The sequence below is a fragment of the Neltuma alba genome, unplaced genomic scaffold (genome assembly GCF_004799145.2).
Source record: "Neltuma alba isolate B1F8T4 unplaced genomic scaffold, ASM479914v2 tig00012157_pilon, whole genome shotgun sequence".
Classification (NCBI taxonomy): domain Eukaryota; kingdom Viridiplantae; phylum Streptophyta; class Magnoliopsida; order Fabales; family Fabaceae; genus Neltuma; species Neltuma alba.
Genome location: NW_021636705.1, coordinates 195,229 through 339,407, shown reverse-complemented (window position 1 = coordinate 339,407; position 144,179 = coordinate 195,229). Strand labels below are relative to the sequence as shown.

The 144,179-nt window shown below is 33.0% G+C and overlaps 2 protein-coding genes and 2 pseudogenes across 3 annotated transcripts in view; all 4 read left to right on the top strand.

Annotated features, from left to right (window-relative positions):
* Positions 1 to 14,256, top strand: part of LOC114723840 (probable acyl-activating enzyme 18, peroxisomal) — a 15,759-nt gene extending 1,503 nt beyond the window's left edge. The window contains exons 4-14 of one of the 2 annotated variants that reach the window (XM_028910084.1): positions 689 to 890; positions 7,752 to 7,792; positions 8,802 to 8,930; positions 9,091 to 9,170; positions 9,251 to 9,471; positions 11,749 to 11,843; positions 11,915 to 12,131; positions 12,615 to 12,740; positions 13,137 to 13,235; positions 13,509 to 13,715; positions 13,898 to 14,256. In XM_028910084.1, coding sequence (XP_028765917.1) covers positions 689 to 890; positions 7,752 to 7,792; positions 8,802 to 8,930; positions 9,091 to 9,170; positions 9,251 to 9,471; positions 11,749 to 11,843; positions 11,915 to 12,131; positions 12,615 to 12,740; positions 13,137 to 13,235; positions 13,509 to 13,715; positions 13,898 to 14,011 — 1,531 coding nt within the window. In that variant the 3' untranslated portion in view covers positions 14,012 to 14,256. Of the gene's footprint in view, positions 1 to 688; positions 891 to 7,751; positions 7,793 to 8,801; positions 8,931 to 9,090; positions 9,171 to 9,250; positions 9,472 to 11,748; positions 11,844 to 11,914; positions 12,132 to 12,614; positions 12,741 to 13,116; positions 13,236 to 13,508; positions 13,716 to 13,897 lie in introns of those variants that run through there. The other variant, XR_003738268.1, reaches the window with a different exon arrangement.
* A 12,827-nt stretch (positions 14,257 to 27,083) lies between these two features.
* On the top strand, positions 27,084 to 33,107 carry LOC114723841 (cytochrome P450 71A1-like; annotated as a pseudogene).
* A 20,043-nt stretch (positions 33,108 to 53,150) lies between these two features.
* Positions 53,151 to 87,765, top strand: LOC114723848 (probable acyl-activating enzyme 18, peroxisomal; annotated as a pseudogene).
* Positions 87,766 to 96,258: 8,493 nt separating this feature from the next.
* Positions 96,259 to 105,066, top strand: LOC114723839 (cytochrome P450 83B1-like). Its single transcript, XM_028910083.1, has 2 exons — positions 96,259 to 96,899; positions 104,727 to 105,066. Exons 1-2 carry the CDS (start codon positions 96,298 to 96,300, stop codon positions 105,049 to 105,051), a joined length of 927 nt encoding a protein of 308 aa, XP_028765916.1. The 5' UTR covers positions 96,259 to 96,297; the 3' UTR covers positions 105,052 to 105,066.
* The last annotated feature ends 39,113 nt before the right edge of the window (positions 105,067 to 144,179 follow it).

Below are 144,179 nucleotides of genomic sequence, written 5' to 3'. Positions count from 1 at the left end.
CATAGAAAATGGCCAAGTAGAATATCTTATGTTGCCTTAGTCCTAGCATTTTTAGTTATGCACCATGTCCTCTGAGTTATAGCACTGAATGTTTGATTAAAAAAGATAGCAACGAGAAATTCTGTTTTGGAAATTGTTTAATTAATACTTGTACACCCACTATCCTGTAATCTTCCTTTCAATTTTTATCTTTTTAGGCATCTAGCACGAACCCGTTTTATTGGATTGTAATTCTTGGGGCAAATAATCATTGTAGTGATTAAAGAAAAAAATATTTCATTGAGAATAAAGAGTCTGTTTTCTCTGGTCGTGTGCATATTTCTTTGTGGTATTATATAAGTTCTGTATATGAAAATGTGAAATAAATTGTGACATCTGCTGAGTTATTGATTTTTTTTATCACTGAAAGTGGGATTGAGTTACATTATTGGTTGAACTGGACACTTTAATTAGGAATGCTAAGCATCATTCATTTCCCCCCCATTTTCTTTAAGTCTCCTGGCGTTCATTTTATGCTTTTGATTCTTCCCTTTTCAGATTTCATGCTTTCATCGGCTTTCAATTCATATTTTATGCTTATGATTCTTCTCTTTTCTGACTTCATGCTTGCATCTGCTTTCAATTCATAATATCTTTTCTATACCTCGTGTTGAGCTCTCTCTCCATAATTTTATCAAATCATTTCCAGGATGGTAGCAAAAGTGATAGCTGCTGAATTCTCAAAGGGTGATGCAATTGCAATTGACATGCAAATGACAGTCACTGCTGTTATAATATACTTGGCCATTATTGTAGCCGGATGTGTTGTGGTATCAATAGCTGATAGCTTTGCACCAAAGGAAATTGCAGTTCGCCTGCGTGTCTCTAAAGCAAACTGTATCTTTACACAGGTGACCTGTCAATTTGAAACCATGCAATTTATAATGGATGTTCTGCTGATGCAAATGAGATAACTTGATAGTAAGAGTTATCTCTCATTGTTGGAGACCAAAAATGAAAAACTTGCATAACATTCAGGATGTGTAATTGGAATCTGAGGGGTGTTTGGAAATGCTTCTTGATAATCAACTAAAAACCAGCCTCCTATTTGCTTTAGCCCTTCAGTTGGCCTCACATTTCTAACTCTTTCCGGATCCTCTCCCTGTGCTCCTTTTACAATTCCCTTGTCCCCTTAAACTGCTCTTCTGTCCAGTCATGCTTGCCGTGCAGTGTTTTTCACTTAATCAACTCCTTCCTTTGGCAGAAAGTGTATACTTGCTTAAATAAATGTTTTTCAATACCACCTTCCCTCCCAAGTAGTTTTCTCTGAAAAAATGAAATCAAATTCTTCACAACCTCCATTATGACGAACTCCTAATACTCCTTGTAGCGGGCTTATAGAATGGCGTCGAAATATTTTCAAAATGAAGAGATGTCTCTTGAAAAGTCATGTTCTTAAATTAAGGCATTTTTATGAAGGGCTATATTGGGGGTTACGACACCAAAAGTCACTCAAATCATGTCTTTATAATAACATCTAAAGGCAACTTTGTAAGGTCATAAAAACAAAAGGGGTGGTAACCAACACTCGGTGAAATGATAGGAAGTTGTAGTTCAAGGAAACTCTAAATATTAAAAGGACGTCACTCTCCATGAAAAAGCTAGTTTTAATAACCATTGGTAATTACAACTATGTTGGTTCATGAAACAATATAGGGTCATAAATTTTTAATTGCAGTGTCATTTTATTTCAAGAGGTACCATTTCGAGGCATCACTGCATTGTCTTTATATAGCCCTTTCATCACTCCATTCATACATCCAAACTCATTACCTTTGTCTTTGCGTGTATCAGAGATGAAAATGATGAGGCGAGGGCTGGGCCTCAGTTGATTTATGTTAAAAGAAAGCCCAAGGGCAATTGAGGGATTGTATGGGTGACGGTTAGAGGAGAGAGACGGGTGGGAAATATTGTTATATAGGGAAGTTGTTATAGGAGGGCGGTATGCATGTTGAGAGAGAGCTTGGGAGAGGTCTGTGTCTCTCGAATACACAGAGACCAGTGGCTGTAACCGTTTCTGCATGTTTTTCGTTTCTCCCCTTTAGGTCCATACCCTGAGGGTGAGCCTTCTTTTCTCCAGTTGGCAGTAATACAGACTGTGTTCCATCATTAAGGTATCAGAGCCGGCACGATCCGGCGAATGGTGACTCGAATGGAGCAGAAGGTTGAGCATATTGATACACGGCTGGTTCAGACTGAGCAGGGTATTGAGCTGCTACGAGGAGATGTATCAACCCTCAAATGCGACATAGCCACGATACAATCCTTGATGACCGAGGTGCTGACAGAAATACGTCAGGCAAAGCGACCCGAAGCGGTCGGTACCCGGATTGAAGAATCCCCTGGGTCTAAGGTTACATCAGAGTTCCCACGGACAGAGGAACAAGGCGAGACGGAGGTGAAAGAAGCCCGTAGTGACTTCTCTAATCTCAGGAAACTTGATATGCCTTTGTTTTCGGGAGAGGACCCGCTAGGTTGGATCTTCAGGATTGAGCGATACTTCAAGCTCAATCGGATTATCGATGATGACAAATTGGATGCTGCAGTGCTCTGTTTTGAGAACCGGGCGTTAAACTGGTTCCAGTGGTGTGAGATTCGAAGTCCATTGCGAAATTGGATTGAGCTTAAACGGGCTCTGGTGTTGCGTTTCCACCCGTCGCAGTGCGGAGGCACTTACGAGATGCTAATGGCACTCCGGCAGAGAGGGACCGTGGCCGAATATATTGAGCGGTTTGAGCTTCTCTCAACTACTCTAGATAAGTGCGACGACGAAGTGTTAATCGCCGCCTTCCTGAATGGATTACACCCAGACATCAAAGCCGACCTTCGGATGATTCCGTCGCATTCCATCCGAGAACTCATGGATATGGCTTTACGGATTGAGGAGCGCAACTGGGTCAAGTCTTCACTCCACGGGTTCAGCGTTGACCGAGCCTCTAAGTTGTGGGATACGGACAAATGGGCCACACGTCCCAGCCCAACTCGTTACACAGCCGAAACATCTAAACCGACGACCCACACCGCAGCGATCCCGGCTGACCCCAAGAGCACACACGTCGCGGAGAAGGTTGAGATACCGGTGACTCACATCACCAAGTCAGTACCGAAGAAACTCACTGATGCTGAAATTGAGAGGCGGCGAGAACTTGGTCTTTGCTTCAAGTGCGACGAGAAGTTTCGACCGGGACACAGATGTAAAAAGAAGCAGCTGCAAGTGTTGATCCTAGCTGAGGAAGCCGATAATGGCGAGAACCCGGAATCAGATGTTGTTACCCCTGCGACAGCCTCTGATAATTTTCCTGACGAGCCGGCGACTGAGGGGCAGCTTATGACTCTTTCTCTTAACGCATTGGCAGGCGTGACCGGGGAAAAACCATCAAACTCAAGGGTACGGTGCTCGGTCATTCCGCATTAATCCTTATTGACTGCGGAGCCACACACAGTTTCATTCACCACGATTTGGTCAATGCTCTCAACCTGACCCTTGATCCGCGACTATCCTTTACTGTTCAAGTAGGCGATTCTCGTCATGTGCAAGGCAGAGGAATCTGTAGGGATGTACCCATTGTGATCCAGGGGCTCCACATTAGTCAACACCTCTATCCTTTTCAGCTGGGTGGGTCAAATATCATCCTCGGTGCAGACTGGCTCGAGTCATTGGACGAAGTTCTGGTGAGCTGGAAAAGGTCGACCCTCAAGATCAACATAGGCGGAGAATGGGTTTGTTTGCGAGGTGATCCGTCTTTACAAAAGTCAGAAATGTCGTCGTCTACACTCCTTAAGTCCATGCGCTCAGCAGACGTCGGTTTCCTAATTGAGTTTACTGAGCTCAAAGTAACTGATATTAACCTTACGGAGATTGCCGCAGATGTTCAAGGCCTTCTTGGGGAGTTCCCTGCAGTACAAGTACCACCTACTGGCCTACCTCCTCACCGTTTGGTCGACCACACTATTGAGTTAAAACCAGGAGAGGCTCCGCCTAATATACGGCCTTACCGTTATCCCCACTGCCAGAAATCAGAAATTGAGAAGATGGTGCAAGATATGTTACAAAAACTGGTCTGATTCGACCCAGCAGGAGCTCCTTCTCTAGTCCAGTTCTACTAGTCAAGAAGAAGGACGGTAGCTGGCGGTTTTGCATTGACTATAGGGCTTTGAATAAAATCACCATTCAGGACAAGTTTCCAATTCCAGCGATTGAAGAACTCCTCGACGAGCTACATGGGGCTCAGATTTTTTCAAAACTAGATTTAAAGTTGGGTTACCACCAGATACGAATGAAGCCAGGTGAGGAACATAAGACCGCTTTCCGTACTCATGATGGCCATTATGAGTTTGTGGTCATGCCGTTCGGGCTGAAGAACGCACCATCTACCTTTCAATCTCTCATGAATGATATTTTTGGTCAGTATCTGAGGAAATTCATCTTGGTCTTCTTTGACGACATTCTGGTCTATAGCGTGAACCGGTAGGAGCATTTACGGCACTTAAGGGTGGCCTTGGAGGTACTACAGCAACACCACTTGGTCATCAATGCCAAAAAGTGCATTTTCGCTCAGTCTGAATTGGAATACCTCGGCCACATAATTTCTCCAGCGGGGGTCCATGCAGATCCCTCAAAAGTACAGAGCATGTTGACTTGGCCTGTACCTCAATCACTCAAGGAATTACGGGGGTTTCTGGGTCTCACGGGTTATTACCGCCGTTTCGTCAGGAATTATGGCACCCTAGCATCTCCCCTCACCCGCTTGCTCAGGAAAAATGCCTTCCACTGGAATGAGGAGGCACAATCCGCCTTCGATATCCTCAAACAGGCTATGTCGTCAACACCGGTATTAGCCATTCCAGATTTTCAGGTCCCTTTTGTCGTTGAGGCATATGCATCCGGTACCGATTTGGGAGCTGTCCTGATGCAAAATGGACGACCCTTGGCATATTACAGTCACCATTTGTCAACTAAGAACCGACAGAAATCTGTGTATGAACGTGAGCTCATGGCTATTGTCTTTGCGGTAAAGAAATGGTGGTATTACTTGCTGGGAAGGCCTTTCCTCATTAAAACAGATCAAAAATCACTGAAGTATCTCCTGGAACAACGAGTCCTGGATGGTCAGCAACAGCAATGGGTTTCAAAACTAATGGGCTTTGACTTTCAGATACAATATAAACCAGGGGCCTCTAATTCTGCTGCAGATGGACTGTCCCGAAGAGGGGGTGACTGTGCACTACAAGCGATCTCAGTTCTGCAAAATTCAGATATTGACTTGTGGGACCAAGAGGTTCGAGCGGACCCGACTTTGGCAGCGATCATTCAAGCCTTGGGCACCGGTCAGGCAACTAAGGCAGGATATACACTCAAAGGGGGTCACTTATTTTTTAATGGACGCTTAGTGATACCGAAACAATCGCCTCGAATTCCTTCCCTGCTACAGGATTTCCATGATTCGCCCATTAGGGGCCATTCAGGGTACTTGCGTACATATAAGCGGCTTGCTTCGTTGTTCCACTGGGATGGTATGCGCCGAGATGTCCAGAAATACGTGGCGGCCTGTGATACGTGCCTTAAGAACAAACACTTAGCTACCAGTCCAGCCGGGTTATTACAACCACTACCGATTCCTGACGCAGTATGGACTGACATTACCATGGACTTCATCACTGGATTACCCAAGTCGGCTAAATTTGATACTATATTTGTAGTAGTGGATCGTTTGACCAAATATGCGCACTTCCTTCCCCTACGTCATCGTTATTCAGCTTGTGATGTTGCTGCTGTCTTTGTAAAAGAAATAGTGCGTTTGCACGGGTTCCCTCGTTCCATTGTCTCCGATCGTGACAAAATTTTTATGAGTCACTTTTGGAAGGAACTTTTCAGATTATCGGGTACCTCTCTGAGTTATAGCTCAAGTTACCATCCACAAAGTGATGGTCAGACTGAGGTAGTGAATCGAAGTGTGGAGACGTATCTGCGTTGCTTTTCCAGTTTCCATCCCGCGGACTGGTCCAACTGGCTTGCTTGGGCTGAATTCTGGTTTAACACCAACTTCAATCGTTCCACAGGCATGACTCCTTTTCGAGCTCTCTACGGGCAGGATCCACCAACCCTGTATCGTTTCCAGGAGTCCTCTTCGTTGGTAGATGCTGTCACTGATCACCTGCAGGCCCGCAATGCTATCTTGGTTGAACTCAAAGAAAATTTAGAGCACTCACAGCAGTATATGAAGTCCTTTGCTGACAGGAAAAGACGTGATGTACAATTCGAGCTAGGTGACAAAGTGTATCTCAAGCTGCAACCTTATCGGTTTCGTTCTTTAGCTCGTCGCCCCAATGAAAAATTGAGTCCACGTTATTATGGTCCCTTCCCCATTATCGCCAAAGTTGGGACCGTGGCGTACAAGCTGCAGTTACCTCCCGACGCTAAGATTCACCTTGTCTTCCATGTGTCCCAGTTACGGTTGGCTCCACCTGCTACGATCGTACCACAGTCATTACCTCCCTTTCTCACGTCTGACCTTGAGTTACAAGTCCAACCAGAGAAGGTTTTAAAGTCACGACGTCTGACTAATAGCACTGTTGAGGTCCTCATCAAATGGCTACACCTCCCTGAACATGACAGCACGTGGGAAGACTATGATGCCATTCAATTACAGTTTCCTACTTTTGTCCTTGGGGACAAGGACACACTTATTGGGGGGGGGTAATGATGAGGCGAGGGCTGGGCCTCAGTTGATTTATGTTAAAAGAAAGCCCAAGGGCAATTGAGGGATTGTATGGGTGACGGTTAGAGGAGAGAGACGGGTGGGAAATATTGTTATATAGGGAAGTTGTTATAGGAGGGCGGTATGCATGTTGAGAGAGAGCTTGGGAGAGGTCTGTGTCTCTCGAATACACAGAGACCAGTGGCTGTAACCGTTTCTGCATGTTTTTCGTTTCTCCCCTTTAGGTCCATACCCTGAGGGTGAGCCTTCTTTTCTCCAGTTGGCATTAATACAGACTGTGTTCCATCAGAAAACTTTCACTTTGTAAAAACTATTGTTGTCTTGACTTGAGTCTTAAGAATGAAAACCATCTCAAGGTCTTTATTGTATCCTGGAGAAAACTTTTCATCAACCTAATTTGTGCTTATTAAGCCTAAAGAAAAGTGTTGCCTACAGTTTGAAACCCTTTAGAGAACAATTGCCACCAAGAAATGGTCTATATATTCTCACAAGATTCTAGGGATCTGTACTGTAGGGAACATCTCCTTTGGTCATATAGTTGTAAGGAGGATGCAAACATGAGAAGGAGAGAGGTGCCATTAGAGTGACAACAACAGTTTGACTAGGTTTTTCCCTCCTAGGCTACAACCTTGCGTGAAAAAGGAAAGAGAAAGATAGACAAGCCCTCCATTGGTGGATGTATTTAGTTTTTCCCTCATTCTTAAGCCCTCCATTGGTGGATGTATTTAGTTTTCCCCTCATTCTTTTATCAGTTTTTCACTAATATCATGGTGAAAACTTTTTAGAATCAAAGAGTAGGGTAAGGTTATGTTGTATGATCAAAGATTGGAGGTTATTGTCCATACATTTATTCCCAGCATACCCCCTGAAAGAACCTGTGCAATGAACTCATAAAGTTTTCAATTTCAAACTAATTTTACTGTATTGCAGTCTAGATATTTAGTACTCTCTGTTGTTTATGGTAATGCTATCTAAGCTTCAGCTTGCGTTCAGGATTTCATATCAAGAGGTGGCCGAAAATTCCCTTTGTACAGGTAAAATATTTACTATTATACTTCACTGCTGCATCTCTGAATTCATGATTTGAACAATAAAATCATATCATACTTGGTTCAGTCCATTGATTTTTTTTGACTATGTAAACTTTCTAACTTATTGTTAACATGTGAAGATTTACATGTAAATATTTTTACCATTATTCCACACATTTGATGCAAATGATAACCCAACACTGTGATGTCATGGTTATCTGATGATCACGGGCAGTCAATGTTAGAATTAACTGTAAATAGTAGGCTGAGTTGTGTTATTTTAGTGCCAAACTGCTTATATAGAGTACGGCATGACCATTTTCTTGGTGCTATCCTTTAGTATTGCTAATCATTTTCTTTGTCTCTTCGGGTAAAGCATTCTGAATTCTCTCTTTCTATGCTATATTTCCTTCTAATTGTTGTTGGGGTTCAATCTGGTGAGGGGAATCAATGTATCAATATATTAATATGCATAATCAAACATGTAGCAAGTTCCACTATTCACAAACCATATATAGTGCAGCTTATTTTTCAAATTTCATAAAATGCATGGAAAAACACATCATGTTATTTATTTGGGCTTGATTGATATAGAACAAGGAAGAAAAGGGCAAGGAGACAGGGGGGTAAATAAAGACTTGTGCTATAAGTCATTGCTAGCTTTCGTTTGACTTAGTTTGTCTTTATGGTAATGACAAGAGAATTCAATCGTACGGTGAAATTAATACTTCAATGAAATTTTGATGTCTACAGGAATTCTCGAAACAAAATTTGTCTGTATGATGTAATATTATTGTTCTTTTGCCAAAATTTGTATTTGAGAATTGAATATCTTGTTGAAGAGGCTAAATTAGATGTCACTATGATTGTTTTACCATGTTCCACTTGAAAAGTTGAAATATGTCTAGCTTGATTTTCTTCATGTTGGACTGTTGTGTTTGACGGATTTAAGTTTGCTGTTTTATCCAAAAGAAATTAATGGAAGAATCATTCTGTGGGTTTCTCCTTGCAGTCGCGTCATTGAGGCGGCAGCTTGTAAAGTTATTGTACTTCCAGTGTTAGGTGATGATATAGGAGTGCAATTGAGGGAACAGGATCAGTCATGGAAAGATTTTCTCTCTTCTGGTAGTCAGCATCCCAGGTAACGTCTATTGCAACATGTTTATTATACTTCTTTATAGTTCGACCAAAATGCGGTCTCATCTGACTAAAACAATCACTGCTACAAGAGCACTTGAATAAGATAGAGATGTTACATTTCTTTTGTGTTTAGGCTTACATGATCATTTAACTATTGGCAGATCAAATTATTACTCTCCAGTTCCAGTCTATCAATCAATCGAGTCTGTCACTAACATACTCTTCTCATCAGGAACCACTGGTAATGATTCTACCCAAGTAAACATCAATGCGAGAATGGCATTATCATAGGTTTCCTGATTCTCTTTACATTTTCAATAGGTGAACCAAAAGCTATTCCATGGACTCAGCTCTCACCTATTCGAAGTGTTGCTGATGCATGGGCTCTCATTGATGTTCAAGTTGGGGATACTTTCTGCTGGCCCACAAATTTAGGGTGGGTAATGGGACCAACTCTAATCTATACATGCTTTCTGTCTGGGGCAACTCTTGCTCTTTACCATGGATCTCCTCTAGGTCATGGTTTTGGAAAATTTGTTCAGGTGATTTCTCCAACTTTAATACTCTTCCGGTCTTTAATATAGGACCTAATTATTGAGTTGATTTTCACCCTAAATATAAGACCTATTTATCATATTTATCAATTTTTCCTAAATTATCCTTATGGATACTCTCTCAACCATAATCAAGTAGAAGAGGAGGAGAGGATATTAAAAAAGATGATTATGGTGTTTTAGGAAAAACATGTCATATTTCTTATAATTAACTAACTTATATAACTTCCTTAATCTAATCAAATTAGTTAAATAGGTCTTATATTAAGAATCAGAAGAGTAGTACATAAATTATTATTATAGTAATAGTCGTAGTAATATTAACAGTAGTTGGCATTCTGTATTACTATTAAATATTGAGATTTCTGACTGAATACAGTTACTTATCAGTGAGAGTAGGACCATGAAATGTACATACTAGTTGTGTCTTACATTTATTTATGAAAGGAGCCCATTAGCTGCTGTAGGTCCTGGTCTTCTTTGTGATACTGTGGCACGCAGCATAATGTTCATGTGCATGGTATCTGGCTTAGTGGCTAGAGAAACTAGAATGGTAGACCTGTAGACCTATTGTTGGCTCTTGAACTTGCCTTTCAGAATTTAAACTGTCCATGAAATTCTATCTATAACAAATATTCTTTTTCAGTATTCCAGAATATTTCATCGTGTTTGAAATGTGCATATTTTTAAGCACATATAATATATTGTTTTGGAGATCACACTGCCACACATAACCATGTGATCATGTTATTAACTGCAAGATTTTGCTGCTTTATGACAGAATTACCCTCATTCTTCATAGTCTTTATTTTTAATTTATTTAGATAAGACAGAAAATATTTTATTGTTTGTTGCTTTCCCTCAGACACATCTATAAGGCTTGATTAATTAGGTTTAAGCCTCCATGTATGTCCGTTGCCTTTGATTGATTGAGTGGAAGTTGAGTAGCCGAGGGACATCTACATACCACTGGTTTTTATCCACGTATTGTTTGCAAAGGAGAATTTTGGTCGGGTTAATCATTTAGCCCCTTCACTCAAATTTTAATTTGACACCTACATTTTAAAAGGTTGTAATTGTCCTTGTAGTTTCTATTATTATTATTATTATTATTATTATTATTAATTATTAATTGGAAAACAGCCATTAAAATTGTATTTATATTTACTCACATGGCAATGCAATTATCATATTGGGTCTTTAACTGCGCAAACACTTAGCTAAGGTGTTGAATTCTTGCCACACACATCACTGTAGCTCTGCATTCTTCTTTGCCTTCATCCACCGAATATGATTGAACATAGTCTTCGCCTAAAGCATGTGCTTTTCAACTCGCTTTACTCCTTTGAATAGCCAATCACGCCTTTCATGTAGTTGCTACCAATCATTAATGCACATGTGCACAGACATGAAGGCTTCTGATTTAGTCTCATTGATTCTTTGTTCTTATATACCTTTGACCAAATCAGTTCTCGGTTCCCCTCACAAATGATGCAGATGAAAGTATGCCAAATTTACGGGGGAAACAGATTGTCTATTTCTCTCCCGCTAATTTCCATAATTGATAGTCTACTAACACCCTCTTCACAAATCTACAACAGTAATATTTTCTTTTCCAGCATTAAAAGAGTCTTCTGTATGCATGCGTGCGTGCGTTTTTTCATGACCATTTTAATTCTATGATAAAGAAACTACTTGTAAACATTCCAAATTATCTACCAAACATATAAATTATGATTTTCCCACATGGCACCAACATCAAAATTCAAGTCTCTTAAAACCAGGATCGTTAACCTAATGATCTAAAAGCTTTTCAAGCTTGTGTATGATACATCTATTATCTTTTTGGAGAAGCATGTGCACAGGACTCATGGATGACAGGGCTGCATGCTTGAGTGCTTCCAGTTATGTGGCTTCAGTCAGCATAAATTATCTGTATGATATTGTTGTTTGCTTATGGTATCCATTTAAACTGTTTAAAACAAACAAAAATTAATTACAAAATTTTAAGCTATAAGAACCAAATCAGAGATGGAGTAAAAGTATAGGGACTAAAGGAATTCTTTCACCTAGTATTCTTCTATATGTAGAAATATTTTTGACACGATAATAGAGTTCCTTATACTCTGTTATTGTGTTTGAGTATGCCTGTAAGAAGCCAAGTTGCAATATTTCCTTCAGTAGTTCTTATGCTTTACATGAAATGAATATATACATTAGCACAAACGCCTTGCCTTACCTATCTAATATTTACCACAATTTCAGGATGCTGGTGTTACTATTTTGGGAACAGTTCCCAGCTTGGTAAAAACTTGGAAGAATACAAATTGTATGGAAGGCTTAGATTGGACAAAGATAAGGTAAATTCTCATGGATGTTTAATTAACAAGTAACTAAAAAGATAAATTAACTGTAATGTGGTTATATGCAGAACATTTTGTTCCACCGGAGAAACTTCAAATGTTGATGATGACCTTTGGCTTTCTTCAAAGTCCTATTATAATCCAATCATTGAATGTTGTGGTGGAACGGAGCTTGCTTCTAGTTACATCCTTGGAAGCCAACTTCAGCCTCAAGCTTTTGGGGCATTTAGCACAGCATCAATGACGACTGGCTTTGTCATCCTAAATGAGAGTGGAGTGCCTTACGTAAAAACATTTTCTGGCTGCCCAATTTCTTTCTTTCTTTTATTTTTATGTTCGTTCCCCAACCCCCCCCCCCCCCCGGGTTCCTTTTTTTGTTTGCTTTTTAAGTATTGATCACCTTCCCCCAACATATTAACATATACTAGTATGAGAATACCATGTAGTTACTGAAGTTTCAAAGAATTTCCTTGAAACCGGAAATTAAAAGTTGGATCAATGATGATCAACCAGAAGCACACACCTCAAAAAACTAGAACACTAATAGAAATCAATCGGGCTCATCTGAACGTATTTCCTTGTGCTCTAGACTTTTGCGAAGGTCTAGCTGAGTCAACCAATTTGCAACCTATTCTTTCTTGTGAGATCTTTGATCTCCTACCGTACTTTTCTGTTGAACTTTATCTTCATTTTACCAATTCCAATTCCAATTAAAGTGCTTGCATATTCTAATTTGGCATCATGTTATTTCTTTGACCAATATGACAGCCAGATGATGTTGCTTGTGCTGGGGAAGTGGGTCTTTTCCCTCAGTATTTTGGAGCAACGGATACATTGCTTAATGCTGATCATGAGGAGGTTTACTTTAAGGGGATGCCCATTTACAAAGGGAAGGTAAGCTTACATTGATATGCTGAACATTGATAAAAAAGATAATTTTGAGTTTCTTCGACCGTCTCCTTAGAATATGCACACTCAAATGGTAAAAGCTGCACTTGCTGACCAAATAGCACATGCTCACCTAGTAGCAGATACTTAACTCTGAAATTTGGAAGTTTTAATCATTGGCAATAAATGTGTGTCAATAGTAGAAGTATGAAGGCTATAAATTTCATGTATTGCCTACGCACTGACTTTCCAGCAATCGTTTCTTTGTAAATTATTTTGAATAGATGACATTGCAAATTTTAATTGTATTACTCATTCTGTTATTAGTAGTTTCGTTTGCTGTTTCAAGTGATGAATTTAGTCCTAAACTGTACATGTCTAACTTGATGTACTTGTTACCAGCGGCTTAGGAGACATGGAGATATAATCAAGAGATCTGTTGGAGGCTATATCATTGTAGAAGGAAGGGCTGATGACACCATGAATCTTGGTGGTATAAAGGTATAACATCATACACCTTTTTCCTGTTTTCTGCTAGTTCTCCTTGTTCAACACCGATTCAAGCTTCTAAAAGATTAGAGTCTGCTTTTATATATAAGAATTCCGCATGGCTTTGAGTTGATGACCAGGCTAAATTTAGTAAGAATGTTCTATACTCTGAAATCAATCTTGAATTCTTCAGTAAGTTCTTAAATTCACATGATCATTTCTCTTAATTTGGCAATATAGGACTCTTGCTTTCTTCATACTCTGAATTTTACTTCTGATATGCAGACAAGTTCGGTGGAAATTGAGCGTGTCTGTGACCGAGCTGATGAATGCATTTTAGAGACAGCTGCCATCAGTGTCGCGCCGGCAATCGGTGGTCCGGAACAACTGGTTATATTTGTGGTTTTAAAGAAAGGATGCAACTCTGATGCAGAAACCTTGAAGATGAAGTTCTCTAAAGCCATTCAAAGGAATCTTAATCCTTTGTTTAAGGTGAAATTTAACTGAATTTAAACGCTTACAAATTCCAAGTACATTACTTTATGAATCATTATTTGAAATGTGGATCCTTATGACTGAGCTTTCTGATATCACAAAAGAGTTTCTTGAAATCTGAACCTGACAATTGTTGATTTGACTACTGAGTTGATGTTCGCAACTAATCTAAAATGCAGGTAAGTCTTGTTAGAATCGTCCAAGAGTTCCCTCGAACAGCTTCCAACAAATTACTAAGGAGAGTTCTGAGGGATCAAATGAAGCGTGAGCTATCAATTCAAAGTAGGCTCTAAGAACCTTTTTAATTCTCATGCAAAGCCATTCCGTGGTTATAGTGTTTCTATGGTAGTAATGGAATAATGAATTTATGTTGTTATACAATTTGGTCCAATGAGGCTCTCAAGTCTTTGGATGAGTTATTTCTCATATAAACATGTGATTAATCACATGTTAGTTATTTAGTTTAACTTCTAACGGACATGGTAATGTGTTTGAATATTCATTTTTATTGTTTTTCAAAGAGATCAGGATTGCTTTATTTTAATTTTCTTTTTATTTTCATGTTTTCGTTTCAAATCGGAGCATAATAGAAAAAATTTCTCGACTTCATATTGTTTGATCAGGTGTTCATAATTGTGTATTATGGAAATCATTTAAAATTAATATTGTCCGCTGAAATTTGTGGTAAAAAGCATTTTGTGTCTATATTCATTTCATAAGATGTTTTTAGGGAAAATTAAAAAAAAAATGATACGTGAATTTTTGAAACCTCAAAATGTGACCTAAATTAAAATTTTGAAACGTTCGTAAAGTAAAATCCCATGTCTTATTTGACACTTCCAAAATTTAAAACTAAGTAGTATTTATTTCTCAACTTTTTTTGCCAACGTAGTTTTCAACTAGTATCATTCTAGATTTGATCCTCACATGCTTATTTTGAACCTTGGATTTTTTTTGGGCCTGCAATTTTGAATTATCTTGTTCTTTTATCAAAATAATAATATTTAAATAAAATGTAACTATTCGATCAACAAACGTGAACTCGTTTATTTTCCCCCTTAAAATCTTTGATGGATACCTGTCTGTTGAATAATTGTTTGGATGATAAACTTTGTGGAGATAAATGGCACATGATATGGTTGAAGATCAAGTTTACGGGAGACGACAAAGCCCGTGTTTACTTTATTCTTTTATGTCTTTAGTGACTCTTCTAATGAATCAAGAGAGCTTATGTTTCTATACCAAAACTCAGTTATAAAATGTTTTCGTAAAAAAATTAGTTAATTACTCATTCAGTTTTTAATATAAAACTTATTTAACTAATTTGATTTGATTAAAAAAGTTAGTTAAATTAATTAATTATAAAAAAATATGACATGTTTCTTAAAACACTATAATTATCTTTCTTAATATCCTCTCTCTCTCTTCTATTTGATTATGGTTGAGGGAGATCAATAAGGATAATTCAGAAAAAATTGATAAATATAATAAATAGTATTATATTTAGGATCAAAATTAACTCAATAATTAGGTTCTATGTTAAAGACTGAAGGGGTATTTTTTATTTTTCAAAAATTAGGAAGTAATTTAGGCCTTTTTTTGTTTTCTACTTTTATGTTTTTAGTATAGTTTTATAAAGTTGTTTTTCCAAACAAGTTTTGAAAAGAAAAAGTATATAAAATATCTTTGGATAAATTTTCCAAATAAAACTGTATTTGTAAACAGAAAAACATAAAAATTTGTCTGCAAGAATTGTTCTTAAAGTCAACTTGAAGAATTACTACCTTCGATCCTAATTATAAGAGCTAGTTGACTAATTTGAGGAGGTTAAGAAAGAAGTTAAATTAGTTATTTGTCATAAATAGATGTTGTTTTTCCTAAAATATTCTTGTTAATCAAGTGTATCGGTTAAAATTACTATTACCAGAAAGACTGCCTTGAAGAAAAAAATGCATAAATATAGGAGACAAAATGGATTAGGGTCTTATATTTAGGACCAAAATAAAAGTTAAATAAGATCTTATATTAAGGATCGGAAGTAGTACTAAAAAGTAAGAGAAAGAGTAGAGAGTGGAACAACGACTAATAAAAAAATTGGAGGATTGAAATATACGTAGATGAATGCAAGGGATAAAGTGATAAGAGTGAACGTGAGTAGGGGTGGAAATAGGTTAGGCGGCCTGTCAGGGGCCTATGGCCTGGCCTGCATTTGGCCTGACCTGGCCTGGCCTGTTTCCCAAAAATAACAGGCTCAGGCCTGTTTGAAGGCCTGTTTAGTTAAATAGGCCAGGCTTAGGCTTTTTAAAAAGCCTGTTAAGCCTGTTACGCCGGCCTGGGCCTGTTAAGAATTTATAATTATAATATATAAAAAATTAATTAATGCTATTATTGTTAATGTGTTTTTTTAATTTATTTTTTAATTTTAATATATAGTTAATAGTTTAATCTTTTCTTAGATTTTGAAGTTTAGATGACAAGTGAAGATAAAAATATAATTTAAAATAATAATATTAATAAATAATGTGATTTTTAAATCTTAAAAATATATTAAAAAAAAAGGGAAAGAAAAATTTTGTTTCAAGAATGATAAATTAACTAACTTACGTATTATGTTAATTTAAGTATGATATCCTCTTTATTCATTATAAAACTATTATTTTTTTCCTCTTTATTTATTTGTCTTAATTTTAATTTTTTGTGTGTACTTAAATGTAGTCTTATTCCAAATTTTAACATATAATTACAATTAGTTTTCAATAACATTCTTATAAATTATAATTAAGATTTAAAATAGTACTTATGATACTAAAATTTAAATAAAAGACAAGACTAAAAATTTAATTATTATGTACATTTTTTTTAATCTTAGCTTTTTTTTAAAAATAATTATTATAATTTGAATTTTTTAAAAATACAGGCCTTTTAACAGGCTTCAGGCCAGGCCAGGCCTTTACACAGGCCAGGCTCAGGCTGAAAAATAAGCCTGTAATAGGCCACAGGCCAGGCTCAGGCCAATAGGCTCCAAAACAGGCCTGGCCTGTTTCCATCCTTAAACGTGAGTGAAACAGAAAATAAGAAAAATAACAAAATAGAAAACAATAAAATATCTAAAAATTAATGATTTTTTAAAAAAAAAACATATTTCAATTTTTTAAGAGAAAATGATTGATAAAGAGAGCTCGAGTTTACGATAGATTAAAAAAAACTTGAAGATCAAGTTTACTAGAAACGACAAAGCCCGAGTTTACTTTATTCTTTCATGTCTTTAGTGACTCTTCTAATGAATCAAGAGAGCTTATGTTTCGCTGGTCCAAAAAAAAAAAAAAAAAAAGAGAGCTTATGTTTCTATACCAAAACTCGTCATAAAATGTTTTCGCAAAAAAGTTAGTTAATTATTTTTTATATTTCAAAAATTAGAAAGTAATTTAGGCCTCTTTTTTTTTTTTTTTTTTTTTTTTCTATTTTAATGTTTTTAGAATAGTTTTATAAAATTGTTTTTCGAAACAAGTTTTCAAAATAAAAAATATATAAGAGGCTGTCAGCTAGAACTAAGAGGCAAGGTATTGAAAACTGGATGGTTAATGAACCGATTAAAATAATTGTTTAAGGGTTAGCATGGATTAAACCAAATCAACTCGGGGTTAGCCAGTCATTTAGAATAATATAATTTGATTAAAATATACAAAAATATCCATATATAATAATAAAAAGAGTAATATTTAAATAAAAATGTATCAAGTGTAAATAAAATATTTATATATAAATCACCTATAATTTAAAAAAAGACTTAACAAAGCACAAACATAATGGACTAATACTTTTTAAACTAAAAATGATGTCGTTTTAAGCTCAATAATAGGGAAAACAAAGATATATAAAATCTAATCTCGGTTAATTTGTCGAAAACTTTTAACCAGGCCGATTAGGGCTAGTTCATTAGTCTAACCTATCAAATTTGGTTGGGTTTTAATACGATGCTCTAACCAATATATTCCTATTTAAAAAAAGAACAAATTTGTCCTTTTTTTTTTAAAGAAAAAAAGAAGTCAATGTAATTAGATTAAAAATCGGTGAAAGACTCTGAAAATGCATGTGTATGAGAGGGAGAACGAATACAAATTACTTGACACTTAAATGAGATTGCCAGGAATACCAAAATGGTATTATTATCATCACCCTCTCCTGATAGAACCATGGCGTTGAGGTGTCCAATAGACCTTCTTTGTTAAAAGCAGCAGGTCTGTCTTTATTTTACTTTAGATAAAGTTACTTATTTGACTTGGTTGGATTTGATTTTTTTCCCCGTTTAATCGTTTAAATTATGAAAAAAAGCTATCTTAAATTCCAGCTGACTTTTCGAACACAAATTAAATATACTATGCCCAACTAAACTTTCAGATGCTTTTGTATAAAAAAAATGTTAAAAATTACATAAAATTCTTCAGGATTTAAACTACGTACGTACAAATAACCCTTTTCATTTTTAAAAACTTACTAGTGAAACCCATGAATTTTTAAGTGCGCACAAATATAACTACTAACCATCAATTATATACTACCTCTAGTCCTTAATATACAAGCTAGATTAACTTTTCATTTAGTCCTAAATATAAAATTCTAATCTACTTTGTCTTTCATATTTTTTTTTCAAAATAGTCATTGTAATAGTTGTATGTATTAAAAGTTTTATCACATAGTAGTTTTAATTAATACACATGATTAGTAAAGGTATTTCAGAAAAACAATACCTATTTATTAAAAATAATTAATTTAATTAATTTTTTTAATCTTCCTAAATTAGACAACTACTACGTCTTATCTTAAGCACCGAATGTAGTATACTGTAAATATTTTTTGCCTGTAATTCCTTTTCTTTTGTTGGTTTAATACAATTTAGACATATATCCACATACGCATTTTAACGCCAGATTTGAGTTTAGGATCTCATTGAAGCCTGGTGAAACTACTACCACTAAAGCAGCTTACTGTTAACATGCATATAATCCTCCCAATAAGCCTTATGTTATATATAACCCTCGAAAATTTGAACTATATGCATGTAATCAATAAACAAAGTTAGTAATAAAGGAGTTTTATATCTACATAAGTATATTTTGTCTTTGGCTCAATACATAAATATGAAATTTTAAGAGTGTTCATTATTGTACTATAAATTAGAGGGATTATTTATTCATGACATAAAGTTTAGAGGCTTAAACATATTTTGAGAAAAAAATTGATATGTCGCCCTAGGGTTGGCTAATGGGGTTCAATAATTACGCAAAAAGACAAAATGGGGGGACACTGCCACCCTGATTAATGGGTCTATAATTAATTAATTATTACTAGACCAAATGTTACGACTAATCAATTAGAAGGAATATAATTCAACGCTTTTTAATTGTCAACTCACATGCTTATGGTTACCACTTGCTACTAACTTCGTGGGCTCAAGCAATCACCATTTAGTTTAACTTAGTATTGATTGTTGGATCAGGGTTTAGTTGAATTAGAGTAAATAGGCTTACTATTGATTGTTGATTAGGTTTAGTTGAACTAATATTGAATATTTTTGTTATTTTATTAATGTTGGATTTGATTGGTATGTTTTCAAATGATATTCTTTTTAGTTTTTGGAATAAAATTGAATGGTTTATGACAGTTTGGTTGTTTAAATTGGTTCAATGTAGGAAAGTTGATTTTTAAAAAGTTTTACAATTCCTTGCCTTAATTTTGTGCATATATAATATTTAAATTTTGATATGAATTATATTATATTTGAATATAATCTATATTAATGGATGTAATTTAATTCTTGTATAGCAAGGAAGAGGAAAATAGAAAATTCATTGGTGTAGAATAATTTCTTAAAGCTCCAAAAACCAATTAAATGCCCAAGTTTAAATGGGCTAACTCATTGCGAATAGGCTCAAATCTTATACCCAAAAAATCTCTTATTACTCTTATAAAAAGAAACATTTCCTCAAAAGAGATGAGGGTGGCCAACTCCCTCATCTCTCATTAATTTTCATTCTATTTATTCACTTATCATCCATCTTCTCTTTTTCATCAATTTCACCTTATCCATGGGAGTTTGAGCTTGTTTGGCGAACAATTTGGGAGAAGCATGAAGGAAGCTAGAGCCTTAGGCTAGTACTTGAACACCATAAATGAGTTGTTCTATTTATCTTTTTAGTTCAAAAAGTTGGGATTATTTAGTTTTTAAATAATTTTGAGTTATATTTTTTTGAGACAATTTAGTTTTAAATTGTCACTATTTTTATTCTTGGATTAGATTGATATTTGGATTATATTTGTGCTTGATATTTGTTGGATTTTATGTTTATAAACCTTGCATTGTTAATTAAATTTATAATTAAGTTTTTATTATTGATTTAATTATCATTGTGGCTTATATTGCAAATTTGGATTTTTTCCTCTTGCTTGTTCAATTGAGTTGGTAAATTGTCTGATCATTTAATTAGATAATTCTAAGCATGATTTTCAAAATCAATTTGACTTATGGTTATTGGTTTTAATTAACTGGCTTTATATCGTTATCAATTTGCTAATAATTTTATTGGTTTTGATCCTTAGGGTTTCTCATGTTTTTTTATCACTCTTGTTTAGTATAATTAATTAATTTGAACTATGAAAATTAACTCAATGTGAATTCTGAGTTGTTCTCTTTACCGAATCTAAAAAGAACCTCTCATTTTTGTTTTATTATTTTTTCCTTACTATTTACTTAATTTCCTTGATCCAACAGTTTAATTTTCCTTTTAAAAAAATCCTTCCAAAAATTACATTTGCATTCGTTTAGTGTAGTTTCATCTTCACATAGATTTTAGGGCATTTGAATATTGAATATTTTTATTGTATTTAGATTTAATGTTTTCACTTTAGTTTAGGTTCATTCTATTGCATTTTTTATCACTTAAATTTATATCTAAAGAAAACCCATAAATTGCTCATTGGGAGAATGACCTAGGTTGTCATTATATTGCATTTGTAGTTGATCCTAGAATTAATTAAGTGCTCTAGTGATAGAGGCACCATCAGTGTTCCATAGCATTTGTATACATCCTTTGCTACCTAGTCGAGGGCTTATTTTGGCTTTAAATAAATGACTCCAATTCACTTTATATCTCAAATTTGTGATTTTCCCCTAAAATATCAATATTAGAAAGGGTTCATCAATGAAGGTAGTTTAATGTCAGCATATATAGTTTTTAATAAATGACTATCTTAACTAATTATCATAATATTTTAAAATTAGTCATTTAGTTCCTATATTTAGAATTGGAAGAATGGTCATTTTTCATGACATATGACAAATTCTATATTATAGGCTAATATAATTTTTAATCCTTAAAATTTAAAACTATTTTGATTTTAGTCCCTCAAATTTTAAACTTGTAATTTTAATCTCTAGAATTTAGTCTGTCTTAAAACGTAAAACGTTAGTATTTAAAGATGTAACTGTGTTAAAATCTGCTAAAGTATTATCAACAACTAACTTGATCTTATGTAGATAACAAAGTGTAGTGTAATGAATGACTCCTGAAATTGCATGGTGGGGGGGGGACCGGATGCTAAAGGGCCACATTTTGAGAACTTGTTTTTGTCACTATGGCAGTACACCTAAGAGGGGGTGAATTAGGTGTAATAAAATTTCTAACTGAAATGCAACAAGCTTAAATGAAAAGAGATTGAGTAGTAGGAATATCACCAAAAGAGGAAAAAGGGAATCAAACAAGCATGTACCAATTTATACTAGTGGTCTCAACTACTTGATCTGTATCCAGTCCTCAGAGCCTCTAAGTGTTTCACTATAATCTAAGATTTGTAACGGGTGTTAGGATTATAGTTTTGATGATAACAAAATCAGATAATTTGGGTTAAGTATGTTGATCGATCAGTTGATCGATAAATCGTTTATCGCTAAGGTTATAGATAATTGTTCAAGTGTAAATCAGTTTTATAGTAAGTATCTTGATCGAAGAACTATTCGATAAGTGGTTAATTGATAAAATGTTCGATTATCGCTAACATAGAAATCACACAAGATTACGGTTAATTATCGATCACCTGATCGATAACATCAGATAAACAATCGAGTTACTGATAAAGAGAACCAAATCTGAAGTGTATTTATCGATCACATGATCGATAAATCAGTTATCAATAACGACTTCGATAAGAGGTAACACAATCTACTTGTTCTGCACATTAATTCTGTTACCAGTTATCGATCATATTTTCGATCATTTGTTTATCGATCACATGATCGATCATTATGCTCTAACTCTCTGAATGCAGGTGATCATCTTTACTGATGGATCGATAACCTTATCAATCATAAAATTATCGATCACATGATCGATAATCAATGTCTTTATCTACTCATATTTAGTTTTTCCTACAACCAAATTATCGATAACATTATCGATAATTTAACTTGTTTGCATAAATATCTTTTCACATAACATGATCGATAAAGAGTCTGAGGATTGCTATATTCGCATTAACTTATGTTGAACCATTTTCGATCACCTAATCGATCATTGACTTTTCGATAATATGATCGATCATCCAATTTCCTGAAACTCATGTTTTCACAAAACGTGATCGATAATCAGGTTCTTTACCTTACAGGATTAAATTTCTTTTCTCACTTTAATCGATCACTTGTTCGAATATTCATTGATCGATCACCTGATCGATCTTTTCAGATAGTCTGTGTCTTTCACTGAATATATTCATACTCATGGTTTATCGATAACATTATCCATCATACATTTATCGATAAGTTGTTCGATCATCAATGACTGAAGTTTCATTTCAATAACATTTGAATTATTGATAATCTGTTCGATCAACAAGTGTTCGATCATGGAACGATTTCCGTTTACTATGATAATTCTTAAAGTCAATGATCTAACACTTGATCGATAATATTGTTGAACTAATTCGAAAAGCCTTCATTCTGTTTATCGATAACCTGATCGATCAACAAGTAATCGATCACCACTTCGATCAAGCATATCCAGAATGTCTTTCTGCTCTTTTTACAGACAAATCACTTCGTCCAAAATCATTGAATGATAAATTCGTTTTCTCTTCTTGGTTCATGACTAAAGCCTACACCGCAAGACTCTTACTTGTTTAAAGCTTAAAATATGCAGATTACTGAGAAAGAATACAACGGCTCTTCAACGGGATTACGTAGGCTGCAACCTACAGTGTCAGAAGCTCAGACGCATTAATGGCGGAACCGTTGAAACCAGCGAAACACACAAACGGAGTCACAACGACTAGAAGTTCTTCCGTCTAACGGCTACTTAACGATATCAACTATAAAAGGCGTGAAAAAGCATTAATGAAGAGATGGGATACCGGAACTACCACCTGTGATTATTAAGTCTAGCATTCAATACTCTGTTTTCCGCGATACTACTGAGCATCAGTGTTCATCATTAAATTCACTCTGTAAGAGAGCCGATAACTACTCTTTATTAAATACTTGAGTGATACTCAAGAGTGTGGACTCTTGAGAGGCCTTGTATCCTTACGGGAGTAAGGGGGAGTGATTGAGCGATTCAATTACTGTACCGAGGCACCAAGAGCCCTGTCGATCTTGGAAGATAGTGAAATACTCAGAGGTGTTCTGGGGACTGGACGTAGGTCAAGTGGTTAAGACCGAACCAGTATAAATCTTGTGTCTTCCCTCTGCGGTGAAATTTCTCTTGACTCTGACTCTCTGTTTTTCAATACTGTCTCGCATTTAATTCTAAATTTTTGTAACTCACCCAATTCACCCCCCTCTTGGGTGAGATTGATTCTAACAACGGGCTCTTGGCACCACAGTTGATCACTCTTAATTGCTTCTTCTTACTTCTCGTAAGGTTACAATCCACTCAAGGTTTCCACAATCTTAAGCTATTCACAAATGAATAATGAATGTTTAAATCTATTTCTCCCACAGAGTAATAAATGAATATTGAAGCACAATTGATGAGTTTAATGAAACAGAGTAACAAGCCATAGATCTGAGAGTGTAATTGTTTGTTCTCTTCTCCTGTTGCTCAATTGAATGCTTTGTCTATTCATAGTTGAGCTTCATTTACTATTTGTTAGACTTGAGACAAAGTTATAATTGTAGAAGTAGTTGGAGACATTAGGGCTTGTGAAGATTGAGTAAGCATTTAATAGTGTCAAAGCCTTTTGCTTTTTCAACGTTAGTTTTTCATTAAAGCTTTTAACCTTCAATCATGCATCTTTTAAAATGTCTTTGTTTGTATTATTTGTGAACTTAAGATACTCAAAGAAAGAAGTGAGAGATAGTTATCTAACAATTATAAGCGAGAAGTAAAATGAAATCAAATAAGTTTATCTTCAAAAAGGTCAAAGAATACTCAAGACGTTTTTGGAGAGATAGTTTTCTTGAAAACATATTCAAGAAATTTTATGGGATGAGACATTTAAGGAAAAGTTATTATCTTGAATGTATTACTGAGAAAGTTCTTTTATCCCTAAAAGTTTCTATTTAAATTCTTGAGCATATTTTCAATAAAGTTGTTGTAAACATATTTTATTGATGTTTTGGTAAGGAATTTTTAGTTGATAGAAAGAGTTTCTCGAATATATATTTGAGAAAACTATTCAGAGTAGTTTAGCAAAACATAGAAAACTTCTTGAATATGTGTTCGAAAAGAATAATTCTTGATTATGTATTTGAGAAAACTAATTCTTAAGTATTTATTTGACAAGTCCAATTCTTGAACATATACTTGAGAAAACTATTCAAAGATTTGTGAGTTCTTCTGATAAGATGATGTTTACTAAAAACAAAGCAACGCTTTTAAATACATATTTAAGAAGTCCAATTCTCGGTCATGTATTAGAGAAAGATTCAAAGAAAAGTAGTTTAACAAAACATTGAAAACTTATCAAATATAAATTCGAGAAGAACAATTCTTAGATACATAATAGAAAAAACTGATCAAGGAAGATTTTTGCATCATAGTTTTGGTTTTGCCAGAAATTATAAATTTAGAACACTTTGATAGATTTTAACATTGTTACACCTCTGAGAACTAACATTTTAAGACAAATTAAATTTTAGGAATGACCAAAACCATGAGTTTTAAATTTGAAGATCTAAAACCAAAATAGGCCTAAAGTTCAGGAACAAAAAATTATATTAACCCTAAATTATAATATTCCTACATTCAACCATCTAGAACTCCCCATACCCCTCATTGAAAAATGACCCCTAAAAAAAGTCATTTTAATTAGATTAAAAATCGGTGAACCACCCTATAAATGTATGTGTATGGAGAGAGAATAATTCACAAATTACTTGACACTTAAGTGAGATCAGCAGAACCACCAAGATGGTATTATCATCACTCTCTCTGGTTGTCATTCTAAGTTTTCTGCCTCTTTTGCTATTATTCTTCTTCCATAAACACAATCCTATCAACCTTCCACCAGGTCCAAAAGGGCTTCCCATAATAGGGAATCTCCATCAACTCAATAGTTCTTCTCTTTATCTTGACCTATGGAAGCTCTCAAAGAAATATGGACCCTTATTTTCTTTGAAACTAGGGCACAGAACTGTGCTTGTTGTTTCATCCCCTAAAATGGCCAAAGAAACACTAAAGAACCACGATGTTGAGTTCTCTGATAGACCTTCTTTGTTCAGCCAGCAAAAGCTATCTTACAATGGGATAGAGTTGGTTTTCTCTTGTTACGGAGATTATTGGAAAGAGATCAGAAAAATCTGTGTAGTTCATATATTTAGTGCCAGAAGGGTTTCAAGTTTTTCGTCTATAAGACACTACGAGGTTCGACGATTGATTCAGAAGATCTCAAAACACGCAGATTCATCTGAGGTCACGAACTTGAATGAGCTTTTGATGTCTGTTACAAGCACCCTAATTTGCAGGGCTGCTTTTGGGAGAAGCTAGGGGTGTGCATGAAGCCCAGAAGCCCGCTAAGCCCACCCAAGCCCGAAGAAAAATTGCCCTGCCCAGCCCGAAAAAAAAGAGCCCGAAAAAGAATGGGCATCTTTGGGCTGGGCATTTCATGGGCAGGGCTGGGCACTGGGCAGGACATGCTGCCCTGCCCATTTGGCCCTGCCCAAGTTATATATATATATTTTATAATTTATGAAATAATATTAATATATTACTTTTTTTATCCAAAAAAAAGTTATCTCCCTTCTCTTTGCAATTTAATTTATTATTGTCACATGTTTGTTAGTTTTCCATTTTAGGGGATTTAATTCTTTTAAAGAAGCAATAGTATTTTGCTTTTAACTTGTTCTTAGTGAGCTTTATTGGGTATATCATGTTGTGTGTTGCTGTTGTAATGTTGGCTATTTATAAGTCAGTCTTCCCTTCTATGCCATTAACAACTTTCTTTGTTAAAAAATGGAGTTCATACATTATATATTTGTATAAATCAACAATTTGAAATATTTATACAAGATAGAAAACAAGATTGGAGTAAGAGTAGGAAAAGAAAATTGGGTTTTAATTATCTGAATTACATGTTTTATGTTTTATTTAATTTATATTTAGTTATTTTGTATTAATTTTTTATGAACAAGTCATATGATGGAAAGAAGTCTTTTAGTTGTATGGATTGCTAATTACATTGTATCGCATAATAAGTATTTGCATATTAAAAGTGGTTATATTAAATTATTATAAGATTTTTTATTTTTCTTTTTTACAATGATTTTCACTCTATTTTTATATGGTCTATATTATTAGTGTTAGCCCATGGCTTCAGTTTTAATATCATTTTGCAATCTTTTAGGTAACATTTAATTTTTGCCACTTGAATGGATAATCAAGCTTCTATTATATCGCCATCCCGACCTTCAATGGAATATCTCAATGTGCTTCAACCCCTCTTCAATTTTTTCAGATGTTTCATTCTTTTCTCAACTTTCTAGAGATTGATGTGAACTGTTTGAATTTCAAAGATTTAATTACAATCTTGAGAGTTGTTTTGTTCTAAATGGATTATGAATACTATTTATTTGGAATATTGCTAAGACTTGTTTTGAATTATTTCTAGATAATTTCAATGTGTGAAAATATAAAATTATGAAATGTAATTTTCAGTTACGGACGAAAGTTTTTTTACATGTGATATCGGCAAGTCATCACCATTTGGGCAGCGAAGCCCGCCCTGCCCAGCCCGCCCATGCCCAGCCCAAAATAGTTAGGGCTTCTATGGGCAGGGCCGGGCATCGGGCTGCAAAATGCAGCCCGCTCATACTTTGGGCTGGGCATCGGGCAGGGGTCTTGCCCTGCCCAGCCCTGCCCATGTGCACCCCTAGGAGAAGCTACGAGAAGGAAGGAGTTGAAAGGAGCAGGTTTGTCTTTATTTTCCTTTAAGATAAAGTTCCTTATTTGATGACTTGGTTGGATTTGATTTTTTTCCTTTTTCGGTTTAATCATTTAAAATGCTATCTTAAATCGAAGCTGACTTTTCAGACACAAATATATGTATACCCATCAAAACTTCATTTACTTCTTTTTAAAGGAAAAAAATGTTAAATTAAACTAAATGCTTCGGAATTTTAGACTACGCATAAATAACTTTCTTAATTATTAAAACTTAATAAATCAACCCCATGAATTTTCAGGCACGGATAACCATCAACCATCATTCATATATCTCTTGAATATATATATATATATATATATATTTTGCATATAATTCTCCTTTTTTTTTGTTTAATATAGTTTAAACACGCACGCATACAAGTATGTTAATGTCAGATTTGAGTTTGGAATCTCATCCAAACATGATAGTGGTGCTACCACAGGAGCAGCAGCTTGTTGTTAACATATCCTCGTAAACCATAAGTTATATATAGATAACACTCTAAACTTTGAGCTCTATATATATATATATATATATATATGCATATAATTAATAAACAAAATTAGTAATAAAAGGAGTTGTATATCTACATAAATATAAAAGTTTGAGAGTATTCATTATAGCGCTTTACAAATTAGAGAGATTATTTATACATGACATAGTTTAAGGGCTTATGTATATTTTATGCAAAAAATTAATATATCATGAGAAAATGACACAAAAATGACACATAAATTTAGAAATCCCCATTTGGTCACTTAAATAATAAAAATCCCCTTTTGAGCACAAATGACCAAATTGAAATTTTGAAATTTACTGAAAAGATCAAATTTCGCTTTTTTTTTTTTAAAAAACTATCAAGCACTCTCACCGGCTGGTTGGTCATCGGAGCTCTAGTGGCAACAGCTACCACTGGAGTTCAAGGGGGTAGCTGGTCGCTTGAGCTTCGTCGCCTGGCCGACGACTAGCAACTATTTTTTTTTGAAATTTTTTTAAGTTTAGTAGTGCGATTAACAAATTCTTTAATGTGATTAACAAGTTTAGTATAGCATTTAACAACAGATTTTTAAAAAAATTCAAAAATTGGCATTTGTACTACTTTAATAACTTGGTTAACAAGTTCTTTAATACTATTAATAAGTTTAGTATAACGGTTAACAGTTTTTTTAAAAAATTCAAATATTGACACTTCCACAATTGAGTAAAGTGGTTAATAAATCATGTAACGATATTAACAACTCTCATAGTATCATTAACAACTCTAATAACAAGTCAAGTAATAATATTAACAACTCTCATAACCATAATGTCATGAAAATTTTTTGTCATGCAATCTTTATAAGAAGCTAATATTAAAAACATCAACCTTCATTGGAAATTTTGTTAATGGCATTATAGGAATTGTAAATATTATTACATGACTTGTTAACCACATCATTGAAGCTGTAAAAATACCACTTTTGAATTTTCTTAAATCTATTGTTATCTACTATACCGAACTTGTTAATACGTTAAAGAACTTATTAACCATATTCTAAAGTTGTAAAAATGTCAATTTTTGAATTCCTTAGAAAACTTGTTAAACACTATAATAAACTTGTTAATCAAATTAAAGAACTTGTTAATCACATTATTGGAATTGAAAAAATTCTAAAAAAATTGTCGTTGGTCATAAGAGCTATCAGCAGTTAGGGTGGCTATCGGCACTGGAGCTCCAGCAACTAGCTGGCTGGTCAGAGTGCTTGATAGTTTTTTTTTATTTAAAAAAAGGGTAATTTGGTGTTTTTAATAAATTTCAAAATCCCAATTTGGTCATGTGTACTTAAATTGGGATTTTCATTATTTAAGTGACCAGATTTGGATTTCTAAATTTAAGTGTCATTTGCGTCATTTTCCCCATATCATGGGCCCTAAGGGTAGTAAATGGGGTTCAATTACGCAACAAAACAAAATAGGTGGACACTGTCACACTGCTTCTATGATTAATTAATTATTACTAAACCAAATCTAACAACTAATTCATAGGAAACTAGGAACTCAACTTTGGTTGTTGTTTTTTCTTAAGGCACATTTATCCTTTTATTAGGGTAATCCTACTTGAGACACTGTCAGGTACTAAATATGGATACTTCTCCCAGCGGGTATTGGATCCTTGATTTATCATATTGTGGAAGACTACCCTTTCCACTACAGCTGAGAATACATGCCAACTCACGGGTTGCAGGCTAGCCCGTCACAACTTGAGGGTTATGTAGTGTGGGCTAGAGTAGCCCGTAAAAATACAAGCTGAAAAAAATACCAACTCTAACCCACTATTGTGGGTTGGTAGGGCCATCTTTTTTGTTTTTTAATTCTCAATTTTTAAACTTTATTTTTATTTAATTTTTTAAATTAATAAATAGTGATTCAAAATTTTAAAAGCAATCACAAGTATAAATTATATTTAACCACACTTAAAATAGTCAATACAAATATAAAACAATACATTACAACTATGTTACATGATTAACCCTTCAACATCAACTCATCAAGTGATAACAACTTTTTCACACAAATACCATGTTTGATATGAAAAACTATCTCTTAATAAATTAGAAGTGCATCTATCTAATTCTTTTTTTAAAGTCCATTCACCATATTTTTCTAGAACACTTTTTTTTCATAATAAATATTGTCTTATATTTTATTCTAGTTGTTAAATTTTTGTTATCAATATAGTATGCTTATTTTTTAAAAATATTTTTTGTTTTGATACATAACATGAAAATTGAAATGTAAATGAGGAAAGAAAATTTTCAAATAGAATCCAGTAACACATTATTTATGTGAAAATTTTTTTTTATAAAAAAAGTGACAAGTTAGGGAGTCAACCTGCCAATCTGCAGGCTAGCCCATCACAACCCGTGGGTTATGCGGTGTAAGCTAGAGTAGCCTACCAAATGCCAACTATAACCCGCTTTTTTATGACGGGTTGGTGAGTTGGCCTGTGGGACCCAACCCATGTTCCTAATTCTACCTCCTATTAGACCCAATAATTATTAACTATTATGCATATGGTTTTCACTTAGTACTAGCTTTAAATTGTGGGCTCATAAAATCACCAAATTAGATTTTCTTTTGGGTCGAGACCAAATTAGATTTACACCACCTAATAAATTCCGAATATAATGTATACTCTCTTCCATTTAATTAAGGAAGGTTCACTCTCAAACTAATTTTAGCGAATTGAAGGTAGGATTCACATGGACAGCACGTCCTGCCTGATATGAAATATGAAGCATTGAGAATAAGAAGTAAGAATTATAATTGAGATTGAAAAAGAAAGGCAAATCTGTGGAGGTGGAATTGGAGAATACCACAGACCACTTCTCCTCGTGGCATTCCCCAATCCCACCCACATATGTTTGTCAAATTCTATGTAATAAGTAATTTTTCATGCTAAATACGTTTTTAATAGATTTTTTAAATCATAATTTCAATCCTTACCCCTAATTTTTAATACCTCGTAGCAAACAGAGCCATGGGTTATGATTAAATGTTGGAGACTACATTTATATGCACTACATCGATCCTAAATATAAGATCCAATTAACTAATTAGGAGAGATTAAGGGATCTAAATAAATTACTTTAAAATATTTATATTTGTCACTTTTTTCTAAACTAATTTGTCTAACTTATAAAACAATATATAATCTAATGATACATATAAATATTAAAGAGAAAACATATAACATATGCTAAATTAAGTCATTTATTTAGCTTCATTATATCTCCTCCAAATTATTAGTCAATTGGATTTTATATTAGGGACGAAGATAATATATATGTGTCATGTCCTTAAGCACATGCATTGCCAAAGTAGTTTCTAAAGATCAGTTTGTTGATGATCCTATTCAAGGTTGCATGGGATGCTTAACGAGTTGCAAGCCATGATGGGTAGCTTCTTCTTGTCAGATTATATTCATTTCACTGGGTGGATAGACAGACTCAAAGGATTGACCAGTTGGCTTGAGATGAATTACAAGGAGTTAGATGCATTTTATAAAGAAGTCATTGATGATCATCTTGATCCTCAAAGGCATAAGCCACAAGAAGAAGATATAATTGATGTCTTGCTTCACCTCAAGAAGCAGGGAGAGTTTTCTTTCCATCTCACTTTGGAGCACATCAAAGCTTTACTCATGGTAATTCTCCAATTTTATTTTATTTTATTTTATTTTTTATAAATCCCCAAAGCCATAATACTCCTCTAGTCCTTAATATAGGATCCAATTGTTGAGTTGATTTTGATTCTAAATATAAGACCTATTTCTCATATTTATTAATTTTTCTTAAATTATTCCTATAGATACTTCCTCAACCATAATCAAGTAGAAAAGAGAGAGGGGATATTAAGGAAGATGACGGTGTTTTAGGAAAAACATGTCATATTCTTATAATTAACTAACTTACCTAACTTCCTTAATCTAATCAAATTAGTTAAATAGGCCTTATATTAAGGACCAAAGAAGTAATATATAACTAAATACACCAATAAGAATTGGTAAAAAGTCGGTTAATAACCCATAAAGTTGTAAGTTCAAATCTCACTGCTGATGATGCGAGAAACTTGTTGATAGTTGAAAAGGAAAAAGAGGATATACTACCTCTAATTCCTAAGATAAGAGCTATTTGGGATAGGATTTGACCCTAAATATAATACTTTTATTCATTTTATTTCTTACATTGATCATGTTGCCCAAACTAAAGTACTACCTCTGGTCCTAATTATAAGATCTTGTTTATAGACTATAAATAAAATCTTATAATTAGGATTGGTGGTAGTACATAACTCATAAATTAATATAGTTTAATGTTCGACATGAAGATTTTAGAGATATCATGTCACATTTGCTACAATTAAGTAATCCGTTCGCTTAACTTCCTTAATTTATACAAATTGATTAAATAGCTTTTATATTAACAAATGAGAGATCACTATAATTCTCATTGCATCTCATTCGGGTGAAATGAACAATTAAAAGCTTAGCAAACTCATAAAGTGAATTGGTATGCTTATTTTACTTTATATAGAAGAAAACCAAAATGGGCTTTACATAAAGAAAGATATTTTCTTCCATAAAATGCTTGAATCCTACTATATTTTCTTTCTTCCTATGATAAAACAAGATATATTGTGCAGGACATACTCGTAGCAGTAACAGATACAAGCGCAACAACATCAATTTGGGCTATGACCCAACTAATGAAAAACCCAAGAGTGACGCAGAAAGTTCAAGAGGAGGTTAGAAGTATATGTGGCTCAAAAGGTTTCATAGAAGAACGTGACATTCAAAAGCTTACGTATCTAAAGGTAGTGGTAAAAGAGGCATGAGATTGCATCCACCAGCGCCACTGCTTGTTATGAGACAAACAAACAAGAAATGCATCATTGAAGGGTATGATATTCCAGCTAAGACACTAGTTTATGTAAATGCATGGGCTATTCATAGAGACCCTGAGGCTTGGAAAGACCCAGAAGTGTTCAATCCTGAGAGATTCATGGATAATGCCATAGATTTTAAGGGACAAGATTTTGAGTTGATTCCGTTTGGTGCAGGAAGAAGAATTTGCCCGGGTTTAACAATGGGAGTTGCCACTGTGGAACTCATCCTTGCTAATCTTGCTTATTCATTTAACTGGGAAATGCCTAATGGGATTAAAAGGGAAGATATAGACTTTGAGGTGTTAACAGGAATTACCCAGCACAAGAAAAATCCTCTTTGCCTTGTGGCCAAGAACCATCTGTTTTAGTGTTCTAAAAGGCTGCTAGCATGTTTCAAACATATATGCATGATTATGGTTCTCTCTTATTTGTGTTTTCCATGTTTTCAGTGTTACGTTAAAGGAAGTATATGTATGTATTGTGTCTCCGATTTGGTGTATAAGAACCATACATATTAATATTTCACAAGTCTCTAATATGGATGTTACTTTTCTAAAATATCTCCTAATTATACTCAATCAACTGGATAATTTGAGGGGAAAATTATAAATTTAAGAGACAAAATTAATTTAAATTTTATATTTAGAATGAAAACAAATCCCTTGACTAGCTCCTACATAGATTTAAGAGCAAAGGGAGGTAGCATATTAAATGTAAGTATATATTTAGAACCAAATTAAACCCTTCAACTAATTTCTACATTCAGGAGAGATATATATATATATATATATATATATATATAAAGTTAGATTAAAGTATTCATTTGGTCTTTTAATTTTATACAAAGTTTCAATCTGATCCCTTAACTTTGAAAAGAATATTTTTAGCCCTTTAACCCTAAAATCATTAGTTTTAAATGATATTTTTGTAATAATCAAGGTTGTTTAAAAAATCAAATACAATATGTTAGTATTTATAAATATTCAAGATCTTAATATTATCATTTTTTGTTAATGGTTTCAGGACTAAAGAATCAAAAATATGTTTTTTTAAAGTTAAAGGACCAAGTTGAAATGTTGTACAAATGATTAAAAGTATATTTTAACTCAAAATTATCTATTAATGTTTATAATAGGGTTTTCATCAATACTCTCTTGTATGTTATAATGAGCTTTCTGGAAGAATTATAGTCTTATGGTGGTCTTATCTGTCAAGCTGTACCAAAGAGCAAGTGAGCCTTTTATGATCAAATATTTAGTTTTTAACCCCAGATTATGAAGAAAAATCACGCCCTTGGCTTTATCTTGGTTGGGTGTTTAATCATCTTCCTTAATTGTCTGTCTAGACTATTGGCACCTAAATGAATTTCATGTCTAGTGTCAAGATAAATAATTCTAGAAATAAGAAGAGTCACAAACTTAGTTTCATAAGATTTGATATAATGATACTATCATAAACGTTATAACAGAAAGTTAAATGAAAATCAATATTAAAAGGATTGAATAGTTAAGAAAAAATAGATTAATATATAAATTAATATGAAAGAAGTTTAGAAATTCACCTTGTGATGCTGAACTTTATCTTTTCATTGTAGAGCTATAAGTGATATGAAATGAGTCAACTAAGAAATTGAAGTAATCTTGTATTACTTCACTTTCCTCACAATATAAATAACATGCCAATGTGAGTGAGAGGTGAATTATAAGATTAACTAAATGGTGGAGAAATGATAATGAGAATCGGGAAAGGTGAAAAGTGTAATGACTGACCTTCCAAAACCTATTTACATTAAATCAAATACTTTAGTTGAAAGATTAACCATCATAGGAAAAACCTATTTACATTAAATCAAATACTTTAGTTGAAAGATTAACCATAATAGGAAAAAAAACTTTAAAATCATAAAACCACTATGAAAGATTAACCATAATAGAAAGAAAGAAACCTTGAAATCATAAAACTACTATGATAGATAAAAACAACTAAACTTATGTCACAAGCAACCCATGTTAAGAAGGCTCTACACATCTAGCATGGTTTAATGATAAAGCACTATCTTGTTTAAATATATAGAGACTGTTTATAACAATCCTTAACTTAAGCCATGGATTTTTAAAGTCCAGAAATAACAGTTAACCATAAGCCCAAAAAAAATCATACATTCAAACATAAAATTTATAAATCCTTCCAAAATAAACTATCGAGCCCCATTAATCAAAAGTCAACATTTTTAAAAGAGTATCACATGTAAAGTCTTAAAGGCCTTTGGCCTTCTAATAGCACTCTTAGCAATTAGTAAAAATAAAAAAGTCTTAGTTTAAAAATCAAAGTGAATGAGCTCTATGTGGCAATATATAATAAATCAATCCATAAAACAAAAGGAGGGAGGTTATACAAGCTATAATAGCATAATAAGTCTTCAGAGCCTTTTCTGATAGACCAGTACCTGAACTATCACCTGAAGACATTAGAAACCACGGGTGAGACAAAAAGCCTTAGTACTCAACTTTCCAACTGATCATACACACTAACATGTGCTTGTAAGGTGTTAAGTAGGGCAGTTATCAAATCTCAATATATATATTAATAGAATTTTAAAGCATATATGCAAAGAAAATCTTAATCATACAAACCCTCCCTATAGGGCTAACATCCAAGCCACCTAAGTCTATCCTTTACTATAACGGATTAATCAGACATATGGGCCTATCCCTCACTCTAGGAAATAAATAAGGAGCCCCAAGGACCTATCCCTTACTACAGGGAACAAAAGAAGCTAACCAATATGCACCAATGGTGGCCGTACCATGTAGCAGAACAAGACTCAACTTAAAATCCAACAACATCCAATCAATCACAATATAACTAGAAATATAATCCTCTTTTCTCAACATAATCCATAAGATATAAATCATATTTTTTTCAAACTTCTCATCACAATTCCAAAAGACCTATAAGAAAATTTTCATAACTAAAAAAGTATAACATATCTTATCAAGTTTCAAATAGCATGGCATTATTTCAAAATAGTAAAATACTTACAAATAACATGCTAGCACATATAATAAGTGGAAAGTGGTTACTTTTGTCCAAAACGATGAAAAAGATTACCACAAGATCAACCCTATACTCAAACCAATAATCGAATAATTAATCTACACAATTAATATAATCACATATTAATATAAGCTAATTAATTAATTAATTAATTAGCTTACATATATGTTAAAGTTTCTAAATTCCCAAAAGTCTCATAACCTAAAATTAAGTATTTTGACAGTAACTTGCAATTTTTTAATAACTAGATTACTCATTTACAACCTCCTAATTGTTTACTTTAATAAAACAAATTTTCCAAAATTCTCAAATATGACATTATTGTGTCTTAAATTCTAAAATCTCATTTTAAGTTAAACAGTCAAAACTAAACCATCAAAAATTTAATAGAGCCTTAAATATTCATAAATAAATAATCTAATCAAAATTTCCATAGCATAAATATTATATTTCTCACAAATAATAGAATTTTTAGCTAAAATAATTATTTTAAAATCTCAAATCACCCAATAAATAAAATTAAATTGATAGAAATGATCTACTAAAATAGTTTTATAATATTATAATTATCAATTATCAAAACTTAATACTTGCTCCAGATTCTAGACTAAAAAATCTTCTCTAAACAGTATAAAATTACTTTTATTTGATAAATCTAAATGAATAGAACAACTTTAACATAAATATAGAAAAACATTATTTATTTTGCCCTACTATTCAAAAGTTGTGATCATTTCAAGTCAAGGTTCTTACAGTTTTTTCATTAGAGAATTAATTTTTAGAATTATTATTACCGCTAACCAGTACTATCACATGATCAATAACACGTGGTCTCAAGAAATTATTACCTGACTTATTTATAACTAATATCCTAGTGAAAGCCTAAGCAAACCAAAAGCTATGTTTTGCCAAAATATTATACTTATTGTCGATATATTTTTGTTAATATGACTTGATTTAATTGATTTGTATTTATCTCTTGATTTATTATTTATTATTAGGATTCATTATTCATTTCTCTTGTATATATTGATGATTCACCTCCAATATCTTCTCTCCTTTTCTATTTCTAACATGGCATTAGAGCCCTAATTTTTTTCTTTATCCAACCACACGCTTGTCCTTTCCTTCATAGTTCATCTGGTTCTGTCTAGATTACATTGTTTTGCATTGCTTTTGCTATCACATGCCTCCACACAATCAATTGGGACTTTTGTAGTGCCTTCCTGAGATGGCTTTCATTACCTGTGGCCAAACTTCAAAATCTTCCAATAATCACCCTCACTCTACTCATTCTTTTGATCAATGTCCCTATATTGAGTGCTACACTTGTCAAAAGAAGGAACATATTGCTGCAAATTGTCCTGTCATGTTCTATCGCTATTGTAAGAAGACTGGGCATCTTATTGACTAATGCCTCATGCTCTCCTAAGTCTGATCAAGGAAGATGAAGTTAGCCCCGTTCCAGTGATGGAGCTTTTACCATTGCTGTTAATTCCACTCTAGGATCCACCATTGTAGATGTTGAGGCTTTACTCCAAGAGCTTTTCTCTGGTACTTCTTGTCCATCTACTACTTCTAGCCCACTTGTTACTTTAGCTATTCCCTTAGGTACTTCCTAGTTCTTTGACTTTGCTTGTTGCAATCACATGACTAGTCAAGAAATTTTTTTCATCTAGGTCAAAAAATACTACTATTGATCTTATCTATACTATTGACAATTCCCCGAAAAAAGTGCCTGTTAGTCATGTCAATATTGTTTCTTTGCCCTTTTTGTCTCTTCATGACACTTACTTACTTTGTCCTTGCTATTAATTTTAATCTCATCTCTATTGGACAACTTGTTGATATGGGTTATAATGTATTATTCACCAAACAGGTTGTGTTGTGATGGATTCTCAAACATGACAGGTTATCAAAGTGGGCATAAGGCTGGTTGTATGTTTAAGATCAACTTATTACATCTCCCTGAAGTCACTTCTCCTGAATTGTGTGTTGCTCCCACATCCTTTCCCCTTGATTTATGGTTCTTGCTCATCCCTCTTAAATAAATTTTGTCCTTTAATTTCTAGCAATCTCTTAGGTCGAATCGATGATGAGTCTTTACGTTGTATTTTATGTCAAACTATAAAATAGCCTGCTTTATCATTTTATAAAAATGATTCTATTGTTAATGTGATTTTTGATTTGGTTCATTCAAATATTTGGGGCTACAACTGCTCCCTCTATGGGAGGAGGTTGATATTTTCTCATTTTTGTTGATGATTATTCATGCTATACTTGGATAAATCTAATGAAAAACCAATCTGAGTTGCCTGATATTTATGTTAAATTTACTCCTATGATTCAAATTCAATTTCTAAAGGTTATAAAAGTCTTTTGTTGTGATAATGCTTTAGAATACCATGATTCTAAACTGCTCAAATTTCTTGATGAATAGGGCACCATCTCTCAGTAGTCCTACCCTTACATATCTCAACAAAATGGTCGGGCTAAATGTAAACACCTCTATATTCTTGATTTTGTTAGAGCCTTGCTTATTTCCTCTTCTTATCCTAATCGTTTTTGGGGTGAAGCATTATTGACTACTATTTACTGCATCAATAGAGTCCCTACACTAGTTCTTGGTAACATCTCGCCTTTTGAGTATCTTCATGGTACACCTCCTAACTGTAGTCTTATACAAGTCTTTGTTTGTGTCTTTTCTATCCTAACTATGGTCTTATAAGCTCATGCTTGTGTTTGTTTCTTCCTTGGTTATGATCTAGAACATAAGGGTGACTGCTGCTAGGAGCCTATGTCTCGTTGCATTCGTGTCTCCTATCATGTTTTTTTGGAACATATGAAGTTCTCATCTTTGATTGACATTTCTTCACTTTCTCGTTCTTTTCTTTCTATTTATACATATACATCTATTGATTTTTTTCCTAGTGACTCAGGTATAGACTTACCTACTTAGCTCATTCATATGCCCACAGTGCCCACTCTAGATGAGCCTATTGTCTCAATCCTCTTGCACAAGTTATACCTACAGAGCTTGTATCATCTAACATCATTCGACCTACCTGTGTAAGTGATCCTCCTTCCTATTTTAATGATTATCACTATTTCCCCACCATCCTCCAATTTGAGGAACCATAATCCTATAAAAAAGCCTCTTGTGATCCCCTTTGGCAGCAAACTATGGATGAAGAACTATAGGCCTTAAGAAAACGCACACTTGGGATCTTGTTAATCTTCACCGTGGTAAGACTCAGGTTGGGTGCAGATAGGTATATAATGATAAGACTAACTTAAATGGCTCTCTTAACTAACAAAAGGCATTTTTGGCAGCTAGGGATTTACACAGGAGTATGGCATTGATTATGAGGAGACTTTTGCTTCTATTGCTTATATTATATCTCTTCACAGCCGTCTTGCAATTATTGCTATTAAGCACTGAACTCTCTATTAGATAGATGTCAAGAATGCCTTTTTGAATGGAGATTTAGAGGAGGAAGCTTATATGAAGGCCCCTCCCGGGTATCCTCATCTGTGAGGCAAGGTTTGTCATTTACTTTAAGCCCTTTATGGGGTAGAGCATGCCCCTCGAGCTTGGTTTGCTAAGTTTAGTAATGCCATAAACCCTCTCAGCTTGAATTGTAGCCCTTATGCCTTTGCTTTTTTTTGTTTGGAGTAGTGACTGAGGTATTGTTCTACTTCTCTTGTATGATTGTCACATGTAGTGATCTAATAAGAGTTTACGAGCTTAAAACTTACCTGGGGAAAAATTTGAGATGAAGAATTTTAGAAGAGCCAATTATTTTCTTTGTCTTAAGGTATATTATAGGGAGAGTGGTATGTCTCTTTCGTAGGTCAAGTATTCCTCTAATTTGATATTTGAGCATTTCACACTAATGACGCAGTTGAAAACACTCCTACTAAGCCCAATGCTCACTTTGTTTCTACTGATGAAACTTTGTTGGAGAACCCTACACATTACTGGTAGTTGGTTAGAGGACCCATCTATCTTATGCTAACTTGTCCAGACATTGCTTACACGATTCACATTGTTTGTTCATGTTTGAGCCTAAAACTATTCATTATGTAGTTGTTCTTCAAATTCTTCAGTATGGCACAAGAACCTTGTATCATAGCATTCATTTTTTTGTCAGATCTTCTCTCACTTTACGAGCCTACTTCAATGCTAATTGGGCAAGTGACCATGCTGATCGTCGGTCTACTATTGGGTTTTATGTATTTCCTGGTGACTCTTTTATCTATCATAGCATTCTTTAGTTTGGCATAGGAACCTTGTATCATAGCATTCATTTTTTTTGTCAGATCTTCTGTCACTTTACGAGCCTGCTTTAATGCTAATTGGGTAGGTGACCATGCTGATCGTCGGTCTACTATTGGGTTTTGTGTATTTCCTAGTGACTCTTTTATCTCTTAAAGGAGTAAGAAACAAACTCTAGCCTCCTAGTCCAGTGCTGAGTCAAAATATCATGCATTAGTAGATACTACTATTGAGGTTCTTTGGCTGCGCTAGCTGCTTGATGATTTAGGAGCTTCGCAAACATCCTCTACTGACATACTCCTTCGGTCTTAAATATAAGACCCATTTTATAGTGTATATAAGGGTCTTATATTCAGGACCGTAGGAGTCTATTGTGATAGTCAAGTAGCTATAAAGATTGCACACAGTGATGTGTTCCATGAGCAAACAAAACATATCAAAATTGATTGTCATGTCACTCAGCAACATATTGTTCGAGGCATGATCAAACTTGTCCCCATTCGAACGAAGCTCCAACCCATTGATATGTTTACTAAATCTTTTAATCCTAGACACTTTCAATTTTTAGTAGACAAACTCAATCTACTTTCTCTCAAGCCATCTTGAGTTTGACGGGGGTGTTGATATATTTTGTTGATATATTTTATTGATATGATTTGGATTTATCTCTTGATTTATTATTTTTTTATTAGGATTTATTATTCCTTTCTCTTGTATATATTGATGTACTCATATTATTTCAGAATACACATATAATATTCATCTCCAATATTTTATCTCTTTCTTTGCTTTTCTTTTAATAAGAAACTGGATAGCATATTAAACTATCAGGAAAACAACAAGAGTTCTTTAGTCACATTCATCAAGCTCCACCTCTTGATTTAGAGTTAGTGGCTGATTAAGGAGACACCAACTACCCTCTTACTTATGAGAAAATTTAGCTAATCTATTAGCAAAAGTGAGTTCATTTCTGCCTACATGATAAATCTTTACTTGCCAGTCTTATAAGTAAGAAATATAATACTCTCTATTATATCCCTAAAGGGTAATTATGATTACAACCCCTTAAAATGATAATAACTGCTTCAATACAATCACAAAAAATATCAATTTTTTAACCCTTTTTGCGAACACAAATTAAGCCCATCAAGAATTCTGAGTACCTCCGCAACCATAGACCGTATTGACGCCAGCTTGCTGCTAAAGCCATATAGCCATTGGCTTTTAGCATCTTTCTTAGTTTCCAACACAATAAATATATATATTGTTTAAATGTTTTGAAAAATATACATTTTTCAAAATTACATGTCCTTGTTCTATACTCTTCTGATCCTTAAAATATAATCTATTTAACAATTTTGATTAAATTAAAAAAGTTAGTTAAGTTATGTAATGATCATAAATATGCATATGTTTTTCAAAATACCCTCTATTAAAAATTCTTTGAAAAACTGACATTTCAAAAAATATTTGAAATTATTTTTAAAAAAATATAAAGTGGTAAAATTGATATATGTATGGAATTAATGAAGTACTCACTCACTTTATAAAATATATAGTTGCATTATTAATGAGTTATAAGTTTTAGTGTGGTATTTAATTATTTAATAGAGATAATTCAAAAAAAATATAAATATAAGAAATAAATCATATATTTAAGATTAAAATCAACCTTCTAATTAAATTCTATATTAAAGATCAAAAGAGTGGTAATTTTGTTAGCTTAGCCCCACGCCCACCCATGGGACGACCTTGAGCTTAAGATCCATGTAATCCCAGTTGTCGTTGATTGGGTAAGAATTAATTAGGTGGGACCCTATTCTCTGAATCAGTGAATCAGTACAAACAGATTCATAATCACGTGAGAAGTTCCCTCGCAGTCCCCAAAATCTCCACTGCCAAAGTCCTAAGGTGGCCGCTTGGACATGGTAATGTTAACACCCAATCCGAACCGCTCCATGTCTTTTTAACATCCGCTTAAAAATGTGTTTGGAATAACAGTGACATAAGTAATTTTTTTTCAATCTGACTTTTACAGAAGTCAGATTGAGTAAAAGTCAGATAGGGTAATGTGATTTATATTTGGATTATGTTTTGGAAAAAAGTCAGCTTGAGAAGCTGAAACTTGCTTGGATGATAAATGTACAAATAAGTTTAGATGTAAAATGACCTAAAAGGACATGAATTTTATTAAATAGTACATATCTAATATTAGATATATATAATGTGACTATTTTTTAAGAAGTAAGGAAAATAAAATTATTAAAAGTAAAGAAATTTAATTTATTATTAGAAAGAAATTATATATATAATGTGACCATTTCAAAAGAAGTAATGAAAATAAGATTATTAAAAATGAGAAAATTTAATTTATTATTAAAAAGAAATTATATATATAATGTGACAACTTTAAAAGAAGTATTGAAAATAAAAGTATTAAAAATAAAAAAAATTTAAGTTATTATTAGAAGGAAATTGAAAAATAATAAAATACTTAATTAAATATATGTAATGGATAAATATATAAATTAGAAATCGTACAAACATAGTATTTTTAAACTAAATACATCATATAACTAATTGGATGCCATGCTTAATACAATTTGGTCTCTGATTGTGTCACGCACATAATTCATTTGTCTTGATCTATGTAAATTTGAAGAGGATGTCTCACCAGCTTGATCATCATTGTCTTCGTCAATTGTACTTTTCGATTGAGCTTGTATGAAATTTCTATCAGTTTCAGAATTTCTTCAGAGAAAATTATGTATAGCCATTGTAGCACAAACTATTTGGACTTGAGTTTTATACTTGTATTTGGGCATCTTCTCTAAGATGCAAAACTTATTCTTCCACACCCCAAAAGTCCTTTCAATAGTGCACTTCAAACTTGAATGATAATAATTGAAGACTTCGTTATAATTTTCAAATCCCAATTGTCGTCTAAAGTCTGGAAGGTGATAGCGCTCACATTTGTATGAACCAAGATATCCTGGTGGTGTTGGATAGCTAGCGTCGACCAAATAATACTTCCTTGATAAATCATGAAATTATGTTGACATTGTGAAATTAATGCAAATATAAAATGAATTCGACGTCATTAAAATGGAAGCTAATGAAAATATACCTTAAGGTGGATGAGGGAAATCCAAGGCTGGAGTTGAGACAGCAATGTTAAACACATGAGCATTATGTGCGGTACCTTCCCATCTCACCAACACAAAAGTAAAGCACATATCCCAATCACATACAGTCATGACATTTTGTGTCGGATATCCCTTTCTCCCAATATATTTGTCTTGCTTTGAAAGACTCACCACACATCGTACGTGAGTGCCATCAGTTGCTCCTATTGCATCATTGAAATATGACAAATATCATTTATCGTTTTTTATTTTTGGGTCAGTTACAGAAAACATAGGATCGAGTGGTTTGACATATTCCCTGGATTGACTAAGGCAAGCCTGTAATACTCTATGAAAATTCCTATACATTGTCTATGACTAACTGTGTTAAAAAACATACCAACAATTTCTTCCACTCTCAGGTATTTCAAATTTTTTAAACCATGTTTGACTAGTTTAGAGCATAATCGCATGAACATTTCTTTTTCCATTCGAAACATGTCATAACACTGGACTTAATGCTCTTGCAAAATTTCTTGCACCCATAAATTACCTGTTTACTGACTAGTTCTTCATGGCACTTTGCACACATAAGGCATCACATATTGACTCACCAATACAACTACCTCTTCATACTATGTTATCTCTTCATCTAAAAAGTAAATCAATTGAGATTGTTCATCTTCCTCTGATCCCTCTTGAGATTGTTCATCTTCTTCCATCCACTCAAACGTAAATTGATTGTTCCAATTTGCCATAGATAATGTCACCTATGAGTGTGGTTAAATTCAACTGTAAGAATTTTTTTAAGTGACAAATAAATAATTTTTTTGCTGTTAAACATGCAAACACATAAAAATCAGTCTAAAAACATTCATAAGCTGCAATTACCACTATAAACAACACATGTAACTTAGAATCATTCGAAGACATTCATGATTAGTCAACAAGTTACATAATTTCATAGTTCCACGAGCATTAACTTAAAAATATCTAATAACAACTCTGGTTCGAGTTAGACAAAATAAAGTCATAACATGTGTCCTAAAATATAGTTCAAACAGGGGGGTTTCAACCATGATGGTGGATTGTATGCCATATCCTGTAGCCATGCAACCAAGTATTCCTACTGTCCTTTTAGTGAAACAATCATTTCCCGAAGACTCTTGTGCAACAGAAGTCTTAAGCACCGATTTCAAAAATCAGAGTTACTTGCAATTTCCTCAAGGCAGAGCACTTTGGTTGTAACCTCAAAAATTGATACCTCCTTTATTTTGTTTAGACCTGTCATTCTATCCTTAGATGCAATAGCTATTTCACTAACTAAATTTGCGATTTGTCTTGAGGTTGGAATTTTTTGCCTTTTCTTCCTATTAGACCCTTCACCTCTCTTCCTCTTCCTATGGCTTCCTGAACCACTAGGTGCAGTATTTGTTGTTAAGTTCATGCCTGCCAGCTCATCCGTAACTCCTATACTGGTACCTCCAAGATCTTCTTCGCTATCCCCCGATCCTTCAAGTAGCTTTGTATCGACTCTATACATATTCTCTTCGCCATCCTCTTGTGTCTGAGGTTGGGTTAAAGATGGTGCCAACATATCCTCTCCAGATGCTATCACACCCTTGAAAATTGTGTTTAATTCATGAGCAAACTTCAACTCCTCGTACCTAAACTTTACATACTGGGGATTCTCCTGCAAGAATATAATCAACAAAAATGAAAGCCTATGACAAATAATAACACAACTCATAACTTAAGATTAACAATTATATACCAATTTTTTCTTCTCCCACCACTCATTTGTTGCCATCATTGTATTGTTTGTAGGGTCCCAACCTACACCAGTCTCTTTGGTTAAATTAACCCATGTCCTCTAATCCTTCTTGAAGCTATCGAGCCTATTTTTCAATTGCTTCCTCTCATATGATTCTCCTGTTTTTGCATTGAATGCAGAGTGAATGTTGTTCCACCCAAGCTTTGAAAATGATGTTCCTTGATGATTTTTCTGGTAGATTTGCTCCATGCATTCTTTAAGTAACACTCCGTGGTGCGTGTATCCCACATTGCCTTACCTTTTTCTTTGTTCATAATTCTATTAGAAAATGTCAATCAGGAATGCAGAAGGGAGTTATAGTGAACCAGAGCACTTTTCTTCCAACAATGTAGAAATATTATACAAATTCAACAATCTTAAATGAGAAGCATTTCACAAACAACACTAGTGGCAGCAAGAAGCATTTCCCATGATTAAAGGGGGAAAAAACAGAGAACCGTGCAAAACTTTGCAGGAGTAAATTCCAAATGTATGGACTTCTTCGGCTGTGTTTAAAAGGGTTTTGAGGTTTTAGTTTCTGATTCAGCATTTCTCACTCACATTCGCCCCAATCCATCACACTCTTCGTCTTCTCCTTTAATCAAAGATTTTTTTCCCACTCCATGACATTATAGAATACAATTGTATAGATTGAAATATGATAAAAAAAAAAAACAGAGACAAATACCAACAATATATATATTTCACATAAATTATTCAACAAAACATATTTGCGAGATATAAATTTTTTGTAATGTTGGTTCATACAAATACCACACTATCATTCTCTCACCTTCAGGTGCTTTCTCTTTTCCCAATCTTCTTATTTTTCTCTGTTTAATTATGAATCTTTGCTATCTCGTTGATGTTCATGATCTAGGAACGATGTTCTTAGGCTAAATTTTCAAAATCTGTCTTCTTTTTTAGCTATTCAAGAGTATTGATTTTTATCTTTGTGGCTCTGTTCCAGATCGTGGAGTTAAACTAAACCACCATGGCAACCATTGGCATCAACCATAGCAGGAAAAACAGATATAGAGCTTGAGACAGACTAAAGACATAGAGCCAAAAAACCACAGAACCTCTTTCGTTTAATAGCTATGGAAGAAACAGGAAAGGGGTAGTCAGTTCAGTTTCCTCCTACCTAGTTCAATAGCCAGGCTGGATTAATCGAAAGAAAATCAGATTAAGAGTAAGAAACAAGAACAGATCATGGTCAACACTCCTAAATGAATAACAGCTATCTAGCAATGGCAACCAAGAATAAGCATGAAAGATGAGAAAATTTGGGACCAAAAAAAACTGATCTCTTACCAGGTGAACAAACGAGACTCTAACCAGTGTGGATTAGGAGCAGACGTGATCCGGTGACGGTGATAGAATGAACAGCGACACTGGCTTGCAACCAAAAAGATGAAGAAGAAGAACAACCGAACGAACTGGAAGAAGAAGAAGACCACAGTCCGCCAACTCCCACACAAGAACCATAACGATGAGACGGTGGAACACGGTGGGGACATGCCGAAAGACGGTGGGGGCACTGCCTGGATATGGAATGCTGTGCATTTTTTTTTCCTGGGATGTGGCTCCCGTTTAGCTTCAAATCGTGTTTCAAAATGGAGTGTGTGTGTGTGTGTTTTTTTTTTTTAAAACTAAGGTAAGAGAAAAATCATGTAAGGGTCAGGTAGGTAAAAAATTTTAACACCCAAATAAATGTTCTAACGGTATTTTCCAATGCCCTCAATACCAAAAAAAAAAAGCAGCTTCAAAGAGCTTCTGAAAGAAGTCCATTTCAGCTCCAAAAGTCAGAGTGATCAAATGTGGGTCCAAACATGTTTTAAACGTAGCCTGTTAACTTATCAGGTGGGGATGCATGTTTGGGGGCCCAAACATGATCCCAAACACACCCTAAAACTTCTAAATGAATTAGCATAGTTGAATTCTACATATAATTTTTCTCTTTGCTTTGATTAGAGTTATCAATAATGGCCAACCGGTCCTAAAGGGCTAGCCCTTGAAGGGCCATGGCCTAAAAGGGCCGGCCTTTTAAAGTCTACATATCTTAAAATTATCTAATTATTAAAGCTTGGCCCTTGTACATATAGGCTCAGAGCTTAAAAAGGCTGGCCCTTTTATGTTATTTTTTAAACTTTAAATTCTTTTTAATTATCTTAAAATAAAAAAATAAAACAACAAAACTTCTAAGATTTTTTATTCAAATTATAAATATAAGTAAAATAAACTAATGGTGCATAGAAAAAAATTAAATACCAATAAACTATTGTCCAAAATAAAATTAAAAAAATCAAAATCTATCAAAACACAAAAAACAGAAAGATAAAAACCTAGCAACTAAATATTAACAACATCAACATCAGTATCATCTTTATCTTCATCTTCATTAGTATCATCAAGGTCAGTAATATTTGATTGTTCTTTATCTTCAGTGATAAAAATATTAAGGTTTTTGTTTTTATTTATCTTATCTAAAATAAAACTATGCAGTAGTTATAAGTACAAATAAGAGTATAAACATTTGTTCGAATAAGAAAAGTTTTACACTTTGTAAAGATATGTAAACCGATGGTAAATGAAGATTTACCAGCTATTGTAGTGATTAGAATGTTAATACATATAACCACCCATCTTTCTAGAAAGATGTCCACGTCATCTTGCAAAACTCAAGTTTTCTCAGCCTTTTATCTTTCTTTACGTGCTCTATTATTTTCACAAATTATCTCCACAAGCATTGTGTTTAGAACCAAGAAACAAAAAAATTGGACCGAATACTAAATTAGTTGAGTTAGTAGTTCAAGTGTTAGTGAGTCAAATCAGAGTCAAACTCAGGGCAAACTAATCATGTTAAAATAATGTAAGTTACTTAAAAATAACAAAAATATTGGACTGAATACTAAATTAGTTGAGTTAGTAGTTCAAGTGTTAGTAAGTCAGATCAGAGTCAAATTCGAGGTCAAAATAATCATGTTAAAATAATATAACTTACTTAAAAATAACAAAATATAATTATATTAATAATCACTAATAATAAAATACAAGAGAATACACAATAGTTTGATTTTAACAATAATACAGTATAACAACATCAAAAATGTACATTTTTTATAATTTCTTAATAACTAAAATTAATAATTATTAACACGAAAATTATCATTAAAGTTCATTCAAATATATAGTGACCGAGATATCATGAGTTGAATAAAAATAGAATTAATAATAACATAATTATTCAAACTAATTCACACTGATTTTTACTTACTCACTCTCAGTTTTTATCAGTTTAACCGGTGGGCTCTCCCCCCCCCCCCCGGGCGACAAGAACGCACATTCTTTGATTGAAGAGTAACTTGCTATGCAGTCTCATTTTTCCTTGGGCTTTGTAATACAGTCATTGGATCTTCTGACCCCTTTGCTTAGTTACTTCGCCATCTGCTGCTCGCTTTTGCACCATCCCTCACTTCGCTTTAGAGTTCATCAGCAAGGGCATTTAAGTCATCTGCCAAAACTGAAATTTAAGGGAATTTTGTCTTTTATATATGTAATGCCAAACATGTAAATTAAAGATGTTCCTATTTTATAATTAAATCCATTTCAAATTCAACTTTTTAATTTTTTTTAAGTTAAATATTAAAATTTGTTGGTGCATGATGGAGTTCTCATTGCATGATGTTAAAACTCAACTTGAATGAACTGATTAGACCATTTCCGTCCAAAAAAACAAAAACTGATTAGACTAATGAACTAATAAATGGGTCGCACGTCAATCTAATTAATTAAGAATTTCTGATAGTTAAGTTAGATTTTATATTTTCTTTCTATTGAGCTTGAAATAATGACATTTTGAGTTTTAAAAAAAAAGAAAAAAATCCTGTTGAATTTTAAAATTTTAAATCAGAAATTACTATAAAAATATGTTATTATTTGCTTTTCGAATGTAATCATTTTTTTTACTAGTATAATAATCAATACTGATTTGAAATTTTAAAATTTTTTGAATAAAAAGCTAGATACTATTCACAAAGTCAAAATAGAGTACAAAACAAACAAGGCAACCTATCTCTTTTCTACATTAACAACCTCCTATATAATAAGATGGTGGTTGATCTAGAATGCAAAAATTTGTTACTAAAGTGTGCACCATCTTAACTAACTTATATGCAGTTGTGTTACTCTCTCTAAAAATGTGCCTAATCAAGACGTGCCACTTCTTGAAGAGAAGACTTCTTGCTTCACCAATGATGTCCCTAAAAGGGTGATTGTTAACACAACCCCTAGCTAACAAATTAATTAAAACAATACAATCTGTTGAAATAATTAATGATATTCTTAAATTTTTTTTAAATTTTAAAATTCAATAGTTGTTTTTTGGGAGATCTTCCCTAAAAAAAATAGTCATCATATTCATGTTTTAATAACTTCACTTTATTAAATAATGTGTAATTTATTTGTGAATTAATATTTTTTATTCAAACATTAGTCTTTTCCAAATTATATAAATATTTTTATATATTTTAATTAAAATAGGATTTACATTGTTTCAACTTATTTATCATGAGACCATAGCTTTGTAGCCTTTGGCATGAACACTCATCTTTTAAGTGAGATATTGCAAGTTTTAAAGTATAAACCACCCTCTCACCCAAAAAGGGTAGGGGTTTGATTCTCCATCACGGTGTCTGCAGAGGCATCTTAGAATGGGGATACCTAGGTTAACGCTTGAAAGTATAATATAGGTTTGTCCTACCTAATATTGGTATCACCTAGAAGGAGCCATTCAAGCATACTCCCCTTGGCTTGGATTGAGCCCGAATTCTACCTAAAATGTTTGTACCAAAAAAAGAGCCGAATGCTCTCTTTAATTTTATTTTGAAAAACTTAATTTACAATGAACTATCTCTAATGGATAAAGAACAAGAATCCGAGTGTTTAGGTGAAAACTAAACCATAATTTTAAAAATAAATTTATGATATATAAAATAAATATGTGAGAGCTTCATTTTAGTAAAAATGTTTTTTTAAAGCCAAACACACCATCTGCTAGTTAATGGAGTGTTTGGATTAGCAGTGGGAGAAGTAACTTGTTTTTCAATATGACTTTAGATAAAAATCAGATAGTGTAATGTGATTTACATTTAGATTGGATTTTGTAAAAAAGTTAGTTTAAGAAACTAAAACTTATTTGGACGACTAATAAAAAAGTTAGTTTAAATAAAAAAATGACTAAAAAAGATATGAGTTTTATTAAGTAATTGATGCTACCGCAAATACTGACAAATACTACATGTGTACATGTCGTAAAAATAGATAGTGACAAATTAAGGTTGATTCCATAAAAAACTCACTTAATAAGTAATTAGGTAATAAAAATCCTTTTTTTTTGTTTAAATTGAGAAAATCAAGATTGAATTTGAATTAAGTAAAATAAACTTGAACTTAAACAGAGCGAGAGTTACCAATTAACAATTGCAAAAGACAAAAAGAACAGCCACTAATCTATTGTTGATCCTTAGATTTTATCCCTACTAAATTAATTATGCTTAAACTTAATTAGTTAATCTAGAGTATTAAATACTTAAAAGTGTTTATCGGTCTACTTATAACTCTACCTCAAGTAATTATGTAATTTTTCACACAATTATCTAAGGCGCAATTTAATCCAATTTCACTCTAATTTGATTGTATGGAATCTCTGGGTATATGTCTATTCTACATGCAAATTAGATCAAACCTAATTTCACATCACTTAATCCCATGGTCTATTTAAGATTCCTTTTATCAAGTTCAATCATAAACTCCTAGAACAAACTCAATGGTAGCCAAGCTCTGAGCAAATTAAAATTAAATACAAGATTGAGTAAACTAGATTAAAAATTAAGCACAACTAAACAGTGGGAATAATCTCTAAATCACAAAGTACTCTAGGTTGCAGAACAAAATTAGCTACACATGACTTTAGGCAATTTCGCTTCAGAAATAGTAATTCCGAAACAAGATGACATAATTGAATGGAACAAGAATGTTAACAGTGGAATGAAAAATCTGAACATTGGAATGATGAAAGCGGAATGATTGTAAACTGAATAAGAAAAACCCAAAGCTCCAAACAATGCAGTCTTTTCCTTCTCTCGTTAGAAAACAACCTCTGATCTCCCCCTTTTCTGCTACTTTGTCGAGCTTTCCCTGAGAAGGAAGGGAAGAATAGCAGCTTGCCCGCCGTCGGCCTCGATTCACTGGCTCAGTTCGTTGAGCTCGTCCACTGTTCCAGAGAAGAATAGAATGAAAAGTGAATGGCCGTCTCTCTAGTCCAGAGACAGCGTTGGCAACTTCCTCTAGTCCTTCGTCTCCTCTGCTGAACCCGTCGACCAGAGCCACCCCAAAAATCGCTCAAAATCAAAATTTTGAATTAATTCTTAGAAATATCCAAATTGCATTTATAACTCTTCAAAAGTCATTTAAAATATTCTTTAAATATATTAAAAATAGAGAATTATCAGTAACGTTACCTTCAATTTTTAATATAAAACTTAGTTTGACATTAAATTTAATCATAAATATAAAAAATATTTATTTATTACAAATAACTAATTTAGTTAACTTTTTTAATCTTCTCAAATTAATTAATTAGCTCTTATACTAAAGATCAGAGATAGTACATATTTAATATTAAATTTATTTAATATGACAATTGTAAAAGAAATATTAAAAATAAAATCATTAAAAATAAAGAATTTAATTTATTATTAGGGAGAATTGAAAAAGTCTACTTTTCCACCGCACTGTTACTTTTTACTGGATTAATTAGCTTCCCCTATGAATCATTTAGGTGGTGCTTGGCAAATTTAAAAATAAGCACTTTTAGAACCTAAACCAAAGTTTGATTCAAAAAAATACCCAAACATCTCATAATTTTCTAAAACCATGGTTTTACCAAAAGTAAAAAATTTTCGCTTTTGATGAAACCGATAACTGACGCCTCCGCCTTTCTCCTCCCTCATTCTTTTTATATTTTGACCAGCTCTTTTCCTTCATTCCATACTTTGATTTTACTGTTAGGAAAAAAAAGTTCAATTCTCTAAAAACACATTTAATCTTATTTTTATAAATATATATACACATATTAAAAATTAATTAATGATATTTTTATATGTTATTTATTATGTGGGCAAAAAAATTATTAACAAAATTACTATTCTAGTTCTTAATATAGAACTTAATTAGGGAGTTAATGTTAATCCTAAATGTAAGACCTATTTTATATGATTATTAATTTTTTTTCAAATTAACCCTATTGATATTCTCTCAACAATAATCAAGTAGAAGAGTGAATAATGAAATTGAAAAAGATGTTTAGGATGCTTAAAAAGAAAAACAGATCATACTAACTAATTCAATTAATATTCTTAATCTATTTAAAATAATTAATAAGATCTTTGTAATTATCATATTAACTTATATCCTTTTTAGTAATTTTTTTCTGATAACAACTATCTAAACACTTTCACTTTATTAAAATTACTTTTTTAAAACATATTTTTAATCTTATATTTTATAAATATATATACACACACATAGTAACAATTAGTTAATTATATTAAAGATCGGACATAATATGTTGTTAAAAAAACTAGTTGTGAAAAAATATTATAGGGTTTCATATTTAAAATATTTAAAGAAAAATAATATTTTTTTGGCAAAAAAATCATTTTTTAAAAAACATATTTAATCTTGTATTTTATAAATATGCATATACATATTAATTATTTATTAATTATATTTTTTATATATTATTTATCATGTTGGCAAAAAATATATTATTAACAAATTTATTACTTCAAAGTAAAACATATTGTGTAATATATCTTTTATGTAATTATCATATTAACTTATGTCTTTTTTAATAATTTATACATATAAAAAGTATTTCTGATAATAACTATCCAAATATTCTTATTTTATTAAAATTTTTTTTTCAAAACATATTCTTCCAAAATCTATTCTTAAAAATAATTTTTTTTTTCAGAAATTACTCTCTAAACCATGATTTGTTTTATCCAAATAACCCCTAAATCTATTTGATCCAAAAGTCAGATTGTATAATTGTTAAACCAAATGCTACTTTTCCTAAAAAACGACTGTTTGCCATTTGGACGGCGCGTTTTGTTTTGATGTCAAAACGTGCCACGTGGACATACTTGTCGGTTTATGGTCATCAAGTCTATAATTTTGACTTCCGGTGCTGCGCCGCGCTTCAGCGTCTGCTCGTAGTCCCAACTTCCCCCAGCTGCGTGCGTCTTCAACAACTGGGGAAGGACTACCCACATTTTGAGCAGAGCCAACCGGAATTTGGAAGAACGAACCAGAGTTACTTTGATCAGAATGATAACAAAGAGCATAAGCGAATTGCAAGTGCAAGATTTTGTGCAAGCTGGTTTAACAAGCGAGGAAGCCCAGAGATTTGATCAAGTTTTGAAGCAATTAATCCTTCAGAGGGTTGAATGGTCTGACCCACGAGAACTTTGGAGCGAGCTTGCTGCTCGAAGAGTGCTAAAGCCATGGTACCCACATTCTCTGCATCAGCTTGTGTACTATTCTGTGTATGGACGTTGGGATGCCTCCACCAATGGTCCACCGCTTTATTGGTTCCCTTCTCTGCAAGTGATTTGCATATTCTGGTCAATGCAATAGTTTTGGGAATCTGTCATGACCCGAGATGAAAATGACGGGAGGGACTCCTCACGTGCCAAGGGAATGCGACGCAGCATGAGGACCAGGCGTGCCACGTGGAGACTTACGGAATAAATACCGTTAGGGGGAGGAAATGAGGGTGTGGTTCTGTTGTGACGTCTCTCCCTGTACTGCTTGTTCTCTGGACCCTGTGTGGTTATCCTCTTCCTCCATTTTCTCTGCATTTACTCTGTATTTTCTGTTATTCTGCAGTACTGATCCTTCGTTATTCGTGAATGATTACATTGTAAATGCCATATGATTCACTAATACAAATATCAGCCAGAGAGATATTGATCATTGATTGTTGATTGTTAATAGATCCATAACATTTTGGTGCTTTCGTTGAGAGATGGCGGAGGCAACATTTGCAAGCTGACGTTAAAAGTATGAGCGAGCAAATGAAACAGAATGAAGTAAATAACAACGCCAGACTGGACCGTATTGAAGCAGCTATAGAAGCGACGGCGCGAGCTCCAGATTCCAGGTTTGATAAATTGGAAGCTGCATATTCAGGATTGATTAAGGATCTTGAATCACATCAATAAAATGCAGAGACTGTCGCAGCTGGCTACGTCAAGTATAGCAACACATGAGAAGTGAGCGAGTTCAGGGTTGTACAATCCTAATGGGCACGTCTCGAGCCAGTTGAAAATAGATTTTCCGAAATTCGACGGGACAGATCCCGAGAACTGGATATTCAGGGCTGAGCAATACTTTGCCTATTATCATACTCCTGACCCCCACCGTCTTGTACTCGCCGCCATTAGTATGGAAGGAGATGTCGTACCTTGGCTCCAAATGCTTCAAAAGAAGCAGGAGTAAAGGGGGAGACGTCGCAACAAAAACCACACCCTCATTCCTCTCCCTAACGGTATTTATTCCCTAAGTTTCCACGAGGCACGCCCGGTCCTCATGCTGCGTCGCATTCCCTTGGCACGTGAGGGTCATGACAGAATGAATGGTTGTTTTTATTTTTTTATTTGGTTTCTTTTGGAATCTGCATCCAGTACTTGCATGGGTTTTCGATTGTTGTCACTTCCAATTTGCTTCGTTTTCATTTATGCTTTGTTATAACTCCAAAGTTTGTGGATCAAATATGTCAACTGATTTAAAAAGTTAACTTTCTGGTTTGCAACATTTCTAGATGGCAAGCAAAACAGACAAATTTGGGACGGATAATGGAAATCTATGGCCCAAAGCTTTTGGGAGCAGCGTACAAAGATCCTATAACTAGTTTTAATCTCTTTCAGAAATTTTCAGTTGAGCACCCTGAGGTAAGTACTAATTATTTTAGTTATTTTAAAGGGAAAAAGATACTAAAATACCCTCAAAATTACTAAATGACAAAACAGGGTAGGTAAATTTCAAAATCCTAATTCAGACCCCAAGTACTATTTTGGAATTTTCAAATGTTGTAAAATTACACAAATACCCTTTACTTTTTTTTTAAATACTGCCACATCAGCAATTCCGGCCGCCGGAGCTCCGACGCTGGCGAACCTGCCGGCGACCATCCACCGGAGCTCCGCCGACCGGTTACCGCAGTTCCGGTAACCGGTTGTCGGAGTTCCGATGACTGCTCTTTCTTATATATTGACTATTCTTTTTTAGCTATTGACTACATTTATTTTTGAACTTTGATGACACGTTACCGGAACTCTGGTGACTGGTAGGGGAGCTCTAGTGACTACTCTTTCTTATGTATTGACTACTTTTTTTTAGCTATTGACTACATTTATTTTTAAATTCTGATGACTACTCTTGCTTATGTATTGACTACTCTTTGTTAGCTATTGACTACATTTATTTTTAAATTCTGATGACTACTCTTGCTAAGCTATTAACTACTCCAGTAATGTGATTTACTACTCTTGTGTAGTCAATAGCTATATAAAAATATTCATTGGAACTTTGAAAACAAAAGTTGTCAATAGTTAAAATAGAGTAGTCAATAGCTATATGGAAGTAGTCACCGACAGTAAGGACAATGTTGTCATTTTACAAGATTTGAAAATTCCAAAGTGGTACCTGGGGTCTGAATTGGGATTTTGAAATTTACTGACCCTAATTTGTCATTTAGTAATTTTGAGGGTATTTTACTGTCTTTTTCCCTATTTTAAAACTTGTGCAAGTCCTTATTTCAATTTTGCTTAGTGCATTGAAGCACAGGCCTTTGTAATAAGTGCATTGATATCTATCAATCAATATCAGGTATACTGGTCGATTATTCTGAAGGAGATCTCAGTATCATATATTGAGGCCCCAAAGTGTATCTTAGATGCTTCTGAAAAATCGAGACATGGTGGAACTTGGCTTCCAGGTTCAGTCTTGAATATTGCAGAGTGTTGTTTCCTACCTAGGATTCATCCAAAGAAAGAAGATGGCAGTTTAGCCATTGTATGGAGAGATGAAGGGTTTGATGATTCCAAAGTTAATCAGATAACACTGGAAGAGCTTCGAGAACGAGTAATGTATGCTCTCACTTAGGTATGGGTAGCTATAATCCTATTGGTAGTCTTTAGACCAGATTTATGACAATTGTCTTATTTAGGTGAAAATTATGATCTCAGATTATCTTTTCATATAATAATTCTGATGGATAGACGTAGTTATGATTATTTACTTTACAGTCTTCTGTATATACACAAAATCCTGAATAATATGAGGACGTGTACCAGAATCTGACGCCTTTAGTCATTACTACTGTAAGTATCTTCTTTCTGTCTGTTCATAACATTCAAATGTTTGTCAAAAAATCAAAATTATTTTATCGACACGTCTGGATAAAGAGCTTCCTATACCATAAATATAAGGAAGACATGTGTCCATGGCTGCTTGTTTGCTTTAATCGCCAAGTAGAATATCTTATGCTACCTTAGACCTAGCGTTTTCAGTTGTGCACCATGCCCTCCAAGTTATAGCCCTGAACTTCGGATAAAAAGGATAGCAACCAGAAATTCTGTTTTGGAAATTGTTTAATTAATACTTTTACATCCAGTATCCTGTGATCTTCCTTTCATTTTTTATATTTTTAAGAATCTGGCACGAACCCATTTTATTGGATTGTAACTCTTGGGGCAAATAATCATTGTAGTGATTAAAAAAAAATTTCATTGAGAATAAAGAGTCTGTTTTTCTCCAGTCGCTTGTATATTTCTTTGTGCTATTATATTAGTTATGTATGTGAAATAAATTGTGACGTCTACTGAGTTATTGATTTTTTTTATCACTGAAAATGGGATTTTCAGCTACATTATTGCCTGAAACTGGACACTTATATTAGGAATGTTCAAGCATTATTCAGTTTTTTTCATTTCTTTATGCCCCCTGGCTTTCATTTCCCTTCTCAGATTTCATGCTTGCATCTGCTTTCAATTCATATTTTATGCTTATGATTCTTCTCTTTTCTGATTTCATGCTTGCATCTGCTGTCAATTCATAATATCTTTTCTACACCTCGTGTTGAGCTCTCTCTCTGTAATTTTTATAAAATCATTTCCAGGATGGTAGCGAAAGTGATAGCTGCTGAATTCTCAAAGGGTGATGCAATTACAATTGAGATGCAAATGACAGTCAATGCTATTATAATATACTTTGCCATTATTGTAGCCGGGTGTGTTGTGGTATCAATAGCTGATAGCTTCGCACCAAAGGAAATTGCAGTTCGCCTGAGTGTCTCTAAAGCAAAGTGTATCTTTACACAGGTGACCTTTCAATTTGAAACGAGGCTAATTATAATGAATGTTCTGCTAATGCAAATGAGATAACTTGATATTAAGAATTATCTCTCATTGTTGGAGACGAAAATGAAAAACTTGCAAAACATTCAGGATGTGCAGTTGGAATCTGATGGGTGTTTGGAAATGCTTCTTGATAATCAACTGAAAACCAGCCTCCTCTTCCCTTTAGCCCTTCAGTTGGCCTCATATTTCTAACTCTTTCCAGAACCTCTCCCTGCGCTCCTTTTATAATTCCCTTATATCCCCCTAAACTGCTCTTCTGTCCAGTCATGCTTGCCGTGCAGTTTTTTTCACTTAGTCAACTCATTCCTTAGGCAGAAAGTGTATACTTGCTTAAATAAATGTTTTTCAATACCATCTTCCCTCCCAAGGAGTTTTCCGTGAAAAGATGAAATCAAATTCTTCACAACCTCCATTATAATGAACTCCTAATGCTCCTTGTGGTGGGCTCGTATAATGGTGTTAGAATATTTTTAAAATGAAGAGATTTGTCTCTTGAAAAGTCATGTTCTTAAATTAAGGCATTTTTATGAAGGGCTGTGAAGGGGTTACAGCACCAAAAGTCAACAAGATCATGTCTTTATAATATCTAAAGCCACCTTTGTAAGGTCATAAAACCAAAAGGTGTGGTAACCAACACTTGGTGAAATGAAAGGAAGTTGTAGTTCAAGGAAACTCTAAATATTAAAAGGACGTCACTCTCCATGAAAAAGTTTTAATAACCATTGGCAATTACAAATACGTTGGTTCATGAAACAATATAGGGTCATAAATTTTTAATTGCAGAGTCATCTTACTTCAAGGAATCACTTCATTGTCTTTAAATAGCCCTCTCATCACTCCATTCATACACCTAAACTCATTGCCTTTGTCTTTGAGTGTATTAGAGATGAAAGTTTCATTTTGTAAAAACCATTGTTTTCTTGATTTGAGTCTTTGGAATGCAAACCATCTCAAGTTCTTTATTGTACCCTGGAAAAAGCTTTTCATCAACCTAATTTGCGCTTATTAAGTCTAAAGAAAAGTATTGCCTACGCTTTGAAGACATTGTACACATTTTTCTTCATCTCTTCTACCCTTTAGAGAACCATTGCCACCAAAAAATGGTCTGTATATTCTCACAAGATTGTAGGGATCTGTACTGTAGGGAACATCTTTTTTGGTCACATAGCTGTAAGGAGGATGCAAACATGAGAAGAGAGAGGCGCCATTAGAGTGACAACAACAGTTTGACTAGGTTTTTCCCTCCTAGGCTACAACCTTGTCTGAAAAAGGAACGAGAAAGATAGACAAGCCCTTCATTGGTGGATATATTGAGCTTTTCCCTCTTTCTTTTATTAGTTTTTCACAAATATCATGGTGAAATCAAAGAGCAGGGTTGTTGTATGATCAAATGTGTTTCTTTCCTTAGTCTTGACTTGTAAGTTGATGGCACTCAATTGCAAGGGATGGGATTTGAGTCTTACATTGGAAGCATGGGATTATTTTCATGTGGGTTTATATGGTTCTTGGGCTCTCCAACCTTTTGAGCTAGCTCAATAGTTGTAGTTCTCCCAAAAGTTTCCTATCATATGCAAATGAAAAGGTTGGAGGAGATTGTCTATACATCTATTCCCAGCATACCCCCTAAAAGAACATATGCAATGAACTCATAAAATTTTCAATTTCAAACTAATTTTACTGTGTTGCGGTCTAGACATTTAGTACTCACTGTTGTTTATGGGAATGCTATCTAAGCTTCAGTTTGTGTTCAGGATTTCATATCAAGAGGTGGCCGAAGATTTCCTTTGTACAGGTAAATTTTTTGCTATTACACTTCACTGTTGCATCTCTAAATTCATGATTTGAACAATAAAATCATCTCATACTTGGTTCACTCCATTGATTTTTGTGACTATTTAAACTTTCTAACTTATTGTTAACATGTGAAACTTTACATGTAAATATTTTTACCTATTATTCCACACATTTGATGCAAATGATAATCGAACACTCGTGACATCATGGTCATCTGATGATCATGGGCAGTGTTAGAATTAACTGTAAATAGTAGGCTAAGTTGTGTCAGTTTAGTGCCAAATTGCTTATATATAGTACGGCATGAGCATTTTCTTGATGCTATCCATTACTATTGTTAATCATTTTCTTAGTCTTTTCTGGTTAAAGCATTCTGAATTCTCTCTTTTGATGCTATATTTCCTTCTAACTGTTGCTTGAGTTCAATCTTGTGAGGGGAATCAATGTATATATTTTTATATATATATATATATATATATATAAAATCAAATACGCAGCAAGTTCCACTATTCACAAACCATATATAGTGCAGCTTATTTTTCAAATTTCATAAAATGCATGGGAAAAGATGTGATGTTATTTATTTGAGCTTGATTGATATAGAACAAAGGAGAAAAGGGCGAGGAGAAAGAGGGATAAATAGAGACTTGTGCTATAAGTCATTGCTAGCTCTCATTTTACTTAGTTTGCCTTTATTGTAACAAGGGAACTCAATCGTATGGTGAAATTAATACTTCCACGAAATTTTGATGTCTACAGGAATTTTCAAAGCAAAATTTGTCTATATGACGTAATATTATTGTTCTTTTGCCAACATTTGTATTTGAGAATTGACTATCTTGTTGAACAGGCTAACTTAGATGTCACTATGATTGTTTTTCCATGTTCCACTTGAAAAGTAGAAATATGTCGAGCTTGATTTTCTTCATGTTTGAATGTTTTGTTGGACGGATTTAAGTTTGCTGTTTTATACAAAAAAAATTATTGGAAGAATCATTCTGTGCATTTCTCCTTGCAACCGCGTCATTGAGGCAGCATCTTGTAAAGTTATGGTACTTCCTGTGTTAGGTGATGATATAGGAGTGCAATTAAGGGAAAAGGACCAGTCATGGAAAGATTTTCTCTCTTCTGGCAGTCAGCATCCCAGGTAACGTCTATTGCAACATGTCTGTTAGACGTCTTTATAGTTTAATCAACATGCGATCTCATCTGAATAAGACAATCAATGCTATAAAACAGAGATGTTACATTTCTTTTGTGTTTAGGCTTACATGATCATTTAACTCTCGGCAGATCAAATTATTACTCTCCAGTTCCGGTCTATCAATCAATCGAGTCTGTCACTAACATACTCTTCTCATCAGGAACCACTGGTAATGATTTTACCCAAGCAAACATCAATGCGAGAATGGCATTATCATAAGTTTCCTGATTCTCTTTACATTTTCAATAGGTGAACCAAAAGCTATTCCATGGACTCAGCTCTCACCTATTCGAAGTGCTGCTGAGTCCATGGAATAGCTTGATTCTCTAAGAAATTATCTTAGAAAATTTGTTTATATTTTGTTAACATAAATTCCTCTTGATTATTAATAATAAGAAAGAAATAATTTTACCATATGTAAAATATATTGAAATATATAATATATGATAGAAATTTAAAACCAAAAAATGAATTTATGTGAATGCAAACTAATATTGAAGTGAATTTTGAATTTCAATCATTAAACAATAAAATTTAATCATGATATAATTAATATCTATGATATAGATTGATTTTGGTCTTCAATACAAAAACAAATGGTATATGCAAAGAATTTTAAGAAAATAAATTGTATAAGATATATATACAAGTAAGAGAATACTATTTATCATAATCTATTCAAATCGTTTAATCTTTTATATAGAATAATTTATTAGATTTTATTATAGTAGTTTTTTTTGAATAACAAGATTTTTTGACTAATTGTAAATGATTTTCTTCAAATATATAAAACACATATTGATGATATAATATAATGTAATATAATACATATATAATTAAATTGTATATCTTATCAATTTTAATTAAAAAATAAATTTAAAAAATATTTATAAAAAAATTATTTATGATTTAAAATTCAAAATTAGTGTCGTTAGAAATTAAAATTATATTAAAAATATTTTTTTAAAAAAATAAAACATTATAAAACAAATAGTAAAACAAATATTTAAAAATTATTTTTTCATTAAAATAGTTATGATTAAAATTATCATATAATATATTTTTAGTTTTTAATAATATATATGTATATATAATTGTTTGTGTAGAATAATATTAAATATATATAATTTTACATAATAAGTTAATAGCTTCATTGCAGCTCAACTGGTAAAGCCGCATGCGCACATAGAGGAGGTTAGGTTCAAGCCATGGAGAAGTCACTTTGAGGAGGGAATTATGTGGTGGCAGCACACATGGCACGCATATGTGAGGTGGCAGCAACATGTGGAGGTGGTCCCCAGTAATGACGTGGCAATTGGTAGAGGTGCCACAATTAGCGACGGAACAAATTCCGTTGCTAATTCCATCGCTAATCCGTTTCTGTCGCTAATCCGTCGCTAATTCCGTGGCTAAATAAAAAATTATGTCGCTAAAAGCATGTTTTTTTGTAGTGTAAAAATGCATTATGCAGCCTCCTTTATATCATCGTCCATCCTTATTATGCTGATTGGAGCCATAGGCTAACATATAGTCTAACCAATACTAATCCATTTAACTGAATTTGTCCCAAGCTCACCAGTACTTGAGGTATACTCGTCCAAAGGTATAGAGTTTTGGTCCGAACTATAGCTCCCCTCCTTAAAGAACAAAACTAAGGAGGTGTCATATGTCTTACAACTCTAATACAGTATTGGCAAAAGGAAAGCATGAAAGAAGGGGCCCTAACAAGTGCCATCTATCGTGGACCAAGTGATGGCATACTGCATGGTAATTAAATAACATATTCATCCCTATCTGACCTTAGCTCATCATAGAATGCATATTGTCACATCCCAAAAAATTTTACCTGGATATAAGGAGTTAAAAATTAGGGTGAGAGCCAATATAAAAACTAGACGAGGAGATGAAGGAACTTTTAATATGACACGTCGATAAGGCATGGGCTGACATTTTCGGAACTATTGGTCTAGGAAGGGCAAAATGAAAAATTTTGAGAAAAATTTCAAAAAATTCCCAAACAATGGTAAAAATATGGATTAGAGGTTTTGGAAACCCCAATTGAGCCCTGAAGGGTGAAAATAATATAGAAATAGCTAATTACGGAATTTACTGAAAACGGGGCTTTTCAAGAAAATAGTGAAAAATTGAAGGAAAATAATTATTTTAAATATTCAGAGGCCTCAATAAATTCAGAAAAAATATGGATTAATTATCTAAATGTGGGATGGAATTTAAAAAATTGGTTTTAGGCCTTGAAAATATAGGAATTAATTTTAGTTTCCCTCAGTTTTACTGATAAAGGTCTAATCGAAGAAAATTCAAAATAAATATCTAAAGATGGAGAAAAATTATGAAAATTTTCATATCACATTCTTATATTAAAAGAGGATTTTTCATAGAAATAAATGAATTTTTGGAGGCCTAGAAAAATTATGAAATGTTAGAAGTGAATAGTAACTAAAAAAGTTTTGGAATGGTTTATGATTGTGATTTGATTTGCGGGCCATCTTTTTGGGCCATCATAAACCATGTGTGGGTCCCACATTGGGCCTAGATTAAGCCCAATTTCGTGCACATTCTGGCACCTTCATTACATTAAAATTAAATTAAATTTTTACACAAATATCTTGGAATATTCTAGGTTTTGGACACTTGGCATGATCTGAAAATTGCAGCACTTGATGGCAGCCATATGTCCTCCTTATGTGGCAGTTTTGGATGTCCAAATGGTGAGGGAGAAGGCAAATTCTTTTGTCTATAAATACCCCCCTAAAATACCCTAAAATAGGTAGAAAATTGGTAAAAGAAGGGGAGGTGCTGCCAATTCATTTTCTTGAGCTTCAAACTGAAATTAATAAGAGCAATTGGACAAGGAACCATCAAGCTTTGGTCAAGGATTTATCAAGGTATGTTTGTGCTTTGGTTTGGTTAAGATTAAAGTTTGTTTTGGTTGAATATTTGGATTATTTTTGAAGGCGAACTTGCTGCCATATTTTGGTCAATATGAGTATGCCTTAGGGAAGGATAGAAGCCTTGAAAATGAGTTGGACTTATCATGTTTAAGTGATGTTTGGATTAAATTTTGAAAGAAATCAAAGTTAGGGTTTTAACTCCCCTATTCAACCACTTGTAATCTTGGGGTAGGAGTTTGTTTTAATATCATTTGATGATTCTAATGAGTTTAAAAGGTGTTTTTGTGTAGGGATATGCCAAAGAAAAGTGTTTGGAATCATTAGAATCAAAAATAGAATTTTTGGAAAAACAATACCCTTATTCAGCCAAGTCTAATTGAAATGGAAGGAGTTTGATTTTGTGAAATCTGATTTGATATTTGAATTTTACATGAAAAATTGTGTAGGGATGGCCCAAGAGATTGGTTGAAACAAAGAAGGAATAATTTGGCCAAAAATAAAGGAAAAAGAGATGTTAATTGAGCCTAATGTTGGATTATTGTGTTTATACTTGAATGGTTGGTAATTTGGAATGTATTTGTGCTTGGAATGATAGGCACATTTCAAGAGATCAAAGGGGGACACCAATTCCGTAAAGAGGCTGAATTGAATTATCATCCAAGTGGTAGCATTGAACTTATAATTTGATTGCTTTCTTGCTTATTTAAATGTGTGTGTTATGTTATTGACGTTGCCATTATGTGATTGAGCAATATATGTGATGATGCATGAAATTATATGTTAAATGTGTCTTGGCAATATGTATAAGGAATGATTGATGGTTTAATGAATTGCTCTTTTTACATGGCAAATGATATGTACATAAAATGTCACATAATGGTATTGATTTTATGCACACATATTACATTTTTACATGGCATAAATTACATGATGATTATGGTTCTTTGCTACTGAGATTTCTATAAAATCTCACTCTTTATGTCCAAAATTCACAATTTAGGAGTTGGTCCAAGCAAGGACAAAGAGGAGGAGATCATTTAGGGAGATATTTGAATTATATATCTCCTTGAGCAATAGTTATGTATTATATAAGTTGTTATGAAATTATGGTGAATATTTGTATAACTGACTCCAAACTTTATGTATGTGAATATTGAGTAATATTCAAACTTTAGTCATGTAATGATGAATGGCATGATGATCGGTAGGGAAACGGAAAGGGAAAAATCAAAATGGTAACTTAAAAGGGATAAATGTTGACTTTTTAGGGGTCAAGTTTGACCAATGATGTTTTGAGCAATCGAGTAAGTGTGGATCTGAAATTCGACATGCTTATAGATGTCATTTTTAGCTTTAAAACAAGTGGAAATCACTAAATTTAGAGTTTTATGCTAAGAGATATGCCCTTTCAAAATTGGGTTAAAATACTGAAAATTTGAAAATTGAACAAATAAATAGTATAACTTGTCAAATTTTCTAGCTCTGTCTTAGATGGATATGAGGCAATGAGTATTTTTCCTCTAAAGTACTCTTAACAAGCTTTAGATAGAAATTAGAACCATCTCATTTTGTTTTTTTTCTACATTTAGTTATGAATTTTTAAAATTAGCAAAAAAATTTATGAATAGTGAATAGTGCTCGGAGGCTCTCTGTGACTCTAGATCGCAACCTGAGAAGTTCAGGTCACGACCTGGGAGCAAAAATGGTCTCTGTAATCCCAAGTCATGACATGAAAGTACCAAGTCGTAACCTAGACTAAAAATTTGGAAGAAGTTTAAATTTTTGGGGATTTTCTCACCTAAGGCATATAGATCCTAAAGGGTTCCAATTGTCATATAATGGGATAATAAAAAAGGTGTGACACATGCCATGATAGATAATGATACTACCTCTGGTCCTTGATGTAAGACCTTGTTTGATTTTTATTTTGGTCTTAGATATAAGACCCCAATCCATTTTGTCTCTCATATTTATGTATTTTTTTTTCTAAGGTAGTGCTTCTAACAATAGTAGTTCTAGCCAATATACTTGATTGGCAAGGATATTTTAAGAAAGACAACACATATTTATTACAAATAACTAAATTAACTTTTTTCTTAATCTCCTCAAATTAGTCAACTAGCTTTTATAATTAGGACCGGAGGTAATATAATAGAATATTTCAACCAGCATACTATTGTTCCACAATAGAAAAGAATAAAAAATCCGATACTAATAATTGCCAGTACAATTTTTTATATTTCAAACACAATAATTATCAAGATATTGAATTATTAGGGATACCGATTAATAGCATAAGAAATAGAAATGTACATAAATAATAAAACTCTGTTTATTTGGAAAGTCAGTATTGTAAACACACACACACGTGTGTGCGCGCGCATTTAATACTAAAATAATCAATTTGTAAGATGTCTAACAACGATAACAATCCCCAAACAATTAATACATATATAGAAGAAATTTCAGAGTTACATTTTACGTCTTTGCTTAACAAATAATCACACAAAGTTACTCCAAGACTCTCTTTTGAGAGTCTACAAATCACATAAATATCTATTAATATATAACTCAAAACTATTCTAAAGCTACTCTAAAATCCTAATACTACCCTCTAAACAAATATTATACAAACACAAACTAGCTCTCATAGATTTAGTTATCGTGGTGCTGGGATTAGATAAAATTTTTCCATTCAAAACGAATAAAATAAAATTGCCTTGAAATATATAGACACATATATAGGGCCTACAGTTTCATAAGCAAAACATAGGAAATTCTGGGCAAAGAGTTACTTGTTCAAACAAACATTATATAGATGTGTGTGTGATGGTTGAAAGGACGCATGGGTTACTGGAAGTGAGGAAATCATGTGTTTCTTAGGCGTACTTGACTTTCAACATTATTCAAATAATCTTAATATATATATATATATAGATATTTAAATGCAAGAAAGGACATTGTTCAATGATAGTAGAGTCATTATGATGAATTAGATATACAACTCTTACACGCACACTTGCAAGAGGTGGGGTCATAAAAATGAATTAAATGTTATTAATATACTTACAGTAACACAAGTGGAGGCCCAAGGAACAAACAAAAAAAAAATTTTGCACAATTAAAGAGCTATAATAGGACGCACAAATGGAGTAGGGTTAAGACAAGAATTAAATATATGTGTGTATATATATAGATACAATCCACAACTACAGTAAATAATGAAGGAGAAAGGTGGATAAGGAAGCAAAATATACATATACACACCATTTGAGACGCAAGAGGGAGGATGAGGGTAAAATAAAATAGATTAGTGCATTTCCACAGTTGACTAGACCCATATAAATAGTTGAAGGATTGTAGAAGAAAAGTAAGATAAATTTAAATATGCAAGGACATGTATCTGCAGAACAGAGAAGTCACAGGAATGAACAAGAGAAGTGGGGGAGAGAAGGAAAAAAAAAAAAAAAAAGAACCTGATTGGGATTGTAGAGCGGTGCCGAGGGCATGGGTGGAGTGAGGAGAAAGAAGAATATGTATAAAGAAGAGAGAGCAAGGGTTAGGTTTTCTTTAATAAAAATAATATAATAATCCTTTTTTTTAACTAATAAAAATACTAGCAGTAATAGTTTTTTTTTCCACACATATATATCTAAAACAATTATTTTATGAAAGTATTCCCCCTTCATGAAATTCTTTCTATGTTTTTTTCCATAATTTTCTTTTATAGAATAAAAAATTAATTATATATCTTTTGAACACCCTTCTTAAATCATTTAATTCTTTAATTATACATCATAAACCATAATTAACACAAAATTCCAAAATAAATATATTTAGGATGTTACAAGTTGGCTTAGGGAATTCTATTCATATTGACCACAACCTATAGTGGCCTATGGCTCATCCATTATTGACTGCAAATCTTAGGATCCAAAAGACTTCTAACCTTTTTATTCATGATCCTAACTTGTGGCTTCGACTTTCTTGAAATATGCCTCTAGTTAAATCTATTTATTTTTCAAGAGTTGCTGATAACATTCTTAAAACTCCTATTTCACTTTGCAATGGTAGGGATGAATTTTTTTGGGAGGGTGATACCTTTGACGACCATTCTTTCGAAACCTATTTAGATTAAATCAAATAATTTATTCAAAAAATTAACCATGATAAAAAAAAACCTTAAAATTTCAACCCCAAAAAAAAAACCACTAATACTGTTAAAAGAAATAAACTTATCTCACGAGCAATATCAATCATTAACTTGGGTCTTGGATTTCTAAAGTCCGTAAATATCATTCAATTATTAACCCAAACCAAACTCATACTTTCAAGATACTAACTGATAAATCGTTTTAATATAAGCTATGGAGTCCATTGGTCAAAAGTCAATACTTTAAAAGAGTGTCACATGTAGAGTCTTAGAGGTCTCTAGCCTTCTAACGGCCTTCTCCTATTAGATAGTAATAATTAAAAGTATTAGTTTACAACATTAGAGCAGATGAGCCTCATGTGGCAATATATAACAAATCAGCACGTAGAACAAAAGTAGGGAGGCTATACAAGTTATAACAGTACACTATGCTTTCGGAGCCTTTCTTGGTGGACCACCACCTGAACTATCACTTGAAGATAGTAGAAACCACGGGGTGCGACAAAAGCCTTTGTAACCAGCTTTCTAACTAATCATATATACTAACATGTGCTGTGAAGTGTCAAGCGGGACAATTATTAAACCTAAAGAAATATAGACATATCAATGGAAATATAAAATATGTATATTCAGATAATCTCAATCATTTAAACCCTCATTACGGTGGTAAACACATAAGCCACATAAGTCTATCCCTCATTATAGGGGATCAAAGCCACATATAGGCTTATCCCACACTCTGGGAGATGAATAAGAAGCCACAAAAGCCTATCTCTCATTATGAGGGATGAAGGAAGCCAACCAATGTGCACTAATGACGGCCTTACCACGTGGTAGAAGAGGAATTAACTCAAAATCCAAATAATAATCAATCACTCACAATATAATGATAAATTTCTCAATCTTTTCTCAACATATTCCATATGATATAGATCATATATTTTTTCAAACGACTCAATCACAATTTCAAAAGTCCCACAGGACAAATTTTCATAGCGCAAAAAGTATAACAAATCTCCTTGATTTTCAAATAGCACATTATTATTCCAAAATAGTAAAATACTCACAAACAACATATTAGCACATATAACAAGTGGAAAGTGGTTACCTCTCGCCAAAGCAATATAAAGGATTACCACAAGGTTAATCCTTTGCTCAACCAATAATTAATCTACACAATTAGTATAACCACATATTAATATAAGTTAGTTAATTAATTAATTATGCTTATATATTAGTTAAATTTCTAATTTAGTTTAATTTTTATTCTAAATTTTAGCAACTCTCATAACCCAAAATTAAGAATTTTGGAATGAAGAATTATTTATCTTAATAAAAAGAATTTTCCAAAATTTTCAAATATGAAATTATTATATTCTAAATTCTAAAAATCTCGTTTGAAATTTAAACCTCAAAACCGAACGATAAAAAATTCAATAGTACTTCAGATATTTATAAATAAATAATCTAATTAAAATTTTAATGGTTTAACTATCATATTTATATATATTTCCATAAATAATAAAATTTTTTAGCTAAAATAATTATTTTAAAACCTCTGGTTACCTAATAAATGAAATTAAACTGATTAAAATCTCAATAATATGTCAAACAACCCAAATAAATTATTTAAATTAATTTTAAATGATAAAAATATGATATAAATAATATATAATAGATTTTTTAACTAGAAAAATTAATTTAAGTGCTAAAAACCAACAAATGGATAAATCTAAACTGATTAAAATTAACAACTTATTTACCTTTAAATTTCTATAATCATCTTTTATCAAAACTCAATAATTACTCCACACCTAAATCTTCTCTAATTACTATAGTAACACTATCATTAGGAAGCCTAAAATATATAGGAAATAGTCATAAAGAAAGTTTGATGAAAAGAAATAATTTTATATACCTAAATTATCTTCAAAGTTCACCCTCTTCTTCACAAGGACTGTAGCTTTGCTCTTGCCATCTCTCTCTCTCACTCTCTTTCTCACTTTCCCTCTTTTTCTCTCGCATCCTTATCTTCTGCCTCTCACTCTCTCTTTTATTCTCCATTTCCAACTAATCTTTCTTTTTTTTTTCCTTCCTTCATTAAATACTTCTTGCCCCAAATTCTTTCTTCTTAATTTAGTGCCTCAACTTTCCACTGAATTCGATGGGAAGTTGTTTCCTTTTATATATATATATATATATATTAAAATATTATTATTTTATTATAATAATACTATTTTATTTTTTGAATTTCTTTTACTAAATCCTAAAATAAAATTTAGGATATTACAATACCACTAGCAAGTATAGCATTAAACAAGGTTATGCTTTACTTTCTCAAAATTATACAACCAAAATGGCTGCTTCATTGAAACTTTGGTAGTTTTTATGAAAAATTTAGTTACCTCATAAACAACTTTTCATATGAAAATTTATCCATTCTATTGTGTCTATTGTAGAGGTTTTAAGGAAACATTATTTAATTGTTCATATTAGTGGTGTCTTTGGTTGTCAGGTCGCCAAAATGTTATTATGGCTCTTTTGCTTTTGTCTATATGTATAGCCTATCTGGTTTGGTGCTTTATCTCTCCGTTCTAGTGACATGTCCACTCAAGATTTTCTATAGCTTACTGAACCATTGCAACAACTTTTTCTGGTGGCAACATGATTATGCAAAAAGGAATTATTGTGTTACTAAATCTCATATAGACTAAGAGGAATATGGTGCTTCATAGAGGTCTCATTAGCAATCCAAAACAATTCATTCAAGATTTTTGAGGCTCCTTTCACAATCTTATAGAAATTTGCAATTAGTAAAACATTTTGTGTATTTCTAATATTTCAAACCCATCCCATACTTCTCCTTTTCCCAGTTGTGACATTCGCAATTTTCTTTAAGATTCGACTATCTACATGAAAAAGGCTAAGTTTTGAAGGTTTACCTTGTAAAATTCCTTTCTAAAACCAAAGATTTACTCACTCTAAAGTCATTTGAGACGCTATTGTGGTAGAAAAAGAAAATGGCTACATAGAGTTATCGTAGTAGAAGGATTTCAACTCATCTTTTGAATGCATTCTTGAATAAAAGGACTAAGTAATTAGAACAAGTAAAACTATTTTAGAAATAAATCAATTCCACTAATATGATTATAGAAAAACAAGCCCTAGTTAACGTGATTATCGAGTATCAAACATATCAAATAGGGCCTCCAAGCATCAAACCTTGGAATAAAAACAACACCAAGCCCACAATAGCAATGGATTACTATTGAATAATACGCATCAGATGTCATAAATATTCGATATGGATCCACAAAACTAGCATGTACAACTCTAAGGCCTTTGGCCTACTGTTAGGACTCAACCACAATCTAGTAATCAAAATACAAGTTAAGCAAACAAATCTCTAATCAATAGAGGGTATGTAAAAGAAAAAGAGCTCTAGGTTGCAATATACCCATCATCACATACAGAAGAGACGAAGGAAATACAAGAAGTTGTAAAAACTTAGGCCTCTAGATTCTTCCTTGGTGGCACAACTCTAGAACTTTCATTTGAAATCATTAATAATCTCAAGGCGAGAGATAAGCCTCAGCAACCAATAGTCTAGCTCATCATACATATCAATATGTGCTCATGAGGTATCAAGTGGAATAGTTATGAAAGATTATATGAACATATATAATATCTCAGATAACAATAGTTCTCAAACTCATGCATCGATTCTCTAAACTCACAATTCTTAAATCAATGTCATTATAAATATGCAATTCTTATAACAGCCTTCTTTGATTATAGGAGAAGTAAAAGCCCAAAGGGCCAATCTTGGACTCTGAGAGAAAGAGACAAAAGGGCAATCCTTCACTAAGGAGGATATAAAGAAACCCTAAGGCCTTTTCCTCATTCTAGGAAATTAAACCAAGAGGTCGTTCCCTCCCTCCTAAGGAAACTTAGGAAGCCAATCATCATGCATTAATAGAGGCACTTAGCATGTGATGGGAATGGACACAAATCACTCACAAATTTCCATCGTATGCATCATGCTCAAGAATGCATTCTATCAATCCTAAATCACATAATCCATTTCCAAATCAAAACTTATAATGATAATTTGATATCATGAACTTAAAGGATTGCATTTTCAAAATCTAGCTCCACAAGACTTAATTAATTCTATTATATCAACATAATTTCAAGTGTATGCTAGCATATCTTTCAAAGTAACAAAACTATTTACAAACAATATATTATCATATATAATGAGGAGAAAGTGGTCATCTCTCATTTAAGCAAGGATCGATTCCCACAATTAAGATGTCTTGTGTACAAAAACACCAATCACAAAAAATATAGACAAACACACAGTCACCACATATTAGTTAACAACTAATAAGCTTGAAATTAAGCAAGCCAAACTCAGTATATCATCCTGAAAGGTTCAACAACTCACAAGTGTCACATCTTGTTAATTTTAACCTTGAAAATGAAGCATATAAAATAGACTATGGGTCAAGTAACGTAGTTAATAGATAGAAAGCATAACTTTTGAATTGAAACCAGACTGGGGACTGAACTGTCATTTTTAAAATATCCTATCAATATTGAATAGAATGGAAAAGTGTACCCAAAATTCTAGAAAATTCTCAAAAAATCATGAAAAATAGAATAAAGGTATAAAACAGTATTTGAGGCTTGAAAGATGAAAGTAGTATAAAAATAATTTATTTTGAAATTTTCTGTATTTTCTTAGAATTTTGGCTAATAAAGAGAAAATTGGCCAAATTGAATTATTTAAAATATACAGGGCCTCAATAATTCTTAGAAAAACTAGGGTGGGTAATGGGACCAACTCTAATCTATACATGCTTTCTGTCTGGGGCAACTCTTGCTCTTTATCATGGATCTACTCTAGGTCATGGTTTTGGAAAATTTGTTCAGGTGATTACTCCAACTTCAATGACACATAAATTATTATTATAGTAATAGTCGTAGAAATATTAACAGTAGTTGGCATTCTGTATTACTATTAAGTATTGAGATTTCTGACTGAATACAGTTACTTATCCCTGAGGGTAGGACCATGAAATGTACATACTAGTTGTTTCTCTCATTTATTTATGAAAGGAGCCCATTAGATGCTGTAGGTCCTGGTCTTCTTTGTGATACTGTGGCACGCAGCATAATGTTCATGTGCAGGGTATCTGGCTTAGTGGCTAGAGAAACTAGAATGGTAGACGTGTATACCTATTGTTGGCTCTTGAACTTGCCTTTCAAAATTTAAACTGTCCATGAAATTCTATCTATAACAAATATTCTTTTTCAGTATCTCAGAATATTTCATCGTGTTTGAAATATGCATATTTTTAAGCACATATGATATATTGTTTTGGAGATCACACTGCCACACATAACCATGTGATCATGTTATTCACTGCATGATTTTGCTGCTTTATGACATAATTACCCTCATTCTTCATAGTCTTTATTTTTAATTTATTTAGATAAGACAGAAAATATTTTATTGTTTGTTGCTTTCCTTCAAACACATCTATGAGGCTTGATTAATTAGGTTTAAGCCTCCATGTATGTCCGTTGCCTTTGATTGATTGAGTGGAAGTTGAGTAGCCGAGGGACATCTACATACCACTGGTTTTTATCCACATATTGTTTACAAAGGAGAATTTTGGTTGGGTCAATCATTTAGCCCCTTCACCCAAATTTTAATTTGACACCTACATTTTAAAAGGTTGTAATTGTGTCCTTGTAGTTGTTTCAATTATTGTTACTATTATTTTAATTATTATTAATTATTAATTGGAAAATAGCCATCAAAATTGTATTTATATTTACTCACATGGCATGCAATTATCATATTGGGTCTTTAACAGGGCAAACACTTAGCTGAGCTCTTGAATTCTTGCCATACACATCACTGTAGCTCTGCATTCATCTTTGCCTTTATCCACCGAATATGATTGAACATACTCTTCGCCTAAAGCATGTGCTTTTCAACTCTCTGTACCCCTGTGTATAGCCAATCACGCCTTTCATGTAGTTGTTACGAATCATTAATGCACATGTGCACAGACATGAAGGCTTCTGATTTAGTCTTATTGATTCTTTGTTCTTATATACCTTTGACAAAATCAGTTCTCGGTTCCCCTCACAAATGATGCAGATGAAAGTATGCCAAATTTACGGGGGAAGCAGATTGTCTATTTCTCTCCCGCTAATTTCCATAATTGATAGTCTACTAACACCCTATTCACAAATCTACGACATTAATATTTTCTTTTCCAACTTTAAAAGAGTCTTCTGTATGCATGTGTGCCTGCGGTTTTTCATGACCATCTTAATTCTATGATAAAGAAACCACTAAGCATTCCAAATTATTTACCAAATGTCACATTCCAAGAATTTTCACCTGGTTATAGGGAATAAAAAATTGGGATGAGGATCAATATAGAAACTAGACAGGAAAATGAAATAACTTTTGATGTGAAACCCCAAAAAAATCCGGGTTGGCATTTTTATAATCACCGGTTTAGGAAGGGCAAAATGGAAAATTTGAGAAAATTTCAGAAAATTCCCAAAAAATAGGAAAAGTGTAGAGTAGAGGTTTTAGAAACTTAGTTGATGCCCAAAAGATAGAATTTCGGTGAAAATGATTTATTATGGAATTTCCCGTAAACAGGGGTTTTTCAGGAAAATATTAAAAAATCAGAGAAAAATAATTATTTTAATCAGTTAGAGCCTCAATAAATTTGAGAGATTTATGAAAAATTCATCTAAATATTTATTTGAATTTATAAAATTATTTTTAAGCCTTGAAACCTTAGGAATTAATTTTAGAGAATTTATTTTCCTGCAGTAACACCAATAGATGCCTAATCGGAGAAAATTCAAAATAAATACCTAGAGGTGGTGAAAATTGTGAAAATTTTCAGATCATATTATCATATTAAAAGGTGAATTATTATGGAGAGAAATTAATTTTTGGAGGTCTGAAAAAATTATAGAATGTTACCAGTGAATAGTAACCGATAAAATTTTAAATTGGTTTGAGATAGTAATTTGATTTGTGGGCCATCTTTTTGGACCAGCCAAAACCTTTTGTGGGACCTACATTGAGTCCAATAAGGGCCCAATTCAGTGCAGCTTCCAGGTCTCTCAAAGTTTAGTTAAAGTTAATACAAATTAGGGGATAATTGTGTGGAAAAATTAAGAAAATGGCCACTTGGGATAATCTGATCATTCCAGCATTTGATGGCTGCCACCTACACTCTTGAGGTGTCCCAAATTTTGGCCAATCGAGGGGGAAAATGGCAGACCAATTTTTCTATAAATTCCCCTTGAAAATACCAAGAAAATATTGAAAAATTGGGAAAAATAAGAGGAGACTCTGCCACTGTTCATCAAGCCCCTATGTTGAAAATTATTGAGGATTTTTAGGCAAGAAAACATTAAGGTATGTCTAAGCATCATTATCCCTAAGTATTATATTGATTGAATTAGGATTTTTGCTTGGAAAAATGCTAAACAAATGGTGAAAAATACTGAAAATTTTGGTTGGGATGCGTGATGCTTAGGGAAGGATAGAACCCTTAATAATCAAGTGGAATAAGGAAGATTAAGTGGTGTATGGATTGATTTTTGGAAGAAAACCAAGTTAGGGTTTTAGTTCTTCATTTCGGCCAGCACTGTTCATAGGGAAGGAGTTTTTTTTCATTGATTTGATGATTCCAATGGCTTTAGAACATGTTTTTGTGTAGAGATATGTTATTGGAAAGTGTTTAAAATCACTAGAATCAAAAATAGTAATTTTGGAAGCATATAGCACCCCATTCGGCCAAGTGAAGATCATGGGGAAGGAGTGTGAATTTCAAAAATTTGATTGCACCATTGGATTCCTCATGAAAAATTGTGTAAGATTAAGTCATGAGATGATTGATTCTAAAGAAGGAATCATTTTATTAAAAATCAAAGAAAAGGAGGGAAATTGTTAAGTCAATGTTAAAGTGTTGGAACCAAGTTGTTTTGTGATTAATATAGCCTGCGTTTATGCTTAGTTTAATAGGCATTGAGAGGAGGAACTAAGGAGAAGCATTGCTCTTTGGAGTAATCATTTGGACAAACTTTTAAAAAGGTAGCTTTGAATTATAATTTGATTGTTTATCTTGCTTGTTTGTTGTGATTGTTGTTGCTTTGATTGGAGGAACTCAGTGGTGACCTTGATTATTTAATTGACATTGGTTATGCTTGGCCAAATGCTTTGTGGTATGTCAATGTGGATAATATGAGGTTCCTCTCCTTGCATAATATTTAGTATGAATTTCTATGAGTTGGGAATGGTTTGGATTGCATGACATGGCACAATTAAACTTGTATTGATTTACATGATAATTATAATTCATATGCTACTGAGATTTCTTTGAAATCCCACCCCTCCTATGTCATTTGTGCAGTAACTAGGAAGTGGACCAACCATGGAGCAAGGAAAAGAATTGGCCTTGGAATGAAATGGCTTTCTAAGTATTATGTTATGTTAGAAACTTTTATCAAGTGTAGTAAACTTTGTGTTGATTTTATGATAAGTTATGGATAGTGTTTTGATGTAAATTATATTGTTATTCTATGTTCCAATATTGGAATTATGCATAATGCATTGTGGAAAGAATGTGGATGAAGGAAAAAGAGGAAATAAATTAAGAAAGTGGTAATTATGGGATAGAAATTCTCTAAAAAGTGTCAAACTTGTGGCACATAAAATAATGAGGAATTGTTAGAGTTTGGATTTAAAATTTTGCAGACTAAAAGATATAATTTTTAGCTTTAAAAAAAGTGGTAATTCATTAAATTTAGAGTTATGTGCTAAGAGTTATACCCTTTCAAAGTTGGGCAAAAATACAGAAAATTCAAAAATTTACCAAATAAACAGTACACTTTGATGAATTTTTTAGAATTATTCTGGATGGAATTGGACCTAATGGTTATTTTTCCTCTATAGAAGTCTTAGCAAGCTTCGTGTGAAAATTAGAACCACTTCTTTTTTATTTTTCTAGATTTAGTTATGAATTTTCAAATTTGACCCATTTTTTGATGAACAGTAAACAAACAAGATGAATAGTATAATTCTGAAATTTAAAAATTTTCATCCAGAAATGCTACGAAATATGTTATAATGGTTCCAATTGATGTATAATGAGTTATTAAGAAAGGTGTGACACCAACCATATATATTATGATTTTCCCACATGGCACCAACATCAAAATTCAAGTCTCTTCAAAACCAGGATCGTTAACCTAATGATCTAAAAGCTTTTCAAGCTTGTGTATGATGCATCTATTATCTTTCTGGAGAAGCATGTGCACAGGACACATGGATGACAAGGTTGGATGCTTGAGAGATTCTAGTTATGTGGCTTAAGTCAGCATAAATTATTCGTATGATATTGTTGTTTGCTTATGGGATCAATTTAAACTATTTAAAACACACAAAAATTAATTACAAAATTTTAAACTATAAGAACCAAATCAGAGATGGAGTAAAAGGGATTAAAGGAATTCTTTCACCTAGTATTCTATATGTAGAAATATTTTTGACACACATTAATAGAGTTCCTTATACTTGATTATTGTGTTTGAGTATGCCTTTAAGAGGCCAAGTTGCAACATTTCCTTCAACAGTTATTATGCTTTACATGAAATGAATATATACATTAGCACAAACACCTTGCCTTACCTATCTAACATTTACCACAATTTCAGGATGTTGGTCACTACTAGAAAAAAGACTTTTAATGTCTCAAAATAACAGTAGTTAAGCAGAAAAATGACATGGAAAAAAAGGCAGTGGCATTTTTGTAAATAAGTTAAATGTGTTGTGATTTTCCATGATGGTTTTCTTAAAAACCGTTGTGGAAAGCATTCACTTAACCCTACGGCCTTTGTGTTTTCGTCATTTTTTTTCTCGTTTCACCACAAAAAAACTTCCTTTACCGGCCGTTCCCCCCACTACCCCACCGTTTAAACTCCTCCATTGAGCTTGTGGTGTCTTGCCGCCGTCCGCCGCCATTTGAATGCCTCTCATTTCGCATTTGAATCATCTCTACTTTGTGAGTATCCTCTTCTTTCATTCTTTTCAATTTTTCTTGGTTTGTTGAATGTTTTGACTATGAAAATCTGTTGTATTGAAATGGGTTTGTTAGTTTTACATTGTGGTTGGCTTGTATTGTTCATTTTGCGTTTTTTATGTGGTTGAACTGTTGATTAGTGGGCATTTGAACTGAGAAAACCTTAATTCCTTCTTATATACCGTATTGGAAATATGTTTAAATGTTTGAAGTTGATTAGTTGTGAAGTTTTTTATTTTTTTAATAATTTTTTGATATTTATTTCAAATTTTTGGTTTTTTTGTAATAAATATAAGAATTTAGTAATAAATAATCTGTTTGTTATTTTGTGTTTTTTTTTCCGTTATAAACTTTGATTGATAGTAAAGTGTTGTTTAAAATTTTACTGTAAATAGATATCATTTGTGTTCCCAGTTTGGATTCAGAAGTTTTAGATTTAAGAATCTTTATTAATTGAATTGGTTTGAAATTGAATTTTTTTTGTTTTATTTGTTATATTTCTTCAAATTTGTTATATTTTTTCAAATTTATCATGTTGAAATATGTTATGAACAATATTTTTTTTGTTTATTAAAATAATTTTTGTTTAACTATTTCACCATTGAAATATGTTATCTTTACTTTTGTTTTATTTGTTATATTTTTGGATTCATGTTGATTAAAAATTTTGAGTTTTTTTTTTCTAATTTGGTGTTTAATTTGTACATAGTTGTTAAGGGAAAATTTTGCCAAATTTTTTATTTTTAAAAAAGAGACATTCCCTTTAATTTGTAATTAAGTGTTAGTCAATTTTAATTTATTGACTAACATTTAATGATTTTATTATTTTAATATTTGAATTAAGGAATTAGAATTGAGCTTGACAACTATATTCATTGATTCTGTAGAACAATGGATCGTAGTTGGATGAAGCTAAGAGAATTAGCAAGGAATATGAGGATGGAGTTGAAAGGTTTCTTGAGTTTGCTCAGAGAAATGCCCCTAGTAAAAGAGATGGACTGTACTATTGTCCTTGTGTCAAATGTTTAAACAATAATCGAGGGAGTATTTCTGAGATAAAAGAGCATTTTATCTGTGATGGGATAAATTTGAGATATACAAATTGGATATGGCATGGAAAAATTAGAAAGGCTACATTGTCTGCAAATGAGAAGGTTGTGAATGAAGACTTTGGTGATAGAATTTCGGATATGTTTCGTGATATAAGGTTTGAATCCTCTACATAGTTCTCTCCCACCTTTTGAAACTTTTTGTAGTGATGTAGAGACGCCTTTATACCCAGGGTGCAAAGATGATTACACAAGGTTGACAACCGTATTGAAACTAATGAACTTGAAGGCAAGAAATGGTTGGACCGATGCTAGTTTTACGGAATTATTTGAATTGCTGAGTGATATTCTTTCAAAAGGAAATTCACTTCCAAAACGAATGTATGAGGCAAAAAAGATTGTGTCTGATGGGTTTGGAATATGAGAAGATACATGCGTATCCTAATGACTGCATATTATTCAGAAATGATTATGAAGGGTTGAATAAGTGCCCTAAATGTGGGACTTCAAGATACAAAATGAAGAAAGATGATGGTGATTATAATAAGATGACTAAAGGTTCTGTGGTATCTTCCAATAATACCACGATTTAAGCATCTATTTGCTAATGCCACAGATACAAGGAACTTTAGATGGCATTTCGATGAGAAAATATGTGATGGAAAGCTTCGTCACCCAGTAAATTCTCCTCAATGGAAAACAATAGGTCAAAAATTTTCTCAATTTGGTGGCGAGCCAAGAAACCTTTGGCTAGGGCTTGGTACGGACAGAATTAACCCATATGGTAATCTTAGCGGCACATACAGTGCTTGGCCAGTGCTCCTCGTAATTTACAACTTGCCTCATTGGTTATATATGAAAAGAAAGTATATCATGCTATCTTTGATGATCTCGGGGCCAAAACAGCCAAGAAACGATATCAATGTGTAATTGGCACCTTTGATTGAGGATCTTAAGAAATTATGGGAGGAAGGTGTTGATGTGTTTGATGCATATAAACGAGACCTTCAATTTACGTGCCATGATTTTCACCATGATAAATGACTTTATATGGAAATTTGTCAGGATACAGTGTTAAGGGGCATAAAGCATGCCCAATATGCGAAGAAGGCACCCATTATATGCAACTTAAACATGGCAGGAAGACAGTATACCTTGGTCACAGAAGGTTTCTTAGTCGGTATCACCCTTACCGTAGATTGAAAAAGGCATTTAATGGCTCACAAGAATATGAAATGGCTCCAAGACCATTAACTGGAGAAGAAGTTTATCAGCGGGTGGAGGGAATTAATGTGGTCTTTGGTAAAAAGAAAAAGAAGACTGCCGGTCAGAGGAATATATGAAAAAAAATATCTATCTTTTTTTATCTTCCATATTGGCAAAGTCTTGATGTGAGGCATAGTCTAGATGTGATGCATGTGGAGAAGAATGTGTGTGAGAGCCTTATTGGTACACTTTTGCATATAAGTGGAAAGACTAAAGATGGAATCAATACAAGACGAGACTTAGTTGAAATTGGAATAAGAAATGTCCTCCACCCGCAAGAAAAAGATAGTAAGAGGGCTTATTTATATCCAGCTGCGTACACATTATCAAAAGAAGAGAAAAGAAGTTTTTGTGGTTTTGTCAATAGTATTAAGGTGCCATAAGGTTATTCTTCTAATTTAAGCAAACTTGTTTCAATGCAAGATTTGAAGATAACGGGAATGAAGTCTCATGATTGTCATGTGTTGATGCAACAATTACTTCCACTTGCTATTCAAGGCATTATGAAAACCGATGTGAGAAATACTATTAAAAGACTTTATATGTTTTTTAGTGCCATTTGCAGCAAAGTCATTGATCCTGCTGAGTTGGATGAATTAGAAAATGAAGGTTATGTAATCCTCTCTCAATTGGAAATGCATTTTCCTCCATCATTTTTTGATATTATGGTCCACTTGATAGCTCATCTTGTGTGAGAGATAAGACTTTGTGGCCCTGTGTGTTTAAGATAGATGTACCCTTTTGAGAGATACATGAAAATCCTAAAAGGATACTCTAAGAATCCTTATCGGCTTGAGGCATCAGTTGTCGAGAGATATATAGTTGAGGAGGCAATTGAGTTTTGTAACGCATATCTTGATAGGGTAAAGGTAATTGGTCTTCCTCAATCTCAACATGATCAGGGGAGCAGAAGCAAGGGAACACGGGATGTCATAGTAAGGTCTATGTGAAGAGAAGTTGTAATGCAGGCACATCTATATATTTTAAACAACTTGGATGAAGTTTTGCCTTACTTGAATGCTCACAAGAATATGCTGAAGAACTTAAATCCAAGAAAGAATGATATGCAACTAGCTAATGAACATAATAAGTCATTTGCAGAGTGGTTCAAGCGAGAAGTGTTAAAAGATGACAATCCTTCTGAGACAATACAGAGGCTAGCTGCAGGGCCTTCTTTTGAGGTTTTGTGTTGGGGTGGATATGATATAAATGGTTATTCTTTTTACACAAAAACCCAAGACGATAAGAGTATCATGTAGAATAGTGGGGTGATGGTAGTAGCGGAAGCTATGCATTTTGCTAGTTCTAAAGACAGAAACCCAACGTTGGCGGTAATGTCCTATTATAGAATAATAGAAGAGCTATGGGAGGTTAGTTATACCAAGTTTAAAGTTCCCTTCTTTAAATGTAAGTGGGTTAATAGTAATTCTATGCAAGTGGATGAAGAATTTGGATTTGTTTCGGTCGATCTTGAGAGGTTTGGATATGGAGACGAGCCATTTATTTTGGCAAGTCAAGCAAAACAAGTGTTCTTCGTTCCTGATCTAGAAAAAAAAAATTGTCTATCGTGCTTCAAGGTAAAAGGCAAGGAGTTGGTGGAGATGATGGTGACTTAGAGCTTAATCTTGATGAAACCCCGCCTTTCACAGCTACTCAACCTAAAACAGTTGAATTAGATTTGGTAGATGATGACTATGTTGTTAGAAATGATTATTGTGAAAGAATTTGGGAGGATAATTGTTGTAAGGCTTAAATGAATTATTTGATGTTTTTTTTGCTAAATATACTTAATAATGTTTTATATTAACTTGATATTTCTTATTCTTACATTTATTAATTTGTTGTTCTTTAAACAGGAAATGGACGGATCCGGTCAACAGGGTTCTGGTGACGACAACTCTTTTACTAGCCGAAGAAAGGGTAGAGGGCCAACCCGTATGAGGTATTTAGCGTTACATGATGAGACCACACAGCCTATGAGGATTATAGTGGAGTTTGATGATGATTTGAAGCCTATAGGAAAGGCTGGGGCTTAATTTACTAGTTATATGGGTTATGTCGCACGCAGTAAGATTGGCATTGACATTCCTAGCTGGAAGAAGGTGGATAAAGATTTGAAACAAAACATTTGGGAGCATATATTGGTATATTATGAATTGTTTTCTCTACTTGTTTCAATTATAATTACTTATTTACTTTATAACTCTATGCTATTATTGTATTGCAGCTGACATTTGGTATTCCTGCCACTGAGCAAATGAGAGACCGTCTGTTTAAGCAACTTGATAAACGATGGAGGGATTTTAAGGCCACGCTTACAAAACATTATATTCGTGGAAAAAGAAAGGATGAGCATCCTAAGGAACGATATTCGTTTATTAGTGATGAGGCATGGGAGAGTTTTGTGAAGCAACGTAAAGACCCTGCATCTCAGGTTTGGTTTCTTCAAACTTAGTTTTTAATCAGGTCATATTTTATTTAACTAAACTAACTTTGTCGAATTTGTTTTATTGTTATAGGCATTGAGTCAGAAGAACAAACAAATATCTGAGCAGAATGTGTACCCACATACCATGTCTCGTACAGGGTATGGTGGGTTGGAAAGAAGTATGATGGAGGAACGGATGAAGAATGCACAGATGGCTGCTGCTTCAGATCCTACTGGCTATATTCCACCCATTGAACGTCCTTCTCGCCAAGAAAAATGGAAGGCGGCGAGGATTAAAAAGGGTCAATACATTACTCCATAGTCTGTTGCTGTTGTTGAGAGGATTGCAAGTAATATTTAAGAATTATGCTTCATTAATTGCTTTTTTCAATTATCTTAAATTGAATTTGTTGCTTTAATGTTACAGGATACACTTGATGAGCAATTATCCCAAGGTACATTCATCCCTCAAGGACAGATGGATATCTTGGCCACTGCTATTGGAAAGGCTGACCATCCCGACGGAGTTAGATGGACCCCTAAAGGGATTGGTATTAAAGAATTTTTTGGCTCTACTTCACAAAGAAGCACTAGATCATCCTCCGCTAACATGGTATCTAAAGAGGAGCTCGACCAACGACTACAAGAAGAAACAGAGAGAGTTCTAGCTGAACTCAATCAACAACACATGGCAGAGATGCAAAAGATACGTGACGACTTTGATGCCAAGTTTCAACAGACTCTGATGATGATGGGCACGAGCGGATTCCAAATGCCCCGAGTATCTGAACCTTCCTAGGTAATAATCACACATCTTTTCAAATCTTCTAAAGGTTCATTTAATCCATTTAAACTTATTTAATGTGCCTTAACTAATTTCATATTATGTTTCAGGGTTCACCTATTATAAAAAGCAGGAAAGGCAGTAATAATCAGACACAGCAACTGACAGTGTCTGACCCTGACCCTAGCCCTGACCCTGTCGAAAACAATGGGATGCCGTATACTCTCTATGTGGATTATGAAAATTCACTTGTTGATGTCGCTAGTGGTTGAGCATTCATGGGCACAATGATTCACGGCAACAAAATTCTGAGTGATCAAGTAAGGTGACAGTGGAGAGAATTATTCGTGGTCAGGGGGATATACCAGTGCCCAATCCTACTGATGAGGTTTGACTCTTGGCCCAAGCTAAAGGACATTTCATTTTGTGGCCAAAGAGACTTATTGCAAAGCCAATGGTGAAGAAACTGGCAGTGAAGAAGGCCACAACGAGCACATTATCAGATCCTGTACTCTTGCCTCTTCCTGGTGATGTTGTGCTTATATATTCCAGTTTGGAGGTTCTTCATTCCATAGTGCCAAACATGGATAAGCCTGTTACTTTCAAGATGCCGCTGGGGATTGTGGGTTCAGATATAACATACGACTTCACCGTTGACAAGAGGGACCTTGTTCAGTTCCTCAACTTTGAGGAGCTTGATATATTCTTCATGCAGCTCGCTATTTTGTAAGTTACAATATCATTTTTTTATTTCATGTTATACTTTATGCATGTCCTAATGTTTCTTATTTGAACAACAGGCACTTTAATCAAATCTGTCGAAACGAAGGATTTAAAGGAACATATGGTTTTATATGTCCTCAAAGGGTGCAGAAAGAGTTTAATACTGTGGAAGCGAGATCAACCTACATGATGACCACAATGACTCTGACGAGAAAACCAATATATTTTGTACCTTACGTGGAAGAGTAAGTGTATTATTGTATTTGAGATACACAAGTTGTATGTGTCGGATTATAATTAACATGGTTTGTCTTTTGCAGTTATCATTGGACTTTAATTGTTTGTGCCCTTTGTGATAACAAACTTTGCTGGTTTGATTCACTCTGTGGAAGTCCATTAGAAGAAACCAAAGATGTGATCGACACATTAGCTTATGTTTATATATTTATTACTTGTAAAGTTTATAAAAACATGCTCTAATATTATTTTCTTTTATACTATTGATAGGGTTTTTCATGGTTTTAATGTTATGGCGATTAAACAAAATAGACAACTACCAACATGGATTCTTCCAAAGGTATATGTTGTTTTGAACTAACTTTTAAACCTTTTTAGATGAATTAAAGTTAATGCTTATAATCAATAATGTCTAATATTCAATTTTATATTTCATTTTGTTAGTACCGTTGTCAACAAGGACATGTTGAATATGGATATTATGTCATCCGCTACATGAATGACATCATTGAGATAGGAGCGACTGAGAAATTAGACGAGGTAAAGATAAGTTACATTGCATGACATTTTTCAATTCATTTCACATTTTTGACTAAGTTCACTATGTTATTTTTTATTAACAGGTATTTCAAAATACTGTGCCATATCTCATGGATGACATCAACTTTATGATGGACACTTTGTCAACAACATTGGTACAAAATATTGAAACTTAGCTTTCAAATAGTTAGGTCATTTCCCAAAAAATTCATTGTTAAATGTTTTCTCTTGGTTCCCTCTTATACATGTTCATGATTACTATTGTACAGACAGAAGTAGTTACTTTTTTTCCCGAATTGCTAGTCCTAGCCTATACGTGTTCTTTGGTTTTAACCCCTTAGTTATATTGGTTTCTCTATTTTTGCTTTGTGTAAAGGAAATTTCAATGTTGTGTATATTAACTAACTAATTGATCTTGTTCTGCGTATTTTGCACTGTCCACATTTATTTGAAACTGTAAACTGCAGAGTGGTAAAAATGAAAATCGAGCAGAATTAAAAAAAAAAAAGATCTTTTTAACGGTGGTTATAACTGCCGTTAAAACACTTTTCCACGGCGATTACAACAAAAACCGCCATGGAAAGTAAACTTTCAACTGTGGTTTAGTTTAAACCACTGTGGAAAGTTAACATTCCACGACGGTTTTTTTTGTGACCGCCATGGAAATATAACTTTCCACGGTGGTTTATTAAGCAATCGCCGTGGAAATTTAATTTTCCACGACGGTTGTTTATTTAACCGCCGTGGAAAATCAATTTTTCCATTGCGGTTTTTAGCTGCCGTGTTTTCTTTACCTTTTAACATCGTCTTTATCAACGTTGCCTTCAAAACCGCAGTGAAAAACCACTATTAACCGCCAGCAAAAGCCTTTTTTCTAGTAGTGGGTGTTACTATTTTGGGAACAGTTCCGAGCTTGGTAAAAACTTGGAAGAACACAAATTGTATGGAAGGCTTAGATTGGACAAAGATAAGGTAAATTCTCAAGGATGTTTAACTAACAAGTAACTAAAAAGATAAATTAAGTGTAATGTGGTTATACACAGAACATTTTGTTCCACTGGAGGAGCTTCAAATGTTGATGATGACCTTTGGCTTTCTTCAAAGTGCTCTTATAATCCAATCATTGAATGTTGAGGTGGAACGGAGCTTGCTTCGAGCTTGCTTCTAGTTACATCCTTGGAAGCCAACTTCAGCCTCAAGCTTTTGGGGCATTTAGCATAGCATCAATGACGACTGGCTTTGTCATCCTAAATGAGAGTGGAGTGCCTTGCGTAAAAACATTTTCTGGCAGGCCAATTTCCTTCTTTCTTTTACTTTTATGTCCCCTCCCCCCCGGGGGTCTGTTTCGTTTTTTGTGTTTGCTTTTTAAGTATTGATCACCTTCCCTCAACATATTACCATATACTAGTATGACAATACCATGTGGTTACTGAAGTTTCAATGAATTTCCTTGAAACCAGAAATTAAAAGTTGGATCAATGATGATCAACCAGAAGTACACACCACAAAAAACTAGAACACTAATAGAAATCAATCAGACTTATCTGAACATATTTCCTGTGAGATCTCTGATCTCCTACTGCACTTTTCTGTTGAATTTTATCTTCATTTTACCAATTCCAATTACAGTTAAAGTGCTTACATATTCTAATTTGGCATCATATTATTTCTTTGACCAATATGACAGCCAGATGATGTTGCTTGTGTTGGTGAAGTGGGTCTTTTCCCTCACTATTTTGGAGCAACTGATAGATTGCTTAATGCTGATCATGAGGAGGTTTAGTTTAATGGGATGCCCATTTACAAAGGGAAGGTGAGCTTACATTGGTTTGCTGAACATTGATAAAAAATTGAGTTTCTTCGACCATCTCCTTAGAATATGCAGACTCAAATGGTAAAAGCTGCACTTGCTGACCAAATAGCACATGCTCATCTAGTAGCAGATACCTACCTCTGAATTTTGAAAGTTTTAATCTTTGGCAATAAATATGTGTCAATGGTAAAAGTATGAAGGCTATAAATTTCGTGTATTGCCCACATACTGATTTCCAGCAATCGTTTCTTTGTAAATTATGTATGTTTGAATAGATGCCATTGCAAATTTTAATTGTATTACTTATTCCATTATTAGTAGTTTCGTTTGCTGTTTCAAGCGATGAATTTAGTCATAAACTGTAAATGTCTAACTTGATGTACTTCTTGGCAGCGGCTTCGGAGACATGGAGATATAATCAAGAGATCTGTTGGGGCCTATATCATTGTAGAAGGGCGGGCGGATGACACCATGAATCTTGGTGGTATAAAGGTATAACATCATGCATCTTGTTCCTATTTTCTGGTAATTCTCCTTGTTCAACACCGATTTGAGCTTCTAAAAGATTGGCGTCTCCACACACACACACACACACATATATATATATATAAGAATTCTATATGGCTTTTGAGTTAATGACCAGACTAAATTTAGTGAGAATGTTCTATACTCTGAAATCAATCTTGAATCCTTCAATAAGTTTTTAAATTCACATGATCGTTTCTCTTAGTTTGGCAATATTGGACTCTTGCTTTCTTCATACTCTGAATTTGACTTCTGATATGCAGACAAGTTCGGTAGAAATTGAGCGTGTCTGCGACCGGGCTGATGAATGCATTTTAGAGACAGCTGCCATCAGCATCGCGCCGGCAATCGGTGGTCCGGAGCAATCTTATGCAGAAACCTTGAAGATGAAGTTCTCTAAAGCCATTCAAAGCAATCTTAATCCTTTGTTTAAGGTGAAATTTAACTGAATTTAAACGCTTACAAATTCCAAGTGTATTACTTTAAGAATCATTTGAAATGTAGATCCTTGTGACTGAAAATTTTGACATCACAAAAGATTTTTCTTGAAATCTGAACCTGACAATCGTTGATTTGAGTACTGACGTGATGTTCACAACTTATCTAAAATGCAGGTAAGTCTTGTTAGAGTCGTCCAAGAGTTCTCTCGAACAGCTTCCAACAAATTACTAAGGAGAGTTCTGAGGGATCAAATGAAGTGTGAGCTATCAATTCAAAGTAGGCTCTAAGAACCTTTTTAATTCTCATGCAAAGCCATTGTGTGGTTATAGTGTTTCTATGGTAGTAACGGAATAATGAATTTATGTTGTTATACAATTTGGTCCAATAAGGCTCTCAACTCTTTGGATGAGTTATTTCTCATATAAACATGACTAATCACATGTTAATTATTTAGTTTAACTTCTAACGGACATGGTAATGTGTTTGAATATTCATTTTTATTGTTCTTCAAAGAGACCAGGATTGCTTTATTTTAATTTTCTTTTTATTTCATGTTTTCATTTCAAATCGGAGCATAATAGAAAAAATTTCTCGACTTCATATTGTTTGATCAGGTGTTTTAATTGTGTATTATGGAAATCATTAAAAGTAATATTGTCCACTGAAGATTTGTGGTAAAAAGCGTTTTGTTCAAAATAATCATATCACACACCATTAAGGGATTTTGGATCTATATTCATTTCATAAGATTTCTTCAGAGAAAGTTTGAAAAAATGATAGTTGAAATTGCAAACCTCAAAATGTGACCTAAATTAAAATTTCGAAATGTTAGTAAATAAAAATTTCAGAATCGGCTGCTGGTGCCAAAGCTTTGAGCAACAAATGAGGGTGCGCTTTGAGGTTTTACCCAAAAAAAAAAAAGTCATTACAACTGATTTGGAATTTTGCAAATTAAAGTGAGATTTTGTGTTTTGGAAATTCAATTATTAGTTTTTTTTAAAGAATTTTCGCAATATATATATATGTGTGTGTGTATATATATAGAGGGAGAAAGTTGGTTCCTAAACTCATGACCCTTATGTTTTATTTGATACTTCCAAAATTTAAAACTTCATAGTATTTATTTTGCAACTCTCTTTTGCCAACATAGTTTTCAACTAGTATCATTCTAGATTTGATCCTTACATGGCTATTTTGAACTTTGGATTTTTTTGGACCTGCTATTTTGAATTATCTTGTCCTTTTATCAAAATAATAATATCTAAATAAAATGTAACTATTTGATCAACAAACATGAAATCGTTTATTTTTCCCCTTAAAATCTGTGATGAATACACGTGTGTTGAATAATTGTTTGGATGATAAACTTTGGGGAGATAAACGGCATATGATATAGCTGAAGATCAAGTTTACAAGAGAACACAAAGGTTAAGTTTACTTTATTCTTTTATGTCTTTAGTGACTCTTCTAAGGAATCAAGAGAGCTTATGTTTCTGTACAAAAACTCGTCATAAAATGTTTTCGCAAAAAAGTTAGTTAATTATTTTTATATTTCAAAAATTAGAAAGTAATTTAGGCTTTTTTTGTTTTCTATTTTTACGTTTTTAGAATAGTTTTATAAAATTGTTTTTCAAAACAATTTTTGAAAAGAAAAAATATATAAAATATCTTTGGAAAACTTTTCTAAATAAAATTGTATTTGTAAATAGAAAAACACAAAAGCTTGTCTAGAAGAATTGTTCTTAAAGTCAACTTGGAGAATTACTAGAAGGTGAGAGAAAGAGTAGAGAGTGCAATAATAGCCAATGAAGAATTAGAGGACTGAGATACAATGTAGATGAGGGTAAGAGATAAAGTGAGGAGAATAACCATGAGTTAAAAAGAAAATAAAAAATAAAAAATAGAAAAAAATAAAACCTGTAAAAATTATTGAGGTTTTTATTAAAAAAGAATATTTCTTTTTTTAACAAAACAATTAATTAAAAATTAACACCCAAGCAAGCTTTTTTTTTCAAAAATAAAAATTGTTAAAAAAAATACGAGCCCTTAATTTTTCCATTTTACATCCTAACACATTAACCAAACTTTGAAGTTTGAACTCTTGCATTTTATTAACGTGTTAGATCCACCTAGGCTCTTATTGTTTAATAAACATAAAGAAAGCGAACAAGTGGTAATTTTGACCCATGCAAATGACTTGTTTTTTTGTGAAAGCCTATATAAATTATTTGGTAATCACTGGAAATACTGAGAAAGGAATAAATGAAACAAAGGAATATTTACACTGCAAGTTTAAAATGAAATATCTCGGTGGATATTAAATTACTTTCATAAATAACTATCTTAATTAACTTTTTTGAATATTTTTAAATTAATTATTTAATTTCTACATTAATTAGAATCAGAGGAGGAAGGTAGTTTTTCCTAACATACGATATAAAGTTATAAAGAAAATAGAAATCTCAAGGGATTAATGGCTTGAAAATGACTTTGCATGTCCACATTGAAAAATCAAGGAAAGAGTTTTGGCATTTTGCTAGTGATTGATGATAAGATTAAACAAGTCGAAGGAGGCAATGCCACAGAAGCATGTATCTTAAAACGAAAGACATCAAAGGTGGGTCCTAAATTATCTTGTACCGGAGAGTGAAGAAACCATATCATTATTCATATCCATGTTAATTTTGTTGTTATTACGTGTTATTAGTTTATTCGAAAACTATAATAGGCTGCCAGCTAGAACTATGACGCAAGGTATTGAAAACTGGATGGTTAATGAACCGATTAAAATAATTGTTTAAGGGTTAGCATGGGTTAAACCAAATCAACTCGAGGTTAGCCAATCATTTAGAATAATATAATTTGATTAAAATATACAAAAATATCCATATATAATTATAAAAAGAGTAATATTTAAATAAAAATGTATTAAGCATAAATAAAATATTTTTATATATTTAAAAAAGAGTTAACAAAGCACAAACATAATAAACTAAGTATTTTTTAAACTGAAAATGATGTCATTTTAAGCTCAATAATAAGAAAAAAAGATATATATATATATATATATGTATGTATGTATGTATGTATGTATATATATATAATAATCTAATCTCAGCTAATTTCTCGAAAACTTTTAACCAGGCTGATTAGGGCTGGTTCATTAGTCTAACCTACCAAATAGGGTTGGGTTTTAATACCATGCTCTAACAACAAATTTTTTCCTTTTTTTAAGGGGGGAAAAACAAGTCAATGTAATTAGATTAAAAATCGGTGAGAGAATCTGAAAATGCATGTGTATGAGAGGGAGAACGAATAAAAATTACTTGACAATTAAATGAGATTGCCAGAAATACCAAAATGGTATCATTATCATCACTCTCTCTTGTTCTCATTCTAAGTTTTCTTCCTCTTTTACTATTATTCTTCTTTCACAAACACAGTCAATCCTATTAACCTTCCACCAGGTCCTAAAGGCCTTCCCATAATAGGAAATATGGAACCTTATTTTCTCCGAAACTAGTGGACATGATCGTCTTTGTTGTTTCATCCCCTAAAATGGCCAAGTAAACACTTAAGAACCATGACGTTGAGCTGTCTAATAGACCTTCTTTGTTAAGCTGGCAAAAACTATCTTCCAAATTGAATAGAGATGTTTTCTTTTGTTATGAAGATTATTATATTGGAGAGAGATCAGAAAAATCTGCGTAGTTCATATATTTAGTGCCAGAAAGGTCTCAAGTTCCTCGTCTAAGGTTACGAAATTGAATGAGCTTTTGATATCTGTTACAAGTACCATAATTTGTAGGCCTACTTTTGGGAAAACCTACGAGGAAGAATGAGTTGAAAGGAACAGGTCTGTCTTTATTTTCCTTTATATAAAGTCACTTACTTGACTTGGTTGGATTTGATTCCCCCCCCCCCTCTCTTAATCGATTGAATTATGAAAAAAAAACTATCTTAAATACCAGCTGACTTTTTAGACACAAATTAAATATACGTATACGCATCTAAACTTTCAGATGCTTTTGTATGGAAAAAATGTTAAAAATTACACAAAATTCTTCAGAATTTAAACTGCGTACAAATAACCCTTTTCATTTTTAAAAACTTAACAGTACCCATGAATTTTTAAGTGTGCACGAATATAACTACTAACCATCGATTATATGTTACCTCTAGTTATTAATATAAGAACTAGTTTAACTTTTTATTTGGTCTTAAATATAAGACTCTACTCCACTTTCTCTTTCATATTTATCTATTTTTTTTAAAAAAAATAGTCCTTGTAATAGTTGCATGTGTTAAAAGTTCTATTATATAGTAGTTTTAACTAATACACATGATTAGTAAGGGTATTTTAGGAAAGACAATACCTATTTATTAAAAATAACTAATTTAACTAATTTTCTTAATCTTTCCAAATTAATCAACTACTACGTCTTATATTAAGCACTGAAAGTAGTATGCTATAAATATTTTTTAAATACAATTTAAACATATATCCATATGTGCATTTTAACTCCAGATTTGAGTTTAGGATCTCATTTAAGCCTGGTGAAAGTACTACCACTCATAATCAAAAAAAGAAAGTACTACCACTAAAGCAGCTTACTGTTAACATGCATATAATCCTCCTTATAAACCTTATGTTATATATAACCCTCAAAACTTTGAACTATATGCGTATAATTAATAAACAAAGTTAGTAATAAAGGAGTTTTATATCTACATAAGTATTTATTACTAGACCAAATGTTACGACTAATCAATTAGAAGGAATATAATTCAACGCTTTTTAATTGTCAACTCACATGCATATGGTTACCACTTACCACTAACTTCGTGGGCTCAAGCAATCACCATTTAGTTTAACATAGTATTGATTGTTGGATTAGGGTTTAGTTGAATTAGGGTAAATAGGTTTACTATTGATTGTTGATTAGGTTTAGTTGAACTAATATTGAATATTTTTGTTATTTTATTGTTGGATTTGATTGTTATGTTTTCAAACGATATTCTTTTTAGTTTTTGGAATAAAATTGAATGGTTTATGATAGTTTGGTTGTTTAAATTGGTTCAATGTAGGAAGTTTGATTTTTGAAAAGTTTTACAGTTCCTTACCTTATTTTTGTGTATATATAATATTTAAGTTTTGATATGAAGTATATTATATTTAAATATAATCTACATTAATGAATATAATTTAATTCTTGTATACCAAGGAAGAGGAAAATAGAAAATCCATTGGTGTAGAATAATTTCTTAAAACTCAAAAAACAATTGAATGCCTAAGTTTAAATGGGCTAACTCATTGCTAATAGGCTCAAATCTTACACCTAAAAGTCCCTTCTTGCTCCTATAAAAAGAAGCACTCCCTCAAGAGACGCGAGGGTGGCCAACTCCCTCTCCTCTTATTAATTTTCATTCTATTTATTCACTTATCGCCTATCCTCTTTTTTTCATCAATTTCACGCCATCCATAGGAGTTTGAGCTTGTTTCGGAAACAATTTGGGAGGAGTATGAAGGAAGCTAGAGCCTTGGGTTAGTACTCGAACACCACAAATGAGTTATTCTATTTATCTTTTTAGTTCAAAAGCTTGGGATTATTTAGTTTTTAAATAATTTTGAGTTGTATTTTCTTTAGGCAATTTTGTTTTAGATTGTCACTATTCTTATTCTTGAATTAGATTGATATTTGGATTATATTTGTGCTTGACATTTTGTTGGATTTTATGTTTATAAACCTTGCATTGTTAATTAAATTTATAATTAAGTTTTCATTATTGATTTAATTATCATTATGGCTTATATTGCAAATTTGGATTTTTGGCCTCTTACTTGTTCAATTAAGTTGGTAAATTATCTGATTGTTTAATTAGATAATTCTAAGCATAATTTTCAAAATCAATTTGACTTATTGTTATTAGTTTTAATGGGTTTAATTAACTGGCTTTATATCATTATGAGTTTGCTAATGATTTTATTGCTTTTGGTTCTCAGGGTTTCTCATATTTTAAGTAGATAATTAAACTTACTAATTCTACTCTTTTATCACTTCTCTTTTGTATAATTAATTAATTTGAATTATACAAATTAACTCAATGCAAATTCTGAGTTTTTCCCTTTACCGAATCTAAAAAGAACCTCTTGTTTTTGTTTTATTATTTTTCCTTGCTATTTACTTAATCTCCTTGATCGAGCAGTTTAAATTTCCTTTTAAAAAATCCTCCCAAAAATTACATTTGCGTTCCTTTAGTTTAGTTTCACTTTCAAATATATTTTAGGGCATTTGAATATTGAATATTTTTATTGTATTTAGATTTAATGTTTTGCATTTTAGTTTAGGTTCATTCTATTGGATTTTTAATCACTTAAATTCATATCTAAAGAAAACCCATAAATTGCTCCTTGGGAGAATGACCTAGCTTGTCATTATATTGCATTTGTAGTTGGTCCTAGAATTAATTGAGTGCTTTAGTGACAAAGAGATCATCAATGTTCCATTGTATTTGTATACCTTCTTTGCTACCTAGTTAAGGATTTATTTTGGCCTTAAATAAAGGACTCCAATTCACTTTATATCCCAAATTTGTGATTTTCCCCTAAAATTTCAATATTAGAAAGGGTTCCATCAATGAAGGTAGTTTAATGTAAATGATTTTAATTATTTTAAGAAAACCAGCATATATTTTTTTTTAATAAATCACTATCTTAACTAATTTTCACAATATTTTAAAATTAGTTATTTAGTTCCTTTATTTAGAATTGGAGGAATGGTCATTTTTCACAACAAATGACATAAATTATAAATTAGTCCTTGAAATTTAAAACTATTTTCGTTTTGGTCCCTTAAAATTTGCAACCCATGATTTTAATATCTAGAATTTAGTCTATCATAAAATGTTAATATCTAATGATGGAATGGTGTTAAAATTTGCTAAAGTGTTATCAATAACATTAAAAGTGACGATGTGGACTCACCAGATAACAACTAACTTCATCTTATATAGATAACAAAATGCAATGTAGTGAACAACTCCTGAAATTGCATGGTGAGGTGAAAAAACAAAAAGGACCCTAGAGGGCCACATTTCGAGAACTTGTTCTTGTTACTATGGTAGTACACCCAAAACGGGGATGATCGTGTAATAAAATTTCTAACTTAAATGAAAAGAGATTGAGTAGTAGGAATATCACCAAAAGAGAAAGAAGAGAATCAAACAAGCACACACCAGTTTATACTAGTTTGGCCTCAATTACTTACATCTAGTTCTCAGAGCCTCTGAGTGTTTCACTATAATCCAAAATTTGTAACGGACTTTTACAACAATTGATCACTTTTAATCGCTTCCTCTTATTTCTCAGAAGGTTACAACCCACTCAAGGTTCCCACAATCTTGAGCTACTCACAAAATGAGTAACGAATGTTTAAATCTATTTCTCTTAGAGAGTAATAAATGAATACTAAAGCCCAATTGACGAACTTAATGAAACAGAGCAATAAGCCATAGATTTGAGAGCATAATTGTTCGTTCTCTTCTCCTGTTACTCCATTGAATGCTTTGTCTATTCATAGTTGAGTTTCAATAACTATCTGTTAGAGTTGAGACGAAGTTATCATTGTAGGAGCAGGTGGCTTGTGAAGATTGAGTTATCATTTAATGCTATCAAAGCCTTTTTCTTTTTCAACATCATTTTGTCGTTAAAGTTTTTAACCTTCAATCATCTTTTAAAATGTCTTTACTTGTATTATTTGTGAACTTAAGATACTCAAAGAAAAAAGTGAGAGATAGTTATATAACAATTGTAAGCGAGAAGTAAAATGAAATCAAATAAGTTCATCTTCAAAAAGGTCAAGAATACTCAGGATGTTTTTTGAGAGATGGTTTTCTTGAAAACATATCCAAGAAATTTTATGGGATGAGACATTTAAGGAAAAGTTATTTCCTTGAATGTATTATTGAGAAAGTTCTTTTATCCCTAAAACTTTCTATTTAAATCCTTGAGCATATTTTCAATAAAGTTCTTGTAAACACATTTTATTGATGTTTTGGTAAGGAATCTTTAGTTGATAGAAAGAGTTTCTTGAATATGTAGTTAAGAAAACTGTTTAGAGTAGCTTAGCAAAACATAGAAAACTTCTTGAATATGTGTTCGAAAAGAATAATTTTTGAATATGTATTCGAGAAAACCAATTCTTAAATATTTATTTGACAATACCAATTCTTAAATATGTATTTGAGAAAACTATTCAAGGATTCATGAGTTTTTCTGATAAGGTGATGTTTAGTAAAAGCAAAGCAAGTTTCTTCAATAAGTATTCAAGAAGTGCAATTCTTGGTTATGTATTAGAGAAAGATATTCAAAGAAAAGTAGTTTAACAAAACATTAAAAACTTCTCGAATATAAATTTGAGAAGAACAATTGTTGAATATGTAATAGAAAAAACTGATAAGAAAGGTTTCTGCACCATAGTTTTGGTTTTGCTAGAAATTATAAATTTAGAAAATGCATTTATTATCATCAAAACATAAATTCTAATATTTCTTCTTTTTTTTCCCCTTCTCTTATCCATACAAAAGCTAGCTAGATGTTGTTTGGTGAGTTTAAATTATCACTATAACACTATTTATAACATTGGTAGATTTTAACACCATTACACTTCTGAGAACTAACATTTTAAGACAAGTTAAATTTTAGGAATGACCAAAACTATGAGTTTGAAATTTGAAGAATTAAAATCAAAATAGACCCCAAGTTCAGGGACAAAAAATTATATTAACCCTAAATTATAATATTCCTGCATTCAACCATCTAGAACTCATTCCTATACCCCTTATTAAAAGGTGACCCGAAGAAAAACATTGTAATTAGATTAAAAATCGGTGAACCACCCTATAAATGCGTGTGTATGGAGAGAGAGAACAATTCACAAATTACTTGACACTTGAGTGAGATCAGCAGAACCACCAAAATGGTATTATCATCACTCTCTCTGGTTCTCATTCTAAGTTTTCTTCCCCTTTTACTATTATTCTTCTTCCATAAACACAATCCTATTAACCTTCCACCAGGTCCAAAAGGCCTTCCCATAATAGGGAATCTCCATCAACTCAATAGTTCTTCTCTTTATCTTGACCTATGGAAGCTCTCAAAGAAATATGGACCCTTGTTTTCTCTGAAACTAGGCCACAGAACTGTGCTTGTTGTTTCATCCCCTAAAATGGCAAAAGAAACACTAAAGGACCACGATGTTGAGTTCTCTGATAGACCTTCTTTGTTCAGCCAGCAAAAACTATCTTACAATGGGATAGAGTTGATTTTCTCTTGTTACGGAGATTATTGGAAAGAGATCAGAAAAATCTGTGTAGTTCATATATTTAGTGCCAGAAGGGTTTCAAGTTTCTCGTCTATAAGACACTACGAGGTTCGACGATTGATTCAGAAGATCTCAAAACATGCAGATTCATCTAAGGTCACGAACTTGAATGAGCTTTTGATGTCTGTTACAAGTACCCTGATTTGCAGGGCTGCTTTTGGGAGAAGCTACGAGGAGGAAGGAGTTGAAAGGAGCAGGTTTGTCTTTATTTTCCTTTAAGATAAGGTTCCTTATTTGATGACTTGCTTGGATTTGATTTTTTTTCCTTTTTCAGTTTAATCATTTAGAATGCTATCTTAAATCCAAGCTGACTTTTCAGACACAAATATATGTGTACCCATCAAAACTTCATATACTTTTTTAAGGAAAAAATGTTGAATTAAACTAAATTCTTCGGAATTTTAGACTATGCATAAATAACTTTCTTAATTTTTAAAACTTAATAAATCAACCCCATAAATTTTCAGGCACGAATAACCATCAACCGTCATTCATATATCTCTTGAATATATATGTATATATATATTTTGCATATAATTCTCCTTTTTTTTTTGTTTAATACAATTTAAACACACATGTATACAAGTATATTAATGTCATATTTGAGTTTCGAACCTCACTCAAACATGATGGTGGTGCTACCACTGGAGCAGCAGCTTGCTGTTAACATATCCCCGTAAACCATAAGTTATATTTAGATAACACTCTAAACTTTGAGCTATATATATGTGTGTATGTGTGTGTGGATATAATTAACAAACAAAATTAGTAATAAAAGGAGTTGTATATCTACATAACTATAAAAGTTTGAGAGTGTTCATTATAGCGTTTTACAAACTAGAGAGATTATTTATCAAGGAACAAAAAACCGGACCGGTCAATAAACCGATTGATGTATTGGTTTAAGGGTTAATGGGTCAAATCGAGATTAGACCGGGTTAAACTGGTAATAATTAAAATATGTTAAAAAATTCTTATTCTAATTATTAATTTTCTTTTTTTTTTATTCTCTCTCTTTTTTATAAATTCATAGCCGATTAAGTGTTACCTTGTAGCTTTATTTTTCTTTTCTTATTAGGCTTATGTTTTTACTTTTATTTCTCATTCTCTCTCCTTATCTCCTGCATAAGCACGTGAAAGCCTTTTCCTTTTCCTCCATTCTTTCCTCCTTCCACACTCATCCATCAAATCATTTGACTAATTGGCTTTCATTTCTCTCACATCTCTCTAGACCTTTGTAGACTTTTTAATGTTTCCTTAGCGTGAGGCTCCTCTCTCTCCTCTCTTCCTCCTTACTTTCAATTGGAAGAGTCTCTTTCTTCTCCCCTTTCTTTCTCCTTTCCTTCCAACAACACGTGCTGCATCTTGGGAGATGAACACTGAGATGAAGATAGCCATGTATTAAGAATAACGGTGATGGAGCAAGAAACAAAGCGCGAAAGCAAAGTTTGATTGTAAGACAGAGCTTAGAATCAGTGGATAGGCATATTTGGAATTTCTTTCTTCTTTTCATTTCTTTCTCTAGAGTCCAAATCATATCAGAGATCAGCCATATTGGGGCTTTTTTCCCCCTTAATGACAGAGTGGGGGGGTCAAATCACTAAACTGACTGACCCATTCTAGCCGACAGTTTACCCGATTTAACACTGGTTTTGACCAATTTAAGTGGTTCAATACCAGTTTAAACATTTCTCGGTTCATCTAATAAACCAGATCGGACACTAGACCAGTTTATTGGTTTTCCGGTTGAACCAGCCGGTCCGGTCTGGTTTTTTCTTTCATATTATTTATACATGACAAAGTTTAAGCGGTTATATATATCTTAAGCAAAAAATTAATATATCATGAGAAAAATGACACTTAAATGTGAAAATCTCCATTTAGTCACTCAAATAAAATAAAAAAAAACCTCCCCTTTTGAGCACAAATCAATAAATTGAAAATTTGAAATTTACTGAAAAGATCAAATTGCCCTTTAATTTTTTTTTTAAAAAACCATCAAGCACCCTTACCAAACAGTTGATCATCGGAGCTTCGGTGTCGACAGCCACCCTCAAAGTTCAAGGGGATCGTTGGTCGCTTGACCTTTGTTGGCTGGTTAACGACTGGTTACTAGAGCTCCGCTGATTAGCAACAATGTTTTTTTGAAATTTTTTAAGTTTAGTAATGTGATTAACAAGTTTTTTAATGTCATTAACAAATTCATTATAGTATTTAACAACAGGTTTTCTAGAAAATAAAAAAAAAATTGGCATTTTTACAACTTTAGTAACTCAGCTACCAAGTTTTTTAACACTATTAATAAGTTTAATATAAAAGTTAACAATTTTAAAATAAAAAAAATTCAAAAAATGACACTTTTACAACATGAGTAATGTGGTTAACAAGTCATGTAACGATATTAACATTTCTTATAGTATCATTAACAACTCTAATAACCATAGTGGTTGCCTAATAAATGAAAATTTTTTGTCTTGCAATCTTTATAGGAAGCTAATATTAAAAACATCAACCTTCATAGGAAATTTTGTTAATGGCATTATAGGAGTTGTAAATATTACTACATGACTTGTTAACTACATTATTGAAGTTGTAAAAATGCCAATTTTTTAATTCTTTGAAAAACTTGTTGTTAAATGTTATAACAAACTTGTTAATCGAATTAAAGAACTTGTTAATCACATTACTGGAATTGAAAAATCCTAAAAAAATAGTTGTTGGTCATCAAAGCTATTGATCGCTGGTGGTGGCCATTGGTACTGGAGCTCTAGCAACCGGCTAGTCGGTGAGAGTACTTGATGGTTTTTTTCTAAAAAAAATAAAATAAAGGGAAGTAACCAAAAAAAAATAATAATAAAGGGCAATTTGGTGTTTTTAGTAAATTTCAAAATCCCAATTTGGTCATGTGTACTCAAACGGGAATTTTCATTATTTAAGTAACCAAATGTGGATTTCTAAATTTAAGTGTCATTTGTATCATTTTCCCTATATCATGGGCCCTAGGGGTGGTAATGGGGTGGTAAATAGGGGTTCAATTATGCAAAAGAACAAAAAGGGTGGACACTATCACATTGCTTCTATAATTAATTAATTATTACTAAAGCAATTCTAACAACTAATTCATAGGAAACCAGGAATTCAACTATAGTTTTCCCCCCCTTAAGACACATTTATTCTCCTATTGGGGTAATCCTACTCGAGACACTGTCGGGTACTAAATATAGATATCTCTCTTAGTGGGTATTTGAACCTTGATTCATCACATTGTAGAACACTACCCCTTTCGCTATAGCTTAGAATACAGGCCAGCCTGCAACACCTCACTTTTATATACTAATAGGATCATTTTAACGCCTGTGAATCACTAACACCAGGTTTCCATCCTGGGAAAAGACAGGGAATTTTTTTTTTTCCTTTAACATTGGAATCCGTTGATCAAATATTTCAAACCTTCAGATAACTAATGAATGATCCAATATCAACCCTGTTTTCAACTTAATCTATTATCACCTAAAATAATTTCATACTATACAATCTTATAATATTATATTAAAAAATAAAGCATATACATGCACCTGGCAATGCTCACTTCCTTCTTCTAGAGGATACAAAATAATATTTTCATAGAGCAAGTAAAGTTACTTGCCCATATATTTTGCTATACAATTTACAGAATTATAACAGGTATCTCTGCTCTTCAACCAGCCCACCTTCTTCTTAAACAACCTCCTTGTCCTTCGGGCTACTAGCTTTCACTGTTCATCATAAATTGGAGGGTGAGATTCGAACGAATCCCCATAGTAGTAATTTCCATCAAACAAATGTGCAGATCACATAAAGCATGCAAAACAAGCCAAAGTGGAACATAACCTTGCAAGCTAATGCAATTAAGCATTTATGCGCAATGACAGATAGACAAGCTGAATAAATAATGCGCAAATAATTGGCAATCACTGCCCCATGTCTATCAGCTACACGTGATCACGGCTAAATAATCCATGCAAGGAAATAAGGATTACATGTTCTCATGCTTTAGAAAAGCAATATGGCACAAACAGACATGCAGCAATCATACACAAGTGTAAGGTAGGAAAGAACTACTACTTGAACCTTCTGCTTCAAAATCAAACCTTACTTGTTTCCTTTCTCTTAGCTTCTTCGGTGGGCTTTTGCAGATATCAAAACCTATTATTTTAGTAAGGGTAGGTTAATGCTTGATCCAACATAATTTATAAATTAAATAACTCTTTAAATCCCAAGTATTCTTTAATCTCTACCCTTACATAGCAATGGATCATCCTGGACAATTTTTCTTATTCAAACTATTCTCTTTGGAATGTTTCCTTCCTTATCTCAACCCAAACAGTTACTTTACTTAGTAACTGGTTATCTTAGTCACTAACTTTACCATTGAGAATTTTTCAAATACAAACCTTTAAATAATTTCCAAACATCATAACTATTAACTTATCCATTTAAAATCTCCATCCACCACTAGCAAACCTCAAGCAATAATTTTCAAATCAATTTCCTAGTTTAAATTCTTTGATCCCCAAAACAGCTGCAACTTTAATTCTAATCTTAATCATTAAGTCTCTAAAACTTCCCACTGTTTTCATTCTATAACTACTAGTCCATTTCTTTAAACAATTATATCAATTCCTTAAAATTAAAACTCACGGCTCATATATATAAAATATATCCAATGGAAATTCCATTTTTAATAATTAAACCTTCACTATCAAAGAATCCTTTTCAATATCACATCAATAACTTCTTTGGTCCTACCTCATTTTCCTTCTTCAACAATTTAGTTCACTTGACTCATTTCCAGCAACTATACACATAATTAGTCGCTTATATATATATATACACACAGTAATTCGTGGTGCTAAAACCCATGATTACATAAATCAAGAACTAGAAGCCCAACCATATTTAATGCAAACTCCTTATTTCATTTTTTTTTTCACCCCATTCGGCCAGCTTTGACAGCAACGCGCAAACACACACACACACACACCTTTGATTCTCCCTTGCACACAAAAAGGTCAATCAACAATTCCTACTAAAATTCTTCTAACAGCACGGTCAACACCGGATAGATGAGTAGGCCTTATTCGACTTATGCATATACATCTACATATTTATCTCCAAAAGTCATCGGATAACAGAACCCAAAGAACATGTAATAGCATTCACATACATTTATATATCCTCAACCTTGCTTTTCCATTGAACCCGATGGCTTACTCACCAAAGCAAGGAGTCATGACTTCGAAACTTTGCATGCGATGAAGTTAGACAACATGCAATCCGAGAAAGCACACACAGGCCTCATTCCTTTATCATTTCACACCCCAAAACCAGACATTCACTTAAATCATTAGCCCCTGTTTCGGTCAACAAAAACAGATCAATTTTCCATACATTCAACAGTAAAAACTTCACGCTAAACCAGTGGCTAACACCCCAAAACCGACATGCAATGGCAAATCACATTATTTCCCTTCTTTTCCATTAAAACCCGACGTCCAAGGCTTCAAAACTTAACCCCTGTTTCAGTAATCATAAACAGAGACGAAGAGGGAAACCTTCAGACCGAAAGACACGCATGAAATTTTCAGACTGACATGTAGTCTTCAAACCAACATACAAGACTTAAACTCACTTACACAAGCTTTAATCTGCTTGTTCCATCGTTATTTCATTTGTTTTCCCCCATTTCTTCATAACCCAGAAATTTCATTTTCCCATCAACTCTTCAATCTCACAGAGAATGGAGAAAAGAAGGGTAGGAGGGTGTTCAGAATGCTCACCTTAGCCGAAAATTACAATTGCATGTAAGCTTCACCACATCCGGTCACTCCTCTAGCTTCGACGATCTCTGGCTCTCTCCCTACTCTCACTCTCGGTCACTCTCTCTCTATTTTTCCTCTGGTTTTCGATGCAGAATGAAATGAAGGAGGTGGATAAGTGATCTGATGGTTAAAAGGGCGAGGCACACGTGTGAGGTGCGGGAGATTCCTGGACCAGTTTGCCCCTCTATCATATTTATTCCTCAAATTTTATCCTACTCCTATTTTTCTGAAATTTTCCAAGAAAATAACTCTTAATTCCAGAAATTAATCCTTAACCCATTTTAAGGATTTTATGCCTCAAATATCTTCTTCACTATCTCAAATGATCATCCTAAAATTTTCAGATTAAACATAAATCTCTAAGTATTTTTCCATAATTTTCAGAGAAAATAAACCAATTTTCTCTTAAAATTATCTATTAAAAATATTTAAGCTATTTTTGGGGAAATACCTTTTCCAATATGTCTCTAAATCTTAAAAATCAATATTCCATAATTTTCCCCACTTTATTTTGCAAATAAATAATTTTAATGAATTTCTCTTTTTTCTGCTCATCTTAAATCATAAAATTCGGGGTGTTATACAGCCCGCCACAACTTGAGGGTTATGCGGTGCGGGTTGGAGTAGCCTGTAAAAATGCAAGCTAGAAAAATGCCAACCGTAACCCACCATAGTAGGTTGGCGGTGCCATCTTTTTTGTTTTTTGATTCTCAATTTTTAAACATTTATATTATAAATTAATAAATGATTATTCAAAATTTTAAAAGCAATCACAAGTATAAATTATATTTAACCAAACTTAAAATAGTAAATACAAATATAAAACAATACATTACAAATATTTTACATGATTAACATTCAACATCAACTCATCAAGTGATAACAACTTCTTCACACAAATACCATGTTTGATATCAAAAACTATCTCTTAACAAATTAGAAATGTGTTTATCTAATTTTTTTAAAAGTCCATTCACCATGTTTTTCTAAAACACTTTTTTCCATAATAAATATTATCTTATATTTTATTGTAGTTGTTAAATTTTTGTTATAAATATAGTATGCTTATTTTTTAAAAATATTTTTTGTTTAGACATGACACATGAAAATTGAAATGTAAATGAGGAAAGAAAATTTTTAAATATAATAACATATTATTTATGTGAATTTTTTTTTTTGAAAAAAAGTGGTGGGTTAGGGGGCCAACCCTAACTCCTTTTTTATGGCGGGTTGGTGAGCTGGCTCATGGGACCCAATCCAGATTCTCGACTTTACTTTTTGTTAGACCTAATAATTATTAACTATTATGCATATGGTTAGCACCTAGCACTAACTTTAATTTGTGGGCTCATAAAATCACTAAATTAGATTTTCTTTTGTGTGGAGGCCAAATTAGATCTACACCACCTGATAAATTTCGAATATAATGTATATTCTCTCTTCCATTTAATCAAGGGAGGTTCGCCCTCAAACTAATTTTAGTGAATTAAAAGTGGGATTCACATGGACAGCACATCTCGTGTGATATGAAGTATGAAGCATTGAGAATAAGAAGTAAAAATTATAATTGAGATTGAGAAAAAAAAAAAAAAACAAGGCAAATCCATGAAGGTAGGATCGGAGAATGCCACTTCTTCCCATAGTATTCCCCAATCCCACCTACATATATTTATTGAATTTTATGTAATAAGTAATTTTTCATACGAAACAGTTTTTTAATAGATTTTTTTAATCATAACTTCAATCCTTCCCCCTAATTTTTAATACCTCGTAGCAAATGGAACCATGGGTTATGATTAAATGTTGGAGACTATATTTATATCTGCTATATCGGTCCCAATAGAAGACATAATTAACTAATTAGGAGAGATTAAGGGATCTAAATAAATTACTTTAAACTATTTATATTATCACTTTTATTTAAACTAATTTGTTTGACTTATAAAATAATATATAATCTAATGATACATATAAATATTAAAGAGAAAACATGTAACATATGATAAATTAAGTCATTTATTTAGCTTCATTATATCTCCCCCAAATTATTAGTCAACTGTATTTTATATTAGGGACAAAGATAATATATATGTGTCATGTCCTTAAGCATATGTGTTGCCAAAGTAGTTTCTAAAGATTAATTTGTTGATGATCCTATTCAAGGTTCCATGGGATGCTTAACGAGTTGCAAGCCATGATGGGCAGCTTCTTCTTGTCAGATTATATTCATTTCACTGGGTGGATAGATAGCCTCAGAGGATTGACTAGTCGGCTTGAGAAGAATTACAAGGAGTTAGATGCATTTTATAAAAAGGTCATTGATGATCATCTTGATCCTCAAAGGCATAAGCCACAAGAAGAAAATATTATTGATGTCTTGCTTCACCTCAAGAAGCAGAGATGGTTTTCATTTCATCTCACTTTGGATCACATCAAAGCTTTACTCATGGTAATTCTCCAATTTTATTTTATTTATTTATACATATAATGCCCGAAGCTATAATAAAATGTAACTACATATACTAATAAGAATTGATTTAGTTGGTAAGAAATCCGCTAATAACCCAAAAAGCTGTAAGTTCAAATCCCACTACTGATGTGAGAAACTTGTTGATGCCTGAAAAGGAAAAAGAGGATATACTACCTCTAATTCCTAAGATAAGAGCTATATGGAATAGGATCTTGACCCTAAATATTATACTTTTATTCATTTTATTTCTTACATTTATCATGTTGCCCAAACTAAAGTACTACCCCAATCCTAATTATAAGACCTTGTCTGTAGACTACAAATGAGGTCTTATAATTAAGACAGGAGGTAGTACATAACTCATAAATTGATATAGTTCAATGTTATACATGAATATTTTAGAGATATCATGTCACGTTTGCTATAATTAACTAATCCATTTGCTCAACTTACTTAATTTATACAAATTGATTAAATAGTTTTTATATTAACAAATGAGAGAGTAATGCAATTCTCATTGCATCTCATTTGGTTAAAAAAAAAAAAAAACTAATCTTTCCCTTTGAAAGTGCTTTCCTTAAGGGTCGGTTAATCTTTGACAACATCTTGCTGGTGACAGACCTTGTTCATTAGATTCACAATGCTAGAAAAGAAAGGAAAAAAATTGCTGCTTTGAAATTGAATTTTTCAAAGACTTTTGATAGACTTTCTTGAACTTTTCTTAAAGCAATCTTAATTAGCATGCGCTTTCCCCAGAATGGATCCAAGCCGTGTGTCTCTAATGTTGATCAAGACAACATCTTGGTTAATTGCACACTTACCCAGCCAATTTTTTCATCTAATGACATTAGACAAGGATACCCTTTTTGCCTTATGTATTTATTACCCCCAATCCTTAATATAAGACCTATGTAACTAATTTAGAGAGATTAAGAAAATTATTTAAATTAGTTATTTGTAATAAATAAGTATTGTCATTCCTAAAATACTTTTACTAATCATGTGTATGAGCTAAAACTATCATTTGATGAAATATTTAATATGTGCAACTACTAGAAAGACTGCTTTGCAAAAAAATTGATAAATACAAAAAATAAAGTTGATTAGATTCTTATATTTAAGACCAAATTTAAAGTCAAACAAGCTTTTATACTACCTACGGTCTTAATTATAAGACATCATTCGTAAACTATAAATGAAATCTTATAATTATGACCGAAGGTAGTATTAAGGACCGGAGGCAATATTTTAACAGCAAATATTCTCTATTGTTTACCCCTGACATTGAGGTGCATTGTTCTCTTCATGGAATTAAAGTTTGCAAGGATGTCTTTCTTGTTAGCCACTTGTTATATGCTGATGAATCTACTATCTTTTTTTAATGTAATAAATCCAGCATTACTAAGGTGGCTAAAACTCTCAAAACTTTCTACCATTATTCTAGACAAGAAATCAATGGGGAAAAATTTTCTATCTTTATTTCTCCTAATGTTCTAGATGACATTAAGTATGAATTATAGAGGAAATTTAATATTGGCTTCTTAAAATGCTTTGGGAGATATATTGGCACATGTTCATTGATTTGGGTGGGGACAAATCTCCAATCCATAAGCAAGTTTTAGATGCAACAGATAGGAAAACTACTTCTTGGAAATCCAAGCTACTTTCTTAAGCTTGAAGATTAACTCTTATTAAATTTGTGCTATCTATCTCTAACATGTGAGATATTTATTATATGATAACTATTTAGATATTAATTAGGTTAATTAATAAATATCTTGAGTATGGGCCGTAGTCATTTTGAGCCCAATCCAAGGTGGGTATTTGACTCAGTCAATTAAATTTATTTTCTGATTGTGAAAAATAATATATCGTATATTGAGTCTACAGCAAAACCCTAATTGTATTTTCTTTACTCACTCTCTAAGGGTTCCCCATTGTGCCCAATCACCAATTGGAAGATTTTCTGTATCATTTTCTCTAACGGTGTTTTTGGATTTATAGCTCTCTATCATTCATATCAAATTTTTCATCAAATCAATTGAGCTAATGGCGAGAAATATTTAAAGTCTTTGAATACTTTATACATGTATATGCTTTGAATTTGTATGGATAATATATATACATGTGTCGTTTTGCTTACACGTGATATCAGACCCTGGTTTCCTAATTCATCTTGCTTTCCTCTTTTATGATGCTCATTTGAATTTGTTTAATTTTCTACTTTCAAAATTATTTTGATCATTTTGAGAACATCTCTTTTGATTTGTTTAATTTATTTTTTATCTGAATACTTTTTTCATGATTTTCTGATAAATTCAGAGAGGTCCAGTTATGATTTTTATTTGTTTTAGTTTCATGGCAATGAGAGGTTGATTAATCTGGGAAATTTTCAAACTTTTAGATGATAAATGAATTAGCTTCCACCATTCCTGAAAAATCATCATGGTTGTCCCGTTGCTGAAATTTGAGATATAGCCTATTGCTATTTTTTGAAATTTTGTTTATCATTGTTTCTAGGCATAGAGCTGTTGAATCCGCCGTCAAACGCCATGGAAATCGCCTGAAATAGTGTTTGGTTGGCGAGAAAGCCCGTCTGGTTCACCAGAATTCATGGCTAAAAAATTTGTAGTGACGACGGCTATGAGCACTACGTAAACGGGTCAGGATTCGAGTTAGGTTAACTCGGATCCTTTAAAAAAAAGGCCCAAAACCAGAAAAAACAAGGTGTTCAGCCCATTAGTGACACGCACAGTCTCACTGCTTTAGGAGTGGTGGGCTGACACGTTTTGGGCCCTGATTTTGGGTTTCTAATGTGTTTTTTGTTTTCTTTTTTGTTTGCAAACTGGGCCAAACATCATTTAGGCTTCTGCATTTTGTTTTATATTTTTCTTCCTGTTTCATTTCTAGTGAAGTGGGCAAAGTCTTTGGACTTTATTTCTGGATTTTTTTGGGCTCTCTGTTTGGTTTTCAAAATTAAATTAATTTATTTTGTTTTAATTTGTTTTGATTGGGTTGTACAATTTTGTTTCTGGCTTTTCTATTTGATTTTCCAGAATGGGCCTCCTCTATTTAGGCCACGCATGTTCAAGGAAAAAAATTGCACAGTGACACTATGGACGTGTTTGGGCCTTTTGGCCCCTTTTTGTATAGAACTTAATTTTTGGTCTCTGTTTACTTTTTAGACTTTCGTTTTTTTTTGTTGCCCACCCAGTTCATCGAAACTTTGCTCTGACTATATGTGGATCAAATCCGCGTCGCGCACTTGGCTGTGGTGGGTGAATCTCCCAACAGGAATTTCTGCATACGTTGAGGCTCGAACTCGATTTTTAGACTTTCGTTTTGTACCTACACAGTTTTGTTTTCTTTCTAGAATGCTTATTTTGGGCTCTGTTTAGATTTTTTAAGTATGGGTCATTCAGTTTTATTTTTAGAAAATTATTTTGGGCCATTTAACTTGATTTTTCAAAAGATATTTGCACAAAATAATTTACTTCATATAATTTAATTTTGTTTTGTAATATGTTTCTTTGAATGTTGTTTTATGCACTATAGCTATTTAAATTGAGGAAAATTAATTTCTTCAACATTTAGAGATTTGGAAAATGTTTACAAAATTTAATTTGATTTGCTATTTAATTATCTATTTTGGCTAATGAATTTGGGCAATTAAATTAACTATTTAAATTTTGTAAAACTCTTTTGAGTTGAAATGCATTGAAATTAATTTATTAAACAATTTTGGGTACATGAAATAGTGGGAGAATTTAAATTAAGTTGTTTGGTCACTTTTGTTGATTAAATTAATTTGTTAAATTCTCTATTAAGTTGTGCATCTTTGGAATTTAAATGCACATTAATAATATTTGTGATTAGCATGTATTTACTGGACGCAATTTCTCTCCACTGAGGTTCCCCTCCACTACACATCCACTTCGTCCTTACAGCAATTGTCTGGAGCAAATGGTAAAAACAATTCAAAGGGATTGTCGTGGGCGGCCATAAAGTTAAATTCCAAAATTACAGAGAGCTAAGAGGCGGAGTACAATTTGAGAGTATTTGGGAATACTTAACAATATTTTTAAAAAGCATTTTTTTTTAAAACGAGCTAAACTCTTTTATATATTTATTTTTTATACTGTAAAAGTACTTTTAAAATTATGATTTGGTTTTCACTTGGCAAAAAAAAAAAAAAAAAAAGAGGCGAAGCACATGCTTTTATGGGATGATATGGATATATATGTGGGGGGCACAAAATATCATCAGCAAAAATATATTTGCATCCAAAATAAAATTTATTTATAAATAATCAAATGTTCAAATGTTACTATTTTACACACAAAATTACCCTTTTTTGGAGAAATAAAATTATCCTTTTTAAAATACCATATAAATTACTTCTCTAATCCTATTTACAAAGTAAAGTGAGAAAGTTTTTGTCATATTTATATATTACATTATTAAAGTTTTAATATGAATATACTATTTTATTTTATATAAACTACTTTCCTAATCCTATTTTATTTCTTGAAAAAAGGATAATTTTATTGTGTAAAATAGTAACATCTGATTATTTATGAATGAATTTTGTTTTGGATGAAAATATATTTTTACTCTTGCTTCTATGTAATCTTGAAATTCAAGTTTATAGTCACCCACCACAATCCATTTGAATTGCGTTTTACCATTTGCTCCAAACGATTGTCGTAGAGCTGAAGTGGAGGCACAGGGGACCGGAACCTTAGTGGAGAGAAATCGTGCCCGTATTTTTCTAAAGAGTAACCATAGCATCTTTAATTTTGTTGCATATACTAATTAATCACATATAGATTTAAAATATCAATTGTAATTAAATGTGTAATTATGATTCATCTTTGTTTATAGGTAGATATCTCATAATTTCATACTTAATTAGGGTAGGATAGAATGGCTTTGTTATTTTTTGTGTAGCCCACATGTGTTAGAAAATATAAATGCATTCTAGTTTCATCAATTTGAGATACATACATGCTATGTTAATGTCTTTGCCTACAGGTAGACATTAGTGATATGAATTTATTACTTGTATATTTTATTCATTTAAGCATGTATACATGACATAGTGAATTGTGATTACCTCAAATTTCTAACTTATGAGTTTGTTTGTTTTCATTTTGCAGTTCCAATTGCTACGCCTGAAATCATGATTGATGTAAGCAACAAAATCATCTTAGATGACAGTACTAACTATGCTGATTAGAGAGATGATGTTTTGCTGCAGCTCAGCTGTATGGACTTGGATTACGCCTTGAGGTATGAAAAGCCTCTGAGATTGGATTATGGCTCAGATAATAAGGAGGAAAGATAAAGGTATGAATTATGGGAGTAGAGCAACTGCTTATCCCTTCTACTTATAAAGTAAAGGATCACCAAAAGCATCAGGGGAGCAATCCCTAAATGTGAGACTGCCAAAGGATACCTGGAAGCTTTGGGTAAGTAGTTCAAGCCAATAGACAAACAGATGGGTGGTGCCCTCATGTCTGAATTATGTGTTATGAGACTTATAGGTATTGGTGGTGTGAGGCAACATATAATAAAGATGAGAGACCAAGTAGTTCCTAGTACAGTTAATCTTGAACTCACTTCTTGGTTAATATGATGCTTTTAAGGTCTTATATGACACACATAAGGAGAAATGGTTGGTGGATGAATTGTTGTCCATGTTTGTTCAAGAAGAGACTAGATTGCTAATGAGTAGGAAAGGTGCATAAAAGGAGGCTCATTTAGCAGAAAGTTCTAGGGCTAGTAGAAAAAGGGGAAAGAAAGAAAAGAAAGAGAAAAAGGAAAAGGAAAAAATCCCTGCTATTTTAGCTCTCAACAAAAAGAACTCCAGATACTTCTTCTGTAAGAAAAAAAGGCACATGAGGGATGAATATCTCAAGAGGAAGGCATAGCTAAAAAGACATGTATGTTTTCATCATGTGTTACTTTTGAATCTAATTTTTCCAGCATTAATAATGACACTTGGTGGATTGACATTGGTTCAATGATCCACATTTTGACTATCATAGAGGGGTTTCTAACAAGCAAGCCTCCACATCCCAATAAGGAAATGGTCCTTTCAGGCAGTGGGAAAGGAGATCCTGTGAAAGATGTTGAAACTTTTCACATAATTTTTTTGAATAATCATGTTTTGGATCTTTTTGAAGTTTTTGATGTTCCCTCTTACAAGAGGAATTTGATTTCCATGTCAAAACTGATTCTGTTTGATTACCATTTAGTTCTTTCTAGGAAATTTATGACTTTGTCAAAAGACTCTATTTTGATTGCAAAGTTAGTTATGATTGATGGGTTATTTAAAATTGTTTTTGATTTGCCGTAATCCTTTTCTATTATGCATGGTACTAAAACAAGTGTCATTGATGAGAATTTTGTTAGCTTGTGATATAGGAAATTGGGATATATCTCCGTTGAAAGAATCAGAAGGTTAAATGAAGATAGAATTCTTCCATGTTTAGACCATTTGGAATTTGATTCTTATGTGAACTGTATAAGAGGAAAGCAGACCAATAAGACATATAAAGGGGCTAAGAAAAGTTTTGAATTGCTGGAAATAATGCACACGGATATTTGTTGACCTGATTTGACTACATATGGTCAAAAATACTTTATCACCTTTATTGATGGTTACTCAAGATACATGTATGTCTATATGCTTTATGATAAAAGTGAGGCACTAGATGGTTTTAAGGAATATAAAGTAGAAGTAGAAAAACATATTGGGTAACCAATCGAGATCGTGAGATCAGATCGAGATGGTGAGTATTATGGGAGGTATACTAGTGAAGGGCAAGCACTTGGTCTATTTGCTGATTTTTTTTTAGAGCAAGATATAGTAGCCCAATACACCTTGCCTAGCTTACCTGATATGAATGGTGTAGTTGAAAGAAGAAATAGGACCTTGTTGGATATGGTTAAGAGCATGTTGAGTAGCTCCAAACCTTGAACTTCCTTATGGAAGGAAGCACTCAAGACAGTCACACATAAATTAAATGGGGTTCCAACATAGACAGTCCAAGACACCCTTTGAAATTTGAAAAGGTTGGAAACCTAGTTTAAATCATTTCAAGATATGGGGGTGTCCTGCTGAAGTAAGATTGTACAATCCATAGGAAAAGAAACTATACCCTAAGACTATTAGAGCTTACTTTGTAGACTATATGGGAAGATCAAAGGATCATAAGTTCTATTGTTCTCCACCTTCTAAAATATTTGTAGAATCTATGAATGATAAATTTCTTGAAAATGGTGTAATTAATGGGAGTGATTGTTTATAAGATAATCACATAGAGCAAACCACTAACACCAATTATGAGGAAACATTAATAGTTAATGACTCTCCTATTGTTGGAGTTGACATTAAACATGATGTGAATCTTATAACTCAAGTTGATAATGCTAGATAATAGGAACACATACAAGCCGATCAAATTGTCGCACAAGTAAAAGCACCACAAAATAGGATAGAGGATATTCTTAGTTAGTAGAATGAATCAACCTAAGAGGTTGAATTAAGGAGGTCAACCAGAGAAACAAGACCAGCATTACCTAATGACTACATAATGTACTATGCTGAATTAGACTATGATGTAAGTATTAAAAATGATGCATTAATGTTTACTCAGGCCATGAAGAATGCGAACTCTAAATTGTGGCATGATGCTATGTGTCACATCCCACAAAATTTAACATTAATAAGATGGATTAAAAATTTGATTAAGGGCCAATAGAGAAAGAAGACTGACTGAGGAAGCTAGACATGGTACAAGATTCAAAAAAAGTTTAGACCGATATTTTCAAAATTATTAGTCAAGGAAGGCTAAAATGGAAAGATTTGAGAACAATTCTAGAGAATTTCTGAAAAATGATAAAAAGGTGAGTTAGAGGTTTTGGAACCTCATTTTAGGATGTGAAGGTGGAATTGTGTAAGAATAGCTTATTACAGAATTTCCTCAAAACAGAGGTTTTTTAGAAAAAGTAGTGGGAATTTAGTAAAAATAATTGTTATAATTATTTAAAGGACTCAATGATTATTTAAAAAAATGAAATAATTATCTAAATAATTTATTGAATTTATAAAATTGACTTTAGGTCTTGGAAGTACGGGAATTAATTTTAAGGAATTTATTTCCAAAAGTCTTATCAATAAAGCCCCATTTGGAGGAAATTCAAAATAAATAGTTAGAGGTGGAAAATTTTTTAAAAATTTTCCATAATGTATTCTTATATTAAAATAGGATTTTTCATGGAGAAAAATGTAGTTTTGGAGGCTTAGAATAATTATGAAAAGTTACAAGTGAATAGTAATTGATAAACTTTATTTTTGTTTGAAATTGATATTTTATGATTAGGCCACTTTCCTTGATCATTCCAGATCAGAATTGGGCCTCATTTTGGGCAAAGAAAGCCCAAATTTCATGCAAAAAGATGGCCCAATATTTAAATAGATTTAAGCCCAACTTACATCTAAAAATCAATGGAATATTCTTGAAAATTGACACATGACAATATCAGCAAATAGAGCCATTTGATGGCAACCACTTGGCCTCGTAGGCAGCCAAATCTCATGCCAAAATGGAGGGAAAGGGGTCAAATTTTGTGCATTATAAAAACCCCCTAATTACACTAAAATAGCCAAAAATTGACAAAAGAGGGGAGGTGCTGCCAAACTGACTTCTTGAGCTTAAAAGTGAGTCTTAGATAGTGCAATTCAAGGAGGAAACATCAAGTTTTGGTCAAGGATTTATCAAGGTAAGTTTAAGCATGATTTTGGTTAAGTTTGAAGCTTGTTATGATTGAAAATTCAAGTTGTAATCCAAGTTGTGGGGCTGTTTATTTTCAGTCAAGTGAAGCATGACTTAGGGATGGATAAAAGCCTTGAAAATGAGTTGGAATTTTCATGTTAAAATGGTGTTTGAATTGATTTTTGAAAGAAAACCAAGTTAGGGTAATTATGCATACCATTCAACCACTTTGTGTTCTTTGGGTAAGAGTTTGTTTCAATGTGATTTGATGATTCTAATGAGTTTAAAAGGTGTTTTTTGTGAAGGGGAACACCAAGGAAAAGTGTTTAAAATCGTTGGAACCAAAAATGGAATTTTTAAAAGTTACACTACCCTACTCGACCAAGCTGAAATGGAAGGAAAGGAATATGATTTTGTAAAATCTGATTTAATTTTTGAATTCTATATGAAAAATTGTATAAGAATGGCCCAAGAGATTGATTGAAACAAAGAAGAAATAATTATGTCAAAAATCAAGAAAAAGGGGTTTTAATTGAATATAATGTCAAGCACTATTATTTATGCTTGAATCATTGGTAATTTGGAATATGTTTGTGCTTGGAATGATAGGCATATTGCAAGAGATAAAAAAAGAACACAATTTTCCTAAAGAGGCTGAATTGAGTTGTTAACCAAGAGGTAGCATTGAACTCATAATTTGAGTGTTTTCTTGCTTGTTTAAATGTGTATGTGTTATGTGATTTATGTTGCCATGATGTGATTGAGCAAATTATGTGATTATGCATGGAATTATATGTTGAATGTGCCAAGGCAATATGTATGAGGAATGGCTTAATGGCTTGATTAATTGCTCTCTTTTCCATGGCAAATGGTATGCACATGAAATGTTGTATGATGATGTTGATTTTATGTACACATGCCATATTTTTATATGATATGAATTGAATGATAATGATGGTTCATTGCTACTAAGATTTTTGTGAAATCTCACTTTTTATGTTCAAAATTCATCATCTAGGAGTTGGAACAAGCAAAGACAAAGGGAAGGAGGTCATTTTGGGAGAAAATTGATCAATATGCCTCTTTAAAACAAAATTTGTAATTATTAGGGATTATTGTAAATTATGTGGACTATTTGCTTACAGATCATATTTTTAGCTTCAAAATAAGTAGTAATTCATCAAATTTAGAGTCTTGTATAGAAAGTTATGCCCTTCCAAAATTGGGTATAAATTGTGAAAAATTGAAAATTTACTAAATGAGTAGCACCACTTTGAATGAAGCCTGGGATTAATGGATAAGTTCTAGATGCCAATGAGTATTTTTCTTTAAAGAACATATCAAGAGTTTTCTATAGAACTTGGAACCATCTCATTTTGATTTTTCTAGAAATAATTATGAGTTTGCAAAGTTTAGCCTTTATTAGGGTTATAATGAATAGTAATCTGAATTTCAAGAAATTCAAAGTTTAAATTTTTCTGGCTTTAAGCCATAACAAATGGTTCTAAATGACTCCAAATGAGGTATAAAAGTAAAATGTGTTATTTTCGGTATCGGAGCAAAAGTTATGGACTATTGTTTTATGTTGTGAACTGCTGTTTGTTATGTAATGCTATTAGTTCCTATGTGAGTTAGATTTAAATTGTGTATCATCTGTAGTAGTTGGGTTGTATACTATGAGTTGAATTAAGTGCAAAAAAAGAAAATTGCTTGTTGCGAGAAAAGTGACACAGGGATCACCATTAACTAAAGGATGCTAGGGGAAGATTTTTTGGACTGGTGGTTCTAAAGATGGCTAGTACCTGAAGAAGATCTGGCAACTCCCCCAGGATTCCATGATTGGCCCAAGGATAGGGAAAAGTCTAGTGTAGGAACCAGATTAGAGGAGAGCTACATGATGATGCACAAAGTACAATGAGACCAAAACTAGCTGAGGCAGGCCCTAGTGGAATCAAGGCCGTACCTATAACTGGCGTTGGTCCAAGCAATATCAAAACTAAAGATTTACCAGTTAAGAAAAGACCATTGCTGGTGAAGAAAGAATTCAAGAGTTATGACAACATCTTCTCAGAGTTCATAAAGCTAGGGAGGCACATTGATAGGTCCCATAATTAGTATGCCTTAACCTATCTAAATTATTTTTATTATGTCTGACTGCTACACAATGAGGTACTAGAAAACGATCCCCAGGACACAGATGACACCTTATGGGGATAGGCATTGATAGATTCACCACCTAGGACTCTTATATGGTAGCTCGAGATCGAGAGGATATGTGATAGCCTAGCTCATCGTACCTTTGACTAGCTGCTAGATGATTTAGAAGTCTTTGTTGTTTCTATATTTTCTTTTTTCTTTTGCACATTGACTGGATGGTTGTATATGCCTATAGTTGTGATTGGTCGACTGTTGAACTGATTGGGCTAGACTATTGTGTATAGTTAAGTAATATATAAAGTACTTTTGTGTATCAATAATTCCTCGTTCCTTTTGTAGTTAAAAGAAGATAAAGTGAAATGACGAGAACAAGACATGGAAGAGCCCATGTAAGAGAAACATCTCCTAGACCCCCTGTTGACCTTATCCAAACCATGATGGATAGACTTGGGGAACAACAGTGAATGATGTAAAAAATACAAGCTACCTAAGTCTACCAAGAATAGGAACAAGATGCTGCTATAGCTAGAGTAGTAGCATAGTTGTAATAACCCAACCAAGGAGCAGTCGGGGTAGCCCAACCAGTCCAACCATAACCAATCCAACAACCCTAGCAATTCTAAGCAGGGATTGTTAAGCTGGAACAAGCAACTATAGAATCTGATGGTCCACAGCAATGGATTGTACATTTTAGCTAGCATAACCCTCCATCTTTTGAGGGAACTTTTGATATACTGGTAGCCGAGGACTGGATAGCCCTGCTCGAGAAGATTTTCAAAATTCTTAAGTGCTCATTAGAGAACAAGGCCTAGATGGCCATATGCAAACTTAAGGGAGAGGCAGATAGATGATGGAGGAATACAGAGTTGATCCTTAGGCAAATGTAACCCATGTTAACTAGGAAGTGTTTAAAGAGTAATTTTTCCTAAATACTTTCCTCGTCCAGTGAGGGATGAGAAAGAGGCTGAGTTCCTTACTATAAAGCAAGCAACCAATGAATTTTTTGATGAGTATTTGTCTAGATATATGAAGCTATCTCGTTATTCCCACGTACCTTTAACATATGAATGACGGGCATTGGTTCACAAAAAAGATAGTTAGGGGACTAAGACTTGAGCTAAGAGAGAAGGTAGCCTTGCAACAGCTTGAAGTATTTAATAAGGTAGTGGAAGTCTGTCATATCACTGAAAGTAGACAAAATCATCAAGAATTAGCTAGGGCAACCCAAAGAGTTGATAGACCTACAGTGAGGTCAAGAAGGAAGTTCCTATGGCAGCAGTAGGAAGTGGAAGAGGCCTGGTTTTTCAAGGAGGCCTAAACGAGGAGGAGGAACATGACGAGGAGGCCTTGACAACACTCCCCAGAGAAGAGACACCACATAGATCGGCCATGCTTGATGGGTCAGAATGTGTGTTTTAAATATGAAAAGCTGGGACATTTCATCAGGGAGTGCCCACAAAATGTGGATAGTTCAAGGCTATAGGCTTAGGGCAGGGTGTGTGCCCTTAACAAGAAAGAGGCTAGTAAGTCGCTCGAAATGATCTAAGGTATGATTAATGTGAATGATTACCCTATGTATGCATTGTTTGATTCGGGCACCAGCCACTTCTTTATATCGTATGATTACGCTAGATGTATAGGCCTCACTGTTGACATGTTGCTATATGATCTATGTGTTTCCACTCCCACTGGCACTAAAATTTTAACTTCTAATACTTGTTTAAATTATATCGTCTGGTATGCCCATTGTTACACTATGTTGGACTTTATATGCATGCCTTTCTGTGACACTGATGTTATCCTTGGTTTGAATTGGTTGTCCTCGCATAACATACTCCTCGATTGTAAGAATAGAACATTGATCCTTTCTACCAAGAACCAAGTCCTCACACTAAAGTAAAACTAAACTTGATTACAGAAGCACAAATAGGTAGATATTTAAGGCAGGTTTGCCAAGGATATATAGCATTTTTCTCTATAAAAGCAGTTGTGGAAGAGAGGATTTTGGAAATACCGGTTGTACAAAATTTTCCAAAAGTCTTTCCTACAGAGATTAGTGGACTTCCACCAGAAAAGGAAGTATAATTTACCATTGATCTAATATTGGGAACCAAACCAATTTCAAAAGCCCCGTACCGAATGGCCCCTAATAAAATGGTAGAGCTAAAGAAGTAATTAAAAGAGCTATTAGAAAAGGGTTTTATCAAACCAAGTATATCCCTATCGGGTGTACTAGTATTAGTTGTGAAAAAGAAGGATGGTAGTCTATGATTATGCATTAATTATGGGGAATTGAACAAGGTGATGATCAAGAACAAATATCCACTGCCCCAGATTGATGATATGCTAGATCAACTAGCTGGTGCCACTGTGTTTTAAAAAATTGACCTAAGGTTAGGCTATCACTAGCTGAGAATAAAAGTAGAAGATATACTGAAGACTGCTTTCTAAACCCAATGTGGAAACTGAGTTTTTGGTGATGCAATTTGGATTAACGAATACACCTACAATTTTCATGAATTACATGAACAGAAGCTTTCAACCACACCTGGATCAGTTTATCATATTCTTTACTGATGAAATTCTGGTATACTCAAAATCACTAGAAGAACATGAACAGCATTTGAGGATTGTTTTGAATACTTTAAGAAAGAAGTAGTTGTACGCTAGACTTAGTAAATGTGAATTTTGGTTTAACAAAGTAAGATTCTTGGGTCATGTGATCACTCAGGAAATTAGCAATTGAAATAGTATTGAATTAAGAAAAACCAAAAACAGTAGTGGATGTTTGAAGCTTTCTGGGACTAGCAGGTTACTACAGAAGATTCATTCCAAACTTTTCCAGAATTGCCCTACTATTGACAAAGCTTACCAGGAAGAATCAGCCATTCGCGTGGGATAAAAAATGTGAGGCTAGTTTTCAAGAATTAAAACAGAAGTTAAGCTCTACCCCTGTGCTGATTATCCCTGATCCTACACTACCGTATATGGTGTACATAGATACAAGCAAGCAAGAATTGGAATGTATGTTGATATAGCAATGTAGAGTGGTCACCTACACCTCATTACAGCTTAAAACTCACTAGGAGAATTACCCCACACACAACCTAGAACTGATAGCGATTATATGCCTTGAAGATTTGGAGGCACTACTTGGATGGGGCAACTATTGAACTGTATTGTGATCATAAAGTTCTCAAATACTTGCAAGACCAGAAAGAATTGAACATGAGACAAAGAAGATGGATGGAGTTGCTTAAGGATTACAACTATAAGATAAAGTACCATCTAGGGAAAGCTAATGTTGTAGTCAATTCATTAAGCCGGAAGGCGGTGCAGGTAGCAACATTGATGATCAAAGAACAAAAACTAATTAAAGGCATGAGGGATTAGAAGCCTATACGTCAAATGCAACTGATGATGGGGAAGGTAGAAATGGTAAAAGCATAGCAATAGTATATTAAGCAGATAGAAGAAGTTGAGAAGAGAGATCATTTGGCAGATATTCTGAGAGCCAAAATATTACGAAATCAAACTAGGGATTTTGAGATCTCTCCGGAGGGAATACTAAAATACAAGGGGAGAGTATACATTCCCCCTATAACTTGTATTAAAAAGAAAATTTTGGAGGAGGCACACAAAAGCAAATACACAATGCATCCAGACATAACGAAGATGTATCAAGACATCAGAGAATTATTCTAGTAGCCTGGAATGAAGAAAGATATAACCAAAGACGTGTCCAATTGCCTCACTTGCTAGAAAATTAAGACGGAACACCAGAGACTGTCAAGATCTCTACAACCTCTAAGTATTCTCGAATAGAAATGGGATAGTTTCTCCATGAGCTTTATTAGGGGATTACCTGGCACGACATTTGGATATGATGCAATTTGTGTAACAATTGATCAACTGATGAAGTCTGCTCACTTTTGGCAATAAAAAAGGAATAGTAGCCAAAAAGACTTGCGGGGTTATACATTAAGGAGATTGTGAGATTACATGGGGTTCTGGAAACGATTGTGTCAGATAGGGAGCCCTGATTTCTCTTTAGATTTTGGAGAGCGGTACAACAAGCGATGGACAAAAAATTAAGTTTTAGTATGGCCTATCATCCACAGATGGATGGATAGACGGAGCGAACAATACAAATGCTAGAGGATAGGTTGAGAGCATGTGTACTGGATTTCAAGGGAAACTAGGATGAATACCTATCATTACCTGAATTTACATATAATAATAGCTACCATTCTAGTATACAGATGGCTCCATATGAGGCATTATATGGCCATAAATGTAGATCTCGATTATGTTGGACAAAGTTAGGGGAAAGAAAGATCTATAGACTAGATATGGTAGAACAGACAATACAACAAATCAAGATAATTAGGCAAATGCTACTTGTATTTCAAAGCAGACACAAAAGTTACGCTAATGTCTGACAGAAGCCTCTGGAATTTGACATTGGGGACCATGTATTCTTGAAAGTGTCTCTGACAACATGAGTAGGAAGGTTCTTAAATTGGACCCTTCCAGATTCTTACCCTAATCTCAGTCAGATACAGGATGTCTTCTATGTTTCTCAGTTAAAAAAGTATCAACCAGATCCCTCTCAAATCTTAGAATATGAAGATATTGCACAGCAAAACAACTTGACGTTTGAAGTAAAGCTAATAAGGATTGTAGATCGGCAGATTAAGTAGCTACGAAACAAGACCATTCTAATGGTCAAGGCGATCTGGGAAAGCTCAACACAAGAAGAAGCAATGTGGAGAAGGAAGACGATATGAAGAATAACTATCCTAAACTTTTCAAATAAGGTACGTTTTAAATTTTGAGGATAAAATTTATTGAGGGGGAGTAAATATTGCATCTCAGAAAATTTAACATTGATAATAGGGATAAAAAATTTGATTAAGGGCCAATAGGGAAAGAAGACCAGCTAAGGAAGCTAGATATGGTACAAGATTCAAAAAAGGTCTGAACCGATATTTTCAAAATTATCAATTAAAGAAGGGTAAAATGGAAAAATTAGATAAAAATTCTAGAAAATTTTCAGAAAAAGGTAAAAAGATGAATTAAAGGTTTTAGAACCTCAATTAAGGCCTTGAAGGTGGAAATAGTGTAAAAATACTGATTACAAAATTTCCTGAAAACAAAGGTTTTTTGGCAAAAAATAGTGGAAATTGAGTAAAACTAATTGTTATAATTATTTAAAGGCCTCAATAATTTTGGAACAAATGTAGAATAATTATCTAAATATTTTATTCAATTTATAAAATTTATTTCAAGCCCTAAAAGTATAGGAATTAATTTTAGAGAATTTATTTTTAAAAGTCTTACCGATAAAACCCTATTTGGAGGAAATTCAAAATAAATAGTTAAAGTTGGAAAATTTCTAAAATTTTTCAGAATGCATTCTTATATTAAAATAGGATTTTTCATGAAAAAATCGTGGTTTTAGAGGCCTAGAATAATTATGAAAAGTTACAAGTAAATAGTAACTGATAAACTTTATCTTTGTTTGAAATTGGTATTTTATGATTAGGCCACTTTCCTTGATCATTCTAGATCAGCATTGGGCCTTATTTTGGGCTAAGAAAGCCCTAAATTTTGTGCAAAAAGATGGACTAATATTTAAATGGATTTAAGCCCAATTTACACCTAAAAATCAATTGAATATTCTTAAAAATGGACAGATGGCATGATCAGCAAATTGGAAGTACTTAATGGCAACCACTTGGCCTCTTAGGCAGCCAAATCTTATGCCAAAATGGAGGGAAAGGGGTCAGATTTTGTGCATTATAAAAACCCCCTAATTACACTAAAATAGCTAAAAATTGACAAAAGAGGGGAGGTGCTGCCAAATTGATTTCTTGAACTTAAAAGTGAGTATTAGATAGTGCAATTAGAGGAGGAAACATCAAGTTTTGGTCAAGGATTTATCAAGGTAAGTTTAAGCATGATTTTGGTTAAGTTTGAAGCTTGTTATGGTTGAAAATTCAAGTTGTAATCCAAGTTGTGGGGCTGTTTTTTTTTTTTTTTCTGGTCAAGGGAAGTATGACTTAGGGAGAGATAGAAGCCTTGAAAATGAGTTGGAATTTTCATGTTAAAATGGTGGTTGGATTGATCTTAGAAGGAAAACCGAGTTAGGGTAATTATGCATACCATTTGGCCACTTAGTGCTCTTGGGGTAGGAGTTTGTTTGAATGTAATTTGATCATTCTAATGAATTTAAAAAGTGTTTTTTGTGCAGATAAACACCAAGAGAAAGTGTTTAAAATCATTAGAATCAAAAATAAAATTTTTAAAAGTTACACTACCCCACTCGGCCAAGCTAAGATGGAAGCGAAGGAATATGATTTTCTGAAGTCTAATTTGATATTTGAATTCTACATGAAAAATTATATAGAAATAGCCCAAGAGATTGATTGAAACAAAGAAGAAATAATTATGTCAAAAATAAAGAAAAAAGGGTTTTAATTGAGTTTAATGTCAAGCATTATTGTTTATGCTTGAATCATTGGTAATTTGGAATATGTTTGTGCTTGGAATGATAGGCATATTGCAAGAGATCAAAGAAGAACACAATTTTCCTAAAGAGGCTGAATTGAGTTGTTAACCAAGAGGTATCATTGAACTCATAATTTGATTGCTTTCTAGCTTGTTTAAATGTGTATTTGTTATGTGATTTATGTTGCCATGATAAGCAAATTATGTGATTATGTATGGAATTATATGTTGAATGTGCGTTGGCAATATGTATGAGGAATGGGTTAATGGCTTGATTAATTGCTCTCTTTCCAGGGCAAATGGTATGTACATGAAATGTTGCATAATGATGTTGATTTTACGTACACATGTCACATTTTTATATAGCATGAACTGCATGATAATTATGGTTATTTGCTACTAAGATGTTTTATGAAATTTCACTCTTTATGTTCAAAATTCATCATCTAGGAGTTGGAACAAGCAAAAACAAAGGGATGGAGGTCATTTTGGGAGAAAATTGATCAATACGCCTCTTTAAAACAAAGTTTGTAATTATTAGGGATTATTGTAAATGATGTGGATTATTTGCTTTAATAATCAACAATAGTATGTATGTGTATATTTGATTAAGAAGTTATGTTTCCATATGGTATGAGTGATTAAAATGGTGGTATGGGTTAAAAAGGAAAGAAAAATCAAGAATGGCAACTTAAAGGGAAAAGGTTAACTTTTCAAAGGTAAAGTTTGACTAATAACATTTTAAGTAATGGCTCGAGTCTAGAACTGAAATTTGGCAGGCTTATAGATCTCATTTATAGCTTCAAAACAGGTGATAATTCATCAAATTTGGAGTTTTGTACAAAAAGTTATGCCTTTCCAAAGTTGGGCATAAATCCTACAAAATTAAAAATTTACCAAATAAACAGTACCACTTTGGATGAAATCTAGGATTAATGGATGAGTTCTAGATGCCAAATTGAGTATTTTTTTTCCTTTAAAGAACATGTCAAGAGCTTTCTATAGAACTTGAAACCACCTTTCAATTTTTTTTAGAATTAATTATGATTTTCTAAAGTTTAGCCTTTATTAGGGTTACAATGAATAGTAACTCGAATTTCAATAAATTCAAAGTTTAAATTTTTATGACTTTAAATCATAACAAATGGTTCTAAATGACTCCAAATGTGATAAAATAAGGTACAAAAGTAAAGTGTGAACTATGATTGATGAAATAAATTTCATGACAAGCAACCATGTTTGGGAGCTTGTAGAGTTGCCTAGTGAGTCTAAAGCCAATGGCTGTAAATAGGTTTACAAAACCAAAAGGGACTCAAAAGGCAACATTGTAGATGCAAGGCTAAGTTGGTTACAAAGGGGTTCACACAAGTGGAAGGAATCGATTACAGGGAGATATTTTCATCTGTATCCGAGAAAGATTCATTCCACATCATCATGGCATTAGTAGTGCATTTTGATCTAGAGTTGCATCAAATGGATGTACAGATTGCATTCCTCAATAGTGAACTAGAGGAAGAAGTCTATATGAAAAAACCTAAGGGATTTGTTGCAGAAGGTAAAAGAGAGTTAGTATGTAAGCTAAAGAAGTCAATATATGTTCTAAAACAGGCTTCACGGTAGTGGTACTTAAAGTTTCATGAAGTGATCACATGATTTAGTTTTGTTAAGAACATCATAGATGATTGTATATACCACAAGACTAGTGGGTGTAAGATTATATTCTTGATTTTGTATGTGGATGACATTTTGCTTGCAACAAATGATGTAGGACTATTGCGTGGCGTGAAACAGTTTTTGTTCAGGAGTTTTGACAAACATGGGTGAGGCATCTTACGTAATTGGCACAAAATCCATAGAGATAGAACCCAAGGTCTTATAGGTTTATCTCAAGAAGCTTACATTGGCAAGATTCTTGAACTATTTAGAATGAAGAATTGTTTATCTAACGTAGCTCCTATTAAAAAGAGAAATAAATTTAGTTCAGATTAGTGTCCTAAAACTAAGCTTAAAAGAAAACATATGGAAAAGGTCCCATATGCCTTAACAGTAGGAAGCTTGATATATGCACAGGTTTGCATAAGACCTGACATCGATTTTGCTGTGGATATGGTGGGGAGATATCAAAGTAATCCAAGGGAAGTACATCGGACAACTGCAAAGAAAGTGTTTAGGTACCTACAAGGTATTAAACACTACATACTCACGTATAGAAGAACAGACAATTTGGAAGTAATTGGGTAATTAGATTCAGATCTTATAGGATATGTAGATACAAATAAATCTACAACTGGTTACATTTCCTATTAGCAAAAGGAGCCATATCATGGAAAAGTGCAAAGCAAACACAAATAGCTCCTTCTACTGGTGATGCTAAGTACATTGCATATTTTGAGGCAAGTTCACAAGCAATCTAGATAAAGAATTTTATTGCTGGGCTTAAGATTGTGGACTCAATCTCTAGGCCAATTAGAAAGCAAACACAAATAGCTCCTTCTACTGGTGATGCTAAGTACATTGCATGTTTTGAGGCAAGTTCACAAGCAATCTAGATAAAGAATTTTATTGCTGGGCTTAAGATTGTGTACTCAATCTCTAGGCCAATTAGAAAGCAAACACAAATAGCTCCTTCTACTGGTGATGCTAAGTACATTGCATGTTTTGAGGCAAGTTCACAAGCAATCTAGATAAAGAATTTTATTGCTGGGCTTAAGATTGTGGACTCAATCTCTAGGCCAATTAGAAAGCAAACACAAATAGCTCCTTCTACTGGTGATGCTAAGTACATTGCATGTTTTGAGGCAAGTTCACAAGCAATCTAGATAAAGAATTTTATTGCTTGGCTCAAGATTGTGGACTTAATCTCTAGGCCAATTAGAAAATACAGTGATAACACAGCTACAGTGGCCATAGCAAATAACAAAAGGAATAAAAGTTGATGTAAATTTGTAAAACTTAAATTCCTATGCCTGAGAGAAAGAGTTTTGGATCGCCAAGTTTCGGTTGAATGTATCAGTATAAATGATATGCTAGCTAATCCTTTGACTAAAAGGTTGAAACCGAACGTTTTCATTTCACATGTACCTCATGTCACACTTCCTTTATTACCTTATTATATATCTATTGGAACCATTTAAAGTCATTATACAAGGCTGAAGGGTGGAAGAATTTCAACTTTAAAATTTCCATTTTCGGATTTCCGTACACTATTCACAGTAATTTGGGCCAACTTTGAAAATTCATAACTAATTGTAGAAAAATCAAAACAGAGCAGTATTAAGTTTTATGGAAAGCTCTTGATATGCTTTTTAAATAAAAAAAATACTCATTGGTATCCATATCTCATGCATCAATCCTAGATTTTATTCAAAGTGATACTATTCATTTGGTTTTTTTTTATTTTTCAGGATTTATGCCCAACTTTGGAAGGGCATAATTTTTGTACAAAATTTCAAATTTAATGAATTATAACTTGTTTTAAAGCTAAAAATGAGATCTATAAGTATGCCCAGTTTCAAATCCAAAGTCATCCAATTTCTCAAAATCACATTGGTCAAACTTTGCTCTCAAAAAATCAACTTTTATCTCTTTTTCATACCATTCTTGCCTTTTCTTTTTCTTTTCCTTTCATCTAGCTTTTTCAACCATGCAACACATGCATAGACATAATTCCTTAGTCAATTGTCCATAAATAGAGTATCCTTAATCATCAATACAATATTTCAACATCTTTTACAATGATACATAACAACCCATAATAATTTACAAATCATAACTTCAATGACATTTAGCCTAAACTCCTTCCAATCCTTTTCTCCTTGCCCTTGATAACACCATTTGAGGTTCTTATTATTGTTTATACATTAAGGGGAGGGTGAGATTTCATAGAAATTTCAGTAGCAATGAATCATAATTATCATGTTAATCAAACTCCACAAATATATGACATGTAATACAATGCATAATAATCAATTTCAAGACCATGAATAGCACATTATTCCATCAAGGAAATTAGTACATATTCACATTGCATATCATTGTGTATTTGGCCAAAGCATATCAAATATCAAAAAGCATTCCATATCACAGCATAAATCAATCAATTCATAGAAACATAAAGCAAGCAACACATGCATATTAAGTAAGCAAGAAAAACAATCAAATTAGATTCAAAGCTACCTCTTTTATACTTGAACCAATTCAGCCTCTTTAATTCTTTGAGTTCCTTCTTGTTCTCTTACAAAATGCCTATCAATTCATGCATAAACACATTCCAATTTATCAATGATTCAAGCATAAACACTAATGCTTGACATTAAACTCAATTAAACCTCCTTTTCCTTGATTTTTAACATAATTATTCCCTCTTTGTTTCCATTCGTCTCTTAGTTCATCCCTACACAATTTTTCATGTAGAATCTAAATATCAAATCAGATTAATAGAAATCAAACTCCTTCCCCTTCAAGTTGAGTTGGCTGAATAGGGGGTACATACTTCCAAAATTCTATTTTTGATTCCAATGATTTTAAACACTTTCCAATAGTATATCCCTATACAAAAACATGTTTTAAACCCTTTGAAATCATCAAATCAAGCCAAAACAATTTGCTTCTGCATGAACAGTGCTAGGCTGAAATGCACATATATAACTCTAAGTGGATTTTCTTCCAAAAACCAATCCATACACCACTTCATCTTACTTATTCTACTTGGTATTTAAGGTTTCTATCCTTCCCTAAACCTTCCATGAATAGATCAAAATTTGGCAGCATCACACTTGAAATATTCAAGTCAAAACCTTTACTAACTAAGCTTGAAACTTAGGAATAGGGATGCTTAAATATACCTTAATGTTTTCTTGGTATAAGTTGAGTGATTCCTTGTCTAAAACCCTTCAAATTTTTGGTTGACTAGATCTGGAACTAAGGTGACAAAATCTCCCCTTGTTTTTCTATTTTTCCAACATTTTTTTTTGTATTTTAGGAGGGGATATTTATGGAAAATATAATTTGATCCTCCCCCTCTCTTGTTGGATGAAAATCTGACATAAAATGGGGGGTATGTGGTAGTCATTAAAGCAAGAAAGGTTCAGATTCAACCATATGTCCAATTCTAGAGTTTTTCAACAATTATCCCTTAATTTTGCATTTTATTTAATTAAATATGGAGCTATCTAGAAGCTACACGAAATTGGGCTTGGATTGGGCCTAATGTGGGCCCCAAAAATGGTCTAATATGGCCTAAAAAGATGGCTTACAATCCAAATCAAAATCCCAAATCAATTTGAAACTTTATCAGTTACTATTCACTAGTAACATTCCATAATTTTTTTATACCTAAAAAAATTAATTTATTTCCATGATAATTCATCTTTTAATATGAAAAAATGATCTAAAAATTTTCAGAATTTTTTTCCACTTCTAGGTATTTATTTTGAATTTTTCCCAATTAGGCCTCTATCGATGTCACTGTGGGAAAATAGATTCTCTAAAATTAATTTCTGGGCTTCTAGGGCCTAAAACTAATTTTATAAATTCAAAAAATATTTAGATGAATTATCCATATTTTTTCTAAATTTATTGAGGCCTTTAACTAATTAAAATAATTATTTTCCTCCAATTTTCTAATATTTACCTAAAAAATCTCAATTTACGGGATATTCCGTAACAATTTATTTTTACTGTAATTCCACTTTTCGAGTCTCAACCAAGTTTGTAAAACCTCTAATTTATACTTTTCCTATTTTTCAAGAATTTTCTAGAATTTTTCTCAAAAATTTCCATTTTGCCCTTCTTGGACTGATAAATTTGAAAATGCCAGTTCGGACCCTTTTTGGGTTTCACACCATGCTTAGTTTTCTTATCCAATCTTCTTTTCCTATTGGCCCTCAACCAAATTTTTTATCCCTTCTATCAGTGCTAAATTTGGCGGGATATGACACCTCACATGGGACTTTGTTCTTCATTTGATTTGTTGATGTATGATCAATAAAATTAAATTTATGATTTGTTATGCTAGTTGGTCCTTTGACTAAAAGGTTGAAACCAAATGTTTTCATTTCATATATATCTCATATGGGACTTCGTCTTTTATCTGATTAGTTGAGGTATGAGCAATGAAATCAAATTTATGGTTTGTCATTTCTAATTTATGATTTTATACATTTATGATATTGAGATTGATAAACATTGAGACAGGAACCGAATAAACACTTTGTTTATTCAGAAAGAGATACCCATTAAGTAAGGATACTATCTATAATATATGGAAGGTAATACTTGATAAAAGAGGACTTATCACCATGATTCTTGGAGTATGACCTTAGTTAACCTTGATAGGCAATGATATTGAGCATACGAGCCAAGTGGGAGAATGTGGGATATTTATTATTATAAATATTCTAAGTGTGGCCTGTACTCATTTAGACCCAGTCCAAGGTGGGTATTTGACTGAATCAATTAAATTTATTTTCTGATAATGAAAAATAACATACAGTATACTGAGTCAAGAGTGAAACGCTAATTCTATTTTCTCTGCTCACTCTCTGAGGGTTCCCTACTAGTGACAGCTACATTCTAGTTGCCATCATTGTGTCCAATCATCAACTGGAAGTTTCCCTATATCATTTTCTCTAACAATGTTCTTGGATTCACAGCTTTCTATCATTCATATCAAATTCTTCATCAAATCAACTGAGCTAATGATGAGAGGTATTTATAAGTCTTTTGCTATAACTCTTTTGAATACCTTATGCATGTAAATGCTTTGAATTTGTATGAATAATATATATATATATATATATACACACACATGTGTTGTTTTTCTTATATAACATTTATTTTCTCTCATGGATAAAATTTCCTAAAAAAAATAGGCAACTGATGCTAAGCTTGTAATTTTTTTTTTTGGGATATGATGATCAGAAATGAAAAATACATTTGGTTAAGAAGGATTAGCCTTTTGCTTCTCCAAACAATGGTGGCTTGATGTGCACATCACGTGAATCTAGCTTTCTTGGCTAAACAAGTTTGGAGGGTTAGCTGAACCTCACTCTCTTATTACCAATTCTTCAAACAAAAAAAATATTTGGATACCTATTCAAACTACAAGCTAAAGAAGCTAAACAATGCCTCCTGGTTTTAGAAAGGTATTTTGGATTCATTAGATTTCATTTTCAACACCCTATGGCAAGTTGGCTTAGGGAATTCCATTCATGTTAATCACAACCTCTAGTGGCTTATGGCTCATGCATCTATGATTGTAAATCTTGGGATCCAAAAGGATTCTAATCTTTTTATATATGATCCTAACTGATGGCTTCTACCTTCTTAGAACATGCCTCTAATTAAATCTATCTATTTTCCAAGAGTTGCTTATAACATTCTTAAAACTCCTATTTTACTTTGTAGTAGAAAAAATTAATTTTGTTAGGAGGGTGATACCACAGGCAAGTATTAAATAAGACTATGCTCTGTCTTCTCAAAATAATACAACCAAAAGTGCTGCTCTATTGAAACTTTGGCAATTTTTATGAAAACTTAAGTTACCTCACAAACAACTTCTTTTTATCTAAAAATTTATCCATTCAATTGTGCATGTTAGAGAGGTTTTAAGGAAACATTATTTAAATGTTTAGATTACTTGTGTCTTTTGTTGTCAAGTTGTCGAAATGGTATACCTTTCATTTTGCTCTTGTCTGTATGTATAGCTTATCTAGTTTGGTGCTTTATCTCTCTATTCTAGCGACATTTCCACTTGAGATTTTCTTGTATGGCTTACTGGAACATTACAACAATGTTTTTTTGGTGGCAACATGATTATGCTAAAAGAAATTATTGTGGTACTAAATCTTATATGGACTAAGTGGAATATGATGCTTCACAGAGGTCTCATTAGCAAACCAAAACAAGTCATTTAATATTTTTAAGGCTCTTTTCACTATCTCATAGAAATTTGCAATTGGTTGAACATTTCATGTATTTCTAATATTTCAAATCCATCCCATTCAACTTTTCCTAATTGCAATATTTGTAACATTCTCAATTTTGTTTAGGATTTAACTATCTTTATGACAAAGGTTAAGCTTTAAAGGTGTACCTTGTAAAATTCATTCTAAAATCAAAGACTTACTCACTTTAAAGTCATTTAAATAATTAGAATAAGTAAAACTATGTTAGAAAGGAATCAACCCCACTAATATGATTATAGGAAAATAAGCCCTTGATTAACATGATTATCAAGTATCAAGTATATCAAACAAGGCACCTGAGCATCAAGCCTAGGAATAAAAACAACACCAAACCTACAAGACTAATGGATTATTGAATAATACGCATCAAATGTCATAAATATTTGATGCGGATCCATAAAAGTAGCATGCATAACTCTAAGGCCTTTGGCTACTACCAATACTAAACTATAATCTGGTGATCAAAATACAAGTTAAGCAAACAAATCTGTGATCAATAGAGAGTATGCAAAAGAAAAAGTGCCCTAGGTGACAATATATAACCCATCATTACATACAAAGAGACTGAGGTAGTATAAGAATATATAAAAGCTTAGGCTTCCAGATTAATAGTTATAGGGTAAGACGTAAGCCTTAGCAACTAACAATCTAGTTAATTATACATATCAATATGTGCTCGTGAGGTGTTGAGTGGAACAGTTATGAAAAAGTATATGATCATATAAAATATCTCAAATAACAATAGTTATCAAGCTCATACATCGATTCTCCAAACTCACAGTTCATAAATCAATGTCATTATGCACATGTAATCGCTATAACCCCTTCCCTCACTATAGAAATAAAAGCCTAAAAGGCTAATCTCTCACTATAAGAGAAAGAGCCAAAAGGAAAATCTCTCACTACAGAGGATATAAAGAAACCCGAGGCCATTCTCTTACTTTGGGGAATTAAACCAAGAGGTCGTTCCCTCACATTCGCGGAATGCAAGAAGCTAACCATTATGCATTAGTGGAGGCACTCATCATGTAATGGTAATGAACACAGATCACTCACCAATTCTCATTGTTTGCATTATGCAAAAGAATGCATTCCATCAATTCCAAATCACATAATCCGTTTCCAAATCGAAACCCATAGTGATAATATGATATCATGAACTAAAAAAGATTAAATTTTCAAAACCCAGCTCCATAAGACTTGATTAATTCTATTATATCAACTTAATTTCAAGTGTATGCTAACATATCTTTCAAAAGTAGCAGAACTACTTACAATCAACATATTAGCATATATAATGAGGAGACAATAATTACCTCTCACCTAATTAAGGATCGATACCACAATCAAGATGTCCTATGCATAAAAACACTAATCACAAATAATCTACACGAACACATAATCGCTACATATTGGTTAACAACTATTAAGTTAGTTAATAATGACAACTTGGGACTAAAATCCGAACTCAACCCTTGACTACTCTCAACTTCAAATTAACTAAACTAAATTCAATACACCATTCCAAAAGGTCAAACAACTCACAGGAAACATTAATTGACATCCAATTACACTAATTGATCAAAAGCCCTAGTTTTTCCATCTATCAAATCAAATTTTCAAATCAATTAAATATCAATTCTAACTTATATTAACATACACAATCCTCAAACCTCAGTTTTAATAATCACATAATTGTAAATAATCAAAATTCCAATTCAAGAACCAAACCATAATTTAAATCTTCACAAAAATAAATTCCAAAATTCCAATCAAACTCAAGATTTTCAAGACTTTAAATATGAAAAACTAAGAAAATAGAAATGATGTTAGAATCATTTACTGTGGTGTTGGGAACTTCAAAAATGTTCCCCCAACTTGGAAATCAAAACCCTAGTAGAGACCAAGTCACCACCTCTCTAAAATCCTTCTATTTTTTTTAATGTGTTTTTGGATCTAATTTATAGCATATTTTGCATGTCTGTTGCAATTAGTGGCTCTTCTGGTCATAGCCAAGAACAAAAATAGGATGGCTTGACTTCAAAAACTCAAATAATTCCATAGATCTCCAAAAATTACAAATTAAGGCTCTTTGCTAATTTCCAATTCAAAAGGGATTATTCAAAAATATTATTATTTGGTCCTTGAAAATGATGATTTTCAAAAACTGCTCAAAATTTTATAGGTAATAATGTGGCTTAAGTTTGAAAATTCATAATTAATTCAATATATTTTCAAAATTTATAAATTAAGATTCATTGGAAATGTTGAAGTGTCTGCCTTCAAATAGAAAAAGAATCATTGAAAAATATTCTTGCTTGACACTTTAAAATCTTTGAATTCCAAAACCACAAAGTCTAAAAAAAAGGCTTTCAATCACCATCCTTTATGATTTTATGCCTCACATAACCTTAAACCACAATATTCTCTTTTATTGCCACGCAATTCAAGGTTTAATCACTTAGGTTTCCTCCTAGATCAAGCTTAAATATCACTAAACCTTGGCTTATAATTTCAAGATGTTACATACCTCTTGTGTTGCTATTGTTTTCCTTCGTTATGATGAAATACAAACCTCTAGGCTGATGAAACTGCAATCTTATAATCCTCATCTTTTTTGCTTCTATTGCTTGAGATTGTTATTACGTTGGGTTATCCTAGTAGCTCTAACATTTTCTTCATCCTTGAACCATATTAATATCATCTCATTCAAGAAGAAATTGTACAATAATTTACTTGGTCATTTTGATTTTAGTGACATCTTGAAAAAAGACATTAATGTGTTGCCTTAATCTTTTTCTAGTCACTATTTTTATACAACTGATGTTTTATCAATGATTACTTATTACATATTGGTAGGAGAGAGAAACATTTCTGGTTTCATTTATATGCTTTTATCTCAAGCATGTGCTTTTGTCTATGTTTGCTGTTGGAATATTTTTAAATTGAAGAGATGTGTTTTTGAAAAGTCATGTCCTTATATAAATTTATTAAATTAATAAATTTATATGAAGGGTTGTCTTCATATAAATTAATAAATTTATTTGAAGGGTTGTGTCTTCATATAAATTAATATATTTCTATGAAGGGTTATGTAGGAAGTTAAAACATTAAATAAACCTACATACTAAATATATTGTATTTAATAAAGAGTCATATAGGATGTTAAAACATTAAATGAACCTATATACTAAATTCATTGTATTTATTTAAATTATATTAGTTCATGAACCAACATATGGTTGTGACTTTTTATTTAATAAGGTATTATTTCAAAAGGTAGCTCTTTAAGGCATCATTCCATAGTCTATATAAACCCTTCACTATCATTTCATTTGCATACAACACAACACAAACACTAAGATCAAGCTCATTACCTTTGTCTTTGAGTGCACGCAGGGATAGAGTCACATATCACTTCGTAAAAGCTATTGTTGTCTTTACTTGAATCTTGGGAGTGCAATCCATATTCAAGGGTCTTCATTGTATCCTGAAGGAAATTCGCCGAGCATCCTAACTTGCACCCTATAAGATAGGAATAAGTGGGGGTGAATTAAGCCTAAAAGAAAGTGTTGTTAACGCCTTGAAGACATCGTGCACTACTTTCTTCTTCATCTCTTCTTCTTTTACTCTTTAGAGAACTATTCCCGCCAACATTCTTTAGACTTAATTTTGCAAGCACAAATGGCTTCTTTAAAGGAGTTGACTACAAATTTTGTGAAGTTGGAAAGATTTGAAAGAGACAACTTTTTGAGATGGTAGATGAAGATGAAATTTCTTCTTACAACTTTGAACATGGCCTTTGTTCTCAACACTCCCAAGCCTCAAGAGAAGGAGGATGAAACTATTGCTGAAATCAGAGAGAGAACGATGGCTACATCTACACTGGACATATCCTCAATAACCTCTATGATGGTCTCTTTGATGTTTATCAAGATACAACCTCTGCAAAGGATCTTTGGGACAAACATGAGGCAAGGTACATGTAAGAGGATGCTACAAGTAAGAAATTTCTTATCACTCATTTAATACTTATAAGATGGTTGATGAAAAGTCTATCATGGAGCAAATGCATGATATTGAACATATTTTAAATAATTTCAATCAACATAAAATGCATATTGATGAGTCTATTATTGTCTCCTCAATCATAGACAACTTTCTCCTTTATGGAAAGACTTCAGAAAGAGTCTTAAACATAAAAAGGAAGATATCTCTCTTGAACAATTAGAAAATTAACTTCGTTTATAAGAGGAATATAGAAAGCAAGATGCTAAAAAGGAAGCCAATACTCAAGAAAAGGTATATGTGGTGAAGGAAGGACAATCCAACAAGACCTCAAAGAAAAGCGGGAAGGATAAAGACAAACCCCAAGCACAGGATGGTCACAAGAATAAGAAAAAGAAAGGTAATTGCTTCTTTTGTGGAAAAGGTGATCATTTCGAGAAAGACTGTCATTTCTTCAAAAATAAGAAAGAGAAAGAAAGCAAGTTATCTGCAAAAGAAGACAATTTTGTGGCAATAACTTCTGAAATCCACCTAGTTGATAATGATGAATCATGGCGGGTGGACTCTGGTGCCACACGTCATGCATGCAAAAACAAGAACTTCTTCAAAACATTGAAGGAGGAAGATGAGGATGTACTTTATATGAATGCTTCAACTGTCCAAGTTAAGGGCAAAAGGACCATAGAAATTGAATTCACTTCTGGGAAAACTCTTACTTTAAGATATGTCTATTATGTACTGGAAGTTAGGAAGAATTTAATTTCTGTACCTTTACTTAATAAGTTTGGGTTTAAGTCTATATTTTAGGGAGACAAGTTTGTTCTCACTAAGGGTGGAATATGGGCCAAAGTTATTTTTGTGACAATATATTTAAATGTAATGTTACTAAACTTAATAATAGTATTTACAGTTTTGTTTATATTGTTGACTTTTGTGATTTATGGCATTATCATTTGGGTCCTGTTAATTTTGGCAAAATGAATGATATGATAAAACTTGAATTAATTCTAAATGCTGTTATTAATCATGACTCTTGCACTACTTGCATGTTGACTAAAGTAACAAGAAAACCTTTTCTTAGAGTAGAAAGAAGTTCTAAAATATTAGAATTGATTCATTCTGACATTTGTGATTTGTATGGTTGGCCTACTTTGGGTGGTAAAAAGTATTTTGTGACTTTCATTGATGATTGCACTAGATATTGCTATGTCTATTTAATGCACTCAAAGGATGAAGTCTTAGACAAATTTAAGATCTTTAAAACTGAAATAGAACTTCAATGTGAAACTTTTATTAAATGTTTAAGGACTGATAAAGGGGGAGAATATTTTGATCCAAAATATTTTGAGTCTGTTGGGATAATACATCAAGTAACTACCCCTTATTCCCTACAACAAAATGGTATAGCTAAAAGAAAAAGTAGAGTTTTAGTTGAGATGGTGAATACCATGTTATCTTACTCTGGTTTGCCTAATAGATATTAGGGTGAAGCATTGCTAACTACATGTCATATATTAAATAGAGTTCCAAATAAAAGGAACAAAATAACCCTATATGAATTATGGAAGAAAAGAAAACCCAATTTGAATTATTTTAGAGTTTGGGGATGCAGAGCAATAGTTAAAGTTTCAGAACCCAAAAGGAAGAAATTGGGTGAAAGAGGAGTTGAATGCATCTTTTTGGGACATGCTAAAAATAGCAAGGCATATCAATTCTTGGTTATTGAACCAAATGATTCATACCCTGTTAGTGAATCAAGGGATGTGTAATGTTTCAAGAAGAAAGGTTCAACTCAATCCTTAAATCTAATGGTATTTCTCATTCTAATGAGAAAACAAATCAAGAGAAGAATGTATTGAGTGGCAATGACTTAGAAGAAATAAAACTTAGAAGAAGTAAAAGGGCTAGGAAAGTAAAAACTTATGGCTCAGATTTCTTCATGTTTCTTGTTGAGAGGTCAAGAAAAGAAATTAAAAATTGTTCATTTGTTTGTTTTAATTTAGAAAATGATCCTAAAACGTTTGAGGAGGCTATGAAGTCTCAAGATGTAGCTTTTTGGAAAGAGGCTATACATGATGAAATGGATTGAATAATGGGAAATAAAACTTGGAAATTAGTAGACCTCCCGCCTAGTTCTAAACCTATTGGTTGTAAATGGATCTTCAGAAAGAAATTAAAAGTAGATGGATCTATAGATAAGTCACCACAAAAAAATATGTCAATTGTAGTGGTTAAAGTGAGATATTTCTAGTGGTTCTAACCACAACAAATAATATTTCTAGCGGTTACAAAAACCACTAGAAAATCAAGCGTAAGAAAAAATTTCTAGCAGTCATTAAACCGCTACACGGTATGGTCAAAACACCAGAAACTTTCTAGCGGTTTACTAACCGCTAGAAAATGCTAGCAGTAGGAGACGAAATTTCTAGCAGACAGAAACTGCTAGCAAAAAGGAAAAAATTTGTAGCGTGTATATAACCACTAGAAAATTCTGAACCAAATCTCATTTTGCCGGGAATTAAAAATTTTCATTATGGCATCAAAATTTCTAGTGGTTCCAGAACCGCTAGAAATTTCGTGGGAAATCAAATTTTACCAGCAAATTAAATTTTTGAAATGGCGCCAAAACATTTCTAGCGGTTTGAACCGCTAGAAAATTTAGCGCAAAATTTAAATTTCACGAAATTTTCCCGCTATTTTTTTTTTATTTCTAGTGGTTTTGAACGCTAGAAATGTTTTTCGAGGCAGAAAAAAATTTGTGATTTTTCATTATTAGAAAATATAATATTATAAATTTAAAAACCATTAAATAGATTATGTTTGAGAATTTTTGTTAATTTGTATAATTAGTTATGTATTACATTTTAGATATTTGAATTTTGTAATAAACAATATGTAATTAAATTATGAGTGTGTCAAAAGAAGTGAATTTAATTTAATAAGATAATTGAATTGAATATTTAATAAGATAGTTGAATTGAAGATGAGATAGTTTGTAATATTGAACCTAAAGTGTTATGTTGAGAAGTATTTGAATCAGTTGAGGAGGGCATGACAAGTGTGAAGAAAAAAATCTGAAAGAAAAAGAAAAATAAATATGTTAGTAAATTATAAGTAAAAACAAATAAAAGATACAATGGCTTATAAAATAAAATTCACTTACCATACAGTGAAGAGAAAGAAACCACCATATGAGAGAGTAAGAAAAAAAAAGAGAATTATGAGGAAGAATAGGAGAGGAAAGAAAAGAGATGGAGTAAATGAATGTAGAGATGATACGATATTTATAGAGATCAGCGACACATTTGTAGCAGTTTTTTTGTAGTGTTTTATTGCATTTTGTAGTTGTTTGTCATCTTCTAGCATACAGCTAACCGTTTGTATTTGTAGCAGTTAGATTTTGTAGCGGTTATATAACCGCTACAAATTATAATTTTTTATTTTTTAAAAATCTAAACCAATTTTAATTTATACATATATGTACTTGTCGGGGGGGATATTTTCAGTAATAAATTTGTAGCGGTTATGTAACCGCTACAAATTTATTATTTTTTATTTTTAATAAAGCTATACCAATTTTAATTTATACATATGTATATATGGAAGGAAAATTCTTTTTAATAATAAAAATTTTGGATGCTGCTATTCTTCATCATCATCCGGCCTGAAAGGACATATTTAAAAAAAATTTGTTAGAATTATAATGTATTTAGAAGAAATTAGTAATTAGTAGTTAATTATTTAAATAATTTAAGAAAAGACGTATACTTGATAATTGGCAAATTATCATCTCCTTGAGGAAAGAAGTCATCAAAATTCGAGGGTTGGAAGGGTTCACTATCGTAAATAATGTCACCATCACCCATATCATGAAGATCCTGTGGCTTGAGGTGAACGACCATATTTCAGTCTTTATATTTCTCGTCCTCGACATAGTAAACCTGATGTGCCTCGAAAGCAAGGATATATGGTTAATCATCTTCAGATGCCCCTGTATGAATAAGTCTAGAGAAATTAACTAAGATGATGCTTAAATGGTCAGTAGCGAGTCCCCGTGAAGTTGTCGTATTTGCCCAGGAGCACTTGAACAATGTCACAGTGAAAAGTTGGTAACTCAACTCAATAATGTCAATTAGCTTTCCATAGTAAGTGACGCCTCCAAAGCGCATATCGCCATCACTGCTGCTAGCATAACATCTTATTCCGAATGTCCCGCAAACTCCAGAGTTTTATGTGAGCAATCCTTGATCACGTCCAACCATACAGAACTTGAAGCCGTTGACATTATACGCGGTAAACCTTCGTGCATGGTCTAATGGACCGAGAGAAAGAGCTTTGAATTCATCTGTGTATGGGCTGTTGTCATTACGTATTCGACGTGTAAACCAACTGGGAAACTCTTTGTGGATTCTTTTATCAATGTCAGCAGAACGCACACGCCCCTGTAGCTGATGCCTTAGGTAACTCCTAAACTCACTACAGTAAAGTGTAATTTGTTAGAAGAGTTAATGAGAAACAAATATAAAGTGTAAAAGCTAGTGAGCTTATATGATATACTTACTGCATGAAGGGTTCAACTTGGCTGCAATTTATCAAAACGTGTCTATGTGCCTGGAGTTTCTCTGTAGGAGTGAGTTTGAAGAATTCATATCCTCTAACTGGTTTCCCGACAGGAGGAAATAAAGTTGACATGGAAGGATCAGGAGGAGAATCATCTACGTGACACAGGCAGTTAAAAGATGTCTCCATGTCATCAAAGTACCTTGAACAGAAAGTTAGGACCTCATCTCTGGAATAACCTTCTGCTATTGACCCCTTAGGCCATGCCTTATTCCTAATATATGATTTTAATTTTCCCAAGTACCTGTAAGTTAAAATTGCATTAATAATTACAAGCAAATGAAAGAACAATGTGAAATTTAAAGAGGCGGGAATAAAAGATAATCTAGTACCTCTCTATAGGGTACATCCATCGATAGTGAACTGGGCCAGCAACCTTTGCTTCTCGAACAAGTGAACAGTCAAGTGAACCATAACAGTAAAGAATGATGGAGGAAATATCATCTCCAAGTGACAAAGTGTAAGAATAATTTTATTTTGCAGCTGATCAAGCTCTTCGGCTATCAAGACCTTCGCACACAACTTCTTGAAAAATGAACATAATTCTACCAAAACCACTAATACATCAGAAGGAAGTGTGTTTTTCAAGGCCAATGGAAGTAACTATTGCATAAGAACATGAGAGTCATGACTTTTTAACCCAGTAACCTTTCGAGCCTGCAGATCGATATACTTTGAGATGTTGCTAGAATATCCAATTGGTACTTTTATGTTCTTCAATGTCGAGAGGAAGATATCCTTGTTCTGCTTCGTCAAGGTGAATTTAGCTGGTTGAAACTTGTTGTTTTCATCAAGCCAAGCCTCTTCACGAATTCTCTAGGCCCATAAATCTTTTCTAGCTGTGAGATAGTCTTTGGACTTTCTAGCTTCATTGAGCAACGTATATAGCACATTATCGCACACATTTTTTTCAATGTGCATAACATCCAAATTGTGTCGTAGCAAATTAGATTCCCAATAAGGAAGAGTGAAAAATATGCTTCTCTTCTGCCATTGCATAGGTTGCGTATCAGATGTCCCACGAGATTGTCATCCCAATCGTTCGGGACCCATACTCTTACCAAACTCAACATTAGCATCTTCTAACTGCCGCAAAATATCCACACCAGACAAAGTAACAGGAGGATCTCTCTTCTCCTGTTTCCCATCAAAGCGAATCCGTTGCAATCTAAGTCTGTGCTTGAAATCAAGGAACCGTCGATATCCTATGAAGCACCACTTGTGACTGTGTGGAAGGCGACATGGCACAGAATCAAAATTGCACTCAGGACAAGCCAACCCAGTATGCACGTTCCAGCCAGACAAAGTTCCTAAATGTGGAAAATCACTTATTTTCCACATCAAGGTTGCACGAAGATTGAATAGTCGCTTGTCATATGAGTCATATGTCTCAACACCATTCATCCACAGGTTGATCAATTCGTGTATCAACGGTTCCAGGTATACATCTATATTATTTCCCGGTGCTTTCTTGCCAGGAATGATCATGGAAAGTAAAAAGGAGCTCTGCTTCATGCACATCTAAGGTGGTAGATTGTATGGAATTAACACCATCGGCCAGATACTGTAACTTGTGCTCATGTTTCCGAAGGGATTGAAACCATCGGTTGCTAATGCAAGACGTGCATTTCTAGGATCATTGGTAAAGTCTAGAAATTTCACATCAAATGCTTTCCACGCCTCTAAGTTTCGTGGGTGCCTTAACCTGCCATCTGGATTTTCCTCAGTCGCGTGCCACCTCATGTGCTGAGCCATTTTTGATAACATATACATTCTTTACAACCGTGGTTTCAAAGGAAAGTATCTAAGAAAATAATATATTAAAAATTTCAAATACTGAATATTTAAAGACTGAACAAATAACACATCATAATCAATTATATTGAGAATTTCAAATATCGAATATTTAGAGATGGAACAAGTAACACATTGTAATAAATTGTACCTGAGAATTTGGGCCGGTTTCTTCTTTTGCTTTTTACCCTTCTGTACTGACTTATAACGTGACATTTTGTATCTCATACAAATCTCCTTATTTGCATCATCTTCCCAGTATAGCATACAGTCGTTTAGGCATGCATCTATCTTCTTGTAGTTCAAGCCAAGCTTGTTAATAATCTTTTTTGCTTCATAAAAAGATGGAGGAAATTCAGCTTGGGGGAAAGCATCTCCTAGTAATTCCAACAACATGGACATTGCCTTGTCAGTCATACCACACAAGTATTTGATATGATACAGCCTCACCAAGAATGACAACTTCGAATACTTTGTGCACCCAAAATAAAGAAGCTTGTCAGCTTCGCTCATGAGGTCAAAAAATTCTCGAGCAGTTTCGTTTCTTAGAAACTCCGGTTGAGGCCCCTCTACTTCATCTTCGTTGGGATTCAGGCTTTTGTGAACACCAAAAGCATCATGCACAGCATCGTTCACGGCATCGGCTTCATCCACTCAAACTCCCATCCGTGAAACTACTGGAACTGACTCAGCAACCATATCTGGCCGTTCCCCATGTAGTTGCTAAAATACGTACTCTCGCGGGAAGGGCTTAAAGATCAAATGTTTTCTAACAATATCTTTGGGATGCCACTTCTTGAAATTACATTTAGGACATAGACACTGAATCTTACCATTTACGGTGGCATTGGCAAAAGCAAAATCTAAAAATAGCTTAGACCAGCTAGGTATTGCGGAGACGACCGATGTAAGTTGATCCATAACCGATCCATCACTAATATCGCTCAAATTTCATGAACATATGACACAAGAAGCTCAAAGAGAAGTTAAAATGAATTTCAGTTGGAGTGTTTTAGCTTATAAAGGAGGCTGCCAATGGATGTGTAACGGTCAATTTTTTATAGCGGTTACCAACCGCTAGAAATTTCTAGCGGTTTTAATAGAAATTTTGATTTTCTAGTGGTTCATAACTGCTACAAATTCAATGTGACAATGGTTATAAAATTTCTAGCGTTTAGGAACCGCTACAATTTTCTTAATTTTTTAGCACGTATAATCCGCTAGGAACTCAAGGAGGGAAATTTGAATTTGGCTTGAATTTTCTAGCGGTTATATAACCACTAGAAAATGCTTCCCACTGTCAGTTTTGTAGCGGTTTAGTAACCACTAGAAATGGTAATATTTTTAAATATTAAAGATTCCAAAAGTATTTTAAATACTGCGCAATAAATTAATAACATTTTTAGTATAATGTATTAATTAACACGTGATATAAACAAAATTATTAATATTTATAAATATTTATTAAATTAATAAATAATTATAGAAATATTTAATTTATGGAAATAAATTGTAGAAATATTTTAATTAATTAACATGTTTAACATGTTTAATAAATTTTAATGTTTATATAGTAATAAATTAATAAATATTTCAATGTTAATTAATACTTGACATAAATAAAATTATAGAAATAAATAAATAAAGTAAACAAATAAATATAAAATATAAATAAATATCTAAATAGAATATAAAATCATAAAATCAAAATTCAAATAAAATCCTATATAATGAAAACAGGAGAAATCATGGGTGAGGGGCAGAAGCAGCATCATCGTAATCGTCCTCCGCTGGATCCTCCTGCTGGGGTGGGCAGGTCGCTCAACGTGCTGGGACTGGACTGGCTAATAGGGGATAGGGGTGGGACTGGTGGCAGGCGTATGTCGGGGATCTCAGGAATCGAGATGTTTGGAGCCATACGGATCACCACATGACGCATAGTCATAGCAACTGCCAAGAGCTGGTCAAGCTACAACTGGAACTGAGCATCACGCTCCTGCAACTGACAATCACGCTCCCGATCCTGGCCTCCACCCTGGCCTCGATGTTGGCCTCTAACTCTTGTCTGAGCTCCTCTCGCAACTCCTCTGAGGATGAGGAACCCGGCCGCTTCACTCCCGCACTCGCCTGAGAGCTCCCGGCAGTATATGAAGGGCTAGCGCCACTTGAGCGGGGCAACCTAGTCGGTGTAGGTCCAAGTCCAAGCCCGCTAACTCGACCAGGGTGCTGCGGCCGGCCATGACCCTCTAAAAGTGAGGCGGTGGGATCCAAGGCAGACCCCTGAGACTCACGCAACTCGGTATCAACTTGAGTCATCCTTGCCTACCAAAATTAATGTAAAGAAGTTAATTAGAACAAAATGATATTTACATTGTGATATTATATTAATATTTAATTTATTACTTACCGCTATCTCCTCAACCTCATCCGACACACGCCCGTCTAGAGGTCTATACACCATCAGCCACATCTCTCCATAAGTGGCTGTGTATCCCTGCTCCTGCCGTATCTTTTCCCTCTGTAAATGAAATGAAAGAAATAATTAGTTACAAATTAAATACATATACATATTTAACAAATTTATTTCAAGTACTCACAATCTCGTCATAGGTGATCGCAAAGCTCCTGGATCCACCCCTATGACGTATCGTCTGATGCCTGATCCTCCCAGCATTTCTCTTGAAAAGAGCCTGAAGCAAAATGTAAAAAAATTAAATTAAATTAGTCAAGTTGGACAAAAAAAATAAAGAAATTATAATTAATACAATATTATCATACCATCTGGTCAGCCGTCATCCTTAAATAGACGTAACTGGACCAGTCTTGCTCTGGGACTCTACTAGGTACATCTGCCAGTATCTCCTGCAGGGGCCTCATCCCGTCACCTTTCTTCTCCCTCCACAGGTCGGCCCTCCTGTTCTTCCATGCCATCCCAAGCCTCTTGATCGTGTCGACCCTCAACTCCTCCCCCAGAATAAATTTACTCTGTGATTAAAATAATAAATTAACTAAATAACAAATTATAAACAAACAATTAAGCAATTTCAATAAAAATATATATATTTTAACTAACTTAAAAATATTATAAATAAAATATAAATTATATCAATAACAAATCATAATTAAACAATTAAGTAATTTAAATGAAAATATATTTTTACTCAACTAATTTAAAATTATTATAAGTAATAAATTAATGAAGTCAATAACAAGTTATTTTCAAACAATAAAATAATTTAAATAAAAAATATATATTCATTTAACTACTTTAAAAATATTATAAATAACAAACAAATTAAATAAA

Excerpts from the sequence above, each read along its gene's own strand:
- LOC114723839 (XM_028910083.1), top strand. The coding sequence starts at position 96,298 with ATGGTATTATCATCACTCTCTCTGGTTCTCATTCTAAGTTTTCTTCCC. Across the intron at positions 96,900-104,726 it reads GAAGGAGTTGAAAGGAGCAG|GTTCCATGGGATGCTTAACG; the intron begins GTTTGTCTTTAT and ends ATCCTATTCAAG.